The sequence below is a fragment of the Catharus ustulatus genome, chromosome 29 (genome assembly GCF_009819885.2).
Source record: "Catharus ustulatus isolate bCatUst1 chromosome 29, bCatUst1.pri.v2, whole genome shotgun sequence".
In the NCBI taxonomy this organism is placed as follows: Eukaryota; Metazoa; Chordata; class Aves; order Passeriformes; family Turdidae; genus Catharus; species Catharus ustulatus.
In genome coordinates, this window is record NC_046249.1 from 5,973,765 (window position 1) to 6,096,964 (window position 123,200).

At 53.2% G+C, this 123,200-nt stretch overlaps 11 protein-coding genes and 1 long non-coding RNA gene across 15 annotated transcripts; 5 read left to right on the top strand and 7 right to left on the bottom strand.

Annotated features, from left to right (window-relative positions):
- Positions 1 to 6,848: 6,848 nt before the first annotated feature.
- LOC117008300 (excitatory amino acid transporter 5-like) lies at positions 6,849 to 22,147 on the bottom strand. Its single transcript, XM_033082024.1, has 11 exons — positions 21,971 to 22,147; positions 19,682 to 19,761; positions 16,780 to 16,992; positions 16,074 to 16,116; positions 15,154 to 15,376; positions 12,114 to 12,213; positions 11,640 to 11,873; positions 9,963 to 10,157; positions 9,217 to 9,351; positions 8,312 to 8,411; positions 6,849 to 8,206 (listed from the first exon to the last, which is right to left on the bottom strand). Exons 1-11 carry the CDS (start codon positions 22,145 to 22,147, stop codon positions 8,069 to 8,071), a joined length of 1,638 nt encoding a protein of 545 aa, XP_032937915.1. The 3' UTR covers positions 6,849 to 8,068.
- Positions 8,316 to 11,240, top strand: LOC117008301. The gene is made up of 2 exons (XR_004420298.2): positions 8,316 to 9,531; positions 10,605 to 11,240. It is a non-coding gene; the product is annotated as an uncharacterized LOC117008301 (long non-coding RNA).
- Positions 22,148 to 23,373: 1,226 nt separating the features above from the next.
- Positions 23,374 to 32,980, bottom strand: PRAM1 (PML-RARA regulated adaptor molecule 1). The gene is made up of 11 exons (XM_033082339.1): positions 32,253 to 32,980; positions 30,643 to 31,092; positions 28,335 to 29,019; positions 26,836 to 26,908; positions 26,323 to 26,435; positions 25,972 to 26,026; positions 25,599 to 25,692; positions 25,159 to 25,321; positions 24,578 to 24,611; positions 23,995 to 24,029; positions 23,374 to 23,560 (listed from the first exon to the last, which is right to left on the bottom strand). The coding sequence occupies exons 2-11, from the start codon at positions 30,643 to 30,645 to the stop codon at positions 23,556 to 23,558; spliced, it is 1,260 nt and encodes a 419-aa protein (XP_032938230.1). The 5' UTR covers positions 30,646 to 31,092; positions 32,253 to 32,980; the 3' UTR covers positions 23,374 to 23,555.
- POLE4 (DNA polymerase epsilon 4, accessory subunit) lies at positions 31,901 to 34,204 on the top strand. Its single transcript, XM_033082342.1, has 4 exons — positions 31,901 to 32,184; positions 32,987 to 33,071; positions 33,398 to 33,439; positions 33,760 to 34,204. The coding sequence occupies exons 1-4, from the start codon at positions 31,972 to 31,974 to the stop codon at positions 33,771 to 33,773; spliced, it is 354 nt and encodes a 117-aa protein (XP_032938233.1). The 5' UTR covers positions 31,901 to 31,971; the 3' UTR covers positions 33,774 to 34,204.
- A 5,975-nt stretch (positions 34,205 to 40,179) lies between these two features.
- Positions 40,180 to 50,065, top strand: LOC117008462 (bone morphogenetic protein 4-like). Of its 2 annotated transcripts, none has more exons than XM_033082340.1 (6): positions 40,180 to 44,053; positions 44,962 to 47,141; positions 47,259 to 47,395; positions 47,716 to 47,838; positions 48,250 to 48,448; positions 48,808 to 50,065. In XM_033082340.1, exons 2-6 carry the CDS (start codon positions 46,880 to 46,882, stop codon positions 49,212 to 49,214), a joined length of 1,128 nt encoding a protein of 375 aa, XP_032938231.1. In that variant the 5' UTR covers positions 40,180 to 44,053; positions 44,962 to 46,879; the 3' UTR covers positions 49,215 to 50,065. The 2 variants fall into 2 exon arrangements, with proteins under 2 accessions (XP_032938231.1, XP_032938232.1); XM_033082341.1 differs by having other exon boundaries at positions 45,233 to 47,141.
- A 1,263-nt stretch (positions 50,066 to 51,328) lies between these two features.
- Positions 51,329 to 54,772, bottom strand: LOC117008457 (potassium voltage-gated channel subfamily V member 2-like). The gene is made up of 2 exons (XM_033082335.1): positions 53,517 to 54,772; positions 51,329 to 52,141 (listed from the first exon to the last, which is right to left on the bottom strand). Exons 1-2 carry the CDS (start codon positions 54,765 to 54,767, stop codon positions 51,875 to 51,877), a joined length of 1,518 nt encoding a protein of 505 aa, XP_032938226.1. The 5' UTR covers positions 54,768 to 54,772; the 3' UTR covers positions 51,329 to 51,874.
- Positions 54,773 to 56,420: 1,648 nt separating this feature from the next.
- Positions 56,421 to 60,473, bottom strand: CD320 (CD320 molecule). Its single transcript, XM_033082496.1, has 5 exons — positions 60,263 to 60,473; positions 59,902 to 60,111; positions 58,924 to 59,001; positions 58,427 to 58,575; positions 56,421 to 58,112 (listed from the first exon to the last, which is right to left on the bottom strand). The coding sequence occupies exons 1-4, from the start codon at positions 60,333 to 60,335 to the stop codon at positions 58,430 to 58,432; spliced, it is 507 nt and encodes a 168-aa protein (XP_032938387.1). The 5' UTR covers positions 60,336 to 60,473; the 3' UTR covers positions 56,421 to 58,112; positions 58,427 to 58,429.
- A 514-nt stretch (positions 60,474 to 60,987) lies between these two features.
- On the bottom strand, positions 60,988 to 62,485 carry NDUFA7 (NADH:ubiquinone oxidoreductase subunit A7). The gene is made up of 4 exons (XM_033082238.1): positions 62,383 to 62,485; positions 62,212 to 62,261; positions 61,979 to 62,128; positions 60,988 to 61,230 (listed from the first exon to the last, which is right to left on the bottom strand). Exons 1-4 carry the CDS (start codon positions 62,431 to 62,433, stop codon positions 61,134 to 61,136), a joined length of 348 nt encoding a protein of 115 aa, XP_032938129.1. The 5' UTR covers positions 62,434 to 62,485; the 3' UTR covers positions 60,988 to 61,133.
- A 47-nt stretch (positions 62,486 to 62,532) lies between these two features.
- RPS28 (ribosomal protein S28) lies at positions 62,533 to 63,057 on the top strand. Its single transcript, XM_033082239.1, has 3 exons — positions 62,533 to 62,604; positions 62,686 to 62,733; positions 62,812 to 63,057. The coding sequence occupies exons 1-3, from the start codon at positions 62,566 to 62,568 to the stop codon at positions 62,932 to 62,934; spliced, it is 210 nt and encodes a 69-aa protein (XP_032938130.1). The 5' UTR covers positions 62,533 to 62,565; the 3' UTR covers positions 62,935 to 63,057.
- A 1,545-nt stretch (positions 63,058 to 64,602) lies between these two features.
- KANK3 (KN motif and ankyrin repeat domains 3) lies at positions 64,603 to 75,655 on the bottom strand. 2 transcript variants are annotated; one of them, XM_033082235.1, is made up of 10 exons: positions 75,569 to 75,655; positions 71,208 to 71,282; positions 69,191 to 70,921; positions 68,566 to 68,665; positions 68,229 to 68,426; positions 67,754 to 67,841; positions 67,252 to 67,471; positions 66,776 to 66,918; positions 66,341 to 66,541; positions 64,603 to 66,256 (listed from the first exon to the last, which is right to left on the bottom strand). In XM_033082235.1, exons 2-10 carry the CDS (start codon positions 71,242 to 71,244, stop codon positions 66,026 to 66,028), a joined length of 2,949 nt encoding a protein of 982 aa, XP_032938126.1. In that variant the 5' UTR covers positions 71,245 to 71,282; positions 75,569 to 75,655; the 3' UTR covers positions 64,603 to 66,025. The 2 variants fall into 2 exon arrangements, with proteins under 2 accessions (XP_032938126.1, XP_032938128.1); XM_033082237.2 differs by lacking the exon at positions 75,569 to 75,655 and having other exon boundaries at positions 71,208 to 75,202.
- A 4,406-nt stretch (positions 75,656 to 80,061) lies between these two features.
- On the bottom strand, positions 80,062 to 107,509 carry LOC117008479. 2 transcript variants are annotated; one of them, XM_033082382.1, is made up of 4 exons: positions 107,471 to 107,509; positions 101,016 to 101,202; positions 81,188 to 81,280; positions 80,062 to 81,100 (listed from the first exon to the last, which is right to left on the bottom strand). In XM_033082382.1, exons 2-4 carry the CDS (start codon positions 101,135 to 101,137, stop codon positions 80,566 to 80,568), a joined length of 750 nt encoding a protein of 249 aa, XP_032938273.1. In that variant the 5' UTR covers positions 101,138 to 101,202; positions 107,471 to 107,509; the 3' UTR covers positions 80,062 to 80,565. The 2 variants fall into 2 exon arrangements, 1 of the variants encoding a protein (XP_032938273.1); XR_004420316.1 differs by lacking the exons at positions 80,062 to 81,100; positions 81,188 to 81,280; positions 107,471 to 107,509 and adding an exon at positions 97,749 to 97,907 and having other exon boundaries at positions 101,016 to 101,187.
- Positions 106,634 to 118,834, top strand: ANGPTL4 (angiopoietin like 4). Its single transcript, XM_033082381.2, has 7 exons — positions 106,634 to 107,160; positions 107,489 to 107,599; positions 108,084 to 108,210; positions 112,436 to 112,549; positions 112,634 to 112,729; positions 113,019 to 113,294; positions 113,846 to 118,834. The coding sequence occupies exons 1-7, from the start codon at positions 106,645 to 106,647 to the stop codon at positions 114,025 to 114,027; spliced, it is 1,422 nt and encodes a 473-aa protein (XP_032938272.1). The 5' UTR covers positions 106,634 to 106,644; the 3' UTR covers positions 114,028 to 118,834.
- Positions 118,835 to 123,200: the final 4,366 nt, after the last annotated feature.

Genomic DNA, 123,200 nt, shown 5'->3' on the forward strand with positions numbered 1-123,200 from the left:
TATCATGTGAGTGCTATGGCATCCTCTGCTGCAAATTGTGGACGGATGCTGTAGCTCTTCCCTGACTTCCCTGTTCCCACTCTCCTGTATGAGGAGAGGTTTTGGAGAGGCAGAAGGAATGTAAATGCTCTTGGCCCAGAGTGTGGGTCAGGTGTGATGCAGAGTAGTGCATAGACACAGACACTTTTAGGAGTCAGGCGTGTGGAGCTATGACAGGGATAACGGATGTGGGACACTGCTGTGAGAAGGAGCTTTGGGTGCAAATTGTGGAGTAGGAGAGTCCATGTGAGTCCTGTAGGCTCCGTCACTTGCTTTTGTAGTATCTTGTGACAGGACTGAAGCTCTGCAGAAAAGCTTCTTGCTGGCGTAGTCCATTTACATCTGTGTGTGCCACCATCTCCTTTGGCTGGGAGATGCACAATACTGGGTGTGGGGAAATCCTTCCAGAACAGGATTTGGCAATCTGCTGTCAATGTTGTCACCTGTTTATGAACATGTAGTGAAAGGCTGTTGATGAGAAGTTCAGAATCTCAATGCATCTGTTTTTCAGGTGACACAGATGCCACAGGAGGCTCAGAACGGGCTGATAGTGAATTCTTTCTCCCAAAGAAGCTGGAGTAGAGAAGCTTTTTGAATGTCCTGTTCCCAGGTGCAGCATGTGGCACTGCCATTGAGCTGATTTTGCTTATGAGGAAACAGATGGAAAAGCCTAAACCTTGTGATAATGTGTTTGTGCTGTGCTGAACCATCCTGGCTTACCTATTCTGACAGGGAACCAGCTGAGCAATTTGGTGTTTTTCCTCATGGGGGCGGTGGGAGATGAGGGAAGTGAGCATGTTGTGCAGGGTAATGATGCAGTGATGAGAATGAATTGTGTACACCAGGAACCCGCTGTTGACAGCTTTGACCTGCTCAGTTTCTCAGGTAAAGTCAGTGCTGGCACTGCAGCGAGGATGGACACAGCTTCTTGCTGTCCAGAACCTGCCGAGGAGTTGTGGGGGTTCTCACTGAATCAATACCCTCCTCAGAGCTATCTTTGCAATCCTGGGTTAAAGCTGTGGGTTCATGATGGTTGCAGGTGAAATCCAGCTGGAGGGTGGTTTGGTGAGGAGGGCAGAGCTTACCTGCTGCTTGTGGCTGCCAGGAACATCAGGGCTGTACAGCCAGGGTGGCCCCATGAGCTGTGCACACAGGAGGGATTTCTCTCTGCACTGGACTCAGTGCCACAGCTGTGCTGGTACAGGCACCCAGCCCTGGGTTCTTCCTTACAGAGCAGGGTGTTGTTACGAGGCACTGGGCCATTTGGGCACTGGGATGTGGTGGTCCTTGTCCCCAGCCCAACTCAGAGTAGGTGGAATTGTGTGGCTGTTGGCACAGGATGTTCCTGGTGGGTACTTTTTCTTCTCAGCTGTGTTTGAGTGCTTTGAGAGTGTGATGGACAATAGAAGAGGAGTCCTGATTGTTGGTATCTATCCATTTGCAGGGTTCCTGTGTCTCTAGTTGGTTTATATCTGCAAATTTTGGGGGGTTAATGCCCCAGTAGAGCTTCTGGGGTTCACGTGATGTTCACCCTGAGCAGTGGGACTCTCCAGGTTGTGTCTGTTCTCTGCTGCCTGGCTGTGTCACTGCTGGAGCTTACTTTGGCTCCTGCTCACTGAGCTCCTGTCTTTGCTGGATCATGAAGGGAAAGGCAGGTTGTATGATTGTGGGTTCAAAGGGTGAAATAATTCAGCTCCATAGGTGAAGCCACAGCCTGAGCAGTTCCCTGCATGTTTGGTTAGCACCTGGTTGGAAAGGTGAGAGGGTGAATTAGACCAGAGTTGTGCTTTGGTAGCTAGTTGTGAGCAAGTGGGTAATTGCTGCTTGGGAAGCATACGTATGAATGTTTTATTTCCTGCTTAAGGCTTCATGTCTAGGAAGTGCAGACTGGTGCTCAGGTTAGAGGGAAACATGGTTGGGAAGATCAGCTCATAACTCTGAATAGCAATGGGGTGGATGCTGCATTCTGTAGGGGAGAATCACTTGATACATGAGCAGTAAAAACCAACAATTAAAGGTCAGGATTGGCATTTTGTTGGCATGAGGAGAATTGTGAGGGAGTTAGCCTGGCTTGAGCTATGACACTACCAGCAGATGTCTGCCAGGCTGTAAGTGCAAAGAGCATGTGCTTTGCTTGTCTCTAGTGATTGCAGCCTGTCAAAGTAAGTAACTGCTTGGGGGTAGAGAAAGCAAAACAGAGAAATAGAGTGAGATGTCTAGAGACAACACAGTGTTCCAAGGTTGGGATCATGATGCTGCTCTTCTCAATGTTTTGGCACCAGAATCTGGTTTAAAATCCTGCTTTGCAGATGGCTGAAGACTCCAGGAATATTGAAAGGGAAAGGAGGAGAAGAATGGCCAAATACCCATTTTGTTGTGTTTCAAGGAAGGACAGTGAGTAGAAGATTTCTCTACTAGAGGTGAAATGGCCAGGTAAGTGGAGCAGCCAGTTTTGGGTTGGGTGTAATGTTTCAGCTCTATTTTTCGTTCCTGTCTGTATTGAGCTGTGGTTTGCCAAAGTCCGTGGCTCAAAGTGATAACTAAAATCTGGCCTTTTAGAGTTTGAAGGCTTGGGATTCTAAATATAGGTCTCTTGCTCAGACATGTAATTTAGGGTGGGATTCATCCTACAGACTCAAGCTATTAAGGTCCTAGCACCCAGTCCAAATGCACCAGTAAGAGCCTTCTGAAGACATCTACTCCTAAAGCTTGAGATGTACTGCTCAGAAAGACACCTGGATCTCACTATTGGCCACAAGGCACTTGTTATGTGTAGTTTAAATGAGACATGAAGCTTCTATAAAACAAAGGTAAGTGCACATTGCACACCTGACTACCAGGACCTCTGCACCTGCAAAAGTCTGGCTACTCCTGGCATGGATTTTGGAGCATCTTACACAGAGATGCTATGGCTTCCTTCCTACACTGAATGCTGGAAGTTTGCATCTGGAGAATGTCCAACACGGTGAGGTGGAGCACGCTGCAGAATTGCTCAGGCCAAGGTAATGAGTCCATGGAACACCTCTGCACTCTGTGCTGTGCATGGCTGGGGGCTGATGGGATCTGCAGGGCACTGGTGGGGGGTATGCCTTGAGGGCCACCAGAGGTGCAGATGCAACTTTTAGGAAGCCTGCAAGAGATCCAGAGAGGGACTTGAGACAAGGGCCTGGAGTGCCAGGACAAGGGGGAGTGGCTTCCCACTGCAGAGGGCAGGGTTAGACAGGATATTAGGAAGAAATTCTTGGCTGTGAGGTGGGGAGGCCCTGGCAGAAGGTGGCCAGAGCAACTGGGGCTGCCCCTGGATCCCTGGAAGTGTCCCTGCCTGTGGCAGGGGGTGGCATGAGATTCTCTGCATGGGAACACTGAATGACAATTTATGAGCTGGATCTGAACTGTTAACTGTTGAAGTTTATAAATGGTCCCATGAACACAGGCACTGATGTGCCTCACTGTGCTCTCACAGTGCCATGTTCTGAGCAGGACCTGCCCTGACCTTGGGCTGTGGGGTGTGTAATCCCTGGTGAGGGACTGAGCTGCACCTGCCTGCAGAAAGAACTGAAATAATGAATTCAGATTTTCTAGAAAGTTTTATTCTCACATCAGACAAGATTAGGAATTCCTCAAGGAAACAAATGCGTACAGTGAAATGGAGAGGCAGAAAACACATCCCCAGGGAGGCATTAACTCCGTAGGGGAACATTTAGTGGACATTGCATGCTGTGATTGTAAAAAAAAAAAAAACAACCAAACTTATTTGAGCCATATCTGTCATTCAGAGCTGCTTTGGAAATCTGGTTTTACAGAGGTACCTGGGATTTTAATAGATTTAAACAAGTGCCATCAAAATATTTTGTGGAAGGGAATTTTCAAAATTATTCTAGAAAACTTGCAGACTAATTTTGAAGTGGGTAATATTTTAAATTAAAAGAGAGCTTTGGGCTGTTTTTCACATCTGTTGGTTGGATTTTGCCACGTGCTACAGCACTGAGGTTTTTTTTTCAGTTTTAGTAAAACACAAACCAAGGCACATTGTGATCCAAAGGAAGGATGGCAGCAGTGCTCTGCTGACAGTGCCCTTCCAACTCCATTTATGCATTCTAAAAAGGTGTGAAAAAAATATGAAAGCAAAAGTTCCTGATCAAAACTTATCATTTTCTAAATTCAGATATGTAAAAATGACTTGTGCTCTGGAAAAGAACCAATCTGTAGGATCAACGCAACTTATCCATGGGCTTGTTGGAACAAGCCATTGTGTTTTGAGTAAAATATACACTCAAGTCAGTCAGTTCAATGAAAATTCATTTAAGCTTAGTGTTTATGGTCAGTCACATCCTCAAATTCCCAAATACCATTGTGGAAATGTCATTCCCCACTCAAGACTCATGTGCCCATATCTGAGATGTGCCCCAAAGCCAAGGGCTGCTTCAACTTTCCCTTTTTGCTTAATAACCACAGACCCCATAAATACCTTTCACATTGATTTAGCTCACCAAAGTAGCTTTCCTTGAATTTTTTTTTCAGTAAAATAACACTTGTATACAACAGCCAAATTCCTTCATCCAGTTGCTCTCCAACTTTATTACAATATTATACACAGCAGCCATAACCCAGGGATCGCCTATGTTACCATGGCAGCTGTGATTTGTGTTTGTAAGGAAAATAAGGGTTTCCAAGTAAGAAGTACAGATTTGAACTTGTGTGCTTTCTGTACAACAGATTTCTGTGCTATAGGGTGTGTGCCTTGCTCTGCCTGTACGTCTCCAATTGCTTGGAAATAACAGAGTTAGATTTTCAGTGCTAGAACAGAGGCACCTCTCTTTCTTACAGGTGCCTGAGAAAATAGTTTAAAATATTTTGAAGATGCAGTGTATCAGTCAGTAGAACTTAATTATGGAACCACAGAATATCCTGAGCTCGAAGGGACCCACAGGGATCACTGAGTTGAGCCCCTGGCCCTGCCCAGACCCCCCAACAATCCCACCCTGAGCATCCCTGAGAGCGGTGTCCAAACACTCCTGGAGCTCTGGCAGCCTTGGGGCCGGGACCATTCCCTGGGGAGCCTGGGCAGTGCCCCATCTCCCTTGTTATTACCTTTTTTGAGGCTGAATAGACAGGTCCAGATTGCCAAGCAAGATGCCTCAGTTTTCCTGATGTGGGACACGTGGAACTTCACCTGCCTCCCATCCTGGTCTCCTGAATACAGTTGGTACAGGATAAAATTCCTCCAGGTGATGCCCAGTGACTTTGTCCAGACTCTGCTATTTCCTTGTCTTCTAGAAATCTCTTGTTCCTCACCCCTGATGAGTTTGTGTTGCTCTCTACAAAAGCCCTGCTGACATTCTGGTGTTCCATGGGTGCACTGACTCTCAGGGCTGGCACAGGAAGGCTGCTGTTTCCACCTGAGCAGCAGATAAATACTGGTGTCAGTGTTTTCCCAGCAGCAGGTTATTGAAAACACAGGTGGGGTTGGGATGGTGCCATCCCAAGGGCATAGTCTGGGACTGGGCCCCTCAACAGCTGGACCATCCCATAAATCTCTTTCATTTGCTTTTCCACAATTTCCACCCTGTTAAAGGTGTTCAGGTGCCTCTCCTGTGCCTGCAGTACTGAAGATGGATTGTCCTTGCTGCCTTTGAGTTTTCCGCATCAATATCAATGCCTTGCCTCTATAGCAGACCACAAAATGATTTTCAGAAGCACTCAAATTACTTTTTTCCCTTGTTTTATCCTATTAGAGGGGCACAGTGACAACAGTCCAGTTTTGAGGCTGCTGGACTCCAAAGTCTCTGTTTCTGCATTTGTCACAAGAACAAGGCTGTGTGGACTTCAGCATGACAACCTTACTAGCACCAAAATACCTCTTGCTGATTTCCAAAATCAGAGTATTTCTGCTGATGAGAATCTCGTCACATAGTAAGAGATGTTACTTTCAAGGTCAAGTTGAACAGGGCTTGGAGCAAGCTGGTCTAGTGAAAGGTGTCCCTGCCTATGGGAGATGAGCTTTGAGTTCCTTTCCAACCCAACCATTCTGGGATTGATAAAGCACAGGACTTGCAGCTCCTGGGGCAAGTTGTACAGGGTGGGATTTTTTCTTGTAATGATTTTTTGTTTGTTGCAGTGAGCTTGCAGTTTCTGGGGCAGGGGATAAGGTGGTCTGGTCTGCAGCAGCCAGAGCCCAGTGAGGGGAGAGACTGCCCCGAGGCTCATCCTGCAGCCTCAGCACTCACTCAAGGACCTTTGCCATGGATGTTCCATCCTGCCTTTTGTTGCAGGGTTAATTGTGTGCTGTAATATCCAGAGCTCATTAATGAGAGGAGAATGGAGCTTGTCTGTGCTGCCTGTGCTGGTTGGCCTGGACTCACCTGGGGCATCCAGTGAGGAATGTGAGTGTTCCCATGCAGCAGTGACTGATCAGAAAGGTCTCATAGATCTTGCCTGTTTTAATTACTACATTGGAGCAGGCGCATTGGAGGTGTCTGTCCATCTGTGTCTGCAGGATGTGGGTGACTTGCAGATGGATGGGATACTCATATCCTTGTCCAGAGCTGGGGCTGCCTGGAGCCTCCCCAATGTTCACCAGCATCTCCCAGGGAGTTTTGGGTGGCTGAGCTCCTGGTAAAGAGGAACAACCACAAATCCCTTCAGAGCCAGTGGTGTTGAACCAGCATGTGATGTATTGAGGTGATCATAAATGATAAGGGAAGGAGGGAGGGATGTGTGGGGAAACTGCAGAGATTGATTTGAAATGTGATTATTTTGTGTTTGTGAATGACATGACTGCTCCTTGAAGTGCAGTTGGGCTGTATTGCTTAAGAAGATAATAATTAACCTCACCAAGGAGAAAGGATGAAAAAGGCCAAACTTAGCAGCAGTGTCTCAAGCTTATGTTGCCCAGGATTCTAATTATGTGGAGGCTTTTGTAAGTTAATAGAAGACAATTTGGGTGCAAAAGCTGGTTTATGATATTTAATAGTTTCTTTTCATTTAGCAAAACTGGAATGAGTATTTCTAAATTGGGAAATTTTTCCAACTTCTGACTTCAGCTTGAAAGAATTCTGCACAGAAAATGTTTTCTTTATGTGCAATTGGAGAACAGTTCAGTGATGTGAATGTGGTCTGAGCTCTGTTATGATTCCTAATTCTGTGGCAGGAAATATCAAGGAGAAAAGAGATGAGATGACATTTTGAGAGACAAATTAATTCAGTGACGTAAATTGTTGGTATAAAAGGCTTTTGTGTCAAAGGCTGCTCTGGGAAGCCTGGATTTTAAGGCTGGAATTGGAATGTGAGCTTGGGGACAGATCCTTAACCGGGAAAATCAACGCAGTTGCAATTGGACCTGGTTAATTAGTTCTCTGTAATAAAGCAGCTCTAGGAACAGGTGTACAGCTGGTCCTTCCTTCTTTCCAACCAGTGGATCCCGCTGTCCCTGAGAGAGTGCAACAGCTCAGCCATCCTGTCTATAACCTGACAGCTGGGAAATCCAGTTATGTCCAACTTGGATTTTGTGCTCTAGACAAAAATTCACTTAATCTTGGTTTTTAGATGGAACCAGTAGTAAAATAAAAAGCAATGATTAAAAAAATAATCTCTATAATAAGGAAAACAAAAGCTTCTGGAGCACAGCCTGGGATGGGAAGAGCTGCTGGCCAGAGGGCTCAGTGTTATGTCCCAGCCCTACTGCATTCTCACCAAATCCAGTCTGCTAACACCTGCTCACCTCCCTAGCTTTCAAAAATAGGTGAGCTTGGAAAACTGGGAGCTATAAATCCTTCAAAGCCAGCCATTTAAGACAGGGAGTGAGCTCCCAGCTGTGTCCTCAGGCACAGGGAGGAGCTGGCTCCCTGCCCCAGCAGCAGGGCCATATTCTTTGGGTGCCTGCTGGGAGTCCCACAGTCTTCAAAGGATGAGAGAATTTTCCCATTTTTTGTGCCAAGTAAGGCCTTTATCTTGCAGAGCATCCTTATGCGACACTTAACGTCAGTGTTTAGCACCAAGATGCCATTCCTGGGAGCAGGAATGCTGTTATCTACACCTGGCAGATGTTATAGTGAATTCCTGTCTGATCCAACAGGGTTTCTTCAGTCATTTCAATCCCATTGACTTTGGGATGCAGCTGTGAGGTCTCTGCAGAAGGAAACTTGTCTTTGTTGCTCACTGGGTCTTGCTGCAAAAAGGAAAGAGCAGAGTTTTAATTACTGGAGTGAGCAGGTGCCTTGTGCTGTCCTGCCATGTCCCACAATCCTCTGCCCTCCCACCATGCCATACATACTGGGGGTGGCTTTGGGGCAAAGTCCTTCTCACAGATGTGTGCTATGATGCCAGCAGCCAGGGCGTCACCAAGGACGTTGGTCATGGTTCGTAGTCGGTCCCTGCGGAGAGACAGCCAGGATGCAAGGGGTGGCCATGGCCAGTGTGCCTGGGATGATGATGGCTTTGGAACAGTCTGCCCCCATCCTGAATGTCCCTCTTGCTGGTGTTGCCAAGTGCTGGGTTGGTTTTGCAGATGCAGAGAGAAAATGGCCTCTATTGTAAGCCTTGTGCTGGGGCAGCATCTCTCTCACCCTGCCTGTGTGAGCAGTGCAGGGGCCTGCCAATGCCACCTCCCAAACTGCCAATGCACCTCCCAAACTGGGATAGGCACTGTTGTGCTAAGTGGAGGGAGAGCTGCCTCAGCAGATCATAAAACTCCTTGAGATGCCTCTCGAGGAGAAATCCTGTAGATCCAGCCACTGGCCCTCTCGTGTCTACCCAGGCACCTCTCATTAGTAGAAGGTGCCAGAGGTGCTGTGTACCCTGTGATGCTGAAAGGCTGAACTGGTGGTGCGTTAACCTTCCTTTGTGGGGGATAGAGAAAAGGGGGAGGGAAAGAGAAAAGCAGCCATGATACTTGGCACTGTTTCCTCTTCTCCCTGGGGGAGTACAAACCAGCCACCTATGTGTGGCTTCTGTAACTCAGCATCTGCTCTCTGTGGTTTCTCACCTAATGACTCGCTTCATTTTTATCTTACTTTAAAATGGCACATTTCAGAAGCTGTGCGTTTATTTGTCTGTGATAAGTGTAATCCAGCATCAGTTTCTGTCTGAAAGGAATCTGGTTTCATCTATCAAGATGAAGATACATCACCATGAACTGACCCTGGGCACCGCCCACAGCAGTGCCTGGAGAGCACTTACAGAGCCCAGTCGACGGCAATGATGAGGGTGATGTCCTCGGTGGGCAGTCCCACGGAGGTGAGCACAATGACCATGGTGACGAGCCCGGACTGCGGGATGCCAGCGGCCCCAATGCTGGCTGCTGAGGCCGTGATGCTGCAAAGAGAAGGTGGCTGTGCAATTCAAACTGTCATGGCAAAGTTACTGCTGTGTGGAAGGACTGATTGGATGTGACTTGCTCCACCTTCTTGTTCCCAGGTGCTATCACACATTGCCCTGTGCATGGCGGGGGCTGGCAGTGGCTGTCCTGGCTCTGTGCTCCCCTGCGCCTTAAGGGTAGGAACTTCCTCCTTAAAATTGCTAAATATTTGCAAATGTACTTAATTATTATGTAGTTACATGCTTTTTTCCCCTGATTATAAAATGAGAATATCCCATTCCCACAAGGGAGTAAATGACACCTACACAAATCCTTCTGTGTTCTGCCCTGCAGTGCTGACCTGCTCCAGCCACATGTCTGTGCAGCTAGGCTTTTCCCTACAGACAAAGTCCTTGACCTGCAGCAGATTCTGGGGTGCAGAGCCATCCTAGCTTTCCCTGGCACACAGCACAGGGACTGGGACATGCTGCACTCTCCCCTGCTCCTCAACTTCCCAGCAAAGGTCATTAACAAGATCTCAGCAAACAGGAAAAATGCAAGAGGTTATCCTAATGTCTGTAAACAGGAATAGAGAGAAATAATCTGGCTGCTACAGAGAAACTTTTACCTTATAGTTATAATTTGTCCCAAATCCAGTTCATACTCGTTGACCTGGGCAATGAAGATGGCAGCGACTGCCTCGTAGAGCGCAGTGCCGTCCATGTTGATGGTGGCCCCGACAGGGAGCACGAACCGTGCCACACGTCTGTCGATGCCATTGTTCTCCAGGAGACACTTGAGGGTGATGGGCAGGGTGGCTGAGCTGCAGAACAAGAAACAAGCAGTAATTGCTGTTTGTGTTGAGCTCTGTAAGTTGGAGTCAGTGTGATGGGACAGAAATACCAGCCCTCCTAAGAATGGATGCTGCAATGTTGCGCAAATTGCTGTAGCAATGAAAGTCTCTTCAGATCTTACCACCTGGGGAATAGACAGCAGCAGCAAAGTGAGCTGCAGGCTGAGAGAGAAAATGTCAAAATGTCATTTCAGTGGCTGAAGGCACCACTTTAACCACCTGTGTACCATGGCTGCAGCTCTGTTGAACATCCCTGGTAGCCACGTTAACCCTGCAGCACCTCCTGGAGTGTGAGACTGTGCCAGCACTGGCTGTGTTGGGGTCCAGCCAGACCCCCATCATCCTCCCCTGTCTGTTCCATAAGGGATGCCTGCCTCAGCTTTGCACCCCTGATCTCTCTCTCTTGTTTCTGTCTAGCATGAAGATGACAACTGTTCCTATGGGATGAGGAATGGAGGAAGAAGAACAGATTGAAGAAAGGAAACCACAGAAGTCAATTGGATTGCGACAGGCTCTGGGAGACGGGGACTGCATTTTGGAAAGGCTCTGGATGCAGAGTGGTGGCCCCAGACATGGGCCTAGGACAAGGAGCAGGGTATTCTCTCTGTGACAGTTCTCCCTCCCTTAGCTGGCTCCAGAGCACAGGGCGGAGAAGCCTGATGGAGACAGAGCTGGAGATCCAGGTTCAGGAGGAGACCAGGTCATTAAGAGTTGCAGAAGCAATATTTGCAGCGGTGGGCACTAGGGAAGGGAGGCATAGTCCAGGTGGTTTTATTTGGATTATGTGGAGAAGCAACAGAGAGGCCAGGAAAACCCTTTACCTGGTCAAATGTGCTCCAGGAAAATGTTTGAATTTGTGTCTTCAGGAAAGGATGGTGGTTTATAGTGTGAACTTTCTTTCATTGTTATAAGGAATGTATTTAAATGAAAATAGAATAGGTAAATATAATCTAAAATGATTAAAATCTTTTCAAAGTAGGCAAGATTTTTCTGTTGGACGAACTTGAGACACACTGTAGTTGATTTTAGGTTGTCAATAAAGTGTTCAGAAGAGCTTTTGATGTTTTCAGTTAAACTCCAGGAGCATAACCCCATGCAGTTTATGAAGCACCTACATAGTTCTAGTTTGAATTCACAGAAAGAAGACTGCAGCAATGGAATGAAGTGTGGACGCGCACACAAAAACATTGCTGGTTTGCTTTGAGAAAAGCCTGGGAGAGGGTGAGTGGAAGAGCACCATGAGCTGCCCAGCTCTGCTGCCCAGGGCAGGGCCAAGCATCTGCTTCCTCTTAAAACGAGGAGCTTTCTCATTTCAAATAATGCTGGAGCATAGTTTTCCTTTGAGTTACATCTGTCCTCCCAGAGTTCACCTGACTGGACTCACCCACATTTCCCTTGCTAAACCAGATCCCTGCTCTGCGGTATCTGCAGGTTCCAGCCGTATTTTCCTACCTGGAGGATGTAGCTAAGGCGATCAGCAAGGCTTGCAGTATCCCCTGAATAAAGGCAAAGGGGTTTTTCTTGGTGATGAGCACAAAAAGCAGAGGTAAAAGGATGATTCCATGCAAGACAAGCCCTGACACTACTGTAAGGACATACAGTCCCAGCTTCTGTCCTATAACTGATGGATCTTCCATCTCCAAGATCTTTCCAGCTATGAGAAATACAATGCCAAAGGGGAAGTACCTGCAGAGAATAAGCATAAAAAATTATGAGGATGCAGCAATCACTGTAGCACTGCAGGATAGACATGGCAGTGTTTGGTACTGTGCAGTACAGTTGTATGAAAACAAATTCAGTGCTCACAACAGACACTTGCAGTGTGACTGGTATCACCATTAGATAGCAGGAAAGAAAATCACTCACTCACTCACTCACTCACTCACTCACTCACTCAATCAATCAATCAATCAAAACCAGATTTACCAAACAGCCATTGAGACAATTTTCATAACTGCTTCGTTCAGACACTGGCACACGTTAACCAGTGGGGCTCCTCGCTCGCCCATTTTTCCCAGGAGAAGTCCTGCAAACAAACACAGCAGGTTATGTTACTTGGAAGCACCACGGGAGCAGCACCTGACAGGCCAAGTGTATGAGGGTCTGGTGGCCAAAGAATGGAGATCAGCAGGCAAAACGTGATTTAGTACTTGTTGCCATGTGCTCTTCCAGGTCACGGACACTCTCTGTTCCAAGCAAACACAATCATCTGGCCTTTTCTCACAAAGCCCCACCAGACCCAAATCCAGGATTTGGACTCTTCCTTGCACAGAAAACAGATAAACTTCACTGCTGCTCAGTGCTGGAAGAGTCATTTCCTGGGGTGGATAAATTGCGAATTAGCTGGATTAAGTGGCTATCTGGATTGCTATTCGGTAATACAAGAATAATGAACTCTTGAAATAAAAATGGAATTTTTTTAAGCATAAGGTGTGGTAGGGCTCTGTGTAGCTGAGGATGTGATGCTGTGCTGCATTCCTGCCCTACTGTGCAGTGAAAGGGGCCCTGGCTGCCACAGTGACTGAGCAGGGCTCAGGCCCCCAGTCCCTCACTGGTTCCCTCGTGAGCTGGGCTGTTCAGTGTTGGCTCACAGGCTGTGCTGTGGTGGTGACAACACATGTGGCTGTACAGTGATATGCTGGAAGGATCTGAGTGAGTTGCTTAGATACAGGCATTAAGCCTTCTCTCCTAAGTCTGGTTTTTTCCCTTTGATGTTGCATTATCCTAATCCAGCCTAATTTTCTGTTGAAGGAACACTAGAGCAGAAATACAGGTTATGGTTTGAATGGTTAGAAGAGTTATGATGCTGTCCTTTCTGCCAGTGCAAAACCCCATTGCTTTCACTGGCTGGGAGGTTTTCCAGGAAACCATCAAGCAAAGGGAAAAGGAACCTTTGAGTAGTTGCCAATTTTGTTTCCAGCTTGGTGCAAGTCCTTCTTCCTGTGTTGGCTAAAATTAATTTTGAAGCACTGTGCAGGTGTCTGTTTTATGTTGGAAAAGAAGAATATAGGCAGGATCTTTTCCTGCTTATCCCTCTTCAATCTTCAGGGTTGAGGACTCCAAGAGGCCCTTGGTTGGTGGGTTGGATCTCTTGCCTTGCTCAAAAGAGAGATGAGGTGGGTTCACGTTTAACAGAACTTCCAGGAATGAGACAAGGCTTGGCATGTTTAAATCTCAGTTTTGTGGATATTCATCCAGTGTTTGGTGGCCACAAGAGCTGCTTTGGAAGAAAGTAATTTCTTTTCAGGTCCTACAGAGCTGATTTGGGAGACATGGCCCAAGTAAACAGACAGATCCCTGCAAGCATCTTGAAAGCTCTGCCCTCTCGTGGGTTTCAAAAGCGACAGAGAGGCCCTCAGTGACAGCGAAGAACTGTCAGAGTTGGGGTAGCTGTGTGGGGGCCACCCCTCATAGCAAAGTCACTCTGGGTACCAGTGGATGCTGCATGGACACCTTGGTTTCAGCCCCACAACCTGCTTAGTTTTGGTGTTGAACAGAAATACACTTTGCTGAGAGCTCAACCAGCTTCCACCTGCCCCACCCCCTTCACCCTGCTGCACGGAGGAGGTGATCCCTATTTCCCATTTTCCAATGGGCTATGGTGCCCTGCCTGTTCCTCTCCTGTTTTCTGCCAGGCAAACCCAAATCAGCCTTTCCTCATAAATAAAGCATCCTGTGGGTGTATGAATGCCCCTTCTCAAGCTGCCCATGCCTGGTGCAGGTGGTGCTCTGCCAGTCTGTGGCTTTGTGGAGCTCTAATCCTGGGCAAAACATGGGAAGTGCAGGTGGTGGCTGGGGCTGGCTCTGGTGAGCTCCCACTGCCTCCTAACTGAGGCTGATCCCCCTCCCACGCTGGCGGGGTTGTGAGGTGTCATCTTAGAAGAGAAAAGCAGCTTCTCCTTGCAGGTTTGGCAGGGCTGGGGAGGGTGTGGGGGGAGGGGGCACACGTCCTGTGGGCAGGAGCTCAGCACCTTTCCTGGGTGTTCAGGATGTGCAGAGGGTGTTGGCTGCTGGTATCTGTCTGTGGGTCTGGCTCTGCCCAGTCTCGCTGTGGCAAACTCCTCTGAGGTCTCCCATTTAGAGCTGACTGCTCTCTGTGGCTCTGACTGCAGCCCAGCGCACTCCGGTGCTGTGCTGGCTGAGCTGCCTCCACAACTCAAATCCTCTAATTGGCTTTTTGGTTGCTTATACACAAAGTTCAAGCTCCTTGCCCTCACCTCTTAATCTATACATAATCCTGCCACCATGCTCATCTCCCTCCCTCCTACTCTTTTTCCTTTCTGATCTCTCCCTCCTCCCTTTCCCCTTCAGCCTTGCACCCATGCCCTCTTACACGTTGAGGCAGCTTCAAGTTCCTGCTTTCAGTGACTTTCTCCCCTTTAAACCTCCTCACTTGCACGTGTCTCTCCACAGCCTCTGCTTTTTCCTTCCCAAAATTGCTGCCAAGCACCTTTTCCACACAGGACTGCAAGCTGTTCAATGCAGGATGCTGCCCTACTTCCTTCAGAAAGTCCTGTTAGAAATCCTCATATATTTGTAACAGCACCAAGTCTGACCCCACTGTCACATCCTGCCTGCTCAGGGGCTGAACACTCAGCATGAAAGGGTTTAAGTCATTGTGGTGAGCTGTGTCCCAGACAGCCTCTGCAAAAATTACACCTCACCTCAGACTTCATTAAAAGGACTCCCCAGCTTATGTAATGGTTTGAAAACCCTCAGGACCCACACGTGGGCTGTGAAGGAAACACAGGTTAAAACAGCCTTCCCCATGCCTACAGCTTTAGTGAGCTCCACCACGGTGGTGCTGACAGGGGCCTTGGCACGAGCTCTGTGCTGGGCCCAGTTCCCAGGCACTGAGGTAATTAAGGCTAAAGGAACCATGCCCCACATCTTTTGCACTGTAAAGCATGATGCCCACTGCAGTGGCCACCCTGGGCTACCCCTGGGCCCGTGGAGGAGCAGGTACCTATGGTTGCTGAGAAGATGACAATCCCCAGGACATTCATCTCGTTGCTGGTCCCAGCCAGGGTCCTGTAGGTCATTTCGGGTGATGGTGTCAGCTCAAGGAACACAGGCCGATGGATTTCAGGGTTTTTGTCATCAGGTGCAAAGTAAATAAAATTGACAGGTTTTCCTGGGATCTTTGGAAAACCAGGAGACTTCACCACTGGGACAAGAACAGTTCGATACTGGAACAGAAGCAAAGGAGGGAGGTTAGTGTGCTGCTGGCATGAGCTCCATCCTGCTCTCAACACAGAGGCCAAGCCAGCCCTAGGCTGGGTGCTCCTGGAGATTAAAGGTTTGGTTTCCAGGCAGTAAAAGGCTGGTGGAAACAAGGAGTGAGTCAGGCAAGGGGAGCTGTGGCTGTTGGCTGCAGACCAGACCCGGTCCCTGTGGAATGCAGGCACAGCGCTGGGGCCCCTCTGCTCCCTCCACCCCTCCTGGGAACTTCACCGATGTTTTCACAATGCCACGAGTTTGCTTGTTTTCCCCATCCCTCCATCCACCTGGACACTCTGACTGTCCCCTTTGAACACTCTACCTTCCCTCAAGCGTCCTTTGTGTCCCTTTCCCTGCCTGCTGCCTGCCCTCCCCAGGGATTAAAAAGCTGCTGCAGAGGAGGACAGGGATGTGTGCTGCTTCCATACAGGAGCCTGCAGGCAGAGAGCAGGCACGGGGGTCTCTTGAGCCTGTGCCCCCCCCAGCACCCTCCTGCCTTCGGGTGCCCACCCTGGGTGAGTGTAGGGGGCATGAGGAGGGAAAGGGAAAGGGAAAGGGAAAGGGAAAGGGAAAGGCCTCCTGTCCCAGGTGGGTGGGCAAAGAGGCTGCCCCATGTGAAGCTGAGTTCTATCCTGGCTGCACGCAGAGGGGTCAAGGTGAGCTCACCTGCTGGAACGAAGCTTCAACCAGGTTAGAAGGAAACATGTTTCTGTAAGAGACCAATGACACAGGGTTAAAGTGTGTTGTGAGAGAAGAGGGAGCATCCTGGGAAGCACTTCTGGTGGGCATAATGTCCCAGAGGACATGAAAGCCAACAACAGCTTATGACAGCTGTGCAAGCTGAGAGCAAAGAAAGGTTGGAAGGTGAATGCAAAGCAGGACTGTGTAAATGGTATTGGTGGAAAGCCTGAGCCTGGGATGGACATCTGCCATGTGCAGCCTCCTGCTCAGAGCCTGATCCAATCAACCTAGTACCCCCAGAAATGGAGATTCTCCCCCAGCCCCTGTGTATGTGCTGCAGGTAACCCCATCCACTGCCTTAACCCAGCCCTGGGCCAGCTCTGGGCTTGACATGTCCCAGCTGGGGCTGCAGAGGAGCAGAGGTTGTGTTGCATGGAACACAATCCTGTCTGATCTCTGCTGCAGTCCATCTCCATTCTGATGACTTTGGGAGAGCAGCGGCAGTGACAGAGTGGCCAGAGGGGCATGGATGGGGGGAAATGAACCCCACATTTCTGAGCTTGGAGGTATCAGCACCTGGCCAGTGGTTCTCCTGTTTCCCTTGAGATCTCAGGGTCTTCTGGGAACTCAGAACCTTCTGGGAAAATTTTGTGATCACAACCTTGGCTCCTGCTGAATTCCTGTGACACACCTGATTAAATCCAGTAATGCGTCGGCAGAGCTGAGCACCACTTTCCCCACAGAATAGTTGTCCTTCTGGGCAGCTGCACCAGGATGGATGCTGACCACGAGGATGATCCCCACGGTCACTGCCATGAAGGTTGTCCAAAGGTAGTAGGTGATGGTGATCACCCCCATCTTCCCGCAGGCCCTGGAGTCCATGGTGGCCAGCCCAGACATGAGGCTGCAGCACAGAACAGAGTGGTCACTGTCTGTTCCCCAAACTGCACAGGATGCACCTGATGGGCAAAATCTCCAGGGTGGGAGGGGTTTCTATAGGTTTTTAAACCAAAGCCTAAGGGCATCATTGAGCTCTTGCACATTTCTGTGCCAGCACCCACAGGATCTCACATCCAGGATGAGCTTGTGACAGCCCAAGCTGAGTTGTAAAGAGGAGGAGACACCTCCAAGCCCCTTCTCAAGGTCTGGCCATGTTTTCTGTTTTCTACAAGGGTTTAAGTTTATACTCTTAGTGTATTTTTATGTTGAATAACTGATGCTGCTCCTTTTCTGTGAGATACTGTTCTCTTGTATCTCCATCACCTCGTGCCACTGCTGTGTATCACTGTGAGGAGCAGAGGAAGGTACCATCAAGGTTCATAAAATCCTGGGGGTGGAGCCCATACACCCAGGAGAGGCCTGCAGGTTCAGATTTCATGCACACATAAGCTTTCCTAGGAAGAACCCATAAGCTACTTCTAGGCAAAACTGGGCTAAAAATAGAGAGGGCATTACAGGCTGCCCCAGCAGGGAGAGCAGTGCTGGCTGGTGGTGGGGACAAGCTGGGTGCAGGGCTGGGTTGGCTGAGGCCACTCATTTGGGAGGAACTGCTGACATTCTCAAGGACAGAGAGGCCCCACAGAGAGACCCTGACAAATGTGAGGATTGGGAAATCCCCAACCATGTGATGTTTAACAGGGCAAGCATCAGATCCTGCCCTGGGATGGGGCAGCCCTGGATGTAGGGACAGGCTGGGAATGAGAGGCTGGAGAGCAGCACTGTGAGAAGGGACCTGGGGGTCCTGGTCGGTGCAAGTTGGATCTGAGTCACTGCTGGCAGCCCAAAGGGCCACCGTGTCCTGGGGGGCACCAGAACCAGGGAGGGATTGTCCCACTCTGCTCTGCACTGGGGCAGCCTCACCTCCAGTGCTGGGGGCACCTTGGGCACCACAAGGTCAGAAGGACCCAAAGCTGTTGCAGAGTGTCCAAAGGAGGGACACGGAGCTGGGGAAGGTCTGGGGAGCAGCTGAGGGCACTTGGCTCGTTCAGCTGGAGCAGAGGAGACTGAGGGGAGACTCCTCGGGGGCTGCAGCTCCTCCCGAGGGGAGGCAGAGGGACAGGGGCTGAGCTCTGCTCTGGGACAGGGACAGGAGCCCAGGAAGGGCTGGAGCTGTGTCAGGGCTTGGCATGGAGCTCAGGGAAAGGTTCTTCCCCCCGAGGGTGCTGGGCACTGCCCAGGCTCCCCAGGGAATGGTCCCGGCCCCAAGGCTGCCAGAGCTCCAGGAGCGTTTGGACACCGCTCTCAGGGATGCTCAGGGTGGGATTGTTGGGGGGTCTGGGCAGGGTCTGGACTGATGATCCCTGAGAGTCCTTTCTGACTCAGGATATTCCAGGATTCTATGAAATGGGAGTGTTTGGGGGCTGTAATGTGCCCCACATGCATACAGACCCACCCTAAGCTCCTGCAGAACCCAGCTAGGCCCTGACCCTGAGGCAGGACATACCAGAAGGGCTGCAAGGGTCAGTGCCAACCTTGGGGATATGCAGGGTGGCTGAGGTGAGGTCAGCCCATGGACCCCATTCAGCAGCCACACATGCAGGAGGAGAAGGGCTTTGGAAACTCAAGAGATCCACAAAAGCAACACTGACATAGGTGGTGCTTTCCACCTTGGGACTTGGGGGTCTCCAGAGCTCCATCCCCAGAGCACACCCAGTCCCCTCTGGCATGGTTCATAAGAGGGAAGACAGCACTTCACCATCATTCAGTAATTACAGAAAATCCCGGGCTCAATTCAGCATGAAAGAAAACTCCCAGGAGGCCTCTGCAGACCTTGCACCCACAGCCAGGAGAGTGATCAGAGGAGACCACTCAGCAACTGAGCTGCAGAGAGGGCTGAGAGTGAAGGGGAACCCTCAGGCACCTCAGAGTTGGATGTGAGGTACAGACCTCTCTACAAGGGCTGGTACTGAACAGGTCAAGTGTGGCAAGGATAGAGACCACACTGCTCTCAGAAATGAACCAGAGGCAAATAGGACAACAACCCAACTCCGACAAACAATAGAGAAATTACACATCCTTGAGGGAACAAGGACTTGAACATTTGTGTATGTCTAATGAGCACATGCCAACATATTGTTTGCAATATGTTAATCCATACAAGGTTTTCAAGACCTTACTTAGACCCCAGTAGGACTGCTGGCCCTGTTCCTTATTTCTAGGTCTGTATAGGCCAGTAAAATGGGGATTTGCAAACACAGACATAACACTAGGGAATGCTTATGTTTTTTACCCGAACTTTCTCAAATTCCTCTAAAGGAATCTGCTTTGAGGTTAAATGGCCCATCACAACTGCCCACAGAAGGCCCTGGCATCACCAGCTGCCCAAAACAAGGGATAAACCCCAGCCAGTGCAGGTGTCTGACCTGGGTGCAAATGCCTACTAAATCCAGGTGAGGATTTGTTTCCAGTGTATTGCTGGGAAATCATGGGGTTTAATGGACATCAAGCCAGGGGATGCTGCTTGACTGCCAGATGCTTGGAGTCAGAGTTATTCTCACCCCATGCAGTTTTGGGGTTATCTCCTTGACAGAGGTCACAGGGTGATCTTTTCAACATGATGGAAAGACGGTACTTTAGAGCAGATGATATCTTACCTGGAGGTGATCAAGGGCAGGATCAGCATCTTCAGCATCCTCATGAGGAGCTCTCCAGGAAAGGAAAAATACTGCTTCTCCTGCACATAGAGCAGAGTGTGTGTCAGGTAAATTACTATGGGTTAAGGGCTCAAACTTGATCAATCTGCCTTTTCCCCAGCCAGACCCAGCTCTGAGCTTGCAGCTGTTCCTTGAGGGACTCCATGATGCCATTTCTCTGCTGTCCCTTACTGGGAGTTGGCTCAGGGATGGGGAATATTGGCCACATGGCAAACCTGGCTGTAAACAAGAGAGGGGCACGTGGGGTTGGTCCCCTCCCAAAAACATCCTTGGTTCTGGAGCCTTCTAGGGAATAGTGCACATAGCCCCACCACTGGCTCTTCTCAAAAGTCATTGCAGTCGTTATCCAGGAGCAGAGGCTTGGCTGCATCTGTTTTGGGGCAAAAGTGCCCCAAAGCTATTGGCAGCAACAAAAGGTGGGAATATCTCATGGCTGCTGATGAAAAAGACGAGCTCAGGGAGAGCCCAGCTGTCTGGCCCATCCATGGGATAATCTTGGTGCCATGGCATCTCTCCACTCCCTTCACCCCTCACATGGACATGGAGAAGGGCTGAAGAGACATCCCCCAAAGTCTGGATCCCACAGCCATGACCAAGGGGAGAGTGAGGGGTCTGTGGGACCAGCAGCCTGGCTAGCATCCCTCCTTCCCTCCATCCTTATCTCTACCCACCATCCATCCATCCATCCATCCATCCATCCATCCATCCATCCCTCCATCCCCAATGCATGCATGCATGCATCCATCCCTATCCATCCCTATCCATCTATCCCTCCCTCCCTCCATCCCTCATCCCCCTATTTCACTGTGCCACTGTAGAGGTGTCAGGGAGGGATCTGAGTTGGCCCCAAGATAAGAAGGTACTTTTGGTTGCTCCAAGGTAGCCACCACCCCACGCAGGGGCTTTGGGGGGTGCCAAGGCAGCTGTTCAATCACTCCTCTGTGCTGTCCCTGCATTGTCCCGGTGTCTGGCCTGAACATGGCTGATGCCCCCAGGGAGCTCAGGCAGAGTGGAGCTGTGATAGGCCCAGATGAGTGCAAGGGGTAATGCCAGACCTGAACAGCATCTCTGCCAGTCTCTCAGTATTGTGGCACTTTCCCATCGCAGGGAGGAAAGCAGGGATCAGCCACCTCTCCAGCTCTCCTCCAGGTTTTGTCACAAAAGTCTCCAGTGCGGACAGGCCCACAGCAGAGCTGTGGCAACAGGGCAGGAGGGGGCTGGAGTAGAGGACGGATAAACTTGATGCATGGCAGGAGGAGAGGCTGGAGCCCTAAGATTCTGACAGCCTCATGCTCAGCATGGGTGGCTGCTGGGCTCTCACGGGTGTGTGCACTGGGATGCTGGGAGATTACACCCAGCTTCAATTAAGTAACAAGATCATCCCTGCTGTGTTGATGCTGAAGGGCCTAATTGAAATGACAAGACTTTGCTAAATCCTAGTGGGCAACACAGGGATGTTCCAGCATCAGCTGAGCTCTCCTGGAGCAGCATTCCCCCTCCTGGGCTCAGCAGCCTGGCCGAGGATCAGCGCTGAGCCATGGCCCAGCTGCCCCAAGTCAGAGGATCTCAGCTTGGTGCTGCTTCGCAGCGCGATGCTCCTGGAGAGTGCTGTGCCTTTCTCGTACCTTTTCTTCAATGCATTTTCTCCAAGGCTCCTCACAGGAACGTGACTCCTCAAGGACCTCCAGGCTCCCCTCCGGCCCTCTATTTATTTGCTGGGTCCTCTCCAGAGCATGGAAATGTGCTTTGATTGCACACAGCTGGGGAGACTAATGGGAGGACCCATTCCCTCAAACCACATCTCTCAAACCCCATCTCCTGGACCCCATCTCTCAGATCCCAACATTGCTGATGGTGTTGAGGGGAGCCTGTTTACTGAACATCTAGCCCCAGAGTAAACATTCTCTCCTTTCCTATCCTCATCCCACCTCAAGGTTCCTGCAGCCCCATGGGATCCAACCCAGAGCTCCCCACTGTCATTGGAGGGAAGCAGGATTTGTCCTATAGCTTGAGCATTTGGCATCTTCTTGGTGAAAAGAAAATTAAGAAAAAGAAAAAGAAGAAAAAGAAAAAAGCCACAGGCAGAAACCTGCCTTGAGGTGGTTTTCTTGGGCTAGAGCCTTTGCTTTTGGGGCTGTGCCCATCTGGGATCCTTACTGGCACGAGGGCTTGCCCCTGCCCCGCTCCATGCCCCTCACTCCACTCCCATGACCATCCCACCAGGCTTACCAGGTCTGTCAGCTCCAGTGTCCGCAGCAGGAAACCCAGGAGGCATCCAGTGACAACCGAGAGCATGGAGAGAGTCAAGAGGCCATTTTTGTACCAGAAAGCCCCTGCCCACTTCCAGAGGCGCAGGAGGGATGTGCACAACGAGTGCAACACAACTCTTCTGACCCACTCCCACATGGTCGTCCTCAGACACCCAGATGATGCCCCTGGGAGCAGCTCCCAGCCCCACTCATGGCCACGGGCCCCTCGGCATTGATGGACCCCTGCTCTGTGCCGGGAGCTGAGTGTGCTGGTGGCTAATCCCCAGAACCAAAAGCTTCAGGGATATTTGGGAGCCTTTCCCATAATGGAAAGTGACGTCTTCAACTGGTTAATCTGGGCTTGGCATCCTGCCATGAGGTGCTGAACCCTCCCAGTTTAACCCTCCAGCCCCTGGGATGGGGGCAGTGTGCAGACTGAGAGCAGGGACAGCCCCAGAACTTCTTGCTGTTCCCGATCCAAAAGGATTTGGGCTCTGCTGCCAGATCTGGGTCCTGCACTAGATTTGTTCTCCCCACTGGCTCTGAGCGCACCCCAATTCTGCCTCCATGTGTGAGGGCTTCATGAAGGCAGGGTCTGCAAAGGGAAACTTTCCCAGTGAATGAGAGAATTTCCCATAACATCTGCAGACACCATCGCAAGGAGCCAACAGATAATGCTGAATATCCCCACAGAAATATCTGCCCTCCTGCCAGCTCTCCAGGGAAGCTGCCCCAAGGCCATGAGGTGCTGCTGGAGCACCTGGTCCATAATTCATGATATTTTAGAGTATTTCTCTGTCCAGCTGTCATATTGCAACTAGTCTAAAGCTGCTGCCCAAACTCAACCAGCCTAGAAGTAAACATGTCCCTAGGTGATCTTTGCTTTGATAGGATGGATTTGAGCACATACAAAGGGTCCCTGACAAGTCATTGAACCCTAAGTGCAGATGTACCATTGGCCAGGGATATGGGCAGTCTGAACTGCCAACCAACTAACTGCCATGAGCCAGGGAATTCAAACCCTCTTTTAAGGAGGGTTCAGAAACAATAAAAAAAAGCTTTTGTCACATGAATCTCAAGAGAGCCATGTCTCTGTCTCCAACCACGGCCCCATTTAACGCTATAGTTTGCCTCTGGTTCAGGCCAGGAGTGTCATTGGGGCCAGAGTGTGGTGCAGAATGAAAGGGCAGGTGGGTGCCTGGCTGCAGATGCTCCAGGAATGGGAAAATAGTGAAACCTTTATGGGCCTGATTTTACCCCTCTCTCCCACCCCCCAAAAAAAAAAAGAAAAAGAAAAAAGAAAAACCAACAAAAGGCATTAAACCCTCTTGAACCATTGTATATTTTACACAGACAAAACAGAGTTACAGTGAATGTGTGTCTTGAAGATCTGGGGCCCCTGCCCTGTGGGACAGGATCTGTGCAGCCCCATGTGCTGAGCAACCATGCCACTGTTCTGGCAGGTCATAAAAGGAGCCTGGTGTCTGGTGCTGTTTGTGTTCCAGCCCTTGGGGAGGTAGGTCTCTGTGGTGTTGTCTTGTGCCTTTGGCCTTAGCGTGGTTGGTTCAGCCTGCCAGAATTAAAGTGTGTGCTTGAAATACAGTTGTCTCTATTCAGCTCCATCTTCAGAGCCAGCTTCCAGCCAGTGATGGAGTTTGCATGTCAGGAGAGTGCAACTGCTTGGGAAATGGAAATCTGAGTTGTCTGGGGGATCACCTCAAAGGACATTGAAAGGGCCCTGGGGCTCGCAGCAAGTGGAGGGAGCAAGCTGAGAACAGGGTGCAGAGAAGTCCAAATAATTGGTAACAGAGGAACATGAAGACTTTGAAGGAACTGTGAGTAAGTAAAGGATACCTCAGGGAGAGGAAGAGGAATCACACAAAGGGAAGGGAGATAGGGAAGGCAGCAAATCAGTGAAGAGTCAGAAGGAGGGGAAGGAATCCTGGTGCTCGTGTGGTGGTCACTGACCAGTGAAGGGGTATGGCAGCAGTTCTGTGCACCTACCATTAATCTCAACGTCATCATAGATGTCAGTGTCCCTGCAAGGACAAAGATGGAGTGCTGTGGCCAGTGTGGTCTTCCATGTCCCACCACGTCCCAACCCCAAGGCAAGGGCCAGCTCCTGCTGCTGTATCTGTCTCATCTCTTCCTGACCTGTCTGTGGACTCTGGTGCCCACCAGCCACCCTGATTCCCCCTCCCAGTGTGCTGTGCTCTCCCTGCTTGGCTGGGACCATCTGGAGTGGGGTTAAGATGACTCTGGCCCTTCTCAGGGTGGTGGTCTCGTCCCAGGCTGCCAGGAGCTGCAGACCTGGCCATGCAGAGGGGCTGCACCTTCATCCTTTGCCAGCAGCAGCATCTGAGCAGTGTCTGGGCAGGTCCACATGAAGGATACAGCTTGTGGAATGCTTCCAGTGCCCCAGTAACAGAACCTCTCCTGACACCAGAAATGGCAGATGCCACCCCACAGGAATCAGCTGCTGTTAGGCTTATGGTCACTAGCCTGAGCTAGTTTGGTACTGGCCACTCATGGAGCAGTTGTTGCAGCTCATGGAGTAGAAATGAAGGGGCTGGGAAAGAGTACTCACAGAGGCAGCATCACGGCCCGGGGCACGTAGCCATCTGCAACAGAGTGAAGAAAAACATGTCAGGTTGTGCTGGGAACCAGGGCATGAGCAGGAATTACCCAACACCTGCCCCTGCCCAGGGTTTAGCAACAACTCATGTTCTCAGAAAGAGGTGGGACAAGGAGGAATCCAGCTCTGGGCAGCTGAGCTGGACCCTTCAGAGGAAACTAGGGGTTAAATTGGGTCTGATCTGACAGACTGAATGGCAGCTGGCAGGGAAGAGCCTGATCCCTCCCTCTCTTCCTGAGGGATCTGCAGCCCATTCCACCTGGAGGCTTCAAGGACTGCAAAAGCTTTTAGCAGAGAGAAAAGACAAGCCCAGCTCACAGCAGAAATGCCACTGCTGAGTGGAAGGAAGAGCAGAACATTTGTGCAGAGAAAAACGGGAACCTCCTCAGGGTAGCAGGGCACCTGTCAGATCTGTCTGACAGGTGGAGGAGATCAGTCAGGAGGTGTCCTGGGGTGTTTGCAAGAAGAAGCTTCTTCCCAAAACTGTGCTGTGCTCCCTGTTGTGGGCAAACCCCATCCCCCTCCAGACTTACACCTCCTCTGGCTGTTCCGGCAGAGGATTTGCTCCTGATTTGTAAACTGAATGACATCAAGGATTTCTCCCCGTCTCAGTGGGAGGTTCTTTGCTCCGCCCCTCTTCTCTGTTGCTGCAGGATCAACCATCATCTGAGTGAGGACACGGATGCTGCCTTCAAACTGAAACACAAACAGCAGTGCCCATGGGGAGTTGAGTCAGGCAGGTCTGACAGCTCTCCCTCCTTGAAAAAAAGCAGATTCCTCTCTGGCCAAATGGTCTGTGGAACTGGTCTGACCTGGGGGAATGAGGCAGGTGTGACCTCGGGGAACAAGGTAGGGTGTGATCTAGGTATCACTGGTCCCTGTGGAGCACAGCTCCTTTCTGCCATTGCACTGCACCCTTCCTAGGAGGGGAGAAGGAGCTCAGAGGGAAAAGTGATCACTCACAGCTGCTCACCTTGAACTTCTTCTGAAACTCCCTGTCCATCTTTTCTTCCTTCTTGCACGCCTTGAGTGTCATGGTCTTCATCTTCTGGGAGACCTGGGATTCTCTGCAGTCGTTGAAAGCCATGGGAAGGTTCAGTTGACTCCATGCTCTACTCCCTCCCATCCCCTTCTCCTGCTGGCTGCTCCCCACTGCAATCCCCTGTGCCAGCTCTGGGGCTGTGGGGACTCTCAGGGCCAGACATAACAGCCTGCAGCTTGTGCTCTTCACCACAGACCTTGCTATTGCAAGCCCAGCAGAGACCATTAAAGCAGCAGCTTTGTCAGAGCAGCAGGGAGCCTTGGCCATTTTGGGAGCCTTAGAAAGAGCAAAAAAACTCTGTTACCTCTGTGTAGCTGCCAGCAAGGTAACCCTGTTAGAGGCTCGGCCAGCATTTCCACCTGTAAAACCAAACCCCAGGAGAGGTGCTGCCATGAGGCTGCCATGAGCTGTAAGCACCTGCCAAAACAGGTGAATACAAAGAATACAAAGAGCAGCAAGAGCTTTCTCCTCCTGGGGGGACCAAATAATGAGTTTACCTCCAAGTGTGGGGGGATCAAGTTTTCGTGTGCCCATTTCCCTCCTGTGTGGGGAAGCAGCAGGCTTAGCACAGGCCCTGCTGCTGCCCATGGCCCACTCACAGCTCCCAGAGCTGCAGGTCTCACCCCAAACAGCATCCAAGCCCTCCTCTACTCACCTCCTCTGGAGCAGGGATACACTGGCAGCTGAGACACAGAAGGCAGCAGAAGGCCTGGGCTCTTCCTGGCCATCCCAACAGGCTCAACATCATCATATATCTCATCTTCACCCCTGCAGTGAGGCACAGCACCATTAGCTGCAATGACGGCATTGGGGGCTGAGGGCAGAATCAGGACTGCCAGGAGGAGGGTGGGGAACAAGCAGATGGGCTGGCCATGGACTGGCCCTATCTCTGGGGCAGAACTGGACAGCAGCTCTGTGCCCTGTGCCAGCAGCTCCTCACACAGCAGGATGTGCACGGGCAGCGGGGTGCAATGGCCACAATGAGGTAACACAGCCCCAGGGGATGGCTGTGCTTCACACTGTGGGAGCTGCTTGCACACCCTGGGCTCCAGCAGCAGGCAGGAAAACTCAAATATCATATCCTCTGGCTGTCATGACTTGTGCCCTTTCCACTGGCTTGGCACAGCCTGGAAGCCACCTGGAATAGCAGTGCTGCCTCAGTCCTTACCCTGTGCCACTTGGAGCATCCTGCAGTGGGAACTGTGCAGGCACTGCTGCAGCACAGCCTGGTTGAAGGTGATCTGTGACAAACAGCAGAAACAGGAGGGAGCAGATTATTTCATATTTTCTCCTCAGCTCTATCAGTCATCCTGAGGTGAGAGCTACTCTGGGTTGGATTTAGTGAAGGGGGAGGTGGGGGAGATAAAGCTGACTACACATCTTGATAGAGCTAGGAGACAGAGCAATCCATAGCCCATCTAGGGATTTTCTTCCAGCACACTGGTACACATCAGGTTCCTCACTGAGGACCTTGACTATGTATTTTCCCATTTGTATATTTCTAATGTTACTTTCTTCCTGGACAAATGATGGAAGAAGAGGGAAAGAGGCCAAAACAGGCATCATGAATGTGGAAAACCCCAAAATTTCAGATATGTACCAGAGTCAGGGCAAGTCCTGGATATCTCCACATGCTCAGAAGCATCACCAGCCAGAACATACTGCTGCTCCCTTTGCCATTGCCAGCATGACCACACCCCTGCTAACATGCCATTATTTGTATCACAAGCCTTGTCTCCAGCTTGGTAATGGACACAAAGACAACATCAAACCTCTGCTGGTTTATGGTACCAAGTAATACACAATCAGATGCTTGGTCCTAAAAATCATAAGATTGCCCTAAAAATTAACAAAAATTATCAAATCAAGGCAAGGTGTAATTCTAGATGTTGCAGCTTGCCTCAGGACCCATGAGATAAACAAATACTTGTAGCCAGTCATGTGAGAATCTCCCAGCACAACAGCATGACCAGCCCTGATAACACCTCTTAATTATAATAGAGACCAACTCGATTTTTCAGTTCTCTTAAGAAAGGAAGGAAAGCCTACTCTCATGGTTAGAGAAATTGAGCAAGAAATCGTATTTGAAACAACTTTCATCATCTAGAGTGTGGATTAGCAGAACAGCAACTTCCTACATCTGGAAGGCCACCGTGGAGTGTGGCAGGGCAAAGTCTGACTGGCGCCTCCCCTACTGCTCATACCCATCACCTCCAGGCCTGCCCCGGGCACCTCTGGGAAGAGTCTGGCCCCATTTTCTCCCTGTAAGGTAGCTCTGGACAGTGAGATCTCCCCTTCCCTCTCCTGCCAGCTGAACAAGCCTGGGTCTCCATGTGCTTCAGTCCCCAACTATCTCAGGCTCATCCCAGTTTGGCAATATCTCTCATGTTACTTACGCAAACCTTACTTCCTATAAACACCCCAGAGACAGGAAACCTGTGCCCAGCCAGGGACAGGGCACTTTTTCCTTCACCTGCCCTCCTTCTCTCTCATTCTCATCCTCATGCTATTGCCTATACAAGCCCCTTTGGTCATACGAGCCCCCACCTCTCCATCAGCCCTCCCAATATTTCCATCTCCCAAGAGCTGCAGGCTCTAACTGCAGAGATTTTCCTTCTTGAATGAGCAGCACCCATTCCTGAGGGGCTTTCATGTGCCTGGCCGTACCCCGCTGAGCACGCCTTGGTGGTTCTGTGGCAGGACAGATTGATGTCCCAGGATGTGCAGCTGCTCTGAACTTTGCCAAATCCACATCAGGAGGTCGCTGGGGCTTGCCTGGCTTCACTCCCAGTGCCCTGATGTGCAGCAAAGGCTTCCTTCGGGGCAGAGCAGGGTGCTCTGTCCTTTGGGAGCTTCCCACAGTGAGCAGGGGGTCTGCAACAGCTGCGCCTTTGGCAACAACCGATGGAGCCCCCTTGTCTTTGGCAGGTGGCCATGTCTGCTGGGCTGGCTTCCTGCAGGGAAGATCAGAGCTGGCTTCCACCTTCTTGTTCAACACATCTCCTCCTGGCTTTGCAGGGGCTGGGTGGAAGCTGGTATCTTGAACCGTCCCCTTCTTCTGACACACTGTTTGTACCAGGGTCTTGTAGGCAGAATGAGGTGAATGCTGTCCCAACCTCTGCCCTGTACTGTGAGATGGAGAGGCCCTGCTGCAGACCACCCTCCTGCTCCAGGGGGGCTCCTGAGGAGGATCACCCTTGGAGGCCATGGCAAGGGTCTGTCCTGGCTCTGGTCCCTGAGAGGCTGCAGGGTGACTCTCTGGCCAGCCACCCACTTTTGGAGGTTCCTTCCTGTTCTGTTGGAACTTTGCCTGAAGGCGTCTCACTACAGCATCTCTCCCCTCCAGAGGCATCTGCAACCATTAAGAAAAACAGTTCCAGTTAAAATACCATGGAGTAAAATGAGTCAAAACTGCCCCCAGAGAATGTGGTATTCCTTCAACATGATCTCACACAAGGTCACCTCCACCAAACGAGGTCTTTGCTCAAAAAGGTCCTGAGACATACCTGAGAAAATAACATGGGGCTGCACCAAACTGGGACCAGGTTACCCCACCACGAGGGCATCCAGGAGACCTTTCATGGAGTCTTTTGTTCTGATCTATCCTCTGTCCACTACCAGGAGCCATCAAATCAGAGGGATTGGGTGGTAGTAGCAAAGTTCCTGAGGGCAGAATCTGAGATCCAGAGATTTCTCAGGGCTCAGATGGGAGCAACCTGCCTTGTCCTGGTCCTGTTTCCCATGATGAGTTGGTGGGGGAGGGGCCATTGGATCCCTCCCTGGAGGAAAAGCTGGGATGGCACTGCAGAGACTCATCCCACCAAACCCTGAGTGCAGAAAAAACAAGGCCAAGAGGCAGCAGACTGCCCTACTTCCCTGACATGTGTCTTTCCTGTGTGGTTCTCACTGTGCACACATGAATCACGAAACATCTGCTCCAGCACAGCCTTTAGCTTTCTCAGTGACCAAAATTCACCTTTTTCTAGAGCCTCCAGAGAAAAACTGCCAGGAGGAGGCTGTGAATGGCTGTCGGAAGAAGACTGCCAGGTTGGAAGTATGGCACAAAGCTCCAGGATGGAGCTACATTTTTCCTAAGCTTCTCAGATGGACCTTGTGAGAGGGGAGAGATCACCTTACCCTCCCCATCTTTCTCCCATGCCCTTGTCTCCAGACCACAGTGTCCCTTTGCACCAGAGCTGGCTGCTTAGCTGCAGCTGTACGCTTTGATTCTTCTCCTTCTTAGACTTCAGTTTGGGTTTTTGATTGCATAGTTTTTGTTTTCACAAGGGAAGGGTTGATACAGAGAGAAGCTGATGCAATGTTTTTAGACATAACCGATCAAATGTATACATGCAGACTCACAAAAGTGCAAGTTCCCCAGGCAAACACCCCAGTTTTTCTAGTAAACCCTCAAATGCAGCACTTGGCATAGCAGTGCTGAAGCAGCATGAATGTGTCATTTCCTGTATACCAGTAGTGTCGCTTTCACTCAAATTAGTGAAAAAAGCAATGTTTCCCAGATTCCCAAACATGCCATTGGGATTTTTAACACCTGAATCATTTGGTGGTTTGTAGCAATCAGTTTTGGGCCTGTTCCATGAGCTGGGACTTGCTCAGAGCCCCTGGATGTACAGCACTGCCATCACTGTGATCAATTCCAGGTTTTCCAATCCATTTTGTGCTGGTGGGGGCTCTCTTGGATTCGGTGGGAGTGTGGCCTCCTCCTTTCACAGATGCTTATATTCAGCCTAAGTTCACCCAGCAAACCTTCCTCTGAGCTCAGAAACTGGTCAGAGACCTTTGAAGCTCCATCCAGCTCAAATGTACAGGAGGACTTTGCCTTTCAGGAGGAGCGAGGGTGTTGGCCAGATCCAGCCCCTCACAAGGACATCCATAAAACCCTTCCAAACCAGAACTTACGCTCCCAATGTCCCATCCCCACGTCCACTACAGCCCAGTTCTGGTTCTTACTCACCATCTTACTTCAGTGGATGCTTTCCTGTGTGCTTGCCTCCTTGCTAAAGACCACCCGAAGCATTCTGGACAAGCCTCTCTGAGCCCCCTCCCTTGAGACCAGCAGCTCTTTCCTAATGGCTGGTGAGGAGCTGTGTGCAACACCAGGAAGTTGCTTTTGCCTGATGGTGAGACCACACAAGGAGGAGGAGAAAGAGGAGGAGGAGCAGCTCTTGGTATACCACTAGTTTGGCTCTGCTGCTGTTTGACACTTGCAGTCCACCAGGTCCTGCTGGCCATAAGAGTCATTTCCAGAGGAGAACCCCAGTTTTGGGAACTGACTGTGGGATGTGAGGGTATGGGACCAGGTGGGTAGGCAATGTCTTTGTCTGATGGTGGCCCTGGATTCCTCTGCAGGTCAGGTCTCAAAGCTGCACAGAGCAGGGAGGTGCAGAGGGTGTACAGCTGAGCTCTGTAGGAGTACAGAAAATCTGGGTGAGGGCTATGGCTTCCTGAAGTACCCAAAACGTGGGACATGAGCTTCACTGAAGAGCCTAATTCCTCTGGGAAGCAAGGGGAAGCTGTGCATGGCAGGGTGCTGTGTCAGGCCATGGCAGTGTCTAACTGTCCTGCCGTCACTGTTCACTGCCTCTGAGGCAGGAATGGTCTGAGAGGTTGAGTCAAGCCCTGGCAGGGGTGCTCTGGCCTGCTGGTTGCTGCTGGTGTCCCTGTTCCAGGATTGGTGTGTCCCTGCAGCCCTTTGGGAAAGTGTCCCAGCAGCAGCACCCGAGGTGGCTCCTGCCTGCAGATGGTTTAAGGGTAAGACAAAGTTTGAGGACATGGGGAAAGCTGGGGCAGGCACTTGTTGGCCAAGGGAGGTGGTTCTGGAGGTTCTGTGGAAGGTGGTGGGTGCCCAAGGGGGGACACTGGAGGGGTTGATCCCACCAGCTGGAGATGGGATGGGATGGGATGGGATGGAGAAGGGGTGCTGGGAGGTCCCACACTAGAGCCACGGGGAGCTGACTTTGGGACAGCAGTGACAGCCACCTCCCACCTGACCCACTGCTCCTGCCGCTGCCACGGGGAGGGCACGTCCGTGTCTGTGGGGAGAGGGAGGCCCGAGAGCCGTGCTGGGACACGGGGGTGGCAAGGAGGCACGGAAGGCCATCTTTAAGGAGGACAGGGATGGGGTGTGGGGGCGCGTTAGGGGTCACGATGAAGGGGAGGATCAGGGACCACGTTTGCAGACTGATGAAGGGGAAGAGGCCCCGGAGGAGGGGCCGTGCTCGGGGATGCACCGAGGCCCCGCCGAGCTCGGCCCGGCCCCGCGCAGGCGCAGCGCTCGGGCGGGATGGCTGCGGCTGCGGCGGCCGTGCCGGGCCCGGGCCCGGGGCCCGCGGAGGCGGCGGCGCCCGGGGAGGAGGCTGCGGGCGCGGGGCCGCAGGGCCCGAGTCCGGCCCGGCTGGCCCGGCTGCCGCTGGCGCGGGTGAAGGCGCTGGTGAAGGCGGACCCGGACGTCACCCTGGCCAGCCAGGAGGCCGTGTTCGTGCTGGCGCGGGCCACGGTGAGGGGCGGCCCAGGAGTCCTGGGGGCCGGAGCGCTGCGAGATGCGGGAATGCTACTCGGTCTTACCCCGGAGGTTTTTTCCTTCTGTCCCGGGCGGGGCAGACCCGCGGGGCGGCTGCGGCCGGGCCGAGCTGGGGAGGGGCTGGAGCAGCAGGAGCAGCTGAGGGAGCTGGGAGGCTCAGCCTGGAGAAAAGGAGGCTCGGAGGGGCCTTCTGGCTCTGCACAACTCCCTGACAGGAGGGGACAGCCAGGTAGGGGTCGGTCGCTTCTCCCAAGCAAGAAGGCACAGGACAGGAGGAAACAGCCGCAGGCTGCACCAGGGAAGGTTTAGGACATTGGGAAAATTCCTTCATGGAGAGAGTTATCTGGCACAGGCTGCCCGGGGCAGTCACCGTCCCTGGAACTGTTCAAAAAAGTATTTGGAAACATGGGATGGTAATGAACGGGGAGGAGGTGCTGGGTTGATGGTTGGACACAATGATCTTAGAGGTATTTCTCCACCTGAAGGATTTCATGATTCATCTCTTGAGCACAGGACACCTTTCTCCTTTCAGAAAGGTGTGGGGCAGGTCTCCCAGAGAACGTGGGTTTAGAGGAACCCACATTCCCAGCTTTCTCCCTCGTTGCTTGTCCTGTGCATCACTGTCCAGCCATTTCCTTTGGTATTTTCAGATCTGTTTACTGGGAAGGAGTAATGTTAGGATGAAGATTAAGGTTTAATCCTGAAGCCTTGTAGGACCTTTCTTTTTCTTCAGGATATTCTCATGTCCTATGTGAACCTGTCCTGTTTTGCCTTGCAGGAGCTGTTTGTTGAAACCATAGCCAAAGATGCTTACGTGTATGCCCAGCAAGGAAAAAGGAAAACCCTGCAAAGAAAAGACCTGGGTATGGGAGCATGTTCTGTGCTGGCCTTAGCAAAGGGTTGCTGTAATGGGGGATTTTTCCACCTGTCTGGAGGTGCTGAAATAATTATGGATTTATTCTTTCTTTCCCCGAAGATGGGAGAGAAAAACTTCTATCAAAGACTACAGTAATAATTTCACACACCATATCCAAAACAAGTAAATCTCTTTGAAATTGGTCACTGTGCTGTGGTGTAATTTCAAATTATTAAATTATTACTAATGCAGCATTTCAAGTGCTGCAGTTTGAAACAGATGCAAATATGGAGTTGGTTTATCTATTTTAATTGTTTTCAATTTGCTTTTCAGATAATGCCATTGAAGCTATTGATGAATTTGCTTTTTTGGAAGGTCAGTTTCTACTTGATTTCAGTATTTTGTGTAATCACCTACTTAGGAGAGAAAGAACTGAATCATTTGCAAAGATCTCTGCTCCCACATCCTCAGTAATTCCTAGTGTGGCTTGTAATGGCCCTCTGAGCACTGGAATGGCTCAGCTAGACCCTGAGACACGTGCAGTAGTTTTTTTGGCTAGATTTGGTTTTACTCGTGTGGTTTGGTTAAACTTTAAAGTTACTACACTTTCTTTTGCCAGCTTGTAAACAAGGTTTATTTGTTCACAGAACTGCACTTCTGATTCCTGAGACTATAATGTGTTGTTTCATTTTCAGGTACTTTGGACTGAGCTGGACAGAAACAGAGTTCTCTGGAGAAAGAGACTGCAGAGGTGGTGTGAAATGGAAAACAGGATGCTGAGAGTTCAAAAATAATTCCTAGAATTGAGACACTGAAATTGAGACATAGCAACCATGATATTTTGTATAAAGTTGACGTTGTTGTAAATTCTTTATTTAAAATGCATATTTTTTAATAACTGTTTTGTATGTCCCTTCCCATGTGGCTGCAGTGCAGCTCTCTGTTCTGGCCAGGTTACACAGCAGTTACTCCTGGTAGCAGTCCCAGCCTCTCTGGGTACTCTGCAGCACCACAGAGCTGTGAACAGAGAGTGGCTTGGCTCAGGTGCCCAGGCACGAGGAATTTTTTAATGGAAGTGTGGGTTTTGTTAGATATGTTTGTCTCTTAGCACGATTAAATTGTTCTTGTTGTTCTTGTTAAGCAGCTCTGCTAATTTCTGCTGTGGGCTGGGGTTCTTGTAGCCTGGGGGTAAATGGTGTGGTTTTGATAGGATGCCTTCTCTAGAATTTTGGTTTTGCTTATTGTTTTCTCAAGGCATCCATTCCAGAGAAACCCAGTTGTCTTCCTGGAAATGGGGATGAACCCTGAGGAACTCAGCTTGTTCCTAGGGCTGTGCAGCTTCTCTTAAGTGTCTGTGATTGTTGCACTTGTAATTGTAGGGAAAAAAACCCAACCCAACCCCACTAACCTCATTTGAATGCCAGAGGAGTGTCCATGCTGCCATCACTGCTCTCTTGTTTGCTGTCACTCCTGAATTTGGCAAAATGGTTTTCCCTGGGAACTGGATCCGTTCCCTGGCCTGTGCCTGGACGAGTTGATGCAGACAGCCTGAGTTCTGTGGTGATCCTGTGATCAGGAGCACCGCTGCCATCAGCCGTGTCTGAGAGCCCCTGCCAGCACACAGGCACCAGCGCTGCCTCTGCTGCTCCCAGGACTCTGGTGACCAGAGCCTTCCTGCTTTAACTAGTGCTTTCCTGTGTGGAGTTAACAGCAGAACTGTGTGGCTGTGAGGGACATGCTGCCATCACTGCTGAGACATGTCCTACTGTGTTGCCAGCGTTGTCAAAGTGCCAGCTCTGACTCCATTTGGTGTGGGAGGGGACAGGACAGGGTTGTCCCTAGATAAAACCATTGAATGGGGTGAAGAAGGATGAAGGATGCATGTTCTTACAAATGAGGGTATTTGAGAGTCAGTCATCACAAACTTAAATCAGTTTGGAAGTGGTGGCAAGAACAGAGACCCCCAAGGGAACTTCCCCAGGCTGTCAGCAAGTCCAGTGGCTCTCAACACTTGTAAATTTGCTGGGAGCCTGATCCAAGCCTGATGATGCTGGGAGCACAATCCTGATCATGTGGGAGAGATGCTCACTTCCCAGGCTGTCGAGGTGTTTGTTCAGATCACAGTCAGGGGACATTTGCCAGGCTATGTGAACCTGTTTGGCTTGGAGCTGTTCACCTCACCTGTCAGGGAGGGCAGGTATAAGTGTCAGAGGTACTGGAGACATTGCTGTGCTTCCCAGGGTGCAGCATGCAGGACCCACGAGTTGTGGTCTTCCTTGCAGGGCTCTTGCAGGCTCCCATCTTTGCCAGTAAGTTCCTTTTTCCTTGTCCTTGCCAGTGCTTTGGCTTCTGGTGTGGGAGAGCAGAAGGGATGTGGTGTGAAGTTGTGGTGGGCTCTGCTCACATGTGATGTTGCTGTGGTTTGTGTGTGCTTTCCACAGTGAGCAGCACGGAGGAGTGTCTGCACTTGGAAAGCGGTGTGGGTTTGTGTCGGGGGAAGCTGCTGTGCAGGAATCTGGGAGGGTTAAGTGCCCATGACCTCCTTTGTGCTGTGGGAGGATTCCTTTTACCCAGCTCTGCAGTAAGGTGGAAGTAGAAGAGAGCAGATAAACAGTGCCAGAGTATTTTCCTGGGGTAACAGGGTATTCAGCCCACCCAGCCAGTCGTGTCCATCTGTAACAAAATCTCTTTTGTGCTGCAGCCGTTTAGTTCAGGACAGGGAGTGGCTGGAGCTGTGCTGGGCACTCAGTACCTCATCCCAGCTCAGGCAGAAAAGATGTCGAATTGTAACTGCGGTAATGCTGGGCTTGGTGGTTTGTGACTGCAGGTGCACGAGCTGTTGGCAGAGTGGAGGAGGAAGGGAATCTGTTTGCAGAGGGGGCTCCTGCAGGAGGCAGAGCCATTTCCTCCACATTGGGCACAGTTGAGTTCACAGAATCACGGTGTTTGGATTGGAAGGGACCTTAAAGCTCATCTTGTTCCACCACACACCTTCCACTAGACCAGGTCACTCCAAGCCCTGTCCAGCCTGGCCTTGAACACTTCCAGGGATGGGACAGCCACAGCTCCTCTGAGCTCTCCTTCACCCTCCAGAAACCAAGATTCTTGATGCTTCCACACTCACATCTTACCAATCCCTTGGCTGGCTTTTTTATGTTGAAGTTTTCCAAGTGACTTTTCCCTTGGGGGATTAAGGACAGAAATTTTCTGGGGATTTGTTGCCCAGATAATCCAACATTTCAACATCTTTTGTAGCACAGGAACAGCCTGACCTCTGTGTCTGTTCCTTAGCACAAAGGAGCTCAGTTCTCTGGACCTGAGCTGCAGCATTGATTCTGTTTGAATTCCCTGTTTATTGCTGCATAAGTTCAGGATGACTGCAGACTTTTGCTTCCCAGGATTGATGTTGTAAATGCAGGACAACAAGCTACAAGTAAAAGTAGAGAAAGCAGAGGAAATAGATAGAGCTCCATTTGTTCACCAGAAAAACGTCTGTGACCTTTAGGAGCAGCCTGTGGGCCCAGTTCCCCTTTGCAGTGGCTGTAAGGACACAACAGCTTCACATTTTGAGGTTTCTTTGGATTTTTCAGTGCATGAGAGCAGCACTTGTACAAATTTAACCTTTAGTGTTTCCCAGACACCAGCTTCATTTGTTAGGAATGATAAAATTACCATATCCAAATTAAAAGCTGTTAAAAGCAGTGATACCTTGTCAGCTTCAGGGACAATAACTTTAGAAGAATAAATAATGATGAAAATATAATCACAGAGTCACAGAACAGGCTGAGTTGGAGGGGACCACAAACATCATCAAGTCCAACTCCCTGCCCTGCACAGAGCTATCCCCAAGTCACATCATGTGCCCTAGAGCATTGTCCAAATGTGCCTTGAGCTCTGGCAGGTTTGGTGCTGTGACCATTCCCTGGGGAGCCTGTTGCAGTGCCTGACCACCATGCAGGCAAAGAACCATTTTTTAATAGCCAGCCTTCAACCTCCCTGACATGATTTCAGCCCACTCCCTCAGGTCCTGTCACTATCACCACAGGGGAGAGATCAGTGTCTGCCCCTCCTCTTCCTCTCACAAGGATCATATAACTGCAATGAGGTCTCTCTTCAGTCTCTTCCAGGTTGAACAGACCAAGTGCTCTCAGCTGCTCCTCAAATGGCTTCCCCTCAAGCCCTTCACTGTCTTTGTTGCTCTCCTTTGGGCACTCTGCAACAGCTTTGGGTCCTTCTGACCTTGTGGTGCCCAAGGTGCCCCCAGCACTGGAGGTGAGGCTGCCCCAGTGCAGAGCAGAGTGGGACAATCCCTCCCTGGTTCTGGTGCCCCCCAGGACACGGTGGCCCTTTGGGCTGCCAGCAGTGACTCAGATCCAACTTGCACCGACCAGGACCCCCAGGTCCCTTCCCACAGTGCTGCTCTCCAGCCTCTCATTCCCAGCCTGTCCCTGCATCCAGGGCTGTCCCAGATGCAGGGTCCAGCACTTGCCCTTGTTGAACTTTATATGGTTGGTGATGATTCAGCCCTCTGATTTACTGAGGTCTCTCTGCAGTGCTTCCCTGCCTTTGAGGGAGTCAGCAGCTCCTCCCAGTTTTGTATCATCTGTAAACATGCTCAGTGTCCCCTCCAGGCCTGCATCCAAGACATTTATCTTGAGGAGCACAGGGCCAAGGATGGAGCCCTGCAGAACTGCACTGCTGACTAGTGCCAGCCTGATGTCACTCAAGGCACAGTCACTCTAGGCACTGTTTGTGCCTGTTGCTTACCCATCCCATGATGTGTTTATCCAGCTGTGGGATGGATAATTTGTCCATAAGGATCCTGGGAGTGACAGTATTGAAACCTTTACTGAAATCCAAAAAGATTACATCAACTGGATTTCCTGGGACAACCAGGTGGGTCACCTTGTCATAAAAGGTATGACAAGCAGGACTTTCCTCGTAGGAAGCTGTGCTAGCTGTGACCAGTGACTGTATTGTCTTCCAGGTGTTTTTCAACACCTCCCAGAATAATGTCCATAACTTTATCAAGAATTGAAATGACACTGACAGGCCTGTAATTTTTTGGATCCTCCTTCTTGTTCTTGATAATCAGGACAACATTCACCATCTTTTAGTCAGCTGCAACCTCTTTGGGTTCCCAAGAATGCTCAAAAATCATCGAGAGATATATGTAAAATATTTACCTAAAAATAAAAATCACAGCTTGTATGGCAGCAGAGCTGGGAGAACATGGGTTAACAGTGTCTTCAGCTGGCACAGTGTCCTTTCACAAGTGCCAGCTGTCTGTGCTCTGCTGTGGGTGAGGAGCATCCACAGGGGTCATCACTGGAATGGCTGATTAGCTGGGAATTGCTGCCTGGCTTCCTGCTCACTCCTTCCCTGAGCCAAGGGATCCTCAGGCAGCCAGCAGCAGCTGTACCCCAAGTGAGAGTTTCAAATGTCCCTTCCTGTCCCCTGCAGCCAGCGGTGGAAATTGAGTATGCTGAAAATCCATTTTTAAGTCAATGTAAAATTTACATTTTTGCAGCACATACTGGGTCTGTGACTTCAGCAAATCAAAGCAATTTGCATTCAACAGTGGTGTTGGATAATGCTGTGGGCACTTTTCATGCAAGTTTTCTTCCCTATTATCTGATGAAATAAGGATTTACATCAATAAATCTTAGAGTAGGGACACTGCTATTAAGGAAACATAGCTCATTTCAAAAGGATTTCCAGAAGAAACAGCCAATGAACACTCAAAATACAGCAAAGTAAACCAATCCAAACCTGGATGCCAAGTTCCTGCACCTCCCCTGCTCCCACACCTGACCCCACCTTCCCATCCTTTGATGCAGAGTTGATGTGCCAAGGCAGGAGGTGTGGAGAGCTGTAAAACTGGGGTTTGGCTGGGCGGGGACAGGTTTGTTTCCAGCTCAAGCATCTTCACTGGGCTCCAGGAGAGACGGAGCCCTCTGCCCTGGACCTACTGGGCTGCTCGCCCAGTATGTGCAAGGTCTGTGGTTCAGCCTTGGCTGAGCATCCCCTTTTCCTTTTGCTAATCAGGGCACTCACCTGTTCTCACCCCAACCCTCACATACTCACTAAAGAAAAAGCCTGTGATTTCCTAGTGAAATTTAAATTATGTTTTAGTTTGTGTGCACTGGCCAGTCTAATACAAAGTGTTTTACTCCTGCTCTGCAAACACCAGTTTGAGGTGAGCACTGCTGCTGCCAGACTATTCCATAGGAATTTCTGCCTCAGACTGAAGGAATCTCTCTCCCAGGCAGACTTCCCAGGGGTGGGCCATGTCTCTTTTGTCAGTGTTTGGGTGGTACTCAGCCCTGGTTTGGTGAGAAAATCCCTCACCTCATCCTCCCCTGGCCCGAGGAGTGGCTTGTGCAGGTGAGCCAGATGGAAACTCTCCAGTAGTGCTGGATACCTGAGGGCAGAGAAAGGGCCAAAGCTCAGCCAGGGAAGGGGCTGTGGCAGTGCTCACCCGGCTGCCCCAGCAGCATCTGAGCATGGTTCTGGCTGCTCACAGCCCAGCAGCTCTTTCAGCCACCTCTGCTGTACCTGAGATCTGCTCTCCCATGCACAGAGAGGCTGAAGACCTGCTTCTGCCTCTTTGAGCAAGGCTGGCAGGATGTCATTCCCACATGATGTGCCATGTGTCACTCTCAGGAGGGACTCAACAGAGCCTGTGCATTTGGAGACACGGCTGTAGTGTTCTCCTGACCCCAGGAGAGCTGGCATTGCCTAAAGTCGCATCTCCACTGGGATAAAAGACCCTGGAGAAAGGTGGAAACTCTGTGAGTGCTGCATGTATGTGTCCTGTTAGGGATCATCTGTAGCTGAGACAAATTTTGTTATCATTTGTCCCATTGTTATCAGCACGGTGGTACTGCTGATGCAGTATCCTCCAAGCAGGCAGAGTGAGAGAGGAGTAAAAGCTGAAGCAGTTCCAGGTCAGGGAGGTTTGTGCCAGGAGATGATGCTGGAGGTTGTTCCCTGTGCTGTGTTTTTATGCAGGTGTCCCCTGGCCCTGTCCTGCACTGCTGCAGGTGAGAGCCCCTCCCTGCCCCAGGGGTTCCTGCCCCAGGGGATCCTGCCCCAGGGGTTCCCTGCTCCAGGGGTTCCTGCCCCAGGGGATCCTGCCCCAAGGGATCCCTGCTCCAGGAGTTCCTGCCCCAAGGGATCCCTGTCCCAGGGGATCCTGCCCCAGGGGATCCTGCCCCAAAGGATCCCTGCTCCAGGGGATCCTGCCCCAGGGGATCCTGCCCCAAGGGATCCCTGCCCCAGGGGATCCTGCCCCAGGGGTTCCTGCCCCAGGTCCTGGAGTTGCCCCTGGAGCAGCTCCTGCTCCTCGAAGGCCTCAGGGAGGTGGAAGCAGTCAAGGGTTGCCACTGCAGCACCTGTCCCGTGGAATGTCTTTGGCTCCCAGCCCTGTAAACTTTTCCAAATTCTCCCTGGGAGGTCACGATCGACATGTGGAAATGCTCTGACCCAACCTACAGTGCACTTACGAATAAGGGAGTGCTCCTCTCCCTCCCCTGCTCCCTCCTCTGGGAATATGGGAATGAGCCCTTTTATGTGACCAGCACCAGTGTCCAAGCTCAAGGCACCCAGTCTGCTGAGTTGAGCCTCTGCCTTTGGGAATATTGGGATTGTGTTTTGGGGTTTGAGTTTCCTGTTTCTGGCCCTTTATCACACAGGTCTGTAAGCACAGTGATAAATCTCTGTTGTGTGCCTGGGTGAGGATGGGGATATAACCACCTCATGTTCCCTAGCCAGAGAGCAGGGAATCAGAGTAACCCAAGCTGGGAGGGACCTCGGGGGTCTCTGCTCCAACCCTCCCAATCAAAGCAAGAAAACCAACCTGATGATGAAAGCTCTGCTGGAAACAGAGCTCTGGAAAATGCAGTTTCGCTCTGGAAAATGCAGTTTCTTTACCGACAGTCTGAAATGCCCTTTTAGTACCAGTGAACTACACTGATGGTTCAAAGATCACTTGGACATGGAAACTCCAAACTGAATCATTCCATATGGGTCAAAACCTCCCGCTTGGACAAAGCTGAGCTCATTAATTGTGAACTGGTGAGCTGTTCCATGAGTTCACTCATAAAATAGCCCAAGACATGCCAGTGGAGATGAACTGATTTTATCAGAATTGAAAGTGTTGTTGAAATGATTTACCACAACTGTTTGACAAATTCCATTGTCCTGGAATTTGCTGGTGTAATTTTTTTTTGGCATTTCTAAAGGCCAAGCCTTTCAAACCTACCAGCAAGTGCTGTGGCAGGGCTGGGGCACCGCCACTAGAGAGGGACAGAGACCGCGGGAGCGCTGGGTCAGAGCGGGACAAAGGAACTCATCCCACGCTGGAGACTGAGCTGGAGGAGCCGGGTGTGCCCCCGAGGGCTCTGTGTGAGGCCGGGTCCCCTCCTGGGGCAGCAGCAGCTGCTTATCCAGCTGCAAGTGAAAAAGGCAATTAGGCAGCGTGAAGTGCTTTCTTCCAGAGCTGGGAGAATCAGCATTTACTTCCCAGACGTGTTAGTGGAAGGTGCTGGACGATTCTGTTGCCCCGGGGAGAGAGAATCTCAGTCATGGTAATAGCTCTGGGCTGGCAAATGTGAAGTCGCCTCGGCCCTAGGGCAGGTCTCTGCACTTTCCTTCTCGATCTTCCCCCGTGAAGTCGGGCTGATACTTTCAGTGTCATGGTAAAAACTTGGAAACGTCAGAGGAATAGGGCGTGGGGGGGAAGGGGACGGGGCTGGAGAAGGATGTTAAAACCTCACCCAGAAATACTGACTTCCAGAAATCCGTTGTCATTTTGTGTCCTTCACTTAAGGCATCCCAGAGATACTTGCTTTCAGAAATCACTTTTCCTTCCCCTGGAAACAGCTCCATCCTGGAACAATGAAATCTCCTCCATAGCCGCTGAAGTAGTAGGGAGGGGACAGGAAACTCAAAACCCGTTAAAGCCAGGAGCTGAACACAAACCGTGAAGGATCCACAGCCAAAGGCTGCGGCAGGACAGGACCAGACCAGCTCCTAGACAGAGCCCAAACCCACTTGGCCATCAGCTCAGCCATCCTTCTCCCCCTCCTCTAGCTCATGCAATGGAGCTCATTTAATTTAATTAAATGACCTCCCCCAGCTCATTTACTCGGTGAGGGGAGAAAAGCCAGGGGATTTATCACAGAAACAACATCGTTTCATTCTGCCCTGAAGAACATCGTTCCAGACTGAGCCATGCAAGACAGTCTGTGCCTCTGCCGTTCCAAGCAGATGTAGTTGCACCTGAAGGACCCTTGTCCCTTCTCTCCAGCTGCTGAGACCCTGCCTGTGCTGTCAGGACCTGCCACGGTGGCATGTCCTGGTGTGGTGGTGACACAGCAGCAGGGATGTGGCTGTTGGTGTGCCCACCCAGAGCCCACTCCCCTCCTCCCCGCTTCTGCAACCAAATCGAGAATGTCAAATCCAGAGCTGCTTTGTGCCCTGGGAATTTTTCATTGAGATAAAGCTGGAATAGGGCCTCCTCCCTTCCATCCCTCTGGTATCAGCCTTCCTTCATCCCACAACACAGAACTGGGGCCTTGCCTTGCCTTGCCTTGCCTTGCCTCGCCTCGCCTCGCCTCCCTTTTTCCCCCACCCCATGGTGGCAGATGCCAAACCTGGTGCTCCTGTGGGGACCCTGGTGCAGATCAAACCCTGGAAGTGCCTGGGGAATGTATCTCCAGGACAGTCCCTAACACTGGCTCCAGCATCTGAGAGGTCCATTCAGGGCACAGTCCCTGGCAAATCCAGAGGGAAATGCTGAATGAGTAAATGCTAAATCACATTCCCCCATCCCTGGTATGAGAGTGTAGTTCTGGGAAAAGTGCTGCCACCAGTATTTTGTGTTCAAATACAGTTTTTCTCAGACATAACCTGCAGTGACTTGTGCTTGCTGCCCAGAACTGAGCCTTTCACAGGGTCAGGGACAGCAGTCCCAACTTGGACCCACAATAACCTTCCTTTCCTCATGGTCTGAAACTGGGATGGAGGAACAAAACCTACCACTAGAGCCCAGAGCTGGTGAAGGAATGAGCCCCAAACTCCCAGCTGTGACCCAAAGAGAACAGCCTTTTCCAGTGGGTGCTGGATACCAAAAGCTGGATAGTCTGTGCAGCTGCTGCAAGAACCTTGGGTGCAGCTCCACGTTAATTTTCCCTCTTCTTTCCTTGCAAATGGACTTTTCTGTGTGCCCACAAAGTTCAGCACCGCTCTGGTCACAAAGCCACATGGTGGGGAGGTGATTCAGGCACTGGAGAACTGCAAAATGAAAGAAAAATGTTATAGTGTCTTCCAGGTGGAACATAATTATGAAATTCTCCAGAGCTCTGCAGGACTCAGGGAGGAATGGCTCAAGTAGGTTTCCAGGGAGTTTGGCTCCTCCCTGGTGGGCTCAGCTGGGCCGTCATGCAGGGTTTGAGCTCTGGGTGGGTGCTCTAACATCAGCAACTTCACACTAGCATCAAACTAGAGTGGTAAAAACCTCACATTTTTATTCTCTCATACTAGAAAATGTATTTTGCTGCCACTAATTCATGCATACATCAGGGCCATTGAGGAACAAATGGCTTTTTCTTTGGAGTGAGGATTTCTTTTAGAAAGTAATTAAGGAACAATTATATTAATTTTTAAAAATATTTAGTTGTTAGTTATATCTTCAGTTCAACAGACACCCTAATGTCTAGTTGAGTATACCTTTGTGCACAGGGACGTCTGACTCAAAAACCACTGCAATGCCCCCAAAATACTTTTTGCCAGCTGTGCCTTGCGGCTGCCCTTCTTTGGGGATGGATGCTGAACCTGAGGCTGGAGGGAGGGTGGAGAGTCCTGGGGTGTCCCTGCTGAGGTGCTGCAGGGGATTTTTGTGCCTTTGTTTTGTAAATCTTTGCAGGAAATCGATGTGGGAAGGTGCTTGGGCAGTTGCTCCTCGGGGGATCCCTGCTTGCTTAGGTAAGCACAGCTGCCAGGCTCCATCCCCCTCCCTCCCGCACATTCGCACCCCGGGCCAGGTGGGAGCTGCCCCGGTCCTCTCACCCAGCGCATCTGCGGCTCCCGGGACGGGGCGACAGGGGCAGGGTTTGGGTAGCACCCCCAGCTCATCCTCCATGCTTTGTAGTGCCGGGGGAGAAGAGTCGGACCTGCCGTGATGGGGCTGAATTGGGAGGTGGTTACAGAACCTGTGGTGTCCCAGGACAGCAGCCACAGACTCTGACAGTGGCTTCTGCAGCCTGGAATGTACCACTCCTGTTCCTCACCTGCTGGCAAAGCTGTGGGGCAGGAAGAGTAGGGGGTTACTGGGGAAGGGTGTGTCCAGGCAGTTGTTTCAGGCTGTAGGGGCAGGACTGTGTGTTGATTGTAGATATTGAAATATGGGTCCCCAGCACAGGAAGGACATGGACAAGTTGGAGCAAGTCCAAGGAAGGCCATGGAGATGCTCTGAGGACTGGAGCCCCTCTGCTCTGGGGACAGACTGGGAGAGCTGAGAGCTGAGAAGAGAAGGGTCCAGGAAGACCTCAGAGCCCCCTCCAGGGCCTAAAGGGGCTCCAGGAGAGCTGGAGAGGGACTGGGGACAGGGGATGGAGGGACAGGACACAGGGAATGGCTTCCACTGCCAGAGGGGAGGGCTGGATGGGATCTTGGGCAGGAATTGTTCCTGGGAGGGTGGGCAGGCCCTGGCACAGGGTGCCCAGAGCAGCTGTGGCTGCCCCTGGATCCCTGGCAGTGTCCCAGGCCAGGCTGGATGGAGCTTGGAGCAGCCTGGGACAGTGGAAGGTGTCCCTGTCTATGGCAGGAGTTGGGATGAGATGAGCTTTAAGGTCCCTTCCAACCCAAACCATTCTGTGATTCTTTGCATGCAGAGGGAAGCAAATCAAACCATTCAGGAAGAAAGACCTGCTCTGCTCGGGCAGAGGGAGGTGATAGTTCACAAGGACTCCAGGAGTAAGGAATAGATGCTGCTGGAAAAGAGCTGCCTCCCTTCTCCCCGCTCCTACTCTACCCTTTTCTTCAGCGTGAACAGAAAGCCCAGGATGTGGGGGGCTGGATGTGTACTGGGGATATACTGAAGATGTACTGGTTTTTCTATGACTGCACTGGGAGGCTACCGGGGATGTACTGTTTTTTCTCTAGCTGCAGGAAGTCACAGATGGGGAAGAATGCCTGGTTTAGGCACAAGTTGTCCTGGACGCTGTGCCACTCACAGCTATGACAAGCACAGGTTTGAGAGCCGCGGGGAACAAGTCCGCACCGTCGCTGCCATCCGGGAGTGCAAGTGCCGGGGGTAGTGGGGCTGGAAGCTGCGGGTGGGGCTCCTGAAGCCCCCGCCAGACTGTCTGTAGGATATGTAAATGAGAGAAGGTTATTTTTTGAATAAACGCTATTTTAACCAGAGGGTATAAATGAACCCTCTACAAAATGTTTTGCAGCTTGTAAAATAAACATCATGGGCAATTTGCAGGTCCTTGGGGCTCCGCTGTGCAGTTCCACGACTCCTCTGCATCCAGCATCCCAGGAGGGTGCAGCCGTCTGGCACGGGCTGGGGGTTGCTCCCGGTTACTAGCTGTGGAGCCGGAGAGAGGAGAGGGAACCAGGAGCTGGGCGTGTTGGGGCAGAGCTGTCTCCTCTGCAGGCACCCCCAGATACTGCTGGTGAGCTGGGAAGAGAAGGGAAAGGATCCCGGGGACACAGGTATCTTCCTCTCTCCATTAAGTCCAGCCAGTCGTTGCCACCATGCTTGTTCTGCATAATTAACAGCCCTTCGGGTTGGAATAAACTGTGGGCACCGCTGGACGTTAGCCTTCACCTTGTCTCCCACTAGGTGGTCCTAGCAGGGCTTCAGCCGGTTGACGAATTAGTTAATGAATGCTAATTTTTTCCGCTCACTCCCATGGCAGCTGTACAGTGTGGCATGTCCACCTGCACCAGCTTAATTTCTCTGTGATCGAGGAACCAGACCTAAAGAATTGGCTTTTATCCCACTGGCCAGGTATTTAAATAAGTTAAAGCATTCAGGAATTAGCAGCAAATGCCTTTTAATTTCCAGGAAACCTTTATTTCCCTTAAAAAAAAAAAAAAAAAAAGTGCAAAAGGAAAGCTGGATTAGGGTGCTGCTGCTGCTGCGGTGTTACCCCACAGCCCGGGGCCGCAGCACCGCCGGGTCCTCTGCTGGAGCCTGCTCTGCCCCGTGGCCTCGGGTCCCCGGCAGGACACAGAGCCTGGGCTGCGCCCCCGAGAGAGGGGAGCCCGGGCACTCCATCCTGCACGCCTGACAGGGCCGTGGTGTGGGGACACCAGTGTGACACTGAGCCCCCGCCACGATCCTCGCTCTCAGCAGCGGCTGCGGGAGGGGGAGCACGAGCTGCTGCGGCAGGACCGGGATGGGAAGGGGATGTTCATCTTGATGGGCTGCATTCCTCCACACAAAGGTCCTCCGATTTGTCCCATTAGTGCCATCATTAAAATCCAGTTAGTCTCCTACGGAGAGCAAATACAGCCCAGCCAAAACCCTGGCAAGGGGCTGGTGGCCCCAGACCCCCGTTTCCCCTGCCAGCCCTGGGAGTGCCTGGTGAGCCGTCCTCCCTCCCGCTTGTGTACTGGGGCTAATTGATGCAGGGGGGCCAGGAGCCGGGTTTCTCACCTTGTTAGCATGGCAATTAGCTCTCTTTACTCTCCTGATTGCTCCTGTGCATATTTCACTCCAGTCCAGCTTTCCAGTGAGTTATAAATGCAGCACCGGGGAGGCCGGGGAAGTTGTGCAGGGACAGGGAGCTCAGAGCCATGCTGGGGACTGTCCTGCTGCTGCTGGCCCTGGCCAAGACGGCATGCCTGAGCCCAGCCAGCGTGGCGAGCCGGCGGGCTGAGGCGCTGAAGAAACTCCTGGAAGTCTTTGGCATGGAAGACCCTCCGGCTCCCCCAACTCACTTCAAGCAGCCACCCCAGTACATGGTGGATCTATTCAACACTGTCGCCAATGCGGATGGTGTCACCAAGAACCCTGACATCCTGGAGGGCAACACCGTCCGCAGCTTCCTGGATAAAAGTAAGGAGTTGGGGGGGCTCCCTGTGGTGCTGGGGTGCGGCTGTGGGGAGGGGCTGAACGTGGCCTGTGGCGGTGCCGCCCCCGGTTTTGCTCTTCTCAACCCACCCTTCTCTCTAGCTCACAGTGAGGAGATGCGGTTCCTGTTTGTCCTCTCCAGCGTAGCCAAGAACGAGAAGATCCTGACGGCAGAACTGCACCTCTTCCGCCTCTGGCCGAGGGTCACAGATGGGCCCAAAAGGCATCACTTCTGCCAGGTGAGGATGGGGATGGGGATGCGGATGGACTGTCCCCTAGCCTGTGCTCACGGATGCCCCTGGTGCACCGTGGTCATTTGCCTGCAGTGGGAACACAGCGTGGCTCTAGGATCACATGGACAAATGTTTCACAGAGAATCACGATAATTTAACTGTGGCTGTTTCTTAAATATCCTTCTGGCTTGTGCAAACATCAGCAAAGGCTCACCAAGATTGTTACAGATCTATGCTGACAATTCCCCTTCTCCCTCCACACCTCTGTCCAGGGTCAACCCCTCAGGCAGAATACACCGGGGTTGACCACCTTTTACCTTCCCCAGGTCAGTGTGTACCAGGTACTGGAGAAAGACAAGCCGGACGCCCCCGGAGGGAAGAAGCTGCTGGCAGCACGGCTTGTCTCACTGCAAACCTCGGGCTGGGAGGTCTTTGCTATCACTCCAGCTGTGAGTCACTTTTCCTCTGTTTTGTGCAGCACGGGGGGAATACTGGGGTTCACATGCAGGAGGTTTTTTAACCCATTTCACCCCCAGCAGCCTTTCAGGTGCCAGTGTAGTTTCCTGGATGCATCCCAGTGACATGGGGGGATAGGTCCCCTGGGAGGGGGAGGAAAAAGTCCTTCCAAGAGCCCCGGGGCTGCTCCATCCTTCCCTGAACTTGCCTCAGTGTTCTGCAGGGAATGCTGGTGCTGGCTCCTGCCACAGTGTCCCTGTGCTGCAGCCCCTTCCCATGGCACACAGAGTGTGGCCTCAAGGGGTCCCGGTCCACGATGTCCTGCTGCTGGCCTGGGACTTGCCTGTGGGGACACCAGTGCAATGCCTGTCCTGGTCCATGGTGACATTGGTTTGGTTCCCCAGGTTCGCGACTGGACCGAAGATGAAAGCAGCAACCAGGGTTTGCTGGTGACAGTCCAGGGTCCAGGAGGGAGCCCGCTCGACTCCCCCCCACTGCAGTTTGCATCTGGCCGAGGCCACCATGAGAGCAAGAAGCCCATGCTGGTCCTTTTCACAGATGATGGGCGCCGTGGAGCATCGCTGCCTACAGCCAGCTTCCCAGGTGGGTCCCACATGCCTGGCATGACTCTCTTGGTGCCAACATCCCTTTCCGGGGAGGTGCTCCCCACGTGTAGGCCCCTCAAATCCAAACCTCCTTCCCTGGCAGGCGGGAGAGGCTCTCTCCTTTCTGGTGTAACCCACTCAGGGGCATTGCCTGCTTGCAGATGCGAAGCTGGATTTAAGTTTGGCTGTCAGACTGAGGCTGTCACCACCTAGTGGCTCTCTGCGCTGGTGACAGGCTGTGACCAGAGGGCTGCAGACAAAACCTGTGGGGAGAGGTGGCTGGTGGGGCTGCAGTATTTTCTCCCTCTACCCAGGCTCATGCAGTGGCCAATGACCTTGAATGCTCCTTTCTGACAGATTTAAAGCCTCAGGCTCCCAATCTCTCTGCCAAGATGCCGGTGCCCAAGCTGGGCAGGTCACGCAGTACACGCTCACTGGACCGGATCAAGCCCTGCCAGAGGCATCCCCTGTCTGTGGACTTCGAGGAGATTGGCTGGTCTGGCTGGATCATCTCACCACGGGGGTACAACGCCTTCCACTGCAAAGGCTCCTGCCCCTTCCCTCTGGGCGAGAACATGCGGCCAACGAACCACGCCACAGTGCAGTCCATCATCAACGCCCTGAAGCTGAGCGAGGGTGTCAGCAGCCCTTGCTGTGTGCCTGACAAGCTCTACTCCATCAACCTCCTCTACTTTGATGATGACGAGAATGTGGTCCTCAAGCAGTACGATGACATGGTGGCCGGGAGCTGTGGCTGCCACTAAGGCAGGAGGAGCAGGGGGCTGGAAACACCACTCCAGTGAGGCTGCACCCGCTCCCTCCAGAGCATCAGTGGGCTGTCTGTCCCACAAACCCTCTAAAAGAGACTGGGACAAGCAAAGCAAGGTGAAGCTGGGTCCGCCCTGGATGGTGTCACCTCCTGACAGGGCCAGCCCAGGAAGGCTCAGGGCCAAGCTCTGATTAAATCAGCCTGAATGAGCCCATGTGAACCAGCAGCCCAAGGGCAGCAGCTCCATTTTGGGGTGCCCTGTATGGGTGTCCCTGCCCGTGTAGAGGCTCCTGCAGGCTGTACTATATGTAAACAGCAAGAGCACTAATATATGACAGAAACTGCCTGTACAGTGTCCTGTAAATGTCTGTGCATTCCTGCATTACTGTGACTTGTAAAATTAATTCAGAACAACTATTTAAAAGTGCCATTCTCCAAAGGCTGTCTGTGGACTCTGAACTGCTGCCAGGAACAGGGCAAGCAGCCATCTCGCAGGCATAGAGAAGGGACTGCACATGGAGGGATAAAGATCCAGCTGCAGTGCAGTCTCCAGGGGCAAGGGGATGAGGTTGGTGTGCCCAATGAATGATCCATCAGCCTGCAGCTGGGGGTGCAGATTGATGATCAGGCTGTCGAGGTGCTTGAGGGAATGTGGTGACAGGGTCTGGGCTGCTATGAGGGTGTGTATAGAGGTACTTGGAGCTGATGCTGCTGGGGTGAGTGGGTGGTGGTTGATGTGATTTAACCCCAGATGGCAACTAAGAACCGTGCAGCCCCTGGCCTCCCCCTCCACCCCGGTGGGATGGGGAGGAGAATCAGAAGAAAAGGTAAAACCTGTGGGTTGAGATAAGGAAAGTTCCATAATGGAAATAAAATAAAATATGGTAATATTTAATACTATTTGTAATTTCATTTCTAATGAAAAGGGAGACACCAAAAGGAGGGAGTCATAAACCCCAAGACAGAAAAGTGATGCCTGATATCCAGTTGCTCAGCACCCACTGATCTGTGCCCAGCCTGTCTCCTAGCAGCAATCAGCTGCTGAGAGATCAGTGAGTGATCAAGATTATTCTCACCCTGAATCTAAGATACAGCATTGTACCAGACACCGGGAAGAAAATGAACTGTATTGCAGCTGAAACCCAGGCAGAGCTCTGGTGGAGGATGGTCAGAGGAAACTACTGTGCCCAGAGAGAATGTTCCTCATGGAAGAGATGGGATGGGAACAGGAGCTGCCCAATGCTGTGGGGTCAGGTCAGTGCTGGAGAGGTGTACAGAGGGCAGGTGTCAATGTGGGTTACTGGGGAGTGGGTCTAGGTGTTGGTGGTCAGGGCAGGGATCCTCTCATACCTGCTGGCACAGCTCCCTTGTCCCCTGCAGTCCAGCTCTCAGCAGCAGTGTGGCTGTCCCTGCCAGAGCACTCAGCTCCTCCAAGTCTCTTGCAAATTTCCAACATCAGCAGCTTAGCCACAGTCCCAGGGTGATACCAGGAGACTTCTGATACCTCTGCATCTCCAAGCCCAGCTCACAAGTGAGTGAATTGCACCCTGACCTGGCTGGTATCCGTTTCTTCCCCTGGCTCACCTGGAAGCAGCACCAGCAGCTGTTGGCCCTGCCCCACACCAACCCTCCCTGCAGGTCCCTCTCTCCATCTCACCCAAGGGAAGGATGCATCCCTTCAAGAGACCCATTGGCTGGACATGGTCCCACACCGGAGGTCAAATCCTTCCCCTGTGGCCCCCAGACATGTCCCCCACTGCCTCTCACGATGTAAACACTGGACAGAACAAACTGGTGTGTCCTGATCATATGCACATCCCAGCTCCAGTTTCAATGCACCCAGGCCAAAGCACCTCATTCCAAAACTAATGCATGGACAGACTCATCTGCATCCCCGAGAGCCCCGTCCTTCCACTGATGGACTTGTGAGCCCTGGGGAGATGTCCCTTCCTCACCCCAAATGATGAGCAGTTTACTGAATCACACACAGTGGCTGGACAAGAATCCATGACAATGAAGGTTTGGGCCTGGTTTATTAAATACCTGTTCCTGGAAGTGGTCTGGCTACAAGCTCTGTATGCCTATAGTGCCTGTGGGTCCCATCACAGCAGCATCCCGAGTTGGGGCTGTGCCCCAAACTCCAGGGCAGTGGGAAGAAGAGCAGATTTGGCTGGAAGGATGCATGGTTGTAGCCTTTCCTCTGGGCTTTCGACCAAATCCCCATCCTGGATTAGGCCTGGGCAGCATGGCTGGGAAGGAGTCATGGGGCAGGAAAATCTGTGTGTGCCCTACTCAGCGGGGAACAGAGCAGCACCTGCACATGTGTCACACTGAGCTACTTGCCTCAGGCAGGTGGTAGTTCAGTCCCATCCCTCACTCCCCATGATGTAAGGGTATCCCTTGCCTCAGCCCATGGCAAACAAACATCCTGCCCTGGCCGTACAGGTCCCAGGCTGCCTCTGACTGACTGCTCTGTGGGACAGCAGTGTCCAGCACGCAGTAGTCAGGGAGGTCCCAGCTGGCAGCAGCCCCTGCGCAACAGCAGAGACCCAGCACTGTTGTGACTCTGCCCATAGCTCAGAGCCTCCCTGGGGGACAGGACCTAGTGGGAGGATGGCCAGGACAGGGAATGTCTGGGGGGTGGGGAGCCTGTGGTCAGCGGTAATAGCGGGGGTCAGCTCTCCAGCACTCTGAGAACTTCCGCAGTACTCGCTCCTTCAAGCGGATCCTCCTGGAAAGCTGAAGTGACTGGCTCATCTCATGGGCCTTCAGCTTGGCATAGTAGTCAGAAAATTTGTTGTAGAGGATGGAGATGGGCATTCCATTGAGGATGATGCCGAAGGAGATGCAGACAAATGCCACCATCCTGCCGAGTATTGTGTCAGGCACAGTGTCTCCATAGCCCACAGTGGAAAGGCTGACCTGTGCAGGGACAGAAAAGGTAAAATCCCACGGGAACAAGCCCAGCAGACCCTGCCGGCTGCTGCTGGAACTCACTCCCTCCCGCCCCTCTGTGGAGCCACCGGTCTCCTGCAACCAGTGCCAGACCCTGACCCTAAGGCCAGCCAGCTGAGCTGTACCCTCTCCAGAGCCTGCACGACCAGGGTTCCACTGTCCAGGCTGTGACCAGCAAGCCTGGAGAGCTGAAGGAGAGAGCTGGCTGGCTGAGCCACAGAAGCACAGATCAGAGGCCAGATCCTGCTCCCTCACTGCTTTATGTGTGTCTCTTCAAAGGCATCTGGACACCCACGAGCTGAACCTTCCCCAGCAGTCAGTGTCTGCTGGAGCTTCCTTCCCCCTCAGAACTGTGGCTCCAGAGCTTCCTGGTTGTGAGCTGCCAAACAAACAAAGCTTCCTGGAGCCTCCCTCTAGGTGAAACAGAGGCATTGCCTGGGAATTAACCATGTTTAGTAAATAGGGAGCAGGGCTATGGGTATAGAGTGAGAGCTGAGCCAGAGAGGTTTGGGGTTGGCAGGGAGCTGTGCTCCCAGAGCCAGGCTCAGCCTGGGATGTTGAAACACTTGAACCTGGTGATATTGCTGAGTGACTTTGCCCTTCCTCGAGGAGGGATGAATTTGAAACAAATAGCTTTTTGTAGCCAAAGGGGATTATAAGAGCAGAAGTGATCTGTGGGATCATTTAATCTGTAAATCAAAACGTCCTCATAACCCGTGGCTCTCAAGTGCTTCAGCTGCTCTCCATCTCGGAGGTAATCCCAGGCTGATTATACTGCTCAGCTCTGCAGAGCTGCCAGCTCCTGACATAAGCAGGGCAACGAACAGGCAGCACACCCCAGTCTGTGTCCACTGACATGACATGAGCTGAGGCAAGTGTGACTATAGGTCCCACATGCAGTCCTGGGTTCCCCGTCTCAGACCCACAAGCTCTTGTGTCTCTCAAGCTCAGCAGGGCTGCAATACTGCCCAGACCTCAGGCTCTCCAGGGTGGCTGTCTCCATGTCCACAGGCTGCATCCACTCAACACTTGGATCCCATGATAGATAAAACTGAGTCACATCCCCCTTGTTCAACTCAGGCCTGGAGGTTCCCAAGCCACCACCTCTGTCCCACCATGCCACCTCAGCATCAGCTTTTGAGCCTCTGAGCTTAGTTTAAACCTCTGATTTCTTTTCTCAGAGCATGCAGGGCTCTGGGTTTCCCACCATTACTGAGCTGGTGGGAAGGCTGGGCCCTTCCTGCCTCCTGGCCAGCAGCAGTGGTGCATCCCCTGAGCACCAGAGCAGCCCCTACCCACGTTGCTCCCCCCACCCCTCTGGAAGAAGCTGCTCACACCTTACCGCTGCCCACCACCATGCGCAGGGGATGCTGGTGAAGTCGGTGCCAGGGACATCATGTTCCACCGAGTGTATGAGAGCAGAGAAGGTGAAGACACCCATGGCAATGAAGAGAAGGAGGCAGCAAACCTGCTGGTAGCACTGGCGCATGGTGAAGCTGAAGGCCCGGAGGCCGGTGGAGTGACGTGCCAGCTTGAGGATACGGAAGATCCTCATGAGCTTGATGAGCTTGAGGACTTTGCCCAGCTTGCTCACATTCTCCACCTTGTGCAGCTCCTCATGGTACTGCATCTCTCCATCATCCAGATTTTCAAAGAGGATCTGGATGTAGAAGGGCAGGATGGCCACCAGGTCTATAGCATTAAACGCTGCCCGCAGAAAGTTCTTGAAGCTGGAGGAGGATATGAGCCGCATGAGGTACTCAGAGGTGAAGAAGATGGCACAGATCATCTCCATCTGCTCCATCCACATTTTCCCTGTCTTGTTTTTCATCTCCTCCACTGTGCTCAGTGTCATGCCCACAATGGAGATAAGCACAAAGAAGCTTGACATGACAGCAATGATCTTGGCTGGGACAGAAGAGTATGGGTTCTCAATGAGGTTCCAGACCATCTTCCGAAACCGACCCAGAAATTTGCCATCAAACTGCGTCCCTGACTCCAGGGGCTCCAGTTCTGCCTCCAGCTCCTTCTCTATTTTCAGATACTCACTGAGCTCATCTTGCTTTTCCTCGAACAGGATCCGGCAGCAGCGTTGGGAGTATTTCAGATGGATACCCCAGTATTCGATTTCCTCCACAAAGTTACTCGGGCACATCTCATCCATCACCCACAGGACCCCACTGCGGTAGAAGTGGAAGATGTAGTGGAAAATTGAAGGATCTCTGTCAAAGAAGTACTCATTCTTCTGCACCAAGTAGTCATCACAGAGCTGCAGCTTCTTCACAGGGTCTGTATAGAGGGCCAGCTTCCCAAGCCGGGTGATGGGATACTGGGCCAGTACCTTGTAAGCTATCTGGAACAATTTGCCACCCACGTTAATGTTGAGCAGGTACTTGTTTCTTTGGATGGGAGTCTGGTTCTTCTCCTGGTAACCATCTGCCACATTTTGCATGGAGTTCCATTGCCTTATGAGGCTGTCCTGTGCAAATGGGATGTAGGATTCCTCTTCCTCCGGGGTCCGGCAGCGGCCCCCGTGATCCCCTATCTTCAGGCTGGCTGAGAGACTTGCGCGCCTGGTCCACTGTTGCCTCATGGTGCCCAGCCTTCCGAAGCGGTGACTCCTGTTACGGGCCGCAGAACAGCAGCTCTGGCTTCATGGGAATGCTCCCGCTGGGCACACACTGACTGGGATGAATGCTGCGAGCTCAGGGCAGTGGAGTGGCTGCCCAAGGGGCACAGCTGTGTCCTGGTGCCATGTGGCACCTGCCGGGGTCCCAAAGCCGATTGCTGATCAGATTGGGGTTTGCATCGTGGCAGTTGGAGGCAGCCAACTGCCCACTCCTTAAGACACTAATGAGATTGAGGCACTAGTCCTTTATGTAAAGAACTATTTCTAGCTCTGCACTTCTCTTTTGCCTTACTCTGTTCTTATTAGCTGCTTGCATTTGCTGCACGCTGTTTCCTGGAAGGACATCCATGACAGCAAACTGGAAACAGCACAAACTTGCCTCAATTTACCCTCAGTTGATGGGACAGGAAGGTGCAGACATGCAGGATCTGTATTGACTTTGTACCCCCACACCAGATGCTGTTCTTGGCACCAGCCCTTCGTTAAGGCTAATGCAGCTGCCCCGGCTGTCAGCTGTCACAGCCAGGGAAGGGAGATGGTCATGACCTCTCAGCTCATCCCTCAAGTCCCACAGTGCAGATTTAGAGGGGATGAGGTGAAGGAACCACCTCCACCTCCATACAGTGTCTGAGAAGATCCCCTCAGGGACAGGTTGTCCCTGTGCCATCATATTAGCCTTCAGCCCCACAGCTCACCCAGGCAGGGGCAGCAACAGGGAACAGGATACTGGAAATGCAAGCAGGTAGTAAAAGTTCCTCTGAACTACTGGAACTGAAAAGGAGGAAATAATCCTTTGGATTTGTGAGGAAAAGTGGAACCAAAATTAAACAGGCTGATATTTGAAGTCTTATCCTGGAATATGATCCTACTTCAACATGTAAAACATTGCATTGATCTCCATGAACTGGTCTAATTAAATACAGAGATGCGGAGCTCAAAGATGCTCAGGCTCTGCTACAATTGAAGTCTCTGAGCCTGAGCATTAGAACAACAAAAACACTTCCTAGCACTGGACAGAGGAAGGGAAATTGCTGTCAGAAACACAGCCCCAGGTTTTGGCACAAGATCCATAAAATGTGTTTCTTTCAAACCCGAAGCACTCAGCTCAGGGAGCAGAAAGCAAAACCTGCAATGTCTTGTGAGTTTGCCGCAGGGCCTCACTCCCCCTTGCACGGAGCAAGTGCTCTGCCCTGTACCACAGAACAGCCAGGCTCGGCTTGGCAGCTGCAGCTCAGGGTACAATCTGGGAGCAGCTGCGACAGCTGACCTTGGCCACGTGGCCCTGCAAGCACCAGCACTTCAACTGGCCCCAGATCAGCCCTGTCCCGGTGGGACTCCTGGAGCCCTTCCCACCCTGCACTTCATGCTCTGCTTGGGCAAAGGAGGGACAGCTTCAGGCATTTTTTTCACCTTGCTTTTGGCTGAGCTCCCCACTTGTCCCCAGTTCAGCAGTAGCACCCCACACTAGCCCACCCTACCCAAGTCCTCTTTCCCAGGATGTGACAATCCAAAGGTGATGCAGCCCCCGTATTGGTATTCTGTATTCCCTGTATGTGTATTCCTAAATACACAATCCATGCAAATGCACATATCCAGGAAAAATAAAAACTCCAGAACTTGTTCATTTCACATTCTTTATTCTCCTGTGTCAGTCACCACAGCCATCTCCACCTATCCCTACGGATAGAAGGTAGTGTGTGCCCTTGCAAATGACTCCTTGGTACTAAAAAAAGAGCAGCCCTGGAATAACTCAGGACTCCACACCACATGAAGTTTCTCCCATGGGGTGTGGCAGCACTCACATGCTATCCAGGAGCAGAAGACTCCTACCGCAAGGCTGATGACTGGTGTCTGCTTGGCAAGCCAAGTTCCCACCTTCAAGGCACAGAGTTGAGCAGCCAAGGCAGTAGCTTGGCACACTTAGTGAACACTTGTGCAAGGTACATGTGGCCAATGCTGAACCAGAAGCATTGGGCTCTAATCTACCCCTGCACAGACAGTTTTGAGAGGTGCACTGAGTCCTTTGGCTGGGGCTCCACATGCCACACAGTGTCTCACTCAAGACATGACTTATTTGCAGGGACACCTCCACTAGACCAAGATGCTTAGAGCCCTGTCCAGCTTGGTCCCAGGGATGGGGCAGTCACAGCTGCTCTGGGCAACCAGTGCCATGGTCTCTCCATAAAACCCTTCTTCATGTCCAGAGTTCACCCTCTGTCAGTTTTACCTGTTCCCTCTTGTCCTTACAAGCCTTGCTGAAAAGCCCCTCTTTATCTTTCTTACAATCCCCCTTTAGGCATGGACAAGACACAACATCTCCCCAGAGCTGTCTCTTCTCCAGGGTTTGCCCTAACAAAGGTGCAAGACCTTGCACTTGACCTTATCAAACTTCATGAGGCTCCTGTCGGCCTGAAGGCCCTTCTGGATGACATTCCCCTCCCCAGCTGCACTCCTCAGCCTGGTCTCATCCTCAGACTGGCTGGGGGTCCACTTGATCCCACTCTACACACCACTGATGAAACACAGAATAGCACTGGTCCCAGTACGGACCCTCAAGGGACACCACTCATGTCAGAACAGTTTTAAGGAAGACACCATTAAGAGCGTTAACAGGAGCCCCACGCAGCATTCAGCACTGGGGTGGGCAGAACACGCCTGCCAAGGGTGGAGATGTTTGTGGAAGGGAGTGTGAGAGGAGCCGCCGGCCCAGGGCTGAGGAGATCCTTGCCCCACATGGGCTCGGGTGACAGCACAGCAAAGCCATAGCAACTGTTGTCACACCCTGGTGGCACTGTCAGTAAAAGCCTCCCACGCATGGGACGGAGTAGCATCAAACAGTAGTGCAAGCATGGAGTATTTGTCTGATCTGTGCAGTCAGTGAGCGCCTATGGAAATAGGTGAGAAAGCTTCTATTCCCTAACAAAATCCAGCGGAGAGAATGGAGCAGATATAAAAAGGCTCTTGGCTGGAAGTGGAATGAGACAGTTGAACAACACCTGGCATTTCAAGGAGAAAAGCATCTTCGGGTCTGAGGCCACACTGGTGGGCATCAGCAGTAATGACTGTCATGCAGAACAACGAAGACATTTCTACAACCTTTGGGAGTGCTGGTGTCACAGGGAAGGTCCTGTGCTATTTCTGGAGCCACGGCAGTCCCACAATCTAAGACCCATTTACAAAGGGAGTATTCTCTTGGTATCCCAGTGTTACAATGCAGATTTGAGAGCTGATGTCCAATTCAGTCAGGCTCTGTGGTGAGCAGGAGACAGACAAGGCTAGTCCCACCTTATCACCTTGGGATAAGGATCTCTGTTACAAAGCCAGAAAAACACCTGGTTATTGACAGTCATTTGGGAAGAAACCTAGTTTCAATTTATGCAAAATGGAGGAAAAAATCCCACACCAGAAGACCAGTATCTCAGCAGGACTTCTCCATGTCCTTGGTAGCAGGGAGGAAAGGGGAGAGTGCTGCTGCTGCAGGGCAGACTGAAACCCCATGCACCTGGTTGACAAGCATCAGGGAAACTGGGAAAACCTACCCCCAAAAGGGAAAGCTCTAGAAGCCAGAAACACAGGGGAAGAAGGGTTTTCTCCCTCAGGCATATGGGATGCAAAACACTTACCATTCAGGGCAAGGAGCCTTTCTGGCTCTCATCAGGCATCAGCTGTTCTCTGGATGCTTTTTCAAGACCAAAGACGTCAGATCTGCATTTTGCTTTGGACAGACCCCACACAGCAACAGAACCTGCAGCTATCAGGATGATCAGGAGCTCTGGAGAGGAGAATGCACAAGTAGAAACCCACTCACTGCCCTGGTCATGGGACTAGGCTCTGCTGCTCAACACCATGAGCCAACAACCAGAGATGAGCAGTGTCCCTCGAGGACAAGGGACAGAGAGGAGGTGAGCTAGTGCCGGATCGCATGGAATGGTCTTTTCAAGGACACAACACACTCAAGGCAGAGCAATAACTAAGCTATGGTGTCAGGCCTCCCTTAGCCCTCCCAGCCCAGCAAAAGCAGCTACTGATACAGGTCTGGAATCGACCCCATCAGGATACTTAATTTATAGCCCAAGGCAGGTAGGTCCAAGACCAAGTGCAGCACTTGAGTCTCACATACCTGCAACAATCAAGACCCATGTGTAACTTTGATTCCTTGATGGCACAGAGACCTCAGGCTCAGGTGTAGCTGAAGGCTCTGTGAGGAAAGAGAAACAAATCCATGAGGCTTCCAACTCACCTTAAGGTCAGCACTCAAAGCAGTCTTCAATCCACACCTGACTGAGTTCCCAGCTCAAGAGCACCAAGAGGCCTCTTTCAATTTAAACAAAACCTTATCTGCTGCTACTGTGATTAACCCACACTGGAGGAAAAAAGTCCAACTAGAAATGCATAACAGGGAAAGGTGGGAAACTTCCCAGCTAGAGCTGGAACTGCAGCATCCCAGCCTGTCCTCGTGGCACCGAGATGCCAAAGGTACAATCAAAATGCAGCCCTTCACTTCACCTTCCAATTGACCAGGTGCAGGCATCAAACCCAGTCTCTCACACCTGCAGTAATCTCCCTCCTTGCCACACCCTTGGAAAACCCAGGGTGAGGGAAGCCAGAAGTGCCCTCCCAAGCACCCCAGCCAGTCAGTGGGTCTGACAAAGGATGCTCCAGAGCTGACTAGCTCTGGTACTGACAGTACTGGGACATAGACACAGCCGGACACAAGCCCAGGCACTGTGTCTGCAGCTCCTGACCAGCCCTGATGGCCCAGAACTTCATCCTCTTCCCTTCAGCCTCTCCATTCCCCAGAGATCAGAGGAGCTCGGGAGGTGGAGAGAGTCCAGCGTCTTCTCGAAGCAGCTGCTGGGAATTGTATGTTCTGGAAAAATGAAGGAAGTACTTCAAAAGCCTTTCCTGAGGGAGCCCTGGGGGGCGTCATTGCCGTTCCAACCAGAGGAACGGCACCAAAGGTGCGGGTCCCCAACAGCACTTCCTCCACCCACAGTGACCTGCGGTGACCGCAGCTGCCCCGGATCGGCCAGAGACGGCGGGGAACAAAGGCTTCGGTGCTGCTCGCCGCTCCCGCCCGCACCCCGCGGCCCCGTACCTGCGCTGCCGGCGAGCGGCTCCGCCGAGCTCCTTGGAGGGGTCACCGCGGCGCCGTCGGGACTCGGCTCCGCCGTTGTCGCGGTCCCGCAGCCCCACTCGTCCCTGTCGTCCTCACAGTCGGGGTGGCCGTCGCAGCGCCAGTCCTGAGGGAAGCAGGGGGCGCCGGGCGCGCACTGGAACTCGTCCGGGGAGCAGGGGGACGGGGTGGCTGCGGGGAACGGGCGTGTGAGGGGAGGCCGGGGGCTCAGCGCCAGAGTCCCCCCGCGCGCGGGGCACACGAGGGCTCCAGCCAATGAGAGCGAAGGGCGTGCGCGGGGAAACCAATGGGAGCCGCCCGCCGGGCCGCTCCCCCAGCTCACCGTGGCCTGGCGGCGGCAGCAGCAGCAATAGCAGCAATAGCAGCAGTAGCGGGAGCACTCGCGGCTCGGCCATGCTGCGGGCCCTCACCGAAGGGACTCGTCGGGGCCGCCGCGCTGCTACAAACGCAGAGCGCGCAGGAAAAGCGCGTGCGCTCAAGCCTGACTTCCACCAATGGGCTGCTCGCGACGGCGGGGCGCGCGCCCTTGAGGAGGCCCCGCCCACCTCCGTGCGCTTCGGGGCGGTGCCCAGGGCGGTGTCACGTGACCGGGCAGGGCGCCCGCTCAGCCCGAGCGGCGCTCCGGGGGCACCGGAGCCGGGCCTGCTCCAGCCTGCCTTGGAGCCAGCGTACGGAGCTGCCAGCGCCGGCGGAGCCCCCTCCCAGCTCCAGGAACAGCCGGGCTCTCCCGCGGATCCCTGGAAATCCATGAGCACCACGGTCGATAGTGATATGCTGTCCCCCGGGAGGACAGCGCTCTGCTGGACCGAGCAGGGTGCGGTTGCAGCACCACAGTGGCACTGACGGTGGCGGGGGGAGTGCCCCAGACTGCTGAGCAGAACCTGGGCCCGGAGGGAGCCCTGTGAATGAGGGCTGAGCTTTACTCAGCTGTGCTCACTGAATGACTACAGCTTACAAATGCTCCTGTACTGTGCCACCATTCAAACCAACCAAACACACTGGTATTAAACAGCAGTAACTTGAATAAATCAAATAAAATAGACAAAATGGGGGGGTAATCATAACTTTATATACAGTAATTAATCAGACATCAGATTCCTCCAGCAGTCTGGAGGCCACATCCAGAACAGCCTCCCCATCAGAGCTGCTACGGAACACCCGTGCCCATCATACAGCCTCAGTTCACTCTCTGCTCACAAGTAGGGCTCATCCTTGGAAATTTCCCACTTCCTAAGTGGTGGTCCTGGTGTCACTGGTTTCTTCCCTGTTGCTGTCACTGCAGTGCCTGAACTGGGGTAGAGAAAGAAGGAGAGAGAAGAGGTTTTAGCAACACTCTGGAAATCACACTTGAATTTAACCAGATGTCCAGGCTGCAAAGTAGTGCTGGAGGCGTTTGTTAATCAGAGTTCCAGAATGGTTTGGACTGGGTAGGACTTTAAAGCGCACCTCATTCTAGCCCCTGCCATGGACAGGGACACCTTCCGCCACCCCAGGTGGCTCCAAGCCCTCTCCAACCTCGAACATTTTTGAGCTTGTCTAGGAAGCCTGTACCACGACCTCACCACCCTCACATCCAAGAATTTCCTCCCAATATCCCACCTAACCCTGCCCTCTGGCAGTGGAAGCCATTCTCCCTTGTCCTGTCGCAAGTCCCTCTCCTGGAGCCCCTTCATACCGTGCAAGGGGTTCTCAGGTCTACCTGGATCCTTCTCCTCTTCAGGTGAACACCCCCAGCTCTCTCAGCCTGACCTCTCTGAACTCTCTCAGCTCCAACCCTCGGAGCATCTCTGTGGCTTGCTTTGAACTCATTGCAACGGGTCCTTTCTTGGAGGCCTAAAGCTAGACACAGATGCTCCAGGTGGGGTCTCATCAAAACAGAGTAAATTCCCCCACTCCACTTATTTTCAAGGAAATACACACGCAAATAATCTGCTCTACATTCTTCCGCCAGTCTGAGTGACTCCCCGCTGCCGCTGGGCGCGTTCTGTGTTCCTATACAAATCAGGAACAGGGCCAACACCGCCCGCATCAGACCCACCTGCCGGCTTGTGCCCCCGCGGGCAGGGTTCTCTGCGCCGCCACCACCACCAGCGGTGGCAGCGACTCCCGGCGCCCGTCCCGGCTGCAGTAATAGTTATCGGCGAATTTGTGGCTGGGGCCCACGGGGAGCCGCGGCGGCGGCTGGGTCCTAGGCAGAGAACGACCCGAGTGTCAGTGGCGGGGCCGGGAGCGGCTCAGCCCGCCGCCTCGGCCCAGTCCCGGCACCGGTACCTCTTAGCGATCTCCTCGTAGCGCAGCTGCAGCTTCGCCTGGAGATCCCGCTACAAGGCAAAGCCAGAGCAGCTCAGGCAGGACTGCCGCCCTGCGCCAGAGGCTCCGCGGAGCCGGGGGCGCAGCGCAGCTTCCCGCGGGGCAGAAGAGCCCCGAGCCCGGGGTTCTTACCCCCGCCAGGAAGTTGCGGAGCCGCTGGATCAGACGAGTTGCCGTCGCCATCTTGGCCGCGGTGAAGGGCAGGGGCGCGGGGAGCGCCGGGAGCACGCGCGCGTGACGCTAGATCTCGCGAGACTTGAAGCTATATAAAGTGACGCGGGGTGCCGCCCCATCTTTCCGCGCCCCGGAGCCGCCATGGACACGAGTCGCGTGCAGCCCATCAAGCTGGCCAGGGTGGGTACGGGGACCGGGGAGGCCGGGCTGGGCTTGCGCCGGGCCGCGGCACCGCGCTTACTCTCTGTTCTGTCCCCGCAGGTTACCAAGGTGTTGGGCCGGACCGGCTCTCAGGGCCAGTGCACTCAGGTGAGCGGGCCGGGCCGGGTCGGGCGGGCGCGATGCCACTGGCCGGACCCGGCCATGCTGATGCGATCCCCCCCGCAGGTGCGCGTGGAGTTCATGGACGACACGAGCCGCTCCATTATCCGCAACGTGAAGGGGCCAGTGCGCGAGGGGGACGTTCTCACCCTGCTGGAGTCGGAGCGCGAGGCCCGGCGGCTGCGCTGAGCGGGAACTGGGGCCGCCCCTGCTCCCGAATCGTCCGTCGAGGGATGGAGCTCGTTCGGCCGTGGGGCGCGGATGGGGAGGAGCATAGCGGCCGTGTCACTGCAATAAAGAGTTTTTCCAGTAGCCCCTTGCCCGGGTTTCACTCGTAGAGCGCCGCCTGACACCTCTGGTTTGTCTCACACCGGAGCACCTACCGCTTTCCTTGGGTTCAATAGCAACATGCCTTCCGTATTGAAGAGCACAGTGTCTTCATTATAATATCACTGCATTACTGCATCTTTACTGACCTGTCGCAACAAAAATAATTCTGTTTTGATTACAGTAGCCTCAATCCTGACCTTCCTGTATGTGACAGTGAAGTGGCACTGGAAACTTACTGGATCTCAGTGGAATTAAATCACAAGTTGAAAGTCAAGCTTGGTACCAGCTTCCAAAGCAACAGCCTGCTGCTTCTAACTATCTGTCCTTAGTAAACTGCTTAGTGAATGCTGCCATAAATATAGTACTTGCTATCCTTCCTGGCAGTCACCCACAGAGAGCAAATGCTTGTCACTCCTTTTTGATTTACTGGCTATCTAATTTTCTTTGGCTTTCCCTTCCACCACAAAATCAGTTAGCAAGATGTGTTGTTTTAGGATATTGCATAAATCAAAAATAGGGCTCTGAGAAGTTTGGAATGAGCCTTAAAGCTGTGTTGGTTCAAGTGTAGGTTTTTATGACTGGTCTTTATCTCTTATAGAGTGGTCCATGTTAATGGTGTGTTTGGGCAGTCAGATCTGCAGCTTTTCATGTATGGTCTCTGATGGGAGTGGTTTTTGTCTACAGTGTCCTGAGTTTGACTGAGGAAGTTCAATGGCAGGTGTGACTGAGGATTTGGGTGTCCCAAAGCTAAGCAGAGCACTGTTGGGGCAGTTGCACAAAATGAACTGGAGCAGGCACTGTTGCAGGGCTGACATGTTTGCGGGATTTGTCCTTTCTGCCAGTTTTAGTTGTGCCCTGTGCAGCTCATGGGCAACATGAGGTGAGGAGTTTCTGCCATGGAGAAAGCCCTTGTGTTTGAGCTGTTGCTTTGGGGGTTTCAGTTTCAGAGAATTAGCATCAGGCTGTGCTCCCTGGCTCGTGTGATGCAGCAGAGCTCAGAACTGGTCTTATGTGCCAGAAGTCCTCTCAGAGTTCAGTTCTGTGGCTGCTGCTCATTCCTTCACAGCTTCATCAGTGACCCAAGAGTGTTTGTTCTGGCCCCTGCTAGCCCCGAGTGCTGGATGACTGGGACAGAGTGGTTTAGAGAGCTGTATCCTTTCTGGAACGTTCCTGTGGTCCCAGCCTGGTCCCTGCCCATCTGAGGAGGGAGGCAATCTGCATCCTCACACTTGGTTTGGTGATTGCCCTTTAGTGATGCAGTGTAATATCAGCACCACAGAGAACCGGGGTGGTGCAGGGCTGCAGCTGATCCTGCAGAATGAAACGGGCAAAGACACTGCTGCAGCTGCCTGGGACACTTCAGCAGGAAGAAAACCAGACTGAGGGATGCAGCCAGTGCATAAACTTGTCGTGAATTACTTGGAATGTGGGGTCACCTGTTAAGGTCAGGAGCTGTGCCAGGCTTGCCTCTGCTGCAGCTCTTGCAGGGTTTGTTTTAAGCCAGGCAAGAAGGCAGAAGACTGTAGATGTCACTATAATATTTAAAAATAACTTTAAATTTTATTTATAGCTTTAAAATAAACATCAGTATTAAAATACCAGTAAGCAGAGTAGTGTATTAGGGAGTGGAGTGAGCACTGTATATTAACTCCAGTGCAAAGCTGAGAGCAAGTTTCTTGGGAGGGTTGTGGAGTTCGCCAGCTCAGAGCAGGTCAGGCAGGGGCAGAAGTGGTGAGGCTGGGCCAAGGAGTAGGAATGGGGGGCACAACACATTACCTTTGTGAAGAGTTCAGAGCAGAGCTTGACTTCCCACACAAAACCCTTTATCCTCCTGGTCCTTGTCCTTACCCTGTTCCCACCCCACATGGCGCTCACACACTTGCACAGACGTGTTCTCTGACATACATGTTCCATTTTGCAGGCTCCACCTGTGTGCTCTGAGCTCTTCTGGCCCATGTGTTTTTCCTGGTGCTGTCCTCAGCTGCTCTCCTCCCTTTTGGGATGGGAAGTGGGCAGAGAGGGACTTGGCTGTGAACTCTTGCTGTCTGTACAGTCTGTGGGACTGGTTAACTGGGGAAATGTTTAGGAGGTAATTGTTCTTTACTTGGGAGGACCTGCTCCTCTGGTGGGTTATCAAGCAGGCTTAGTCCCCAAATGCATCCTTGGCCCTTTGCCCCTTTTTTCACTTGACTGCAACCCCAGCTACTCAGAGATTTCGCTCCCATTGAGCAAATCAAATCCCAAGTGATTTCATGTTGAACTTCGTATTTTGGCTAAGCAATATAATTTTTTTGCTTTGTATGCATATGCTAGAAAGGAGAAAAAAAAAAATCAGATTTCAGCCAGGAAAGGAAATGCTGGAAAAGAAGGGCAAGTATTTGAGTCTGGAAATGCTCCCAACCCCTGTCCAAGGCAGCATTCCCTCTCCTATTGCTGTACAGGATGTGCCTGCAGAGCACCATGTCCCTGCTGGGGCCAGGACCTGTCACTTGCCCTCCTGGCTCCACATCACTGATACTGCTGCCTTCTTGGAACTGCCAGAGAGCACAAACCAGGTGCTGTTTCTGCTGCGTTGGTTCTCTGCTGTTCCTCCTTGCTGAGGGCTCGGAGGTGGTGCAGCTCTGGTGCTTGTGACAGGGAGCAGAGGGGATGGGTCCCACCGCAAGGTCACTTGGCTCCAGTCACTTGGTATCCAGTGGAGGAGATGGGTGAGGGAGGCCCAGGGGTGGCACTTGTGATGGGACTAAAGTTGCAGGGAGTGCTTTGGCACAGAGGGGTAGCAGGTGAGGGGATGTGAATCACAGCCCAGTGCTGATGGTGGCCCCTGGCTGGATCCCAAGGTCACTCTAATTTTGTTTCTTTGGATTCCTGGGGCTCTTTGTGGCTGTTGGTGAAGTCCCCTGCTGCAAAGAGAGTTGTCACCAGAGACCCCTCCAGTGACTCCAGCTGGTCAGGGCCAGCTGGGCTGTTCTGAGCATGTGGCACTTGAAATGCTCTGTTCTTGGTCCTGCAGCCTCTTCCTGGAGACACCTGTCTGTGTCACAGCCCTTTCCCCTCCCATGGGGAGTGGTGTGGTACTCACGGGTGTCTGTGCCTTCATGCCATTGAGGTGAGCGTAGAGGAGCGCAGCGATGTCACTGTGACCCGCCTCCAGCGCGACGGCAACAGCGTTGTTACCATCCTAGAAAGTAAGAGAGAGCATGCAGAAAGGGGTTTGGGGACATATGGCAGCGTGGGCTGCCTCGGCCTAGTGGCAGAACCTTACACTGTCCACAATAGAGATGTCACAGGTGGGCTGAGTCAGCAGCAGCTTCACGGTCTCCACACGGCCATGCTCGCAGGCGCACATCAGCGCGGTGGAGCCCTCCTCATCCTGCAGGTTCACGTCGGCCCCACAGGCGAGCAGAGCTTCCACCATCTCCTGCCGACCATGGCTGACGGCCAACATCAGCGCTGTCTGGCCAGCCTGCAAGGAAGGGACGCTGCCAGGCCACTCCTGCCCCCACTCTGCTACCCACTTATCCCCACACCACCTGCTGAGACAGCCCTGCTACCAGGCAGGAGGAGCTCCTAAGGTGATGCCCTCCCCACGCACCAGGTTTTGGAGCCACTGTCCTGCCCTTGGAAGAGCTGAGCGTGGCTCTGGCATCTGCCTAGGAGTGGGAGGGTCAAGATATGGTGGCCGCCAGACGACACCGACCTGACTAGCCTTGGCGTTGACATTGCCCATGCTGAATAGCCTCCTGACCACATTCATGTCCTCCTCCTGCTCAACGGCTGCCAGTGCTGCCAGCATGAGGGCGGTGTACCCAGCTTTGTTCTGGTGGTCCACGTTACAGATCCCTGTGGGGGTGGGAAGAGGGGGCTCAGGATGCTTCAGGGCTGGTGGGAGACATGGACCAAGACACATGCCTGGCTCCCCTACAGGGTCCTGCCCAGGGTGCTGTGAGCCATCCCATAGGCACAGAACTGCTGATGGATCTCCCCCATGAAATTTGGGCTCCTGAATGGGCTGGGGTGACTTCCAACCCCCACACCAATGAACAGACACAGCACAGGGCAGTTCTTGCCCCTATACTGCCAATGCCTTCTCCCTGTGCTGACATTGCCAGGACATGACCTGGGGAACAGTGGGATGCTGGCCAGGGGATGTTTCTGGGGCTGGGGGACACTGACCTGTATCCAGCAGCAGCCACACGATGTGGAAGTTGGAGTGGGAGACACTGTAGTGCAGGGCAGTGTTGCCATTCCCATCCGCCAGGTTCACCACGTGGGCCAGGAGAGCTGGTGAGATCTCGGCAAAGGCCAGGAGGTGGTTGGCAACCGTGTCAGGGATGGATGACTTTTGGCTGGACAGACGGAACCACTCCTGAAGGACCAGGCTGCTGCTGGCAAGCTGTGAGGAGAGAGGGGCTGAGCTCCCCCTAAGCCTCAGCCCAGGTGGCAGGGAGCAGAATCCCTGCTCCAAAGGGGTGGCTGAGGGCATGCCCCATGCTGGGCATGGCCTGAGCTGAGTCCACATGGGTTTTGGGGCTTCTGGGACAAAGCCTGAAGCAAAGGGCTGTATTTTGGGGGAAGGTGCTGAGCCAGGCTTTGTTGGTCCCTCACTGAGTCGGGCCAGCTCTAGGGGATGTCGGCAGGGGCTGGGCAAGCCATCCCACCCCAGCCCTCCACTTACCACCTCTTTGCTTTTGGCAGCACCAGGGTGGCCCAGGTGGGTCTTGACAATGAGGCAGGCCTCCCTCATCCTGGGGCTCAGCTCGAACCTGTAGAGAATATGAGGACATCCACGGTGTGGGGCTGCATCACCCCACCAAACCTGTGAGCTCCCCAGTGCCTGTAACTCTCCACAAGGTCCCCAGACTGCAACCTCCAGCTCAGTAGCTGCACCCTGCTCCAGCCTCTGCAAACCACCACAGAGCCCTTATATGGATGTGCTTAGGCACGATTCACCCATTCTTAGGCCACATTTTTCCCTTTTGTTGAAAAATGCTATTGAAGGCTATTGTTCCACTCTGAACTATCTTCTGCAGCAAAGAGGCATCTGGGGCCTCTCATCCTTTCCTTAGCAGACCCAAGAAACTGGAAGGATTGTACCCTGATGAATGGTCTCTGCAGGAGCTGAACAGATTTCTCCCACTGACAGCACTTACTTTTCCTTCACCTCAGGGGGCTCCAGCAGGGTCACATCAGTCCCCTTGCACTCCAGTCTGGGCTCACACGTGCCTTCCCCAGCCTCCTCCTCTGAGGTTTCAGTGTCTCCTTGCTCTGAACTGTTGGAACTGTCGGCCGAAGCCTTCTCAGAGGAGCTGTTGCCTTCTTCCTCCTCCTCACTGGATGTGCTCTCATACCTGCACAGAGGGAGGATGCTCAGTGGCAACACAGCACCAGTCTGGCCCCCTTCAGGCCCTGTCACTGGTGCCAGTCCAGGACAGGGATGCAGGGGACCAGGATTGGCTCACGGGGTGGCAGAAGCCTCTCAGCACGTACTCCCCGTTCAGCACGCCCACAAACTGCAGGCTCTTCTTGCTGCCCTCTGCCTCGCCCCGGGGAGGACCATCCCGCTTCTTCATTATGGACTTCAGGGCTCCTACAGGGAAAGAGATGGATATCAAGGGTCAGTGAACAAGTATCATAGAATTTTAGAATCATAGAATGGTCTGAGTTAGAGGAGACCTTACAGACCATCTCATTTCAACTCCACTGCCATGGTCAGGGACACCTTCCACTAGACCAGGTTGCTCAGAGCTCCATCCAACCTGTACTTAAACACTTCCAGGGATGGGGCATACACAAATTCTCTAAGTAACCTGTGCCAGGACATCACCACTTCACAGTGAAGAATTTTTCCTAGTATCTGATCTAAACCTACTGTTGTTTTGAAACCACTCCCCCTTGTCCTGTCACTACATGCTCTTGTAAACAGCCTCTCCCTGGGGATTGCCAAGCACCCCAAACCCACTAGATTCCCCAGAGAGGCATGGAAGGGACATGGGCAACTGCTGGAGCATGGGTAGTGTCAGCCCTACAGGAATTGTCCCCGACAAAGCCATGCTCTCCCTTCCTTCAGGAATATTCCAACCCAGACCCTGGTATCATCCCTGGTGACACTCACCAGCTGCAGGGCTTGGGGCTGCTCCACTGTCGTTTGCTGGGGATGGGTCCTGGTTGCTGTGTGCCATCTCCAGCACAGCTGGCCCAGGACCTTGGCTGTCTGGGCACATTTCCCCCATTGCTCCTTCACCTGGCGCTGAGGGGCTGCTCATGCCATCACCCAGGCCAGGCTCCATCACCTTGCCTGCACCAGACTCCTTCTCCTCTCCTGCCAGGACAATGCTGCCCACATCTGTCTGGCTGCCCTTGTCATCGCAGCTGGCAGCTGAATCAGGTCCCACTGCCACATCCTGCCCGTGGGGGCGGCAGCCTACGGCGATGCAGGAGGTCGGGGGGCAGCACTCCACACCTGCCTCCACCATCGTTGGGGGGTCACCAGCTGCCCGGCTCCATGTCACTACCACAGCCTCCACCTGTGCCTCAGCAACCTGCGGCTTGGCCATCACCTCCTTGTCCACCTGCCCGTGGGGCCGGCGGGCACACACCTCCAGCCGCAGCTCCTCCAGCTCCCGCGTGGCCTCCTGCAGGTGGCCCTCCATCACAGTGATCACTTCCTTCTGGTGCCCCACCGTCTGCTGCAGCAGCTCCAGCTCCTGCTCAGCCTCAGTGGTTAGCCCCAGTGAGGACTCCAGCACCCAGACAGCCACATCCCTGCGTCCCTGTGTGCCGTCTGGCACGTCCCCACTCTCCTGCTGTGACCGGTAGTAGAAGACAGCATCTGTCATGGCCCGGTCCTCACCCACTGCCACAGAGCGGCATGGCCTCTCAGCCACCCTGGGGCTCTTGCATGGCCAAGCCCTGATGTTCCGCTCCGGCACAGCCAGCTTCTCTGTCAGCTTCCTCAGCTCTGCAATTTTGCTCGATCGCCCCTTCGCTGGCTCTGCTTCACTATCTGACCCTGTGCGGGGCACCTCCTCACCCTCTGCCCCTGTCTCAGACCCAGAGGGGTGATGCAATGCCTCACGAGGCTCTGCTGACAGCTTCTCTAGCAACTTTGCCTTTTCCCTCTTCAACTCGCAGATCTGCATCTCCAGGAGTGGGATGGTTTTCACCTGCTCCTCCAGGTCCCGGAGCTGCCGCAGGGCTGCAGCCATCTGCTCGCGCACGTGCTGCAGCGGGGCCGTGCTGAGCCCTGCAGCTGGAGTGCTGCGTCCCGAGCTGCCAGGGCTCACCCGGCCCCAGCCAGCATGGCCCTCAGTGCCAGGCACCCAGTGAGGTGGCTGGCCCAGGGAACCTGGCAGAGCACTGTGGGAGGGACCACCAATATCCTGCAATTGGCCCTGCTCCTGCTCCAGCCTCCTGCTTGTCTCCAACAAGGTCTTCTCCACCCGTGGATTTGGCACAAGGCACTTGCGGGTGGGAGGTGGGAGCAGCCGTACTGGCAGCAGCGAGGCGGGGTGGGAGGTTGGCTTGCTCGCAGGCTCCAGGGGCACTCGGCTGTGCGGGGACAACAGCAGCGCAGTCCTGCCCTCCTCGCTGGCCGTGGAGGTCAGAGACTCGGTGGAGGTCCAGGTGCTGGTGTGGCTGCTGGGGCTGCGCAGAGTGCCGGGCGGCGGACGGGACCCTTTCCCCCTGCGAGGCAGTGGCACTTTCTTCAGTGTTTGGCCACTTTCAATATCATCAACATATTTCAGGAAATCAAGGTCCAGCAGGAAGCCATAAGGGGTCTCCACGGAATACGAGCTCTTCTCTCCATCATCCTGCTCCCGGTACAAGAACGGGCCCCCAAGATCTGCAAGAGCAGCAGGAACAGTTAGGCAGGGATCTGGTGGAGACAGGATGGCTTTTCCAATAGTTTATACTGGAATATACAGCCTGCAGGCCCCTCTCCTCCATGATGTGCAATGTGTCTGTCTCCAGCACATCGGTGCCACAAGGTATCACAGGGCACCCAGTCCATGTCAGGGTTGGTGCTGGAACAAGGAACTCCACTGGGATGGGACGGGACAGCTCAGCCCTGCTACCCCTCTTGCACCCCTTCCATTGGCACTACCTGGTGACAACCCTGGTCACTTTACCTGGGAGGTTCTGGTTCAGGGGTGCTGGCTGAGCCATCTTCTTCCCAGAATGCTGCTGACCAGAGGACCATCAACCTGCAACAACAAGACCATATCCAGCCAAACCTTATGAACCTGGTGAGCCCCAGGCAGCCACACAGCCCTGATCCCCAACTAGGAAGAGCCCTGTGGCTGCCCCCTGCTATCTGCTAGGTCCCCTGGCCTCCCCCAGCCGAGGGCTCACATTGGAGCCAGTGGTCAGGCAAAGCACAATGCTGCCTTCTCCGAGGGTCACAAGCTGGAGCTTGTCCATACAGTGGGAGCAGGCCAGGAATAAAGACGATGTTGTAACCTGTATAGGTGCAATACTCAGTGTGAGTTTTGCTTTGGGTAAAGGAACCTATGTTTTGGCAAAGCCATGTGACTGCAGAGAGCTGCCAACACCTGTCAGTGCTGGGTGTGATGCCCATTCTCACCACCCAGGGTACCCCACAAGGCTTCAGGGGTGTCCTGAGGGACTGATGACCCCCAGGAGGGACCTGACTGCTTTTTCCTGTCCATAATAATAATATCCCATAATGTGGGATAAGGCAGAGGGGAATGAAATGGGAGCCTGGTTTTCTCATGAGCCAGGCATGGACATACTGGAGGAGAGCCAACAGGATATGGCTGTGGTCCAGAATTGAGCTCATGGCTGGGGGGTGCCACCTTCTGTGAGCACTGAGCTGGGACCTGCTGCAACATCTGACAGCATCTGGATCCTGGGGCCCAGGTGTGAAGTGCTCCTGGCAGGAGTAGGATGGGATAACAGCAACTGGGAGCACACACTGCTGCTGTACGTGGCATCAGTGTTCTGATGGCTCTGCCCATGGGGCACAGGTGGCCATCAGGCTGAGCAGCTGTTAGTGGGCAAAGCATTTGGCACTGGGCTATGTTCAGAAGAAAGCAAGGCAGGAGGAATGCCGCAGAGGAATGGTGGCTTGGGCACAGCTCTCAGGGAAACTGAGGCTCAGCACTGCCCAGGGAACAGTGCAGGATCTGGCCTTGGCTGCAGAGAAACACCCACATCTGTCCCTGCTTGCCCTGACCCTGTGGAGCCAGCAGAGCTGTGGCAGCACCAGGCCAGGCTCAGCCTGGACACCACGGCGGCCGGGGGCCGTGTCCAACTGGGCAGAGATAAAACACTTCCCACTAGTCACTAGGACAGATTTTAGGGCTCTCCTGCTCCTCTGCAAACCCACCCACAGCCAATGCACATCCCAAATTCCACCTCCCTCAGAATCATCCCACCTTTGAGCTGGCAGGCATTCTATCTCCCCTGGGAACATCCCAGCTCCATGCTGGCATCCACCATTCCCAAGCTGCTGGCCTCATGTCCAAGAGGGTCCACACATCCCCCACCTCATCTAATCCCTCCCACCCTGGGAAGAGTTTGGCTTCCTCCTCTGCATGGCCTTGCTGCAGGTAATTAAACAGTGCTGGGGCCAGGACAAACTTCCCGCTGGGCTCCACACATGTTGTAAATCAAAGAGGAAGAGAGAGCAACAGGAGCCAGACCAGCGGGTGTGTTTCCTCAGGGGGAAGTGACCGGCAGCTCCCTTCCGCTGCCCGGCCTGGGTATTGTCCTGCCTTGGGACAGGAAAAACCTCCTCTGCTGAGGAGACCTCCCACTCCACTGCAGCAGCAAAGGGCCCTTTGCACCAGCACTGCACTGGTGTCCCCTCCACTGAGCTGGGGACAGGCTGCTCATCACCTTCCACCTCCTATGGCAACCTTCAGCTGCATCCCAACTGTGAGGGACATCCTCCCACTGCTTCCAGAACTCATTTCTTTTGGTCTGACAGGATGAGCTGGACCAGGGTAGGAGCTTCTGTCTTCACCCAGCTCCAAAAATGTGATGGGACATGCCACATCCAACCATGTCCAAGTGACCGCAGGGACCCCATGATGTTCACACCCTTCAGCAAGGTGCAAACACCCCCCAGGCTCCTCGGTCTGTGCAAACTGTCCCTGGGCTGGGGAAGAGGTGTGGGGCTGGATTGGTGAAGTGGTCCCCACTTGTCCAGCAGGCTGAGTCTTCATATCCACGGCCCAGCCAGTGTCAGCACCAGTTGGACCTGGCTGCCACAGCCATGGCACCACTCAGCCCTCCACCTGGGCTGAAGTCTTGCTGGGACCAATTGTAGCAGCCACTTTGGTGCCAAAGACTGATTTTCTACAGCTTCAGCTGCTCCTTTGGGCACTGGTGCAGGCTGCTGAAGGGGCTGGGCACATAGATCCCTGGGGGTAGCTCTTGTATGATCCCAGCTCTCTTTGGAAGCAATGAAAGTGCTGTTCCTAGCACTGGTGTTTCAACAGAAAAGCAGGATGGTACAAGCAAAGGACTGGTAGGGAGGCGAGGGGAGGAGGATGTGCAGGCACCCAACCACCCCCATGGAGGCAGGGCTATGCTTTGCTCTGGGCTCTCATCTGTATTTTCCCCTCGTGCTGTTGTACCAATGACAGCATGGGAAACTTGGGGTCAAAACTGGAGCTGCTCTGCCCAATTATAATAAGAAGTCATGTCAGGGATGAGGCACAGTCCAAGTACCACCTGGTCCTCATGCCTCAGCCCCAGCTCCAGACAGCACCTTGGGACCCCTGGCCTCATGGGGCAACTTCCCCTTGGGGTTCCCGAGCTCCCAGACTGGCAGAGGAGAGGTCTGGGGAAGCTGTTCCTAAAGCTCGAGACCTTTGGGCCCTTTTCCTCCTCAGAGGCACAGCTGCAGCAGCCCTCAGCCCAGTTAAACCACCTGCTGCAGCGCAGCCTGAGCTGTTCCACCAGCAGGGCTGGGACTGGACACAGGGAGGGTTCTCCGTGGCTCTCCTCCTGAGCCAAAATACTGAGGTCATGAGGAATGTGAGAAGAACAGAGTCCAGAGCAGCCCTGGCCAGCACAATTTGATTTATCTCAGCCAGGCATGCTTCCCTCGTAGCTGTGCAGGCGATAAGCCCTGAAGCTTGGAACTGAAGCTGTTCCAGAGTTAAAGGGAAACCACTGAGCAAGCACACAGCTTCCTCCACTGCCAGCAACCTGCCAGGATTTGGGTTCCTCACACACAGCCAGCTGTCACATGTGCTTGTCACCTGCAGTGTTACCTGCCAGCACTGTGGCTGGGTGCAGCAGGAGGTATCCAGGGCTCATGACACCCTCCTGTCCCTGTCCCCTGCTGCAGGGGCTGTAGTGGAGGGCCTGTGCCTATTTGCCCAGGCCACCTTGGCCATGCTGTCTGTGCTGGAACTGCTCCTGGAGGAGCTGGATCCAGGTGGGTGGGTGCACAACACTGACCCAGCGAGAGAAAGGGAAATGCTTTGATCATCTCAACAGCCTAATTTCAGGGTTGGACTGTTATTTCTGGAGTTGTCGTCATCAATGGCTGGCTGGCTGGAAGGCCAAAGGGGTTGCCCAGGCTCTACCCCTCAGGGACCGACCTGAGCTCACACACACAGCTGTAGAGTCCACACACGAACTTAGCCACACGGGGATCAGCTCCACCAGCACCTCACACCTATAGTGCTATAAGCTCCCTACAGCTTCACTAGAGTACATCAGCTCCTTTCCTCGCACCCTCACCACGGCTGCCCAGCAGCACCTTCCACCAGCACCTCCTGATTCTCTGGGGGCTGCTGAGAACACATGGCATCAGCAGCGATGGCCTGGGCTTGTCCTGCTCCGAGGGGCTCAGAGATGAAACCGAATTTACAGCCGGGGAGCCCAGGTACAGCCAGGATCCCATGCACAACCCCATGGTGGGATCGCCATGCGCATGCAAGAGCACCCCAAACACTGCAGCACCCCAGAGGGGCCTGCAGTCGCCCCGGGGTCCCACCATGCGGGGAACCCATAGCACCCCCAGTCCGAAGAGGTCCCCAGAATCCCAGGAAGTCCCCAGAACCCCCAGCCCTGCACTTCCCCAGCTCCCTGGGAGTCCACCAGCATCCCCAGCCTTAAGGGCTGCCGGCACCCCTAGGGGATACCCAGCGCCCCGGGGTGACAGCAACACACTGAGGCACCCGCCCGCCTGTGCGACAGCCCGTCCCCAGCCCAGGGGACCCCCCCGCCGCCGCCAGCCGGAGCGGGGGAGTTCCAGCCCGGGCCGGCCCCGCTCCCGCCGCCGGGGCCGCTCGGGCGGAGCCCCCGAGGCAGGGGGTGCCGGGGCCACCCCATCCCGCGCGGTCCTCCCGCGTTTGCGGGGGCTCCAGCGCGGCCCCTCGGGGGGGCACCGGCGGCGGCGGCTGCGGGGCCCTGCGGGGGCCGCCACCGGGACGAGCCCCCGCCCCGCCGACGCCGGGCCCGCCCGTCCCGTCCCGTCCCGTCCCGCCCGGTCTCCGCCGCCCCTCACCGTGCCGCCGGGCTCCTGGGCTGCAACCGGGACACAGCCCCGGGCCCGGGACTCTCGGGCTGCTCCGCGGCGCCGGGCAGCGCTGCCCGCCGCAGCCCCGGGCCGAGGGCGCGCGGGAGCGGGAGCGGTCGGGGCGGGGCGGGGAGGGGGCGGGCGGGGATGGGCCCCGGGCCCGACGGGACGGGTACCGCCCCTGATCGCTCGCCCCGTGGCGTGCTCGCCAGCCCGCTCTCCGTGTGGGGAGGGGGTATCGCTGTCCCCGTGGCCGCCCGGGGTAGGATGTGCCCCATTCCTGTCACTTGGGGGAAGAGGTGTCCTCTGCCCTTGTCACCCCCATTTCCCCTGTCCTAATTACCCTGGGGATGGGGTACGCGTACTCCCGTCGCTCTGGGGACGGGATTCTCCCTAACCTGTCCACATCGGGGGTGATCACCCTGCAGAAAGGGGCATCCCTTGCCCACATCACCCTGATGCTGGGGTACCCTCTGTCCTGAGCTCAGCACCGCTGCTGGCCGGGGCCCTGCGGGTGGCGGGGGTCCAGCTCCCCGCACCACCGGCTCAGCACAGCCGCCCGCTGCACATCTTGCCTTCGTCCCACCCACGGCTGGGAGCAGTGTGCCTCTGGCCCTGGCTGGGCTCCCCGGGCCTGGCCCCGCTGGGTTCCTGGCAGCCCTCCCTGTCCCAGCAGCGGCTGTTTGTCTCCTTTTCTTGCCAGCTTTCTTCCCCGCCTGCTTCCCGTGCTGGTCGCTGAGCCGCGAGCTCTTGGGTTCTCCCGCATCCTGTAAGAACCCCGGCCATTCCCCACCTTGGAGCTTGCCCTCACTAACTGCTCCAGACCCTTTCAGCGCTGAAAACCTCAGCAACGATTTTTGCTTCTTTGTCATTCCTTTTCAGCTCTGAACTTCACGGGTATTTTTCCATATCTGGCTCTTCTGTAACACTACTCACGGGAAGAGCAGGAGAAACAAGATGTGCTTCCCGACGTCCCTCCCAGCTGCTGGCAGGCAGTTTGGGGACTTCCTGGGAAAGGGTTTGCATCCGGACGGAAGTACCTTAATAGCTCTAATGAATCTACCTCCACTGACAGACCTTGTCTCTCGCCAATCCATTTGCATACCCGGCCTCCCCAGCATCCTGTGGTAATGAACTTGGTGATTTCACACCTTCAATCGGTCTCCAAAGCAGGTTTGGAATAGCAGTGCTCTTGCCGATTCACTGACTACTTGGAGAAGAAATCGCTTGGGTTCTCTGCACCATGTGGCTCCACCTTCTCTGTCCATCCAGCTCAGGAAAAGTGAAGTCTGGGGCAATAAGCCAAGGTCCGGCTGTGCTGTGGACCAGCTCACAGTTCCATGATGGGCCCACATCCAGGTCCCTCACTCCTGCCCTTGGACATCCGACAAAAATGTCACCCACCTCCAGGCAGCAATTCTAGTTTCCTCCTTGCAAAGGGAATAAAACAACAAAGGAATAGTGAGCTTGGGAAAGTGATGTCACCACAGCTCTGTGGGTGCCAGACCCCCACGTGACTGCTGCCACCCCAGCACGGGTGTTGAGCTGTGGAAGAGTAGGGAGACTACGAACCATCCAGCACCACCAAAGAAATACAGCCCAGGGGCTGCCTGAATGTGGTGCTGGATCACCAAACTCTGGCAGCTTAGACATATTTCCAGGCTTAGACTCACCAGCAGCCTTTGAACAATAGTGATTGCATTGCTCCCTGCAGGGATCTCACTCCTGTGGCTTTAAGTTTTGGTCAAACCCAAGGGACAGGCCTTGTTTCCAATATTCATTGTTTTCTGCAGCAACTACGTGGGACTCAAATATGAGGCCATGGCCAGATAACTCACCTGGGCTGGCTGGTGTTCACACCCTGTGTAAATCCCATCTGCATCCAGGAGCAGATCACATGGAGCAAAGTGCTTCTGAAGCCTCATCTGGTGACCGGTGTGGTGGCTTCACCCAACACCAGGGATGCTGAACCTGGACCAGTCTGAGCTGTAGCACCTGCCTGCCCAGGCTGGCAGTGCCCAGCAGGTGTAGCTGAACTCAGACTTGGAGGCAAATGGCAGCAGCTGCACCCACACCTGTGCCAAGGTTTGGGTTAACCAAAATGTAGCTGTGAAGTTGTGGGTATTAGGACTGATGCCTGTGTGGATGAAAGATGCACAGATGCTCAGTCTGGGAAAGGCTACAGATAAGGACACTCATATGAGGGTCAGGGCTGATTTCAATGGCCATTGTGAAGGAACAGCTGTGCCAGACCCAAAAATGATGCTGATGAGTTTTCATAGAATCAAATCTATTAAAAAGCTTTTTTTGTTCCAGAAGAAGGTCTGAAAAAATTACTTTTCTCTCTGCCAGTCCCTACTGGGACTGTGAATGTGCCTCTTTTCCTATCAGGGCAGTAGGAAATGTGTGTGCCTGTGTGCATGTGTTATGACTCATACCAGTTGAGCTGGGTGCTTCTCCACAGTGTGTTGGGAACAGAGCCCTGGGAGCTGCAGACTGACAGAACAGGCTGCATCCCTGTCCCTCTGCACACAGCACAGGAATTGGGTGATGGTGGCACATGAGAAAACATACAAAACTAGTCTAGGCTTTTGGCAGGCTATGAGCAGGCATTTGCTGTCATTCTGTGTCATTCAGATGGCTCCTAGATAGAGACACCCTGAGAAATGCTGCTGTAGATGCTTGTGGGAAAGGCCTGCAGTCCCATGTGCTCCAGCATGAGCCATTCCACTTGCTGCAGATCTGGATGACTCATTTTTTTCCCTGGGCAGTGGGATCCTGACCCCTGGGCACCCTGGTCTCCTCAATGGGCAGCAGGGTCTTGCAACCCTGAGCATCTTGGTCCTTTCTGAGGCAGTGGGCTCTGAAGTCCTGGGTGTCCAGACTGGCCAGTGGTGGCCCATGGCAGGGAGGAGCAGTGTGTACTCAGGGTACACCTGGGAAACAGATGATCAGATATTCCAGCCATCTCCTGGCTACCTGAGTTCATCTCTGCTTGCTCCAGCTCCACCAGGCCTGCCTGAGCTTGGCGCCTGTCTCCACCACCCCCTCCTTGGCCCCCTGAATGAACTGACCCGGCTGGGCACAGCATGGGACCAGAGGCAAAAGCTGTGAGGCTCTGTCTGGCCCAGTCCCTGTAGGAAAGGGCAGTAATACCAGCAATATCCTAGCCCAGCACACTGCCCTCCCCACAGGCACAGCGTCCCTGCCCAGCCAACCCAGCAGGATGTCCTTGTTTTCTGCCTGCAGGTTTGGGAGTGAACAGAAAGCTCGTTTCCTCTTGTCACCGCTCTGCTCAGATCCTTCCTCCCTGAGATGTTGCAGCAAAATGAAGAGCCCAAGAGTGGAGCTGGAGCCACTTCCCCAGCAGTGTGGGACCTGGGGAAAGGTCCCCAAGAAGCTGTGGATGCACACATGGTGCTCAGACCCAGCTGAGCTGGCAGAGAAGGGGCTTACACGGAGGCTGAAGCCACTGGGGGAAGCCAAACCCTGACAACAGGACAACCACCACACAGATTCCTTGCCAAAAGCCTCCTGCCTTGCCGTTTCCTGCCACCTGTCACCTCCTGGAGACCCCCTTGACCTAGGTTAGGCTATGCTGTGGCACCTGCATCAATGACACTCTCAATGACACTCTCTCCCTGGGGACCTTCTGCTTCGTGCCACCTCCTGCTACATTCCACTAAGGTAGGTATGTGACCCAGTGCGTCCTCTTGTTCCTAGCGCAGCCCTGCAAGACCAGCCCTAGTCCAGGTGCAGGGTGCCCTTGTCCACTGTCCCCCAACGTGTGCCGCCTCTGATCTAGACAGCCACAGGTGACATTTTGTGCCTGTGCAGCACAGCAGGCGTGGGCTTTTATCTCGGGCAATCCTTGATGTGCTTGGCATAGCACTTGGCTAACCCAGGGAACGCTAGGACAGCTTTTTTGTGGCTGCATTGCAGCCCAGCCTTATCAGTGCTGAGGGAAATTCCGTGCAGGTTTTCTGCAGCTGAGGTTTGCTTTGGCCACGGGCCAGTCCTGCCGGCAGCATCAGGGGAACCTGCCCCAACGGCTGGCATGTCCTGCTGTTGTGTGGCCCTAAACACACCCCAATGTCAGTGAGACCCATCAGTGGGATGCCCTCATGTCTGGGACATTCTGGTACTGGGGTCATGCTGTGCATGGAGGATTTGCTGCCTGGGTTGCTTTGAAAATCAGTGATCTTGGCTTGATTCTTTCAAAATCATCAATGAGCAGCCATCATTTTCCTTTAGGGGCTCTGGGCCCTCATGCCCTTCTGTAGCCAGCAGGCTGTAAAATAGTTTTGAAAATAGGTGCCCAAACTTACTGTCCCCAAAAGGGGTGACTCCTGGAAAGGAGGACACCTGCCCCTGTGAATTCCTGTGACCTCCGTCCTGCAGTAGGGTGGGGTCCCAGCTGCAGCCCTGTCCCCGATGGGAAATGCCCTTGCTCAGGGCAGCACCCCTGAGATCCCCAGCCCCTGGTGATAGAAAGGGACACTGGCCTGCATCAGGACAAGGATGTAGCCATCACCTGGTGGGTGATGTGGTCTCAACTTCACTCACCGATTTCCATCTCAAGCCTTCACCCTGCAGAGCAGGATGGGGCTGGCTGTACACCACACAAACTAGCCCCCAAATCCCTTCTGCTGCTGTGCTCTCTGCTCTCTAGCACCCAGCAAAGATGCCAGCTAAGTCCTCACGACAAAGAGGGAATTTCCTGCCCAGCAGATGCCTCTTTGCCCTGCACAGCCAAACTCAGTTTTTCTCTGGGGAGTAATTTCCAGCTGTTTTCAGGCCTCCACTCCCCCTGCCCCAGCTTCACTCCCCCGCTGCAGAGCCCTCGGGATGACGGCGTCCGACTCCTTTTTGGCATTTCCAGCGGAATCGAGAAAGGCCACTCGCGTCCGGCGGGTTCCCGGCTGCCGGGGATCTGGGAAGGGCCGGGCCAGCAGGACCTTCCCGACTGGAATGGCACAGATCTGTCATTGAGAAGAGCGGAAAAGCTCCTCTGTGCCGCCGCCCGAAGCGGCACATCTGGTGCCGGCAGACAATCGTGCCTTTGAGCTGGCAGCCCTGGAGCGGGGCCAAGGAGAGGGAGGCTCTGCTGCTGCCGCCTCCGGGGCGGGTCGGAGCCTGAACCCTCCTCCGGCCAGCGCTTGGGCCATTGCTTTCTGCTCTCGGATCTCCGCTGGGAGCTTCCTGCTCCGTCTGCAGGACAGGAGCACGCTCCTCAAGTGTGGATCCATCGCCACCACTTCCAGCAGCTCCCTCCTGCCAGGCTCTGTCCAGGAGCCCCGGCGTGCCCAGACTGCCCCGGTGCCAGCATCCAGCTGGTTCGTTCTTTTCCAGCGAGCAGAGAGAGGCTGGGAAGTGTCCGATCTACGAGAGTTTTCTTCTTGCAGATGCTGCACGGTGTAGGTGGTACCTCTGAACTTGCTGGTCGGAGCCCACCTACACTGCGGGAACATGGACTGTCCCATGGGGAGCAGCCAGGTGTGTGGGACCTGCGTCCTCTCTCTGGAGGAAGAAAAGAAAAGGAACAGCGTGATGGGGCCGCTCAGCCACGGGACAAGCGTCAGGGAGCACCTACAGCGTTACTGGCACCTGGGGACATCGGGGGCACTGTGGGTGGCATAAGTGCTGCTCCGGCCTCTGGCACTGCTCCAGACACATCTCCTCCGAGAGTAGGACAGACACCTGAAATGAGGGACAGTTGTTAATGATTCAGTGTGTGTTTGAGGGGTGCAACACAGGCCCTGGGTGTCGAGGTGGAGCAAGGTGTGGGGGCAGTGTGAAAGGAAGTGTCCTTCCAGACAAATGAAGATTCCAGGAGGCGGCTGGTGCAGCCCATCGAGCTTTGAACAGGAGGGTGATGCTGCAGGGTGGCCAAAAGACCCCAAGACCACCGGGCAGAGGGGAGTGGAGGCAGTGGTGGCTGGGGTGAGGAGCAGGGCACCACAGCACAGCTGGGGCTGGGGGACAGCAGGAAGAGGTGCCGGGCTCGCTGGTGAGGTGGGCAGCACATCCAGCACGTCCCCTGAACCTCTGGGGCTGGGGAAACTTTGGGAGCAAGTCACATCTGCCTGCGGGAACAGCCATCCTGGGGTGGTGACAAGGTGACAAGGTGGTGGGTTGGCAAGGTGAGGCTGTGGCAGAGAACGATAGAGTGACGGGTGAGGGGGTCACAGGGCGGCCATGACCCCGAGCTCTCAGCTCCATCGCTGCACTCCGAAATCGCATCCCCAGCCCCGTCCCAGCCTCTTCCAAGCACGGTCCCAGCCCCATCCCAGACCCTTCCAAGCATGGTCCAGCCCCGTCCCAGCCTCAGGTCCGCTCGTGCCTGTCCCGCTCTGACAGGCAGGGGGCGCTGCCGCCCTGGGAACCGGCGCAGAGGCCTGGGACGGGTTTGGGGTGGGTTTAGGGGATGGGTTTAGGGGGTGGGTTTAGGGGATGGGTTTAGGGGGTGAGTTTAGGGGATGGGTTTAGGGGATGGGTTTAGGGGGTGAGTTTAGGGGATGGGTTTAGGGAGTGGGTTTAGGGGATGGGCGTTGGGGGATGGGTTTAGGGAGTGGATTTAGGGGGTGAGTTTAGGGGATGGGTTTAGGGGGTGGGTTTAGGGGATGGGCGTTGGGGGATGGGTTTAGGGAGTGGATTTAGGGGGTGAGTTTAGGGGATGGGTTTAGGGGGTGGGTTTAGGGGATGGGCGTTGGGGGATGGGTTTAGGGAGTGGATTTAGGGGGTGAGTTTAGGGGATGGGTTTAGGGGTGGGTTTAGGACCTGAGTTTAAGGGATGGGCGTTGGGGTGTGTTGGGATGAGTTTAGGAGGCCGGTGCTGGGGGTGCGTGCTGGAGTGTGTCGGGGCAGGAGCCTGATGTGTGGGCATCGGCTGGGGGCAGGAACAGCAAGGCTCTGGGGAGGTGGGGGCAAGAGCTTGTTTCTGCTGGGGACAGTGACAGGACAGACAAGAGCCCACCCAGCCCTGGTCAGCACAAGGTTTTTTCTCTCCCTTCCTGACCTCTGCAGCCCCTCATTGGCTACTCCCAAACACCTGCCACGGCTTGGGATGACACGGAGAGATGGAGTCATGGGTGGACAGAACAGAAAGCCTCCACCGCAGCTCTCACTCAAGCCTGCAGCTCTCCTCTGTGTTGCTCATGCAACAGCCTCCCTGAGACAGTCCCAAGACCCCACTCAGGAGCAGAGCATCTCATTCCCACTGGTGATGGCCACAACAGGCACATCCCAGGGCCCTGGAGATGCTCCACCACCTAAAACACTTTAAACACGCCACCAGCAGCTCCAGAGAGCTAATGGTGCCTTTTTTGGAGATTACTGCCATGAAATGATGCCCAGTGCAGCACTGGGGACAAGGACATGCTGGAGTCCTGCTGGAAAGTGAAGCTGGAGCAACCTGAACTCTTCCTAGGGGTGCAGGGGGCCTTAATCATCAATCATTTAGTGCTGTGCATTTTTAATGTGTAAAAATCTCTTTAAGTGAGGAGTTGAGCACAGAGTGAGGCTGATGATTAATTCAGGGAGTGGCGCACTGGAGGCGAGTGCTGGCCTGACCACAATGAGCGAGGGGTCCCACTGCTGGGGAGCGGCCACCAACCAAGTCAGAGTGGTAGGGAAGGGATGGACCCCCTAAGGGCCAGTGCCACAGGGTCGTCAGTGATGCCACAGCAACAATTTCCAATGTCCACCCAGGACATTGCTGACATAGCCCTAGAGGAGTTGCATGCACCTCTGTTAGAGTATTTTGGAGTGTTATGAAGCTGGGAGCTGCTCAGAATAGGGTCTCCCTGCTCCCTGGGGTGATGCTGCTGGTGGTGTTGGAGGCTGCTGTTCTGGCCATCCCTCCACACCAGTGTCCCCTTGGAGCCCCCATCCCATTTCCAGTCTGCAGCTGGGTACCAATAAATGCATAAACAAATAATAGTAACAGGAATAGTGCACAGCTGGTGAAGGTGACCAGGTGCCCATGAGGGATACACTGCATCTCCTCACCACCCTCGTCCCCTTCAGTGGGGGGAGAAAACCCCAGTCCTTCTACAGTGGCCTCAGGGAGGATGAGCCAAACCAAGAGACCCTTAGGGTATGAGATAACCAGAGAATGGCACACCAACAGCAGGATAGGGAGCAAGAGCAGTGGCCAGGGGTCTCTTGCTCCAGTAAATGTTCTGGTCACACTGCTCACACCTAAGCACAGTGCAGTGCAGGCAGGGCTGATGCAGGCAAAAATCCCTGGCTGTTGAGGACCCAGCAAGTTCAGGCATGACAGGAGATCAAGATGTGTCAAAGCTGTCTGAGTCACCCCCTTCCCCAGCTCCTGTGTCCTGCCAGCACCCCCAAAGCTCCACAGACCCTCTATTTTCAGCTGTGGCTGGATCCTAGCAGCATGGAGAGCTGGGAGCTGGGCCAGCAGGAAGAGTTCTGGTGCTCAAATGCAGCTGCCACCTTTCAGAAGTAAACAGAGAAGGTGTTAATGTAGATCTATTTTATTGAAAACTGCATTACTCCAACAGCATTGGAGCCACCAGGTTTTAACTTTAAGTATTTGGGGAGCTGGGCTTGGCATTCCCACGTCAAAAGGCATAAAGAGTGGATCTCATTAGAGGGACAGGGTGGGGCTCTGCCCTGCAGGGAGCTCTTGCAGGTGCTTTCAGCTTTGCTGAGGCTGGACATGGAGCAGTGAGGGATTTTTCTAGAATGAGCCATTTCGGTATAGCTGCAGTGCAGGGACATCTGGCCCCGCACACAGCTCTGGGGGAAAACCACCAAGAAGTCATGAAAATGATCAAAATCATGTGAGGAAGATCCTCAACATTCAGGACCCCAGTAAAAAGCTGCTATGCTCTGCCTTGGCTCTGACGTTTCTGTGGCTGAGGCCTCTGTGAATGTGGCCTGGGGCCAGGCTGGAAGGGAGCAGGGAGGGGAGCCTGAGGAAACCTGCTGCTCTGCACGAATGTGAAGAAGTTGAGTGGATTTGCAAGTCCCCAAATTCCACACGCGCTGCAGAGGAAGGAGCGATAATGGAAGGGCTCTGCTTTCGGGAAGGCGAGTTTAAATAATTAAGAGGAATAGCGAGGTGGAAATGAATGTGCAGAAGGTTTGGGGCTCCCTGGAAAGAAGCAGAGATGAAAGAAACGGCCTTGCTACAATATTCATAAAGCTCTGAAGGCAGCAGCACGGGTGCCTGGAAGAAGGGCTGTTGCGTGAGCTCGGCTCCTCTGGAGACCCTGTCCAGGCAGCTGGCGCAGGCGTGGGAGGATGTGCTCAGCATGCTGGGGGGAGCAGCTCTTGTGGCTCTTTGTGCCACGTGCAGGAGATACCTTAGCCCTACTGAGCCCCATGCGACTGGGGGGCTCCTGCTCACTCCCAGCCCCTTTCCTTTCCTTACGGATTTAATGAATTCCTTCTCCTTTGTCAGGGATGAGAAACAGGGAGAGTCTGTGCATGAATGGGTCAAACCCTAAACTGCTTTAATTGGACCAAAATCTAGGACACCACTGCCTCATGCACTGTTGTTGGTATAGGGTCTCTGTGCTGAGGATAGTGTTGAACATCAGCACTTTCAATGCTGGGAGTCAGCATTGGGTGCTGGGGCTTGTACTGAGGGCTGGTGCTGAGAGTGGCTCTGGGTATTGGTGCATTTGGTGTTGTTCCTGGGTGTGGGGTGCTGGTCCTGGGTGTTGGTAGTTGCTCTGATGCTTTATGCTTTCAAAACCCTCAGCAGCCTCAAAACCTTCTCCTGTTGGCCAGACATGACTGCACTGTGTGGAGAGCACTGTCCTTCCACGCAGCCCCTAAAATCCAGGGTCCCCCACAGGCAGCTGTGGGTCCAGGGCAGCCAGGAATGTTCCATGGGAGATGACACTTCATTTCAGCATAGTCCACCTTGGACTTTCCAGTAACGTATTACCAAGCACCAGGTGCATTACATGCCTCTGGTGCATCCCTGGTGTCCTGGGGTGAGCTGCTTGTCCAATTGCAAGTGGGAAGAGGGGTCTTCAGCCCTGCCCCAGTGGATCCCCCCTTTCTAACACCCCCATGGGAAGAGTCTCTCCCAAGACCAAAAGAGCTAACCCCAACATGAGCTTTCTGACATGGATTTTCCTTAGAAGTGGGAAAGTGCTGCAGAAACTCAAGCCCTCAGTCTCATGGAAGTTTTCTTAAAGAACCAGGAGTGATTCATCAGCAAACAGCAAAAGGAAGGAGGGTGTAGATGCTGACTCTTTCCTGGGAGGCAGGACAGGATGCTCCCTGGAAGGTTCTGGGAAGCTCACAGAGGCCTCCTTGAGCACAGCCACAGCTCAGCTGCCACCCCAGTCAAGGACAACTTTGTAGATTTTCACTGGCCCTAACCAAACTCAGAATTTCCCTGGGCAGCATTGACCTAACTCCCAAAATTCACTAATTTCCTGCTCAGATAGAGAGGTAGAAGCTTATGCAAACCACAAAGAGCTGCTCTCTCCTGCATTTCTCCTCCCTATGCATTCCCCAGGGAGGGAGGTTTGGCAGAGCACAACACAAAGCTGAGATATGAGTATCTGGAACATTTCTCAGATGGAAGAGCTGAATGTGCCTGGCTTATCTGGTTGCTAACTCTTTGGTGAGTCCAGGATTTGGATCCTGCAGGATTTCCTTTCCCAGCATTGCCATGGGATCCTGCACCCACAAATGGACACTGGAGTTGCTCCTTTTCTCTGTGCTGACCATCCTCTCCACATGGCCCTGGGTCAGATTGGAGCGCACCACAGTTGTTCCCCCCTCACAGTGCATTGACACACACTGGATGTGACGTGAGTGAGAGCTGTTTTCCAGATGGCTGATGGCTGGTCATGGTTTTAGCTGTGCTGTCTTTGGCCCTAAATGCTTGGTGTGGCATTTGGGGACATGATTTAGTGGTGAACCTCACAGGCCTGGGTTAATGGTTGGACTCAATGATTTTAGAGCTTTTTTCCAACCTTAATGATTCCTTGGTATTATGATAAAAGCCATTGGGAACTGCATGCTTTTCAAATGTGTCCTTGTCTGGAGTTGCATTATTTCAGAGGAAATCCAAATCAGCTGCTGCCTTTGCTTCCCAGTGGGCCAGTGAGGGTCTTTGCTGGTTTGATGTGCCTGCATACATCTATCACTGTTAATGTGAAGTTTGGCACATTTCACAGTGGCCACTGGCTCAGAAAATCTCCCCAGTGGGTGCACATTCTCTCCCCACTCACCAGGGTCTGCTCCACACTAGCCTGTTGGCCAGTGGCCACCTCACTTTATCTGAAAGACCTGACAGATTACAGTAATTTCACGAATACAAGCCGCAGCAATTTGACAAAAATTTTGGTGGAAACCCGGAAGTGCGGCTAATAGTCGGGTGCGGCTAATATGTGAATAATTTTCTGACATTTACAACACCAGACGTGCCAGCCAGAGTGCCGAGCCAAGCACCGGCCAGTAAAAGCCGGCATTCCGCGATTGTTACAGTGTTACTGTGTTGCCCTGGCTCCCTGCAGGCAGCATGGGGGGCAGGGAGAGAGGTGGGAGAGCTCTCTTCTTCCCTCCTCTGCCGCAGCCCAGGGGAGGAGGGGGGGAGGGCCGCACCGCCATTGCCGCGGCTCGGGGAGCTGACGGGGGGGGGGGGGGGCGCCACCATTACCGCGGCTCCGGGAGCCGACGGGAGCCCTGCGCCGCCATTGCCGCGGCCCGGGGAGGAGGGGGAAGTGCGCGCCGCCATTGCCGCGTCTCGGGGAGCTGATGGGAGCCCCGCGCAGCCATTGCTGTGGCCCGGGGAGGCGGGTGGAAGCGCGCACCGCCATTGCCGTGGCCCGGGGGGGGGGGCGGGGTGCTTTGTCCGCGCCCGCCGCCGGCGCCACGGGCGCGGGAAAGCTCCGTCCCCGCCCGCCGCTGCTGCCGTAGGAGCGGGGGAAGCTCCGTCCCTGCCTGCCACCGCGGGGCAGCGCCGACCCGGGGTGACCGAGCCCAGTGGCAGCGGCGGCTGGCCCCGAGCGGCAGCACCAGGCTGGGTCACCTGGCCCTGTCAGCGGCCCCTAGCGGGCCGAGCCTGCACAGCCTTAGCTCAGCCAGTAAACCCCGCCCTCCCGCGGTTCTGTTACTAATTGCACGCGGGTCCTCGCTGCGAACGACAGAGCGGCTTATATTCGGGTGCGGCTTATCTATGGACAAAAACCGAAATATTTGCCAACACCCAGAGATGCGGCTTATACTCAGTGCGGCTTGTATTCGTGAATTTACTGTATTTAGTGGCTGCTGCCATCACAGAACCTTGTGGAGTTCCTGCAGCAGAGGCTCAGCAGAGGGTGCAGCCCAGCTGTCAGTGGGGATGTAGCAGCAGCAGCAGCCTGCCAGTGTGGCCGCAGCATTCTCCTCTCCCTTCCCAAGCCTATCTTTGCTTCTTGGGTGGTTGTGGGTGGTTCATGGCAGTGACCTTCATGGAGAGGGATGGAATGCTGTTAAGAGGTGGAGGCAGCTGGGGCAGTGGGAGCTGCTGGCCCAGAATGACACAAGGACATGTGAGAAGCACCAAGCTGCCAGTGTCTTGCAGAATTTTTCAGGGACCAGCAGCAAGCTCTGGGCTAAAGGAGGATCTCTGCTAGGAGTGACTGGGACTGTGAGGAGAAGGAGGAGGACAGAGCAAAGCAACCACCACCCTGGAAGTGGGCAGTGAGATTGGTGATACCAGAGAGGCAGAAGGGCTGTGGGATGAGGGCCCTGGTTTTCCCCACCCCCTGTGACTGCCCACAGTGTGACTGAGCAGCATCCCCATGGAGATGGGAACTAATGGGACTCAGAGGTTGATGGGGTTCCCAGGCATTTGGGCACACTCCTCCAGCTGTGAGCCAGTGGAAAGGCCATGCTGTGTCTGGCAGCGGGCTCAGGGCTGTCCCTGCCTCACCCCGTGTCCCAAAGCCCTTGTAAAGAGGAGTCCCCAGTGCCCAAGGTGCCCTGAGGGTAGACTGGGATCCTCCTCTGTGCCCTCAGCAAGGGAAAGGATGATGCCAGTGGCTGAAGAAGTGTCATGCCAGGGGTATGCAGAGGGTCACTGCACCCATGCAGTGTGCTTGAACTGCCACATGACCAGGGCATGGCCAAGGTGGACACCCCCAAATTCGCAATCTTCTCCCCCAAATCTCCAAGCTGGGGACAAGACCTTGTGGAGGAATCCAGGTAGTGGTCCACATACATCTGTGGTGTGGAGCCCTTTTTCCAGGTGGGGGGTGAGGATCCCAGGGATCCAGCGCCCCACACCTGAGCCATGCTCTCCCTTAACCCCCTGCCCAGACCAAGCCCTGGTGCTGAGAGTCCTGTCAGGGACAGAGCCCTGCTAGCTGCCTCCTGCAGATTTCTGTTACCTGCCATGGCACTCCAGGCATCTCACATGCTGCCAGCAGTCTTCAGCTAGAAACAGCACACCCACAGTCTTCCCCTCCATTCAAACCAGGACAATAATCCTTCTCCTTGGGTTTATTGTCCTACATGTTGGGCTGTTTAAGTTGTCCCTTGCCTTCTAGTGAACTCTGCTCTTTAAACTATGACAGATATTCCCAGGGGCAAGTCATAAGGAAATCAACATGCAGAACTGAAACATAGTGGAAATAGCTTAAAAATCCATGGTAATTAGGCAGAGAAATGGTGTAAGTCTATTTATAGATGTGTCTTGCAGTGGAAACACTGCACTTGCTCCTCAGCTCTGAGGAGTGTGTGGTGCTGGGGGACCAGCCTTAAACCCCAAATCCCAACAGGCCTCCTACACTGGAGCAGGGCAGAGGCTGAGTCCTGTGATTTTGGGAAAGGTGACTCCAGGGGTGCAGCTGAACTTGAGATATTTAGGGGGATGTCAGAGCCTTTACCAAAGCTCATGTTAGTCTTGGATGGTAAAAACCCTTCATGCTGCCCTGCCTCAGCCTGGCAGATGCTCTGTGCCCAGAGTCAGGATGGAGCTGGCAGTGAAACCTCCAGCCAGGCTGCTTAGGGCCTTCCCCCCAGGGGCTGGGTACAGCCATGTCTCTGTGTCCTGCAGGGCAAGGGGTCCTTGATGTGATGCCAATGCCACCATGGCCAGGGCCCTGCTGGTGTGGGGGTTTCACAGACACTGTTCACACTTGAGCATGGCTGGCCAGGGGTCTCAGCAGTGAGGGGAATGAGGGATGGGGCGGCAAAAGCTGCTTAAAGGATTTGAACTCTTAATCCCCACTACAAATTAATGTCCAAATCCCTGGAATGGGGGAAAATCCCACCCCAGAAGTTAATTTTTCTTCAAAACAAAAAGAAACACAATCTGTAGCATGTAGCACCAGCAGCAGCACCAGCAGCCTGGGAGTGAGGCACCCACAGCCCCAGGCCATCCATGGATAGGCACTGCTTGGGCACAGCTGTCCTCAGCTTCCTCTGGGTGTTGGCACATTTTCTTCCTAGCTGGCTGTTTCAAAGCTTGGGAAGGGCTCTCATCCTGGTGACTGCTCTTCCCTCTGCCACCTAGCCATGAGTGAGTCCCCAGAACCCTCCTCCCATATTTTGGGAAAATATTTTCTCTCTTCTGCAAAACAGGAGCTGGTTTGAAAACAGTTCAGCTCCTGGGAACTCGGGCAGGTTCCATTGCTTTGAAATCAATTCCCATCTGAGGGTTAAGCTAATTTTACACATGACTAACTTTCACACCTTTAACAAGAAGCAGTTTTTTTCTCGATGAGCAGTGCATATGGCAGTTGAATTGATTATTCATTGAACGAGTGAGAACATGCAGCACAGAAACTGCACTGGATACCCAAGGTGTTGGAAAGGGGCTACAGAGAAAAATGGAAACATGAGCATATCCAAACCCACTGAGGTTCACTGACAGGGATCACATCTTGTGCTAAAGCTGGTGAAAAAGTAAAGGTGTAATTTAGTTTTAAAATTTGGCTCAGCTGGCCTTTCCCTGGCATTTCCTGCCCTTCAGCAGCAGCGTTCCATCTGTCCACAGGCACAGGAAGGTGCTGCGCAGCTGTGGGGACAGGAGCACCCACTGCCCAGAGTGCTGGGACACACAGGCTGGATTCTGCCCATGCTTCACTTTTCACTCCTTTCATGTCCAATGGAAATCCCTAACAAAGGGCACAGGGGCTCCCACTGATACCCTCCACACTACTCCTGGTGTGGGAGCATTGCAGGGATTCTTGCTTGGAGGAGGATGGAGCTGCATGACCTTTGCACAATGCAGGACTCTCCACCATTTGGTCACTAACAGGGGCAAAAGGCTCAAAGCAATGCTCCTTGACCTGGCATGCTCCTCTCTCCCTCCATAAGGATTTCTCTGTATTTCCACTCACCTCTAAGTAAAAAGCACATCTTGGGCAGGAGACAGTGGGTGCTGAGAGAGGGAAGGGTCCATCACAGCCACATGAGCCCAGTGGCCATGGGATGTCCCTGCTGGTCAGACAGGGCCAGCCCTAGCTCCTGGCAGGTCAGGATGGCCACAGCATTCTGCAACCAGTTTGGAAACCCCAGGCAGGGATGGAGATAGCCTGCGGCTCTGCAGCCCATCCCAGGGCTGTATCTCCTCCAGGGAAGGAGCTACTGCATCACAGACAGGAGATTTTCCCTATCATCCCTAGGTTGGATGGGGATTAAAATCCCCCAGCACAGCCCTTTGCTCCCAGAGGCTCAAGGGTTTTTGCATCTGCTCCCAGCAAGCTGCATGGGAATAGGCTCTTTGCCATTATCCCAGCCTCATCCCAGGTCTGTGGGTCCTGCTGGTGGATCATTCCCAGACCTTGGCAGTGCAGGAATTTTGCTGTAATTTCCTTGCCCAGGTGGTAATTGTAATGAACATCCTTGCCGCAAGGGAGCCCAGCACTGTCAACTCGAATGATGCTTTAATTCAGGTTAATTAATGAGTTCAGGCAAGAACAAACAAGCAGACAGGCTCCTCAGAGCAGGTGATGGAAGAGCTGAACCCAAGCTGACAACCGCCCACGGGAGACGGCATGTCCAGGGGTGTCAAGGGGGGAACACTCCTGCTTGAAGCTGCGTGGGGCACAAACCCAACTTGTCCAATGCAGGTACCCAGGTCATCATCCCAAGACCCCAAACAACCTGGCAGCAAGCAGAGAAAGGCCCCAGGTCAGTCCAGGACCTGGCAGGTGTGCAAAACAGAGAGCTAGGGAGGTGTGTCTGCATGACAGGATGTCCCCCAAATTCTGGGGCTGTGAAGGTTCACCCCACCTGCACTGCATATGTCTGGGGTGGGTGCCTGGACTAAGCCCCACATTTTTAATGAGGTGTGATGTGAATTTGCTCTGATGGGACAGCAGCTGGGGCTCAGGACCAGACAAGCCTTCTAGGCTGAGACAACCTTCATGGAGCTCAGCTTTCTGTGTGCTCCCAGCACCCACCTCAACAGAGATGGCTTGTGCCAACCCGCCTGTTGGCATGCCTGCCTCCAAAGCATAGGACAAGCCCTAACGGATTGTCCTAAATTTTATGAAAAAACAGGATTCAGTGCCTGGGGAGGGTTTTCTTGTGCAGCAGGTTCTGGCTGGGATGGAGGAGACTGATGGGGCTGCCCGCCTGGGCTCTATGCAGAGCGTGCATTACTCCTTCTTTTCACTTTAAAACTGCTGCTGAGGGACACACTCATGAAATATAAATGTGAGACCTGCTTTACGCTGGCAGAGCCTGGAGATGAACAGCGGGTCTGAGCAGACAGCAGCTCACAGCCTTTCTCTTCTTAGCTGCAATGAATAATTTATGCTTTTCATAACACGAGCTGTGATCTGAGTGCCCCAAAAGCCCTGGGGGCTGGCAGGGCTGACCCCACCGCTCACTGCCACCAGTGCTTCACCTGCACAGACAGGCACTGTCCCTACAGACTCCCATGCAGTGCCACACAGGGTCAGGCCACACCTTGCCATCACCACAGGGGGCTGGGTCTGCTTCCTAGTGAGGGTGGGTGGCATTGATCGGAACGGTGGGCATGGGCCAGTGATGGTTTGGTGAATGGTGATGGCTGATGATGGGTTATTGGAGGGTGGTGACTCATTAGTGAGGGGTGGCAATGGGTTAGTGGTGGGTGGTGATGGATGGTGATGTGTTGGTGGTGATGGGTGGGGATGTTTTTGGGATGGATGGCAACAGATGGCGAGGGGTTGGTCATGGGTGGCAATGGGCTGGTAATGATTGGTGAGGATACCGTAAAACTTTACAGTTTGGGGACCTTAGGGGTGAGGAGAGGAGTAATAGCCTGTTGTGGGGCTGGGTAAATCTAAATGCAGACCTGTCCTCACAATCATCCCTGGGTGAGAACCTCAGTTTCTGCAATGTCATTGTTTTCTGTGAGGAAGATGACCCAGAATAGTTAATTTTGAATGAGCTGTCATTGTCCATGCCCAGGAGATACCAAGTGCTGGGCCAAGGTTGAGAGTGTTGGGGATCAGCTTCTGCCCATGTGGGGACAGCACTGGGCCGAGCTAGGGTAAGGTCAGTGATTTACAGATGGGACTGTAGCACAAGTGTGGCTCCTGCAACAGTTGCACTCCCTTACTGGAGAATCAGGACAAGAAGGGGCTGCGAGGGGTGAAGGAGAGGATATAGAGCTCCAGGCAGGTTGCCCAAAAGGCAGAGCAGAGGAACAGGCAGTGTGTTTTCACACAGACAACAGCACCATTTCCATGCCAGAGCCCTACAGCCTGGCTGAGCATCCTTTGCTGCTCTTGGGAGGACAGCAATGCTGGGGCCACCATCACCCACTGTGCCCACGGACACTGCCCTGGGTGTCTTTTCCCAGGCAGAGACTGGCTCTAGGCCAGGTGTGGGGGTGGCACTGTGGCCAGCTGAGTTGTCCTGGCTCCCACATGCCCCTGTCTGGGCTGAACTTCCCCCTCATGGCTTCTGCTCTATTTTCAGCTCATCTAGGGAAAACTCCTTTGGAGTTGTTGTTTCTTCCTTTGTTTCCTAATTTAGATAGTCCCAAGGCTGCACAGGCAGAGAAAAGCAAGTTTATTGCTTCTCTGTGTTTATGGCACTGCTGGAACACGCTGCTCCCACAAATATTACATCAAGGGAGCGTGGGGAAGGCTCAGTGTCCCCAGCATGGGTTAACTCTCACCTATATCTGTCCATCACTCTTCTCCGCCTCTGGCACCCTGCTGTCCTCCCTGCTGTGTTCTGTCTGGGCTCCACCGTGGTGCCTCTAGCTGTGGCAGTCCCTGTGTCAGCCCCGGGGACAGCCGGTGCCCTCGGCTCCTGCTCTGAGTGGTGGTGCCTCGGCTCATCCCACGGCTTGGGAGAGTCCCAGTGCCAGGTGCCACATGGATCCCATGGCTTCACTCGGCCTCAGGTCCTTCTCACATGCCTGCTGTGCCCACAGCGAACTTAGGGGCAGCACCAAAAGGCCCTTGGGGATCAGCTGATGCCCTGCATGTCCCCAACAGTTCTGCTCTGCTGTAGGGGGCAGAGAAGAGACAGAGCAGAGCAGGTGCAGAGACTTGTGATGATGCAGGGACACCACAGAACCCCAGCTGAGCTCATCATGCCATCAGGAGTGGAGACTGCTCAGGAAGCGGGTCCCTTGTGCCCTGGAGACCTCACCCCTTCCTTGGTCTTGGCAGCCATAGCCCAGTCAAAAATCATCCCTGAGGAGTGCTGGGATGGTGTTTGCACCAGAGCAACTGCCACTGCCAGACACGGCTGGGCTGTCCCTGGCTGGGAGGGCCAGGGCTGTGCAGGCTGTTGCAATGAAACATGCAGTGCAAGCTGTGTTTGTTTGGCTGGGACAGTGTGTCACTGCCACAGAGTCCAGGTTGCATCATACCAGTGGAGAGGGAAGAGCAGTGCCCAGCCTCCATCTGCTCCATGGCTAGAGACAGCTGCTGTCTTGGGGAAACGCAAGGGTAGGGGACAGGCAAGGAAGGGGAGAGGATGGCGGTGGGAGGGCAGGGGAGACAATAGTGAGGTTGGAGGGTTTCTTACCTCCAAAAGGAGCTGAAAGGAGCTGGGGATTAGGGGAACCCCGAGGAAATGGAGGGAAGGGCTCAGGGCTGGGGCTGGAGGTTTTAGGGGCTGTGCTTTAATACAGCCTGACTTAACCACACAGTGCTGGTGGGAGAGGGATGCCTGTGAGACCTCCTCTGTCAACAAAAGTCCAGAGACAATGACATTGGGGATGACAATGTTTTTCAGGGCAGAGGTGTGATGAACCCCAAAGTCCATGTCACAGGCACTGCCTTGGCATGCTGCCAGTGATTTGCCTCTTCCCAGGGTCTGGCAGAAAAATTAGCTCAAAATCTCTCTTTGTGGGATGGCCAGATAGCCATCTCTAGCTGGGTGTGGTTGATGGGGCCCATTCTCCCTATCTCTAGTCCTGAGAGGTGTTGGTTATGATGTAAAGCCAGTGGGGTCAGATCCCTTGTGGTAGTTGGTACCTGATACAGTGTCCTTACCACCATGATTTGACTAAAATGCAAACACTGGCCTGCTTGGTCTGGCTTTCCAAGGATGTCCAAAACCCCTGGCCAGTCTCGCCACTTCTTCCCAGGCAAGGATGAGACACCAGACTGGTACTTCCTTACCCAAGCTGTGGTGGTCATGCTGGGCACAATGCTGACCACACATGGCTGTGGACATGTCCCAGGCAGGCTGCATGGGGACAAGTTAAGGCTGTCTATCACCATGGGAGGGAAGAGGGAACTCTGTCCACTCCATGCTCTGGTTCCATGGAAAGGTACCATTATACCCTAAAATCAGCCTGGAGGCTGGGAAACAAGTCAGCAGTGAGGTCAGGGAAGCCTGGAGAGGAGCTGGACCTTGGGGAATGGTAGTGTGAGGACAGCAAAGAAAATCAGAGATAGGGACAGGAAATAACAAAAGTGAGTCAGCTGCAAAGTACATGGGCAAGGACAGCTTTGGGGAGCAGGAGATAACACTGCCAGGATTGAGGAGCCTTGGACATGATCTCATGGAAAGAAAGAGTCAAGGCATAGAGGTGTCTGAGACTCCAGTGGCCAATACAGTCCTCTGCATTACACTCAGCAACTTCCCCCTGTGAGCGGGGGCAAGTGTGGGATCCAGCACCCAGCTTTGGATATCTGGATAGCATGTACACTTAGGGACACATTTCACAGCCTCCAAAGGTTTCCCTGAAATCCTGCACTGGGTATTTATCCCCTAGCAGACAGGACTAACTGTGGGTGCAGCCTGTCTGCTTTTAGTCGGGTGGAGATTAAGCTCTCCAGGGCCTAATGGCGATTCTTTTGGCAACCGTTCAGCAGGCCTTAATCCATCTTATCTCTGCTCTGAAAGGATGAATTAGGCACCTCTCCAAGCACTCCGTGGGGAGCAGGAGCGGCAGGAGCTCTGGCAGTGCACAAGCTGCTGCAGGCACCCCGGGGCTGCCCTACATATGGCAAAGAGCCCCTGGAGCCACCAGCTTTCAGGCAGAAGCCAGGGTGTTCTGGGGGCTGGGGAACAGGCAGCACTGCAGGATGGCCAGCACACTTTCCTGCTCCCAGCAGAACCCCTCTCACTTTGCTCCCCCTGCACATCCTGTTGGCATCACCAGGAGTCTTGGCCTGAGTAATGAAGGTCCCAATTCCCTTGGGATTTGCCTGGGTATGAGCCAAGAGCAGTTTCTTGGCTCATGGGGAAAGACTGGCAACAACATGACCCCATTCATCCTGCGCAAAGGCTCCTGTGCCTGGACCAGTGCCTGTGCAGCCCATCCAACCCATCTGGCACCCAGGGATGTCCTTGCTCCCACAGTCCAGATGTGGTCAGAGCTCCCAAGTGACAGAGGGGACATCACGGTCATGTGGGATTTGCTGTCAGGCACAGGCACTCTGAACTTGCGTTTTTCAAACCTGTCCTGACATTGCTAATAATAACTGTGTTAATCAGGGAGCTCTTATAGCCCTGCATGATTCGTTCAGTCAGTTATGGGGAATATTGTCAGGGTAACGTAAATGAGGGGTGGCAGTTGCCTCTCCAGCAGCCGTCTGGAGCGCTGGAGCCATGTCTGATACCCCAGGCACTCGCTGCACACCAGGGTGACCCACTTGATGCCACAGGCAAGGGCACAGCTCAGTCCCACACAGACACTTGGCCCAATGGCTCAGACACCCACTGAGCCCAAGGGCTGCTCGTGTCCCTCTCCACCACAGGGCACTCAAAGGTGCAGTTTGGGGTGAGTGACTGTGCCCCAGCTGGGCCATCTGCCCCAAGCCCATCAGCTTTCCCTGGCTCTTTAATGGCTGCCCATCATGATGGCATCTTGCCTTTTCCAAGTCCCTTAAGTGAAATCCAGTGACGCTGTTCATGGGCTTTGCAGAACTGAAATCTTCCACTTCGCTGCATTAAAATGTTGCTGTAGTGGGTGGCTGGGGGCTTAATTTCTTTTTGGCTGTGGTATCCCTCAGATGACAGGTAGCCTGGTGGCTGACTTGCTCATCTGTCCACCCAGCAGGCACTGGGACAGGGTGTCTCTGAGCCTGCCAGGACTGCATTACCCTGCAGTCCTGGGGACAGTTTGCAGGACAGTGAGAGAGCCCCTGGGACATCACCTGATTTCGTCCTGCCTGCACTCCACAGCTGGGAAATGCCTTTAGAGGAGGGTTTTCCTTCTTTTCCCCACACGGTAAAGGGAGTGATGGGTTTGCTGCAGGGCTGCTGCCAGCGGGCACCCACTGGTGCTGCTGAGGGGCCCATTGCCACCGGATCTCCCTCTCAGGGGCTGCTGCTGGGTGGTGACAGCTCAGCATCGCTGCCATCCATTGTCCTTGCTCCTGACCTCAGCCTTGTTTGCTTTGGGCCAAGCTGTGCTGCCAAGCTGTGCTGCCTGTCAGTCAGTCTTTGAGGTGGCCACAAAGGCTGTGGAAGCTCTCCAGGCACTGCCAGGGTGACACCCTGGCCATCAAACCCAGCCCACCACACCAACCCCCAGCCCACCCCCACACTGCATCAAAGGCTCTGTTGGTACCCTGGGCATTCCTTCAGTGCTGGAGGATCATGGTCTTTGCTGGAAGATTTAATCAGTATCTTGTTTCTCTCCTTGCCTCTAAAGGTCCTTTTTGCCTCTGGAAGAGGATAAGAATTAATTGAGGGAGAATTAATAAAAGAACATAAATGTGCAAATTTTCAAATGAGACATCAGGTGCTGTAGAGGTGTACCAACCTCTCTTTGGTTTGGTACTTTGGTTCCAACCTCAGCTTGTTCTGCTCCAGCCACCTGCAGCCCTCATGTCTTTTCTTGGCCCAGAGCCCCACGAAAGCAGAAATCCCCTCTGCGTTGCGTCACCTGTTGAACTCCAGTGCATGCTGTCTCCAAAGCAACAAGCAGCTAAAATTGGTAGAAAGTTTGATTTGAGTCTGAGCCAAGCTTAATTTTTAATTGCTGCTAATTTCACTCTCTGGATTGGGTCTGCCAAGGCAGAAAGGCCACAGGGGCAGGTGTGGACTCGATCACCCGTGGGCAGCACTTGGCTCTCCCTGGTCTGGACCCTCAGCCACAGCACTCTGAGGGTACTCAGGGCCCCCAAGACCTGGAGCTCCAGCTCAGTTGCCTTGTCCCTGTCTCTCTGGGGCCCCAGACAGGCTCTCAGCTCCCCAGGAGACCCATTTGTTGTTCCCATGGCAGAGGATATATTGAGCCCCTTGATTGAACCAAAAAGGCAGTGGGACAGGTCTTCAGCTTTTGGTTTTGTGTGTTCAAAAAACTATCATGGGGTGAGGATTTGGTGTTAAATCACAAATTCCCATTCCTGCAGCCTTTCCCATTCCCTTCCTGCAGCTTCTGTCTTCCCATCCCATTCCTGAAGCATATCCTTTCCATTCCTTCTGTCCCATTCTATCCTATCCCATTGCTGCAGCCTTTCCCTTCCCATTCGGTGGGGGGTCAACAAGTCAGGGGAGCGTTTCTGGCATGGAGACACGCAGGGAATCCTACAGTCAGCACTCACATTCCCTGGAAGGCACCTCCTCTCCCAAATGTCTCCCTAAGCAGGGATTATGGAGGCCACATTCCCAGTGTTATTCATGGCTGCCAACAGAGAGGCGAAAATCTGGTCCTGGCTCAGAGCTGCTGAAACTTTGCACAAAATCCTCAAACACATTGTGCCTGTGCTGACACAGCAAACAGTTATTCAAATGGCAAAGGTCGCTTTCCCCTTTCTGACAGCTATTTTTGCTTCGTGTCCTGAAGTCCAAGGATAAGGGAGATGCAGAGCCAGGCAGAGCTCCATCCCTCACACCAACTCAGAGTGTTAGAAAGGTTTGGGAGAGAGGAAGAAACCACCCTGAGGAAGAACACAGGAGAACAGTGTCCCTCCTACCTGATTCTGCTGATGTCCCACAAAATCATCCTAAGGAGCTCTGAGTGGGGTTGCAAGCATTACAAACATTTACAGGATGTGGTTGTGTAAACGAGCACTGCCTGGACTGGCTGCACAGCTGGGTTTCACCAAAGCCCTGAGGCTGTGGAGAGGCTCTTCCCCAGAAAGTTATCAGCACCTCGGTGAAACTCAGCATCAAACGGAAAGCAGCAAGAGCCAGCAGCTCCCAGTCCTTTGAGGTTTGCCGTGTGTCACCAGTGGATGGGAGCACCTGGGATCAGCACTCAGATCCCAGATTATCCTCCAGGGAACCAACAGAGGTGGGGGAACAGCCATGAGGGCTGAGCCTGCTGCTAGTGATGCCACAGCCGCTGGCACAACCCATAAACTGCCCCAACTCAATGGTCCTGAAGGCAGCCCTGAGGCACAGGAAGGTCCAGCCCTGCTGCCGTAGTGCACTTCTGTTGATATTCACATTTTCTGCAGAGTCCCAGGAGAGGCTGGTGACAGAATGCTCCTGGGTAGCCTTGCACCAGAAGGAACATGCACCAGAAACTGCTGGTGGACTTTCTCTGGTTGGTCCAGGGGAACTCTTGATGAAAGTCAGGTCCCCACCGAGGAACGCGTGGAAGGGGATCCAAGGGGACTTTCCTGGGGCCACTTGCACCTCATGGGCAATGGCACTGGGAAGGCTGGGAACCAGCCCTCTGCACCCTGACCTTTCTCTCCCTGGAGAGTTTCTCTCAAGACGGTTTCTGCCCAGTTGAGGGCACTGATCTAGGTGGGTTTGGAAAGGGCCATTTAGCAAGAAGGAACAAAAAAACCACTGTTAAAAGTGACACTCCCCAACACAAAACCTACTTTTCACCTGGAATGGAGGAGCCATGATGCTCCATGGTCTCAGGAGATTGCTGCCAGCTCATGATCATGGCAACCTTGGCCACTTGGACTGGAAACTCTCCATTTTGGACTCCATTTTTAGGATGAGAGGGTTTACTTGGACTCAGAACTTGCCATTTCTCTGTGCTTTGCAATGGGGAAACAATTTCCAGACTCCCTGAGTGTGTAGCTGCATTCTTGTCAATCAAGACCTTTTTCTCTAGATATTTGAATTTTCTTGCATGGGGGATCACCCAGTGTCAAACCTGGGCACCTCCCAAGGGCATGTGAGGTGGTCCAGCAACAGCATCCAAGCTCAAAGCTCAGGCACAGACATGGACCGGCATCAGGTTTCTTACAGTGCCGAGCAAAGTCCTGGGAATGGAAACCCCAGTCTGCCAGGTAGAAACCCCACAGCCTTTGTTTTTTAAGAAACTCAAACCAAACAGATGCTGCCCTGTCTCAGCTGAACCACTGTACGGCACATGCACCTCTGTGATCTGAGGATGAGGAAAGCTGAGGCAAGATGCCCTGCAGAGGTGATTGTGAGTGCTGGGTACTGGGTTCCAGGTGTGGGATGCCCCAGGCGAGATATCTCAGGGTGCTGTGTGTGCTGGAGTGGTAGCTTCTGGGTGTAGGATGCCCCAGGGGATGTATCTCACTGCTGGGTGATGGATTCCGGGTGTGGGATGCCTCGGGGGGAAGTACCTGTGAGTGTTGGGTGCTGGGCAGTCCCCACTTGGGAAGCCCTGCAGCAGGGACAGTGTTGCTCTTCTGGGGAGAGCTCAGATCCACCCCGTGGGCAGCAAAATACTCAGTTTAGGAAACCAAGAATCAGCCAAAGTCCCTATCAGAGCAGGGCAAGAGCCATGGCTGGAAATGGGGCCAGCTCTTCTTTCCCAGCCCTGCTGGAGATCTGGAGCTTCCCCAGACACTGTTGGTGTTTCACCAGTGAGGGGGGGAGGTAGGAAACGGGCTGCTGGGGTTCTTGGTGCCTTGGGGCATTTTCATCTGTTTCTTTTCACTTTTTCGCAGTTTTTTTCACCTCCCAATGCCTGTATGTCCTGTGAGGTGGGGTGTAAAAATCTAGAAAAATCCAGAATCTGAGCATGAAAATGCAGGAAAATCTTGGCTAAAGGTTAAGATATATTTCCCTTTGGAAAATGCATGCAACATACAAAGCCTTGGTTTTTTTTGTTTTTTTTTTTGGTTCCCACCCTGCAGACCCTTCCCTTTACCTTTGCAACAGGAAATATCCTGGCTTCCCAGATGCAGCCTGAGGCTTGTATTCCTTCCTGGACACCCTGTTACGTAGCTGAGCACATGGTTTGGATGCAGCTGGCCAGGGCTGGAGAGACATCACTGCTGCCTCGCCTGGTCCCTGGAGGCATGGCCCTGCCTCTCCTTGAACTTCAGCCAGCAGAGCTAGATGAGGAACCCAAGCACCACATTGTCATAGTCACAAACCAAGCAGGCACATGGGTGAGAAGTGGGAAAACCCCAGCTGGGGTTTTCAGGATGGTGCCTCAAAATTTGCATGCTTTTCTCTTTGCTGCTGTATGAGGAATGTGTCCCCTGTTGTTCTCCCTCATAAAGCTCTACTGCACTTTCCTGCAAGTCTCTTCCCAGCAGGAAAAGCAGCTGTAGCCCCATGGGGACAGGCAGAGATCTAGCAGAGCCCTTGAGGATGTGGCTGCTGCTGGCTGTGGGTAAGGCCACACAGCTCTTACCCAGCATTTGCCCAGCAGAGTGTTGGACAGGAGGGCATGTCCCCAGGGGTTCCTGTGGACACCCATCCTGAATGTCCTGGGGCAGCTACAAACTTTCCTGGGCAGCAGAAGTGACCTGGTGGTTTTTCACACAGTGCAGCCAAAAAAAGCGTTTGTGTTGCGTCAGGAGATCCAGCCTGTGAGGGACTGTGCCAGCAGGACAGAGGGGTCACGGCCATCAGCAGATGCTGACTGATAAATACCAAGCAGTGCCAGAGCTGTCTCTGCCCCATCATAGAGAAGGAGATGAGTGGCCAGGAGTGACAACAGGGCTGTGTATGAACTCTGTGGGCTTTGATGGACTTGCCACAGCAGCTCTCTCCTTGCAGTGGCTCTGGGCATCTCCTTTCAGAAACTACAAGTGAAATGAAAGGATGTTCAGAAAATGCTAGAGACATTTCCTGTTACCATCATGCCCACCAAAGGCTCTACTAAATCCATTGTCTGTCACTAGCCAAAGGCTGCTGATAAAATAAAAGCCACTATTTGTCTCAAGGAGAGCAGAGCCCAGTCCTGGTCCCTGTGGTCCAGTCCTTCCCCACAGGGGTTTATGAGCAGACTGAGTATGCCAAAGGCCAGCCTCATCCCCAGGAACCTGGAGCTCCCTGAGCCCTTAGCTGCAAGCTCAGACAGCCTGAGCCCCTAATGTGAAATGCATGTTGGTTAAACCAAGACATGGCTGTAAAAAATAAGGGTCAGATTTCTCTCTTTGCAAAGCATCCCACATTACCCCAAGCCCTCTGGTTTCCTGCCTTCTGGCATGTGTGACCTTCTGCACAGTAACCCTGAAGCTCCCCACAGAGCCCAGGATGGCAGGAAGAATAAAGGGGAGTGAAGACTTGCATAACGTTCATCCAGGCTCCCCAGGAAAATAAGGAGACTGCTTGGAACAAGAGCATTGCTGGCCTTTTATGTCAGCTTTTCAAATGTGAAAATGGGCCTCCCTGCTCTGGACTAACGGGTCCCAGGACCTTCCTCAGGTGAGAGGGACCCCACCGTGGCTGCAACCCTCACCCATCCTCTGGAGACCTCAGAAGATACAGCAACCTGGGTAACAACATCTTGCCTCACTTGGTCTGCCAGTGGTTTACCCAGGGCTGCCCTGTGCTGGCAGGAAAAGCCAGGGTGGGAATAGAGCCCAGTGACATGGCTGAGCTCCCTGTGGAGCTGCTTCTCACTGGGGTGGATGGCTGGGGCAGATTTTCCATCTTTGTGACTGACCCTGCTTGGAAATTAATTTCTGCTCGAGAAGCAGCCGAGAGCAGAAGTTTGGGTATCCTCTTACAGGGTTGAGGGGGTGTCCCCAGCTCTGGGAAAGGATGAGGCCATGCTCTGGCAGGCTGTGCCACCCTGATGTGCCCTCGGGGCAGTGAGGGCTGGGGTACAACCAATCTGGGCAGGTGGCAGGAGCTGCATGGCCCTTCTGCAGAGTGGGGAGTGATGAAGCTTAAGCCAGAAAACTTGCTTGGGAAGAGCAGGAATAAGTGACCTCAGGGGTGGGGATTTAGCAAGCTGTTTGGCTGCAGGGCCAGACCAAGGTGGCAATGGATGGATCCCTGCAGGACCAGGTGTGAGCAGAGACTGAGGGGTACCCACTCTGTCTGGGAATGCTGCCAGTGCCCATCTGGGTGAGACATGCTGCTGTGCACGGGGGCCAGTAGGAAATCCATGTTGGATTTTTCCCATCCTCTGCTGAATCAGAATTATGTTCCTCTGGAAAACCTAAATTTATCCTTGAAGCTGTGATGATGTATTTCACATGTCCTATTCCCTTTCCCGGGAATTCCCTTACGTTTGCAATTTCTAACAACAAAGCAACGCTGTGAGTAACTTTCCTATAAATCATCCAACCATCCCTCCTGGTGACGTGAGCCTGGGGCTGAGCAGCTGCAGGAATTTGTGTGAGTTCAGACCAGACTGAACTTTCACACAGTGACCTGCCAGGTCAGCCTGGGAAGGAGCGGGATGGGGAAAGGCAGGGAACAAAGACACTCCCCACAGCCCACCCGCTCACAGGCTGACGTGCATGGGACAGGAACAGGGATAGGGATGAGGGGGATGTGCCACCATGCATGTTTGAAGTAGCTACTTGTGATGTGTGCTGGTGATACTACCTTTCCTGGGTGTCTGGGCTGGTGGGACTGCATGGAAGAAGGGATAGGGATGGATATAGTAATAGGAACAAGGACAGGTATTGGAGAATGGGGTCAGAAGCATCCCTCAGTTCCTGAGAGAAGCTCTACAGAAAATAACTTCCTCTGGAGTCTGCTGTTCCCTGCCCAAGGGCTGACCCCAGAGAGCTCTGAGAGCCATCATTGTGCCCTGCTGGTCCCTGTGCTGCTCTGGGTCCCAAGGCCACTGGGCTGGGGCAGTGTCCTCATGGGGTCCCTCCTGGGGGCCTGCACAGGGGACAGGCTCCTTCATCACTTGGGGCCAAACTTCAATCCTTCCCTGGCCCCAAGCCAAGGTGGGCAGTTGGGACCCTACAGAGATTTTGACCATAGCACTTTTCCACACAGGACAGAGAAGGGCATGGAGAAATGCCCCAGGAACTCACATTCTGCTGGCCAGGCCATTTTAAGCTCCATTTAAACTGCATCTGACTCTGTGGAGAGAAGCTTTCCATCAGCCTGTGGTCATTCCTAGCCTGAGGCAGCTCATGGCCTCTGAGGGCTTTGCATTTGTGCACCTTAAAAATTTGTATTTCTCAGGGCAAATTTGAGAAGTCGCAATAGGAAACACAGCCAAAGGAAAATGCAGCCAAAGGAAAACGCATAAATCATGCGGCTTCTCAGCAGGCCTTGGCTTCTCACATTCCCTCTCTCCTGCCACTGCAGAAAATAACCAGTGGTAACATGTCTGCTGCAGCACCCAGAGTAACCCTGTCATTTCCCTGGACAAGCTCCAGTGTTGGGTAATGGTGGGCAGGGAGCAGAGCTCACATAGGATTCATTTCGCCTGACGCTGTTAACACACAGCAATAGCCAACACATGAAATTGTGCTTCCCTGTTTGTCCCAGTGACTCAAGGGTTGGTATTTTCCAGTCCAGAGGGCTGTTGTGGTGCCGGGTGCTCCAGCCTTGGGCTCCATGGGCATGACTTCTGCCAGCTCACTCCCTCCTGGGATGCCAAAACCCAGCAATAAGCAATACAAGCTGAAAAAAGAGAATTTTCATTTTTCAGATTCCATCTGGGAATTTTTTGGCAGTCCCTGCAGCACTTACGGGTGGTGGGTATGGTAGCAGATCTGTCCCTGGCAGGGGAGCTGTGGCCTGAGGGCAAGGGAGCATAGGCCAGGCAGGGGCACCCCAAAGAGCCTTGCAGGGACACCAGGCCCAGCAGAGAAGGTTGTTGGAGGGGGGCAATGGAATCCCCTCCCCATCACTACCACCTCTGTGTCCCCAGCTCCTCTCTAGCAAGTGTCAGGGAGAGCACAGAGGGACCGCTTCAAAGCACAAAAAATTGGAAAAATAAGGTGATATTATTGTTTCTTTTTCTTCTGCAATGTTTCCTACCTGGGTTTTTTTCCTCTTTCCTCACTTGAAAAACTCCTTCTGACCATGAAATAAATGTGAATACAGTGGCTGGCACAGGGGCTTTGGGTCTCTCTTGAGTGTGTTCCTGCTGGAATTTCCAAAATTCCTCTTTAACCTCTGTGACTCCACCCTGAGTTGTTGCTGCTGGCTGCATTTTCTGAGGCCTTTCACTCACCCTTTGGACAGCATCAGCTTGGGAAATACTTGGAGATGGCATGGGGACTCCTGGAAAGAGAAACCCTTCAGCCAGGCATTTTTGGACAAGATGAAAAGCCTTTTCCTGGGGCCATCCCTGAGCTGCAGGGCTCTGAGTGGCAGTGGTGGGATGGAGACAGAGCTGCTGTGGGTTTGAGTAGAGGAGCTCAGCCCGGGAACCAGGGGGCTGCAGCCCTGGTCCCAGGGGCCTAATGTCAGCCAGAGCCAGTGAGTGGTGGGAAGCAGGGATTTGGCTCCAAACTCCAGAGTGGGAGGAGAGGCAGTTCCGTGCTTCAGGCTGCGTGTGCAGAGCAGGGACAGAGTGCTGGGGCAGCAGGAGGAAGCGCCCTGTGGGGAGGGAGCAGAAGGGCTCCATCTGCTCCAATCTGAACAGAGCAGCTCCATCGTGGTGTGTGAATTCCTTCATGGAGAGAAAACACAGAGACTCAAAAATCCCTTTAAGGCAGCAGAAAAAGGCAGAACAAGAAGGAAGAACCAGAGACCAGGGTCCAAGATATTGGCAAATAAAATGAGATGCACATTTTTCACAGGGGAGTGATTGAAACCTGTGAAGGGAGGGTAGTGGGAGATGGATCTACCCATCCTTTTTGCTCTTAGAGACCAGGAATGTTTAGAGGAGTGAACATTCTGCTTCCCTCAGGTGTACAGAGGAATGAACCCTAAGCATGTCCCCTCCCCAGGGTTGGCAGCACCCACCTGTGCCAGGCCAGGGCCCCCCAGAAGAGCCCTATGCCACAGGGTACTACTGCCTCAGGGCCAGCAGGTCCCAGAAGGACACGGCCTTCAGAAGGTGACACGGGTGCATCCACAGGCTCCCCATTCCCAGGAGTGGGGAACCGAGCATCAGGGCTTAGTACAGATCAGGGTCCCCAGTGCAGGATGAAGGGTAGGACAGTCGGCAGGGATGGGATAGAGATGGGCATGGGGACAGGGATGGCGATAGAGACAGGTATGGGAATGGGCAAGGGGATGGAGATGGGAACATGGATAAGAAAGGGGATAGGAATAAGGTACGGATTGGAATGGGGACAGGGATAGGAAAACAGATGGGAATGGGGACAGGAATGGGATGAGGAGGGGTGTGGGGACACGGATGGAGATGAGGACAAAGGCAAGGATGGGGACAAAGATTAAGACTGGGGCCGGCAGGGCTCAACGACAGGTACCAAGGCTGGCGCGGGCGGACAAGGCTCGGAGCGGGCGGCGGATACGGGGCCTGAGCCGCGGCCGACGGGGAGGGCGAACAAAGCGGCGGGGCCGGGTGGGCGGGGTGGGGCCGGTGCGGGGCCCTCCCCACCACGGGGGCATAAAAGCAGGGCGGCGGCGGCAGGAGCAGAGCGGTTAGGATGCAGCTGAGTGGGGCAGCGCTGCTGCTGTGCGCGGCGGGGCTGGCAGCGGCCCCCGCGCCCGCACCGGGAGCCGGGACCGAGCGGCGGGCGGCGGCGGGAGCCGGGCGGGAGCGGCGGGCGCAGTTCGCCTCCTGGGACGAGGTGAACGTGCTGGCCCACGGGCTGCTGCAGCTGGGGCACGGCCTGAAGGAGCACGTGGAGCGCACCAAGGGACAGCTGCGGGAGCTGGGCGGGCGGCTGAGCGCCCACAACAGCTCCCTGGGGCGGCTGCTGCGGCAGGCGCGGGAGGCGCAGGAGCGCGGCGAGCGGCTGCGGGGCAGCGTGCGGGAGCTGGAGGGCCGCGGCCAGCAGCTGCTCAACCTCTCCGAGGCGCTGCGGCAGCGGCTGGAGGAGGTGGCGGCTGACAAGGACGCGATCCAGGGCCGGCTGGAGCGGCTGGAGGGCCGGGTCCGTCTGGCGCTGCAGGCGCGGCCGGCTGGGAACCAGAGCGCTCGGGACCTGGGGGCGCTGCAGGTGAGCGCGGGGGACACCAGCATCCACTGGAGGAGCTGGAAGGGGTGGGCCGGAGCAGCACCGCCCGGGTGGAGCGGGATAGAGAGGAGCCGACAGGCCCCTGCCACTGTCACCGACGCAGGGAGCGCTGGTGGTCGGGGGCACGTCCCAGACCCGCTCGGGGACACTGGGAGCGGCTGCGGAAAAGAGCGACGGGGGGACCCGACTGTCCCGGGACATCGGGAGTAGCTTCAGGAGAGCGGAGGGGACACCGGGAGCGCCCTCCCGCGAGTCCCGCATAACCAGAGCTTCCCGGAGCTACGGTACTCACCTGGCTCTTCCCTCGCAGTCCCTTATGGATGCTCAGAACCTGCGGATTGAGGAGCTTCTGCAGAAAATCAAGCAGCAGCAGTACAAGCTGGACAAGCAGAACCTGCAGATTAAAAGCCTGCAGAGCAAGGTGAGCCCCTGTCCTGTGCTGCAGCCCCCAGCCTGCCCCTGCGTGCTGGTGCATGGGCACGCTGGTGTGAACACCCCTGCTGTCCCAGCTCTGGTAGCTGTGCTGGCTTTGGGCACCCTAAAGGCGCCACAGCTCTGGTCCCCGTGCTGCAGTGTATCATCAGTGATGTGAGGGCAGCAACCTGCAAGCTTCCAGAGAGTTTGCATGGAGCAATAAGAGGAACTGGTGGGTGGGAGCAGCCTCCCTGGGCTCTGCATTTGCATTAATCTGCAGACTAAACTAGCTAACATGGGTGTGAAAAACCACAATAATTTCTGGCTTTGCCAAGACGGGCATCTCCTGTTCCTCGTGGTTTCTAGGCAAGTTCGGCCCCAGCTCTGGCCACAGGGAGTGGCTGGCGTGTGGCTGACCTGCTCCCCTGAGTAACAGGGTGGAAAACAAGCTGAGATAAAACCGTTCTGACTTGTGTTTTTTTTTTTTTAAGGTCAATCTACTAATTCCCCTACACCACAACAAAACACAGTCTCCAAAGTGGAAGATAAACCTGAAGAAGAGCCTCAATATCACTAACCAGAGTCAGAATGGCAGTGGGGAGCCTGTGCAGACACAGAGTGAGTATCTGCTTGTGTCGCTCTGCTCCTCTGTGCCAGAACAAACCTGTAGCAGTTTCAGCCTTTTGAAAACAAAAGGCTCCTGAGCCAGGATGTAAGATTTGTTTGAAAGGCTGCAGCTTGGGAGTATGGCCAGAGCGAGTGGGTTCTGGAGCAAAGGCAGAATTCTTGCCTTCTGGGCTAGTGTTAGTCCGGCAGGAATTTAAGGCTTAAAGAGGCTTTTTCCTGCCTGGTGTTAGGAATGCAGTGGGGAGAAGATGAAGCCAGAGAACAGGTATTGGTCAAAAAGGATTGGCAGGTTCAAGACGAGGAGAGGAGGGTCTCAGCTTTTTTGAGTTAACTCTTGTTCACCTGCTCACACTTCACCAGGCAGGATCTGCTTTGCTGTCTGTGGAAGCAGGGGAGGGTTAGGAAGCCCTGGCCTGAGAGCAGAGCTGTGTTTCTCTCACCCTTGGCTCATATTTAGAGCTTATGCATGAAGTACAAGTGTCTCAGCTCACACTATACTTAGCTGAAGGTGCTGAGTTGCAGTGGTTGCTCACAGCCCTGGGAAATGTGCGTTGGAGCAGGCAAGTGGATGCTGCATCTTCAATTCCTGGCTCTGCCTGGAGCATCTTCTGCCCTGGCAGCAGGACTGGAGGGGCTCCTGCAGAGCAAAGGGCAGCAGAACAGGTGTCCCCAGCTGTGCCATGTCCTGCAGCCTCCCTCCAAACAGGAACTGATGTCCCTGCAGGGCTTGCTGGCCAGGAGCAGCTGCTGTCATGCTGTCTCAGGTAGCTCACAGTGCTGGCTCTGCCTGTGCTACTGTTTAGGGATCTTCAGCAGGAGCAAAACAGAACCCAGGCAGGATGAGGAGGGATGGGGAATTCCTGCTCAGGGCCTGATGTAGGGATGGTTATGGAAAAATGTAATAATTTGTCTGGAGCATGGAGCTGTCACTGGTGTGTCTGAAAGCTGGGTTGGCAGAACAAAAGGCTTGTTCACGTGGACAAGAAAAGAGGTGGGATGTGGGGCTTCAAATTCCTCCTGGGGTGCAGCTCAGTGGGGCTGTGCAGGGTCAGCCTTACTCAGAGCAGCACTTCTGAGGCAGGAAACTACTTCAGAACTTCTCTTCCATGTTTTTTTCCCAAGCTTTGCTTTATGACTTGCCTGCAGTAGTGTGTGTCATAGAACAGTTTGTGTGGGAAGGAGCCTTTAGAGGTTACCTAGTACAACCCTTGATTCTGCTCTTGGGTTATGCTGAAAGTGGGGTGCAGGGAGATGGGTTTGCTACTTGCTGATGCAGATGTAGGATGCTCTGGCTGATGCTGGCTACAGAAATGTTTGTGATGCATAGTGGAAGGCAGCAAGAGCTACAGCCCCACAGATGCTGTGTGAGCTCAGCACCTTCTAGTGCTGCACTGTCCCTGATGGAAAGACCCTGGGCATGCTGATTCTGTCCTACCAGCTGTGAGCTTCCCCTTTTCTTGTCTAATCCCTGATGTTGGTATCACTGACAGGAAACAAATTGTCTTCCTTTCATTAGCAAGTTGAGTGGGTTTTCTGGCAAGTCTTAAAACACACAGACTGGCCCTATGCCCTCTGCCCGAGGAGGCTTGTGGCTGCTTTCAGAGCAGGGGACTGCTGGGGAGGCTTGTGCTGGCGGCTCCCGGGCTATCGTCAGGCAGAGCCTGGTGCCGGCATGGCCCTGGGGAGCAGCGATGAACTCCACCAGCAGCTCTTACAGAAAGACCCTTTCATTTGCATCCAGTGAACACAAGTTTTTTCAGGGCAGGGCTGGCATGGGGCCAAGCATGTGAAAGTTGAAGGCTCAAAGCTGCCTGGAGAGTGAGAGGTTTAATAGCTTGCAGAAAGAGGATCATGTCTTTGGGCAGAGCCTGTGCTTGCTGGCAGCCTGCCGAGTAGGGGAAAGGTAGAGCCCTGCTCATGCTCTCCCTGTGGTGCTTAGACTCAAAAATAATGGGGTTGGGGCGGGAGACGGGGAGGGAATGCAGGCAGCTCTAGACATGCCCTGCCATCCTTGAGGATGGGTGTTTATACCAGGTTAGTGACCTCCTGTGTTGTGGCTGGAAATCCTGTTGGGGGTGCACAGAACCTGAGGCAGATCCAGCCTTGTTGTGTTGGTTGGTTAAATAAAGGGGGAGGGAAAAGAAAACACAGGAGCAGTCAGGAGGGCTTGTTCTGCTGGTGCTGTTCGGATGTGCAACGTGAACTGGAACTAACAAGCATGTTCCTCAAACAAATGAGATTGAGCAGAGGCTGTTCAAGCAGCTGCATCTTGTTCAGCTGCTGGAGAGTCCCTGTGGCACTGGGGAACAGGGATTGAGTGAAGCCAGGCCCCAGAAATGAGAAGCAGGCAGTGATGGAGTTGACTTGTGCATGCTGGGACCACTAGACATCTGCCTGGCACCATCCAACCGATGCTGGGAGATGCAGTGGGAGAGGAGGTGATGAGCTTGGCAAGCCCACCACCTTCCTACTGTGGCAATATGAGAAGGGGCTGGTGCCTGGGGTGTTCCTTCCTCTGAGCCTGGTTTGCTCCTCTGCCTGCATTTACCCAGGAAATTGGGGTATTCAGGATGCACTCAACCCCTGCATTGCTGGGGAGCTCTGTGTGGTTTTGATCCTTGATGCATAATGCCCTCAAACCCTGTGTCATGGGTTCAGGGTAGGGCTGGGGCACAGCTTGTCCTGTGGTGCACTGATGGTGGCACCAGTCCTGCCCTTGCACTGCCCTGGGGGTGCAGGGCATGTAACTGCAGGCTGTGGGAGAGGGGCTGCTCCTGCTGAGGAAAGGGAGTTTTGTGGGGGGACAGAGAGGCGAAGGGAGAAATATGTTGGAAATGGGTGAAAGGTGATGGCAGGAGTCATATTTCTGTCCCCTGCGTCTCCCCGACTCTTCCTCCAGTTGGGGCTCTGCTCTTCACCCCAGTGCAGTGTCAAGGCTCCCCAGCACCCAGTGAGGATGTTCTGCAGGGGCTGCTTTTACTCTTGGTAGCTCAAAGGCCCTTTTTTCCCCCCCTCCATCTGCCCCCAGAAAGCCCCCTGTTTTGCTGACTGTTGGAGGAGGCCCATCTCCCTGCTGCTGCTCTGGATCATGATGTCAGCCCTAACCCCCCACAACCAGCACCCCAGCACAGCCCAGGGCTTGTCTTGTGGTTTCTTGTCTGTCTCAGGGTCATGCTGGCAGCAGCTGTGAGCCAGGGTAGCCAGAGCTACAAGCCATCCGCCCTGACCTGGGGAGAACAGGCCCCCTTTGTCTGGGGGTGACTGGGGCACCTGTCCCTGCTGACAAAGAGCCCCTTGACTGTGTGGCAGCCTGGAACTGGAGTTGCTGCACATCCTCCATCCTCCCACAGCCTTTTTTTGGTGTTGTAACAGGTTCCCTGTGCCTCATCTTTCCCAAGTGCTGTGGGTGGTGGTTCCTGGATGGACTTTTATCAGTACTGTTGAAATGGTGCTTTGCTGGCAGCTCTGGGCAAAGTCCCTGTGGGGCAGAAGGAACAGTGGGAGCCCCTGGGGATGGAGAGGGATGAAGCAGGGTGTGACTTCACCCTGGGTAATGCACTCCTGCAATGAGCTAGGGCTCCCAGAGTCCACTCCCCAACCCCCTTCCTTGCCTCAGTCATAGTTCTTGGAAAAAGGGTCATCCCAGCCTGGCACTGTGCCTGCTGGTGGCAGGTTGCCCAGCAGGATGTCTGGCTGGGGCCACCACAGTTGCTGGGAGAAAGAGGTCATGTACTGGATGCTCAGCCACCTTCCTGATGTCAGGACTTTATCTTTTTTTCTGCTCCTGAAGCCCCTTGACCCTGCTTCAGCCTCATGTGGGATAGGGATGCTTGGCCCTGGCATTGTCCCACCCCAGGTGGGCTGCTCCTTTCTGTGGGTATAGAGGGACCTGGGAAGTTCCTCTGTCCCTCCTCAGTGGGGAGCCCTGGTCTCCAGCTGAGGTCACTCCAGCTTGGCCCAAAGCCAGGCTTCTGCCTTGGGTGAAAGCCCAAGGAGCTCTGTTTGAATGAAAGGGAAGATGTGGGGTCACAGTGTTTAAAGATGATGAAGTCAGGGGCCGGTGTCCCCAGCACGTGTCCAGAGCTGCAGCCACTGCTGTGCACAGCTGCCTGGGCTTGTGGCCAGGGCTGCAAATGCTGGGGGTATGGTAGGAGCAACCTGCTGAGGCCGTGGGGTATGTGGCTATCTCCTCAGTTGCCGTTTCCTTCCCCTGCAGAGCTCCCAGAGGATTGCCACCAGCTGTTTCTGGCTGGGCAGCAAAGCAGTGGCATTTTCCAGGTGCAGCCTGCAGGATCTCAGCCCTTCAAAGTGTACTGCGACATGACTGCAGGTAAAGGCATGCAGTGTCCTGCAGCACTTGGCAGGGTGCTCTTGTAAATGGTAACCCCAAGTGACTGTGTTTTCCCTTCCACAGAGGGTGGCTGGACAGTGATCCAGAGGCGGATGGATGGCTCTGTGGACTTTGACCAGCTCTGGGATGCCTACAAGAATGGCTTTGGAGACCTTCGTGGTAGGTGGATGATGGTGTCACTGTGGGATAAGGGAAGCTTAGCAAAAGTTATTCACCTTGTTTGCCTCTGGAACAACTCTCTGTGCTGGAGCACAGACATGGGCATGGGCTGAAGTGAGCAGACACTGCTTGCAGAGCAGGGGTCCTTGAACTTTGTGATGTGTCCTGCAGGTGCCAGACATTGATTCAAATGCTGCAGCATCCTAGTTTGTCTCTGGAGCTTGCTCGCATCTCTGCTTTTCATGGCATGTTTGTGTCCCTGCAGCCAGTGTCATGAGTCTTATTTCAGGTGACTTCTGGCTGGGCCTGGAGAAGATACATCGCCTTGTCCAAGAGGGAAAATACAACCTGATGATTGAGCTGGAGGACTGGGAGGGGAATTCCCAGGTGGTTCAGTTTGTCTTCAGTCTTGGTGGTGAGAACACAGCCTACACACTCAACCTGCTGGGGCCTCTGTCTGGAGAGCTGGAAAACGCCATTGGGGAATTCAGGCAGCTGCCCTTCTCCACTCGGGATCGTGACCATGACCTTAAAGCTGACACAAACTGTGCCAAACACCTCTCAGGTCAGTCTCAGGTCTTCTACCCCAGTATGTGCCCTTCTCTTTCAGCTCTGTCTGGTGGTGATCCAGTGGAACACAGACCCTGTGGCACCAGACCCCTTTGCTGTTGAAGCAGTCTTGTCTCCTGCTTCCCTGGGATAGCTGCTTCTTTGGGAGGAACTGTGTAGGGAGCTGAGAGGGAAGGTGAAACTGAGGGAGGGTTCATGATTCAGGTATTGGCCCAAGCATCTGTCTTCATAACAGCTTTGCTGTCTGCCACTTTGCTTGGAATCTTTTCAAGCAGGGCAGATGCCTCCCTTGCCCTGGCTGCTGAAAGATTGGAGGGGAGTTTGCACACAAGGAGGAGCAGCCTGGATGTGCAGATGCAGCCTGAAGTTATGTAGGATCTGTGGAAGGTTCCCCATTGCACAGGGAACTCCTTGACTGTACATGAAATGGTCTTGTAAGATCCTGAAGCTCTGGAAGAGTGGGGGAAATAGGGGCATCAGCTGCCTTGAATCTGGATTTTTCTGTCTGGAATTTCTGAGTTAAAATTCTCTTCATTGCACTTGTAGGTGGCTGGTGGTTCAGCACCTGTGGCCATGCCAACCTCAATGGGAAGTACTTCCGCTCCATCCCCCGGCAGAGGCATGAGCGCAAGCAGGGCATCTTCTGGAAGACATGGAAGGGCAGGTACTACCCCCTGAAGTCAACCATCATGAAAATCCAACCTGCAGCACTGGAAGCAGAGCCCTAAAGTTGCTACTTGAGACTTTCTCTGTGGAGTATGGACTTGAGCTCCATCACTCTGTTTACAGAAAACAATCTCCCCTTCCTCGGTTAGAAGCCTTTTAGAGGCACAACACTGCTCCTCACTAAGAGTAAAACAGCTCCACATTTTCAAAACTCCTGGATGGGAGCTCCCAAACCTGAAGAACCCCAGGAGGGTGATCCACCTCCAGGGCATGCATAAAGGTCTTCATACCTGCCATGTGCTGCTGCAGGAAGTTCAAATCGTCCGGTGCTTTCTGTCTTGTCTTAACATTTCTGTATTGTGTTGATGAGCTGGGCCTGGGGCAGGTGGGGCATGTGAGGTGTTTCACTGCTCTGGACCACAGCACTGGGTTTGGAGCCTTGTCATGTCCTGTCTTTAACTGTTCTTCCAAAATGATGTCCCACATACTCTCCTGTGAGAGTCCCCTGGAACCTCCTTCCTGTGTTGGGGGTGAAAGCAGTGAGCCTCAGGCAGTTCCATCTGTGCAGCCCCTGTACCACTGAGGTACAGGGCTTGGTGGGGGGCTGAGGGTGACCTGTGCAGAAGGGGACTTCAGGCTCATTTGCCTTCCCCTTCAAGACCTGTATTTCTGGCTATGCTGGAATTTGCTGGGAGCTGGGAAAACTGCTTCCAGCTCTAAGGTTGATGGGTGAGATCCTGCAGCTGGTTGCCTGAGGGGCCAGGTCCTGGGCAGCTGTGTATGGGCCTCTGCCTGGAGCCTACCACTGCTGCTGGAAAGTGGGTAGGATGAGCCATGGGACAGCACAGATATGGAGCAGGGATTGTCCCTGGGTGGAACCAGCCCTGCTGTCACTGTCAGCCCCCCAGAAATAGGAGCTGCCTTCTTCCACCAGACACCTCATGCTTTGCAGAGTGGCTGGACCCTGACCTGCTTGTGTGTCCCAGTACTACAACAGGGGACAGAGCAGGGTTTCTCTGCAAAAGCCACAGAGCCACACTTGTTCAGGTCTGTACCATGATGTATGGCATCACTTCTGCCTTTGGGGTGGGTGTCTGGGGAGAGGTGGCCAAAACTGGTCCCTGAAAAGTCACAAACCAAGCTGCAGTCTTGGGGCTTCCCAAGTATCCTGCCCTAATGAAGTCATATTGACTACTGTGCTAGAGATCCTAGCTGCTAAATACTGTACATAGTTGTAGGATGTTGGGCCTTGTTGATGAATTCCCTGTTTCAATTTGTTTTCATATTTAAATGTAGTGTTAATAGCAATGTGGTGTAATTTATAATGTTGATGCTGGAAAGGAAAGCAAGTGTAGTTTGTGTATTTGAAACTTTTTTTGTACTAAAATATCTTTTCTGGAGATGTCTTTTAATAAAAACAAGCCTTTAAGTGTCCTGCTTGGATTATTTTCCTGGTGGTTTAGCTGTGGCAGATGTGTGGGAGCAGTGTGAGGACTCTGCATTTGTAAACTTTCTTTGTTGCAAGTGTGACCTGAGCACTCTGCTCCCTTCTGTGCTCCATGTTCATGTAGCCTTATGGAGCTTTGAGATAAATTGCTGCTATAGGGCCCAGCAGCAGGTTTTAGTCTGCTTGAAGTTTATGGGCTCCTAAATTTCTTTTCTTCCTGGAAATTAGACTGTGGCAAGTTTATAAGTGCTGATGTCTTGGGTTTTCTTATTGCCTGATGGATGAAGGGGATATTCCTTGGAGGTGGCTGGAAAAGCCTGTGCCAGCTCAGCTCTTTGGAAACAAGCAGAAGCTAAGGTCTGGATGATCCAGGCCAAACAAAGTCAGCTGATCAGGGCAAGCCCCACTAACTAGTAACCTTTTAGCTGCTCATACCACATGTATGTAGTCATCTTCAAAAGCATTTCTTGTAACTCCTGTGGGGGTGATTATAGATGCATGAATGACATGAGCTGGAGATGGATCAGGGGTCTTTAAGGTGATAGGGGTAAATTCTACCAGTGTTCCCAATCCCATCTATGCTTTTTCTCCAGCTCCAATATACTAGAGCTGGAAAAAAAAATCATAGGTTCTTCTCTGGCTGGTCAAGGAAGGAAGAGGAAAAACTGCATGTTGCAGGAAGAAGATATGTGAGTGGCCTAGTCCCCTGAGCAGCTCCAAAAATATCTGATGTACCTAAATGTGGCCCTGTCTCCCACATCTGTCCTGCTTTCCTGTGGGAAATCCCAGGGTTAGTGATCGCTCCAAGCACAACTGCAAACAGCCCATTATACCCTGCATTCAGAAATGCATTTTTAATATTCTCTTTGCTTAATTCAAAACTTGCTTAGTCCTTGAGTGCAGCAGCAGATACTGGAGTGCATATTTTAGTCTGGATGCTAAAGTGATGAGACTGAGGTGGGATTTATGCATCAAATACTAATTGGTGAAGGAGTTCTTCTGCAATGCTGGGTTTTTTGGGTTTTTTTTGCAGACTTGGGGTTTGCTCCCTGTGGTGCATTTGAGCTACAAGAGGTGCCTGGTGGATTATGCCAGCTGGTACCAGACACCATCCAGGGTTTGGTAAATGCCCTAAATCTTGCCTATCCCTTCAAGGACCCTCTACAGAAGCCAGTTCTGAGTCTGTTTTAATCTGAAATCCTCCATCTCTTTCATTTTTAACAACCCTTTCAGCTACTGTTCATGTCAGCAACTGGGACTGCCCCAGGGCTCCCTCCAGCGACAGCGCCAGCGCAGCACTGCTGGAGCACAGGCATCCTCCAGCTACTGCATCCTGCTGCTGCTGCTCCCAAAACCAGCCGTGGCTCCCGCAGGGCACGGGCCCTGCTGGACCAGCAGCTCCTGGTGGCATGAGCTACCTGGCACTTCAAGATCCCCCAGCAAAACCCTAGTGAGAGCTGGTATAGGGGCTGCTTCTGAAGGTGGGGATGGTGTAAGGCCAAAGGCTGCAGGGTCTGGACATGGTGGGATGGGTTCTTTGGGGCCAGCAGCACTGTGGGATAGGCTGGGGCTGTGCCTCAATGGGTGGCATGGAGCTGGCGTGCCCCTCTGCTGAGCTTAGAGCCATCAGTAGAAGCAGATTGACCCAGGATTCTCACAGAGCATCATTAGATCAAGATGAAGTTGTGTATTAGGCACCAACATCTCGAGCCAGCTGTTTGTTGCCCCAAAAAGTGAGGATAGGTTCAGTCTGCTGCAAAGAGCTCTCTCTGAACAGTAGCAGTAGCATCGGGAAACATGACAGCAGAGCCTCAAGCTCTTTTTTATTCTTCAGTGGAATCCAAATCATTCCTTAGCAAAAAGGGAAGGTGTTTGTGTGTACACAGACCTGCTCCAGCTTGGAGGGCCAGGCTGAACTCCTGCATCCATGGCACCAAGGTGCTGGAGTGAGTAAGCCAGAGGCCTCACCTGAGCCTCCCACCACCAGTGTAGCACCACAGCAGCGGTACAAAATCTAAAAAGGCAAATTGGCAAATCTCCACTGAGAACAGAAACCTGCCACACTGCCAAGGAACAGCAAACTGAAAGCAAGAGAATAGTTCCCCACCCATCAACACTTTCCAGGCACCCTTAGCCCAGCACTTGGCCCCACCAGCACTAGCAAGGGTCACACTTTCAAAGTCATCCCCTGGCTCCCAATGCCTCAGGGTACCTGGCAGACACAGGGATGCCAGGGCTCTCCCAGTCCTCCCAGCAGCTTCACCTCTCCTGGTGGAGCTCAACAGCGCTGAGCACAAATTAAGTTTCTTGTGGACATGGGACATGCTTGGAACAGCCTTGCACCTGCACCTTTACCAGGGACACCTCCCAAGCAGAGTGTTCTAGGACGGGTCTTTGAGAGTGCTCACAGACTTCCCAGGGGTTCAGACCCCACTAACAGGGTGGGAAGGGGAAGTCCTGGCTGAAGCATCCCAGACAGGTGGCTGTGTCTGGAAAGTGTTGGTGAGTGGGGAACTCTTCTCTTGCTTTCAGTTTGCTGTGCACATGGAACCTCCTGAAAAAGGGCACCTCAGCTTCCAAATGTGTGCTGCTTATGTCCATTTTCGGGGAAAACTTCTATTTCTTGTGAATTCAAATTGAGTTGGAACTATTTGAACGTACTGTTGGGGTGTAAACTAGAAATACCATGGATTGTGTTCTCCAGGTGTGTATCAGCTCACACACCACTTCATTTTTGTATGTACATGAGATTCCCTGTGAATATGCACTTGCTTACAAAGTTGCTATTGTGATATATGTTATAAAGTAATTCGTGTTAATTTGTGATTTATGAAAGACGAATCATGTTTGTATAAATAAAGACATTAATAAAGGAACTTTAGGAACACTAAACCACAGCGAGGAGGAAGGATTGCGTCATAGAATTCCAACGCTGCAGCCGCTGACAAAGCCGCGATTAGCAAGTTAATAGAACCAGCTCCAACGGAGGTGACTCGTTATGAAGCAGTTCAGGAAACTCCCAAGCTGTGAGCACTCAATAAGCACCGTCAACCAAGATAACCAGGGTCTTCAGGAAAACTGCATCTCAATACCCCCGTAAACCAAAATTGGCACTCATCAAAATTCATCACTGCCCAGAAATGGTTTTGTCCAGTTCACCGCAGAGAAAGGAGACTACATGAATATGTGAATCCACGACAGGAAAAGAGGACTTTTGCTCCAGGCCAGAAAAACTGTATAAAACCAGGACTGACCAGGACAGCATTCGTGAACACAGGGGGATCTGATGCGGTAAAGGTCGGATCTGTGTGTGTGTTCACCCAGCACTGATCCTGCGCTCGGTGTTGTCTTTTTAATTGTAGCTATCGAGAACCGTATTTCGGTCGCAAAAATAAAAATTACTTCTTTAATTTTTTTTTTAATTCAGCTTTGTCAGGAAAATTAATCCACAAACACTTGAGGTTTATGTCCAAAAAGGAGACAGAGGAGTCCCTTTTGCTTTATTCAGATAAAGGGAGAGGCCATAGGGCATTCCCCTGGGATCTCCCAGATTTTTGGAGGACGAAGCCTCCTTTTTATCCTATTTTCCCGGCTGCATTTCCCTCTCTCTTTTCCCATTGGCTGAGGTACTTGAGAGGCACAGACTTCCCAGAACACCTGATACCTGAGATTCCCCTCTAATGTATAACCATCCATTTTAATTTTTAATTCTTACAGAATTCATAGTTCCCCCCCCTTTGTTTCTTTCATCTTCCAATACCAGTTTCATTTCTACAGTTTGTTTGTAAAGGCAAATGTCTTTTTCCATTCATCAATCACTGCAATCAATCCCATTGTTTGTAAAGACAAATCCAGCATTCCTCTCAGCTTGATTCGTTTATTACCTATAACACTATTTTTGTATATTTCTAAAAGAATATTCATAAAAGCACATTTTTCTGCATGTATATTCATATTAGGTGAAGGGATGATATGCATGCAAATAGTATTTGAACACTTTCCCCAGAATAAGGAGAACTGTTGTAGCTGTTCTTGAAGATCTGCTATGTTCTATTCATGAAGGGAGGCATGAACTGTGGCTGGGACTATTGGCATGTGCAAAGCAGCAGGAAACCTTCTTACACTAATATTATTTCTATTAGCTTGGGAAAACTTTCATCTTCTTTCAGGAGGACAATAGCAAAAAGTCCTACCTGAGCAGGAGACTGGTTCCATTGCCTAATGCTTTGTATTGCCCCTTCAGTGAAAAGGAAAGGAAAATATTTTTGCTACTGAAGTTACATATACCTATATATGTTTGCGTACACATAGGTATAAAGAAATGGCCACTGGAGTAGTAACATAGAAAGAGGCATCCCACCAGAGACTGGTCACACATTCCTCAGTTCATCTGGATCCAGTTACAGTGGGAGCACCAGCCTGTCATAAATCAGCGGCAGCAGCAGCAGCAACAACATTAGAGAAAACTACCCCCTTACCCTGGGACATCCTGCAACAGTCCATGTCCCACATGAGGTGGAGATGCTGTTGGAAAATAATCCAACCCCAGCTCTATCACAACAACAAATCCTCCTGACAGCAGATACTCTTCAAAAGATGTAATACCTTGAATCCAGTGAGCTAAATGCCTCTACCTGACAATGGAGAAGGGCATCTCCAGTCTGAGCAAGAGATGAAGATTTCCACTAACTGATGTTCCTTCACATAATCCAAATCTGGTTCTGGGCTCATACTGCTACCTGCAAGGACAGTGATGGTCTGAGTAGCCCATCTATGGGGATGCCAGGGACAGGTAACAGAAACAGAACTGCCCCCAGCAAGGAGTACCACAAAGGGAGCAGCCTTGGCTCGTGTTGCACATCTGGGAAGAGGGAAATTAGTTAATAGCTATACATTTCATACTTGATATGCTTTTGGTGTTTGTCATGCAGCAGGGATGTTATGCAAAGAGGAGGGATTTTTCACATCAGCGCAACAGAGAGTATCCAAAGGAGAGAAAATACTCAGTTTGCTAGAACAGTGCAATTCCCTGTAGAAACTGCTCTAGTACCTTACCCAGCCCACACTAGAAGCATTACAGGGGTTGGCAGAGGCAGTGCCCCAGCTGATGCAACTGTGAAGGCACAACCAGGCAACCTCTGGGATGATGTGCCTCTACCTAATGGTTGTCCAGAGTGAAAGGCCAAATTTGACAGAATTTCAAACTACGTATGAGAAGGATGGTTCAACAGAAGGAAAGAGAGGATGGGAAAAGTGGGAGGCAACTCAAAATTATGATGGAATATGATCAATTGAAGAAAAACTGGTCTGCCAAAGAAATGTTTAGTAACTGTGGTGAGATGGTTTCAGGGTAAAGCCCATGGAGGGGCAAAAAGTGTGGGCAGCTCCAGGAATTTAGGCTGCTGCAAATAACTAATAGCTGCCCAGCTTGCCCAAAGTTCTCATGTAACAGACAAAGTTCAGAGATAGGAGGGCTACCATGGGCCTGCTTCCCTTTCCAGTGGCTGCACAGAGACTATGGACACTTCACCTCCAGCTGGGGATAAGAGTTTGCTGGCGATGGTAGATCAGCTGCCAGGCTGGGCAGGAGCCTTTCCAGCATGAAGGGCTGACATGGGAAGAGTAGTAAATGCCTGGCAGAAGGAAGTTATACTTCTTACTCTGGGTTCCAGAGCTTATTGAAACAGAAAGAGGTGCAAATAAATCCATCAACTGTACAAGTCTTTAGGTAGACAGAGGAAATTATATATACCACATTACTCATAGTCTTTGGGAAAAGTAAAATATAGTGAAAATATGCGTGTACACTAATCTGAAATGGCCAGAAGCCTTAAATTTGGCTCTGTAGGATGTCCAGAATACTCTGTGTTAAGCCTTAGGGCTGACACAAGCAGAAATTCTCTTTGGAAAGCACTTAGCTATGCCAGGATCTTATATCCCAGCTATGGCCAGCTTATTGGATGGAGACTGACCCAGTGTGTCATATATATGCAAAAAGGGTTCAAAGAACAAAGTGTTATCAACCTAACCTTCTGAAATACAGGTACATTATATACAGCCTGGACATGGAATTTTAAATAAGATATTCTGTAGAAAATCCAAATTAGGACCTAGATAGGAGAGGTCATGTGCTGTTTTGCTGTTTTCCTATTTTGCTGTTACAGGTAAGAAAAATTGGATACACTGTTCTCACACCAAACAACCAGTAGATGGTCTGTTCAATTATTTTCATTTGTGGTAACCAGTGATCAGTGTTGGGCCCAGTCCTGTTCAGTATCTTTACTGATTATCTGGATAAGTGGACTGAGTCTACCCTGAGTAAATTCACAGATCACACCAAGATAGGTGGGAGCGTTGATCTGCTGGAGGGTAGGAAGACCTTGCACAGGGATCTGCAGAGGCTGAATCGATGGGCCAAGACCAGCAGCATGAGGCTCAAAAAGATCAATTCCCAGGTCCTACACTTTGGCCACAATAATCCTCTGTAGTGAGGGCCTGGGAGTGCTGGTCAACAGCAGCTGCACATGAGCCCAGGGGTGTTCAGGCCAAGAAGGCCAATAGCACCTGGCCTGTACCAGCCATAGTGTGGCCAGCAGGACCAGGGAGGTGATTCTTCTCCTGAACTTAGCACTGGTGAGGCAACACTTTGAGTCCTGTGTGCAGTTCTGGGTCACTCAATTCAGGAAGGACATTTTGGTGTTGAGTGAGTCCAGAGAAGAACAACAAAGCTGGTGAAGGATCTGGAACAGATATCTGATGAGGAGCAGCTGAGGGAGCTGGAGGCCTCAGCCTGGAGAAAAGGCTCAGAGGGGACCTTCTCACTCTCCACAACTTCCTGACAAGAGGGTGGAATCAGGTGGGAGTTGGGCTTTTCTTCCTAGTAGCCAGCAACAGGATAAGAGGACATAGTCTCAAGTTGCACTAGGGGAGGTTTACATTGGACTTTAGGAAGAATTCTTCACAGAAAAGGTGATTAGACACTTCCACTCCAGGGAAGTGTTGGAGTCACTGCTCCGGAAGGTATTCAAGAAAAGACTGGATGTGGAGCTCAGTGCTGTGGTCTAGTGAACAAAGTGGTGCTTGATCACAGGTTGGATTTGGTGGTCTCAGAAGTATTTTTCAGCCCTAATGGTTCTGTGATTCTGTGATCAACCGGTTGATAAATAACTGACTTCTGAGAATCCTTTGTGATTTTGTGTAGATGATCTTTTAAGTATTTGTGTGCAGGAGTCTATTGGCTTTAATTCTGTTATGTTTTTCACTTGTGATAATGTTGTATATAAGGGCAGTACTCAAATGTCTTGAACGTTTTTTTCATTTTCCTTTCAACACGTTAGCAGGTGTGCTCCACTAAAACAAGGGAGGGCTATTGTGGAATGCACCATTGCCCAGCTCAGGGAGCTACAGCTTGTGCTCAGAGTGGGGGGAATGGCCAGAGTCCCCAGCAAAGGCCTGGGACCTGGCACTGACCCTTTGCCTGACTAAGGGCTTGGGGCCCTAGGGAGCCAGATGAGGGGTGGCCAGTCACCCTGGGACTCTGCAGGAGCCAGGAACAGGAGCCAGGCTAAACATCAGCATCAGGATGGGCACAGACTGGAAGGAGGCACAGCCTGGGGAGGCTTTGTCTGGGGTCCCTCCCCAGCGGCACCAACTCGAGCTGTTCTGTGTCGCTGCACCACAAAGGAACCAGAGACTGTGGCTGTGCTGTGGGACCCCCAGAGCAGGATCTGAATGATCTGACAGGGGAGTTTCCTTACCAGTTTGCTGACCCAGGTGGGACATCAGGCC

Coding starts and splice junctions, on each gene's coding strand:
- LOC117008457 (XM_033082335.1), bottom strand. CDS start 54,767: ATGAGGCAACAGTGGACCAGGCGCGCAAGTCTCTCAGCCAGCCTGAAG. Junction 52,142..53,516: donor GCGCATGGTGGTGGGCAGCG/GTAAGGTGTGAG, acceptor GTCCCTGCACAG/GTCAGCCTTTCCACTGTGGG.
- RPS28 (XM_033082239.1), top strand. CDS start 62,566: ATGGACACGAGTCGCGTGCAGCCCATCAAGCTGGCCAGG. Junction 62,605..62,685: donor AGCCCATCAAGCTGGCCAGG/GTGGGTACGGGG, acceptor CTGTCCCCGCAG/GTTACCAAGGTGTTGGGCCG. Junction 62,734..62,811: donor CTCAGGGCCAGTGCACTCAG/GTGAGCGGGCCG, acceptor TCCCCCCCGCAG/GTGCGCGTGGAGTTCATGGA.
- LOC117008479 (XM_033082382.1), bottom strand. CDS start 101,137: ATGTCTCTCCAGCCCTGGCCAGCTGCATCCAAACCATGTGCTCAGCTA. Junction 81,281..101,015: donor GGATATTTCCTGTTGCAAAG/GTAAAGGGAAGG, acceptor CCCTCATTTCAG/GTGTCTGTCCTACTCTCGGA. Junction 81,101..81,187: donor AGTGCCCCCGATGTCCCCAG/GTGCCAGTAACG, acceptor TTCTTCCTCCAG/AGAGAGGACGCAGGTCCCAC.
- NDUFA7 (XM_033082238.1), bottom strand. CDS start 62,433: ATGGCGACGGCAACTCGTCTGATCCAGCGGCTCCGCAACTTCCTGGCG. Junction 62,129..62,211: donor TACGAGGAGATCGCTAAGAG/GTACCGGTGCCG, acceptor TTCTCTGCCTAG/GACCCAGCCGCCGCCGCGGC. Junction 61,231..61,978: donor GCGGGGGCACAAGCCGGCAG/GTGGGTCTGATG, acceptor TCTCTACCCCAG/TTCAGGCACTGCAGTGACAG.
- ANGPTL4 (XM_033082381.2), top strand. CDS start 106,645: ATGCAGCTGAGTGGGGCAGCGCTGCTGCTGTGCGCGGCGGGGCTGGCA. Junction 107,161..107,488: donor GGGACCTGGGGGCGCTGCAG/GTGAGCGCGGGG, acceptor CTTCCCTCGCAG/TCCCTTATGGATGCTCAGAA. Junction 112,550..112,633: donor GTACTGCGACATGACTGCAG/GTAAAGGCATGC, acceptor TCCCTTCCACAG/AGGGTGGCTGGACAGTGATC.
- LOC117008462 (XM_033082340.1), top strand. CDS start 46,880: ATGCTGGGGACTGTCCTGCTGCTGCTGGCCCTGGCCAAGACGGCATGC. Junction 47,839..48,249: donor TCTTTGCTATCACTCCAGCT/GTGAGTCACTTT, acceptor TTGGTTCCCCAG/GTTCGCGACTGGACCGAAGA. Junction 48,449..48,807: donor GCCTACAGCCAGCTTCCCAG/GTGGGTCCCACA, acceptor CCTTTCTGACAG/ATTTAAAGCCTCAGGCTCCC.
- POLE4 (XM_033082342.1), top strand. CDS start 31,972: ATGGCTGCGGCTGCGGCGGCCGTGCCGGGCCCGGGCCCGGGGCCCGCG. Junction 32,185..32,986: donor TCGTGCTGGCGCGGGCCACG/GTGAGGGGCGGC, acceptor TTTGCCTTGCAG/GAGCTGTTTGTTGAAACCAT. Junction 33,072..33,397: donor CCTGCAAAGAAAAGACCTGG/GTATGGGAGCAT, acceptor TTTGCTTTTCAG/ATAATGCCATTGAAGCTATT.
- KANK3 (XM_033082235.1), bottom strand. CDS start 71,244: ATGGCTCAGCCAGCACCCCTGAACCAGAACCTCCCAG. Junction 70,922..71,207: donor CCTGAACCAGAACCTCCCAG/GTAAAGTGACCA, acceptor CTGCTCTTGCAG/ATCTTGGGGGCCCGTTCTTG. Junction 66,542..66,775: donor TCAACGCCAAGGCTAGTCAG/GTCGGTGTCGTC, acceptor CCTTCCTTGCAG/GCTGGCCAGACAGCGCTGAT.
- PRAM1 (XM_033082339.1), bottom strand. Junction 26,909..28,334: donor ACCAAGGCGTGCTCAGCGGG/GTACGGCCAGGC, acceptor TGTTTGTCACAG/ATCACCTTCAACCAGGCTGT. Junction 25,693..25,971: donor TTGCTGGCAGCTACACAGAG/GTAACAGAGTTT, acceptor CAACGACTGCAG/AGAATCCCAGGTCTCCCAGA.
- CD320 (XM_033082496.1), bottom strand. CDS start 60,335: ATGGCCGAGCCGCGAGTGCTCCCGCTACTGCTGCTATTGCTGCTATTG. Junction 59,002..59,901: donor GCCGCTCGCCGGCAGCGCAG/GTACGGGGCCGC, acceptor CTTTCCTCACAG/AGCCTTCAGCTACACCTGAG. Junction 58,576..58,923: donor ATGGGTCTTGATTGTTGCAG/GTATGTGAGACT, acceptor TCTCCTCTCCAG/AGCTCCTGATCATCCTGATA.
- LOC117008300 (XM_033082024.1), bottom strand. CDS start 22,147: ATGTGGGAGTGGGTCAGAAGAGTTGTGTTGCACTCGTTGTGCACATCC. Junction 19,762..21,970: donor CACTGGAGCTGACAGACCTG/GTAAGCCTGGTG, acceptor CTCTATGTGCAG/GAGAAGCAGTATTTTTCCTT. Junction 16,117..16,779: donor GCATTACTGGATTTAATCAG/GTGTGTCACAGG, acceptor GGTCTCTTACAG/AAACATGTTTCCTTCTAACC.